The 144,179-nt window shown below is 44.3% G+C and overlaps 1 protein-coding gene and 1 long non-coding RNA gene across 11 annotated transcripts; both read right to left on the minus strand.

Moving 5' to 3' along the window:
- Nucleotides 1–11,404: 11,404 nt before the first annotated feature.
- Nucleotides 11,405–99,452, minus strand: PRR5L (proline rich 5 like). Of its 10 annotated transcripts, XM_032282314.1 has the most exons (14): nucleotides 99,092–99,452; nucleotides 98,596–98,671; nucleotides 96,473–96,541; nucleotides 84,930–85,128; nucleotides 81,585–82,183; nucleotides 79,110–79,289; nucleotides 74,346–74,634; nucleotides 71,789–71,869; nucleotides 57,068–57,116; nucleotides 44,549–44,606; nucleotides 38,722–38,813; nucleotides 29,811–29,951; nucleotides 24,958–25,084; nucleotides 11,405–14,306 (listed from the first exon to the last, which is right to left on the minus strand). In XM_032282314.1, exons 7-14 carry the CDS (start codon nucleotides 74,507–74,509, stop codon nucleotides 13,912–13,914), a joined length of 1,107 nt encoding a protein of 368 aa, XP_032138205.1. In that variant the 5' UTR covers nucleotides 74,510–74,634; nucleotides 79,110–79,289; nucleotides 81,585–82,183; nucleotides 84,930–85,128; nucleotides 96,473–96,541; nucleotides 98,596–98,671; nucleotides 99,092–99,452; the 3' UTR covers nucleotides 11,405–13,911. The 10 variants fall into 10 exon arrangements, with proteins under 10 accessions (XP_032138205.1, XP_032138207.1, XP_032138208.1 ...); XM_032282316.1 differs by lacking the exons at nucleotides 79,110–79,289; nucleotides 96,473–96,541; nucleotides 99,092–99,452 and having other exon boundaries at nucleotides 82,018–82,183; nucleotides 98,596–99,065; XM_032282317.1 differs by lacking the exons at nucleotides 79,110–79,289; nucleotides 81,585–82,183; nucleotides 84,930–85,128; nucleotides 96,473–96,541.
- LOC116554342 lies at nucleotides 39,127–42,478 on the minus strand. The gene is made up of 2 exons (XR_004270175.1): nucleotides 40,904–42,478; nucleotides 39,127–40,723 (listed from the first exon to the last, which is right to left on the minus strand). It is a non-coding gene; the product is annotated as an uncharacterized LOC116554342 (long non-coding RNA).
- Nucleotides 99,453–144,179: the final 44,727 nt, after the last annotated feature.

Below are 144,179 nucleotides of genomic sequence, written 5' to 3' on the forward strand. Positions count from 1 at the left end.
TGTATTTTTAACCCAAAAACTAACAATTTTTTTTAGCTAACTTAAGTTAATTAACTTGATTTTATAAAACCTACCACACTGATCAAATTTACTATTCTTTAAGTTATTGATAATAACATCTACCATTTATTGGCAATTTAATTTTTTTAATTGATGTTTTATTTTTAAATAACTGTTGAGGTATTTTACATATCATAGAATTCACCAATATCAAGATATTTATACACCAATATTCATAGCAGCATTATTCACAATAGCTAAAATGTGGAAACAAATGTCCATCAGTGGATAAATGGGTAAACAAAATGTGTTAAATACATGCAATGAAATATTCCTTTAAAAGGAAGGAAATTTTGACAAATGCTACAACATGGATGAACCTTGAAGATACTAAGTGAAATAAGCCAAATACAAAAGAACATATATTGCATGATTCCATTGATATGAGGCATTAACAGTATCAAAATTCATAAGAGACAGAAAATAGAATGGTAGCTGCCAAGGGGTAGGGGAAGAGGGAATTGGGGGGTTAGTGTTTAGTAGGTACAGAGTTTCTATTGGGGAACTTGAAAACATTTATGGAGATGGATGGTGGTGATGGTTTTACAACAACATGAATGTACTTAATGCCACAAGACTGTACACTTAAATATGCTTAAAATGTTAAATTTTAGCTTATTTATTTTATCACAATAAAACCACAAATACAGAATGAAATTCTGATACATGCTACAATTTGGATTAATCTTGAAGACATACTACGTGAAATAAACCAGACACAAAAGAACATATATTGCATGATTTCACTTTTATGGAGTATCCAGTACAGTCAAATTCTGAGAAAGCAGAATGGTGGTTGTCAGGAGCTGGGGGAAGGAAGAGATGTACCGTTATTGAGTAATTGAATAGAGATTCTCTTTGGAAAGATGGAAAACGTTCTGGGGGTGGATCATGTAGTACTGTAATGTAAATGTACTTCATGCCGCTGAGCTGTACACCCAAAACTTAAAATGGCAAAGTTATGCTGTGCGTATTTTACTACAATTTTAATAATCATCAATTTCAGGTATACTGTAATTTTTAGTAACTATACCAAATGATGCAACCAATAACATCTGTATGGATATGCTATGTTTTGTCTATCCATGCATGTGTCAACTGATGGGCATTTATGTTGTTTGCGGTTTTGGCTATCACACATAATGCTGCTATGAATATTCTCATGCAAGTTTTTGTGTAGACATGTTTTCATTTCTCTTAGATACCTAGGAATGGAATTGCTGAGTCATATGGCAGTTTTAGGTTTAGGTTTTGAGAAACTGCCAAACTATTTTTCCAAGTGGCTCCACTATTTTACATTCCACCCAGCGATATACAAGGATTCTCATTTCTCCACATCCTTGCCAACATTTGTTATTTCTATCCTATTATGGCCATTCTAGTAAATGTGAAATGGCATTTCACACTTGAAGTTGCATTTTGCTGATGACTAATGATGTTGAGCATCTTTTCATCTGCTTTTTATCCATTTCTATACTTTATTTGATAAAATGTTCGGTTCTTTTGCCTCTTTTTGATTGGGATGTTTGTTGTCTTTTTAATTATTTCTAAGAGGTTCTTTTTTGTTGTTGTTATTAATTCTGGGTGCAATCCTTGATCAGATATGTGTTTTACAAATATTTTCCCCCAACCTGTTGCTTATCTTTTCATATTTTTAATGGTGCTTTTTAAAATGCAAAAGTTTTGAATTGTGATGAAGTCTAATTAATGATGGGTTTTTTTATGGACCATGCTTTTGATAGCACATCTAAGAAATATTTGCCTAACTCAGTTTCTCAACGATTTTGTTCTCTGTTTTCTTCTAAAGTTTTCTTGTTTTAGCTCTTACATTAAGCCTGCAATCCATTGTTGATTTTTCTGTATGGTGTGAGGTGAGTATCTAATTGTTCACCACTAGTTGTTGAACAGTGTAGAACCATTCTCCAATGAATTGCCTTTTATTTTTGTAAAAAAATAATTGACTATAAATGTAAGGATTTATTTCTGGACTCCCAGTTCTGTTCCATTGATCTGTCTATCTTTGTGGTAGTAGCATTTTGTCTTTATTACTGTCGCTATAATAAGTTTTGAAATTTAGAAGTGAAAGTCCACCAACTTTGCTCTTCCCTTTCAAAACCGTTTTAGTGATTATAAATATTTTGTATTTCAACCTAAATTGTAGGATCTGCTTGTCAATTTCTACCCAAAGATCTTGCTGGGATTGTGATCAGAATTGCATTGAATTTGTAGATCAGCCTGGGTACAATTGCCAGCTTTGTAACACTGAGTCTTCCAATACATGAACATGAAATGGCTCTCCCACTATTTAGATCTTCTTTAATTTCCCTCAACAAAGATTTGCAGTTCTTTTGTCAAATTTATTCTGGAATATTGTATTTTTTCTGATGCTATTATTAGTGGAATTTTATTCTTAATTTCATTTTTTAACTATTTATTGCTCATATATAGAAATACAGTTGGTTTTAAAGTATCAATTTTGTATCTTATGATCTTGTATTATAGTTGTCTTTTCCTTCTATGGGGGGGCTTGTGGGTTTGTGTATGCCTCAAGATTTTCTAATTTTCTACATAAAAGATCATGTCATCTGAAATAAAGACAGCTTTGCTTTGTCCTTTTGAAAGTGGATGCTTTTTTTTTTCTTCTTGCCTGATAGCCCTGGCTAAAACCTCCAGGACTATGTTGAATGGAAGAGGCAAGAACAGGCATCCTGTCCTTGCTCTTGATCTTTGGGAGAAAGCATTCAGTCTCACTATCACGTATGATTGCTGTAGGTTTTTGCAGATGTCCTTCATCAGGTTGAGGAAATTGCCTCTAATCCAAGTTTGTTAAATTGTTTTGTTTGTTTTTATCATGAATGGTGTTGGATTTTTGAAGTTTAGGTTTTTAAACTCTATTTATAGTAAAGACATCACATGCTCATTACAGAAATTAGGAACATAGAGACAACTAAAAAGAGCAATATAACACTCAACGCTAGTGATTTTACCTACTCAGAGACAGCCTAAACCTTTTCTCTGCCACGTGTATGTATATGTATATGAATACATGTGTGTGTACCTTCTAATCCTGCAAGGTAGTCAGACATGATTAACTACAGTTTGCAGAAGAGAAAAAGACTTGCCAAAAGCTACACAGCTAGTTTAGCTGGGCATGAGAAAGGATCTGACTGACAGCAGTGGCAGCAGAGTGACAGATAAAAAAGAAGGTGGGGTTTAAACCCTAAATAGTGACACCTGATTTCTTTGTGGAGTTGGTTCCCCACCTTGTGCCCACTGACTTTCTGGTGGCAGGTTTGGGGCTGAGCTTCCTGGCTCACACATTGTGGGTGGGGACCCCACAGAAGGGATATCTCTTGAGTGGAACAACTTCCCTATGGGAAGCCAGGGGCTCTGATGGGCTGCCCAGCAAGCTCTTGCCTTTCTCAATGACTATAATTTTGCTTGGCAATTCATATTCCATTTTCCAAAGAGTGGAGGAGTTTACAATGGGAGCAAAGTCTCTGGAGCAGAACTATGTCTTGGTTCACATTCTGGGCCTGCTACTTATTAATTCTATGGCCTTGGACAAGTTAGCTTACCGTCTTTGTGCCTCAGTTTCTTCATGTGTAAAATATGAATAATAATAGTATCTACATCGCTGGGTTGATACGAGGGTTAAAGGAAATAATATAGAGAAATCAAGGATTATACTAGCAACTGGCTACAGTAAACCCTAAATAAGTATTAAATGTTGTTATTACAATTATTTGCCACAGAACTATCCTTGGAGGTCTCAGAAGCTTGGAAAACACATAGGTTTTTGGACTCCCCCTACATCATTCTGGTTGTCCATCACCACAGCAGATGCCACAACTTTAGGCAATTTTCTCTGGAGGCTTTTCCAGTTATACCTGCCCAGGTAAGAGGAGCTGCAGCTGATGGGCAATATTCTGAGAGAAAGTGCCCCTTGGGAGTTTAAGGACAGATAGAAGGCCCCCAGCCCCAGACTGCCCAGTCTAGGAAGTGCTTTATTTCGTGGTTTCCTCCATGTGACCCCCCTCACCCTGAAGATGGGCCCATTTGTTCCTCACTCTCTCAGGGCTCCCAAGACCCTTCTACATGAGCCTGCCGCCTGTCCCCTCCTTCAGCCATATTTCCACTTGGGGGAAAGACCATGGTTAGAAGTTACTTGGGGAGAATTATCTGAATTTTTCTGCTCTGGACACCCATGTATGCATGCACGGATTCAGCCTGGGGCAGGCAGGTCTCTCCTTTTCCCCAAGGACTGCTGACCCCTTTCCCCTCAACTCCAAAGGAAGGCTTTAGCAGAGGTGAAATCTAAAACCATGTGAGATGGTGCTCCTTAGAAGCAGCTGGTTGGATCAAGGATGGATTCATGATTCTTGAACCAGAACAATCATATTCTTGGGAATTTGGAACAAGAAATTCAAAGAAGTTGGGCTGTGGTCTGTAAATTGGAAGGTCCCTTAGACTCAGATTGGGATAGCCTTTGGGCGATCATGTGTACAGAAGGGCAGAGCATTTACAAAGAAGTGTGTGCGTGTATGAGAGAATGAGAGGCAGACAGACTACCTTTTTGAATGGTTTTCAGTCCAGAGTTCCAAGAGTCCCTGCAGAATGCCCTGCCCTTGGGTTAAATAATACTCCTGTGTGCACAGGCCCTCTCCAACTAGTTCAGGCAAGTTGGCCATATGGTGCTTAGAAAGCAGAGCAGCGATAAAAAGCTCTTTGGCAAGAGATCAGACGGAACTAGTTTTTGAATGCTCTCTCTACCATTTTCTGGTTGTGTGACTTTAGGCAAGTTGCTCAACCTCTCTGAGCTTTAATTTCCTCATCTGGTAAAATGGGGATGATAATATTTACCTCATAAAATTGCCCAGAGGACTACACAAAACAAAGAATATGCAATACTTAGGATGGTGCTTGGCATATAGTCGATGACCATAAATGATCATTTATGTACAGGTTAAGCAGCCCAAATCCAAAAATTCAAAATCAGACATGTCCCCAAATGCAGAATTTTTTGAGCACCAACATGATGCTCAAAGGAAGTGCTCATTGGAGCATTCTGGATTTCAGATTTTATGATTTGGGATGTTCAATTGGTAAGTATAATGCAAATCTATATTCTAAAGTCTGAAAAAATCTGAAATCTGAAGTACTTCTGGTTCTGAGCATTTTGGATAAGGGATACTCAACCTGTATTGTAATTCATAACTTCTTTTTGAATTGACCTTTCATCATTATGAAATTTGCATGATTTTAAATTGGCAACACTATTTTCTTTGCTAGTGTTTACATGGTATATCATTTTCCATTCTTTTATTTTCAATCTTTCTGTGTCCTAATAACGTGTGTCTCTTATAAACAACATATTATTTTTTATCTTGTTTTACTTTGTCTTTTCATTAGGCTGTTTACTCCATACATAATTACTGATATAGTTGTGTTTAAGTCTACTAGCTTGCTTTGGGGCATGACCTTTACTCCTAGACTGTGACCCTTTTGGGAGCCTCAACCAAAGCCCAAAACTTTTCCACCTCAGTGGGTCTTGAACCTCTAGCTCCTCAGCATCATGTGGCAGCTGAACTTGGTTCATGTATTTAGCAACCCAGTTGTTTTCCTTTCTGCTGATTTCCTCTAGTTCTCACTGTATGTGTGCATCTTAGGAGGCAGCCAACAACTTGAGGGGAACTTGTGTGCATATTTCTCATTCACCCCTTTTTGTCATGTTACCTTCAAATGCTGGCAGCTCTGGCAGCTTTAAACTCTCCTCTTAGCCTAGTCAGCCTGCTGCTTTCTGCTGTTTACTCTCTTGTACCCTCACCCACTTCGGTGACTCAGGGAAATCCTCTCAGGGGAAAAGCCAGGAAGAGAGTAAAGCGTTCCTCGTGTTTCCTTTCTCTTGGGGATCACAGTCTCTCAGGTCCTGCCTGCACTGGGTGTTCTCCAGTTCCTTTGAACAGTTGCTTTATATATTTTGTCCAGCTTTCATAATTATTTTGTAAGGAAGATTAATCTGATACAAGCCATTCCCATATGGTCAGAACCAGAAGCTTAATGTGATTTCCACTTATTGAACCCTTCTCAAAACTGCTCTAGGGTAGACAGTGAAAGTTTCTGTTGGCAAGCAAATGACTTAATCCTTACTTCAGCCTACGAAGAATGAAATGACCTCATAAGTTGGACCACAAACAAAGCTATCTGAGATATTTAACTGATATCAGACTGAAATTTAAGCACTTGTTAAGAGTTATGCAGTCCTGAGAATATAAAAGAATTCAGAAGTCTACTTGGTTCAAGGTATTTACATGGCTTAAGATTGCTGTCAAAAGTCATTAGACCTAGGCCAGAAGAGCCAAGGAAATGAGAAGCCAATCTAATGAGTGACTTAGTGAGAAATGCATACTTCTGAAGGTAACTGAAGAACTAGGCAATTGTATGATACAGGAGCAAGGGCTCTGAGGTCACTTCTTTTAAGCTATGAAGTCATTGACTAAGCAACCACAAATAGGACCCAGCATCTCTAGGGGACTCAGACAAGAATCAAGTATGCTCCACCTATAAACTCAAGAATGCTGAGAAGCAACCACCAAATTTACTTGAAATGATATAGTTTTCTTAGGTGGGGGTGAGAAGAATCACTCAATGTCTGCAGCTCTGTGTCTCATACCCAAAGGAAATTTCTGGTAGTGATTTGCCTTGGTTACCTGGGATGGTTACTATCTTCTTTAGTGGGTGTGTATTTTTTCAACCCTGGTTCATCAGTCAGGGGCTAGTCAAAGGACAAAGGCAATATCAGTTATTTTAACAGAGAGAATTTAATATAAAGAATTATTAATTAGGAATTGGACAAATAAAATGGCAAAGAAGGGACCCAGAGGAATCACAGAGGTGGCAACTACACGAAGCACCTACCATCCTTAGAAGTGGGGAAACAAAAAGAAGTGTTAGGGGATATTGAAATTTAAAAAGTTAGAGGGAGGGACCTCAGAGGGCTTCGGAATTCTAAGGAGGGGCCCCAGGCTGGACAGTGCTTGTATGTCTAAGGGGAGATGTTGAGGCTGGTTCTGGGAATGTGGATAAGCTGCAAACAGTAACTCAATACTGCTGCTGTACCCAGCTGTCTGTGCCAGGCGACGTAGACAAAGACAGGATGAGCCCAGCTCTTCTCCCTCCACCAGTCCCCCAGGCTCTCTCTCTAGCGCCCCCAAGTGGCAGAACCTACCAGGGACCCAGCTGACAAAGCAGCAATGTGGTTTGCAGAATCCCAATCACAGCATCGCAAAAAAAGGAAAAGTCTGGAAACAGAGAGACAATAGCTCACCAACACTCCAGGAGTTTAGATTTAAGCATAGAAATTTTTAAAAGAAACAAAACCATAGCACTAATATTTTATATTAGGAAGGAATATGTGCCTATTTGGTGTTTCAGAATGTGATATTTAAGAGAATAAAGCCCATTAGAGTAACAGTTTTACAACTCCACTTTAAAATATATAATTGAGAATTAATTTAGATTTGTGACTTTTATGGTGACATCTAAGTTTAATTCGAGTATAAAAACATTTCAGAGGGCTTAGATTTCTTTTTCAATTTATTAGCTTCTATAAGAGTTTAAAATTTGGCATGATTTTGCTTGCTGTCAAAAAAACCAAAGTACTTAATAAATAAATAAATAAATGTATTAAATTTCTAAATTTGTTTAAAAGTGTATGAAGTGCTGAGCTATGCTTGTAAATAAGAGCAAGCATTATTCAAAGACTCCTCAAAGTTATTGCTAAGATCTGCTAGACTTATAAAATAGAATAAAATTTGTAAGCTGAATTTCAAAGCATAAAAAAGTTTAAACTTTGCATCTGAAATGGATGATTCTAAAGACAAAATTATATTATTTATTAAATTATTACTAATTGTTGAACTTATTACTTTTTAAAAAACAAATTTTAACTTGTTTTTTTTAAAAAGCACCGAATCTTTTTCTACATAAGAAATTTACTGTCCAGGATACCAGAGTCCCCCAACCCCACTCCTTACGCCATGAGGTTTTCTAGAAATGGTTGCAGAAAAGTAACGGATGCAGCTTTGTTCTTCAGCTTTTCTAGAAACCCTGAAACATCTCTTACCTTGTGGCCAACTGAGGAGATTATGCAGCTGGCTTAGCTATTCTTCATTTTCTATCAGGCTAGGGTACCCCCTAGAATAGAAAGGGATACCACTGGACTTGGGGTGAACCTGGGGTCAAGTCCCAGCTCCATTGCTTGAAAGACCCAAGGCTCAGTTGGCTCATCTCCAAAATGGGGGTGATACCTGCCTTGCAAGTTGTTGTAAGGAATGGCATAGTACTCGGCCCTCATGCTAGATTCCTGACTGCAGAGAGGCCTGGGGCAAGGAGGTTCTTGCCTGAGCTCGCTGGCCTGGGACACTCCCTCTTACTTCTTGGGAGGAGAGCTTCTTCAAAGAGATGGCCCTGTGGCAAACAACAGGTGCTCTCACTCTCCCTCAGGCAGGTGTCCCAGGTCCCCAAGCAATCAGACAGGGGGAAGGTCAAGACAAATTGCTTGCTCTGGAGCAAAACATCATCCCTGTGAATAGGGTTAACTCTCTGCAGGGAGGTGGCAGACATTGGCTGGAGCAAAGGGGAGGATTTGCAAGAAAGGCTCAGAGTTCTGCCTGTGTTCACTGGGTCACCTGGCCACACAACCTCATTTGGAACATGCTTGGAGAGAGCCATGAGGGGAAGATCCCTACCTGGAGAAAAAGGAGAGAGTGTCCTTTCTGTACATACCTGGGAGGGACAGGGTGGAGATCAGAATTATGCCATCCCATTCATTTGTTCAATGAACATGACTTAAAAACTTCTCTGTATCATGAAGCCCTAGGCCTGCAGATACAAATCCTACACAGCCTTGCCTTCCTGGATTAAGCCCCTGAGAATGTGTAGAGGTTGAAGTGGCTCCTTCTATCTGGAGAAGTAGTGGGGTGAGCCCCCAGGGAGAGGGAACAGTGGGAGCATGGCAGGGGGTGTGGAGATGGAAGGCAGCTTCCTGGCATGATGAACAGTCCTGGTGAAGCTGTTGGTCTCCAACTTAGGGGAGTCAAAGAGCAGCCAATGAGGCTGGGAAGGTAAGTGGGGCCAGATTGTGAAGGATACCGAAGTCAAGTTCAGGTGTATGGATTTTACTGAAAGCCAAGAAAAAGTTTAAAGCGCTGTTTGCATCTCAGATCAAATGGGAATGCACATAAGAGAGAGAGGGAGTCTGTATACAAATACAGGAAGTACCAAGTTGTGCAAGACCAGACTGGAGATGGTAAGGGCCCGATAGAAGGCAATGGGGCAATTAGAGGTTGGAGGCTGGGACTATGGAATCGTGGTCTCTGTGGGAATCTCGGCCATGGTGGGTGGAGGTCAGGCCATAAGCTCTCCAGGCCATGTCACCGGGTCTCCCCTGGACGCTGAGACCAGCACTTGTATGTTGCAGTTTCATCTTCACAGGCTCCCCAGTACACCCCATGGCAGGCCTTTCTCCTGCTGGGAGAGAGATGTCAGCAGGGGAGGCAGCAGGGCAGTACCCATGGAAATCTCCAGTCCAGCCGAGAAGGAATGGAGATGACAGCAAGCATGCCAGAGAGGACACCAATGTATCTCTGGCCAGCGGAGGGGCTCAAGGACATTTAAGGACTTTCAGAAGAGCTTCAGCCAACTTACCCCTGCTCCTTAGCATGAAGGCAGGGTCAGCCCCTGGGGTGGACACTTTTTGTCCATCTTACTTTCCTACTCCATAAGATTCCACTGGGCAGGAGGACAAGGAGTTTTCCGAGCAGCTAAGCTGGTCTTTCGGGAGCTTGCCACCCACAAAGAGTAATCAGTAGAAGCAGCAAAAACTAAAGATTATGTGGTAATCATTATTCTGTAGGGCAGAATAATGACTTCCCCTCCCCCATCAAGGATGTCCACATCGTAATTCACAGTACCTGTGTTATATCCTACAAGGCAAAAGGGACTTTGCAGGTGTGATTAAAGACCTTGAGATGGGAGATAATCCTGGAGCACCTGGATGGGCTCAATGTAATTGACAAGGGTCCTAGGGAGGCAGAATATAGTTTGCAGAGATGCTATGTGAAAGGGACTCAACCCACCATTCACTGCTGGCTTTGAAGATGGAGGAAGGTCATAAGCCAAGGAATGTGGGCAGCCTCTAGAAGCTGGCAGAGATAAGGAAACAGATTATCCCTTAAAGCTTCCAGAAAGGAATGTGGCCCTGACACCACCTTGATTTCAGCCCAGTGAGACCCTTGTCAGACTTCCAACCAACAAACTATAATAATAAAGGTGTTGTTTTGAGCTGCTAAGTCTGTGGTAGTTGTTACAGCGGTGAGCGGAAACAAAGCAGATCATAAGGCTGGCTCCTTGTCACTCAGGTCTTGGCTCAGTCAATGTGGAGAGAGACCTCCTTTGGCCATTCTGTCAACGGTCGTCCTTCACTCTTCAGTCACTGGCACTTTGCCATTTCATCCAGTGTTTGTTGTTTGGTAGTCACAATGTTTGTGTCGCCCTGATTTCCAGCCTTCCCCACTAGATTGTAAGCTCCATGATAGCAGGCACCTTGATTATTTGTCCATCACTATATCCCTAGTGCCAAGAAAAGTGCCTACACACAATGGAAGCTCCACAAATGTTTGGTGCATAGATGGGTGGAAAAATGAATATGGTGGTGCACTGCTATGTCATGGGCACACTAATGACATGAAACCTATTGAGGCAGAATGATCAGTGCTTATTTACTATAGTTATAACCTGCAAAGTCTCAACCAAAACATACACACTCTCCTTTTACACCCTACAGGATTGCTAATCAGTCAACCTCTTCAAAGGCTCTTAGTAACTAGCCTTTAGAGATCTCAGACTATTACTGCTATAGGCCTCCTAGAAGTATTTATGCAGAGTAAATCTTACAAATTTCCTCTGCCAAACAGAATCATAGGAGAATATATGAGATCGTCCATGTATATGGTAAGTGTTCCCTCTAGGTCAAATACTAGAGGGAAGAAAGGCCAAGCTGGTTTTAGAAAAAGCATTGGCTTCTCAGACTTTTTTCTGTATTTTCTAAGCTCCACAATCTGTTTCTACAGGAAACAAGTTGCCAATCCAGCTCAGGAGTGCAAACAAAACCCAGGGGAGATTGGCTGAGCTAAGGCTGCTGTCTGACTCTGGAGTGGAGGCAGCAGGAAAAGAGATGAGGAGGCAGAAGTGGGGGCAGGGAGTTGGAGGGAAGGATGCACCAAGATCTAATTTGACTGCTATACTTGCAAATTCAATCAAGACACCCTTGGGGCAACCAGCATGAGAAGAGGGTACCATGGACAAAATGTTGTTTATTGAATCCATTTTGGAAACAGACCATATGAAAGGTTTCTGTGAGCTCACTCGGAGTTAAGAGTCATGATTGCTTCCTGTCATTAAACGTCAACAATAGGAAAATCCTAGCATAAATAATGAAAATGAATCTAGGAAAGAAAAAGTGGTTAAAAACACTTTGGCTATCACTCTTCCAGTAGCTCTCTGATAGCTAACATGCCCATAAACATCAATACAATTTTTATAGGTACAGTCTATTTACTGCACATATATTGAATGTGTATATCAATGATAAAGTTGTAAACTGGCTAACCATCATCAGCAATTAAGTACACTGGGTCTATACTGATAGTCCCATTCTCATTTTAAGAGCTTATGTATTTAATTGATGACTCCACTCCTCATCAGGGACATTTAAGATATGGAAAAGGCATTTATACACACACACACACACACACACACACACACACACACACACACACACATATACCTATGATTAACCTTATAAACTGAAAAAGTAAACCCAAGCATCATTAATTACTTTGCCTGGATCAATAAATACTAGTCTCAAATGTTAAATGTACTTATCAGGACAGAAGCCATCAGTTACATAAATCATCATGTTGCTACCTACTGATGTTCCATTTGCTAATGCATGTTAGCCAATTTGTAGACTTTATCCAACACATATAGAGAGATTATTTTTTGTTTGAAATTCTTAGCAGATCAGCAGATCACCTTTGGACATTTCTCTCCCATCGCTCTTAGGATGAAAATGAAATAACTCTTAAAATTTCTAAATTCCAAGTCATCAAGAGCACAATTCTGATCATATTTCAAATCTTCACCCAGAAGGGAAATGCCATCAAGAGTTAGGTAAGCTTAGAAGTTGTCATCACCATGGCAGCTTAGACTGATCTTCACCTCCTCCCAGCACCCGCTTGCCGTATTGGAAGCCAAGGTAGCTCATCTCTTTGAGATTTCCTAAACACTAGTAGGAAGGGTCAGAGGGGGAGCCTTGTCTTTTTTCCTGGAGCTGTTATCAGTAAGATGGACAACTACAAAGAGGAGGCTAGGGATGCAAGGTGGATAAAAGCTCCCAGAGCTGGAAGGAGCAGTGGAAGGATGCGGCACAGTGCCAGGGCCTGCTTCCCCCAAGTGCTTCACGTGCTAGAAATTCCAGACCTTTCTTTTACCACAGGGAATAAACATCCCATCCCTCCAAAAGGTCCTGCCCACATATCCCCTCTCCATGCTTCCTGGAAAAATCCATTCCATTTTCCATGCTTCCTAGAAAAATCCATTCCATTTTCCATGCTTCCTGGAAAAATCCTCTGCCCATGAGGCAAACTGGGTCTCCCCATCCCAATGCAGCTTTTCCTAGAAACCATGAAATTTATAAATTTACACAGGCCATTGCAGATTCAAGTCCAGCTGCTTCCAGAGCTCTGTGACATAAGAGCCCTGCCTCCCACGGATCTTTATCCTGAACCACTTCCAGTCTCCTTTCCCAGGAGCTCTGCTTGTTTTAGTGTGAAGACTCACTCCATTGGAAATGAACAGTGCAAGATCCTACGTGCAAAATTTGCAAACTTTTTTTTTTTTTGAAATGATACACATTTAAAAAATTCAAGTCAAATCCAGGCAGAGGCTAGTTGGTTGGTATTAGTTGGCCCCTCACACCCACCGTAGGAAAGCATGGTGAGAAAGTCTGTTTCTGAAATGAGAGAGACAAGAGGCACCAGCTACTTATCTGGGGGTGAGTTTCTTCAGCTTGAGGGGAAGCCTGAGAGGGAAATGCTGAGGCTCAGTGAAAGACAGGGCAGCTTCAGCCTCGCAGCCTTCGTGGGCCAAAAGCCAAAGGCCTCTGTGCAGGCAGCACATAGGATCAGGATGTAGGTGAGGATAGCTCCTCACCCACCAGAGGCGTAACCGTTTCCCAGCAATTCTGAAACTAAAATAAGGAAGGCACATTCCCAGACCACGCTGGGTAAAGGGCTGCAGGCTGTTTTCACTCTACACAAAACGGGGGAGAGGAGATCCTCTCCACTCATTTTCCATCCATAAATCTCATCGCAAGGAACCTAAAGGGGAACTTCAAAGGCCAACATATCCTTGGTTGTATGTGTGGTCCTGACAACCTCCTGCTCCAGAAATGTCAGGACATTGGATATGCCATTGGGAGCATCAGGCAGTCCAGTCTTTGCGGGGGAAAGGCCTAGAGATGAGGATCTGAGTCAGGCTGGCAAGGTTGGAGTCAGAAAGTGACCATTAGGCAGTTAGTCACTTTCAATTGACCACAAAGAAGTGTTCACAGTCACCAAAATAAAGAGGCTGACAACAACGGTGTCCCCTTAGGGCATTTTGACCAGGACTGTACCCTAAAAGAAATAAGGCAGCATCACATAAAGCAAGAGCCCCTCGCTAATCCATGAAGATGGAGGTGTCCTCATTCTGGCTGCAAAACAGGTGGAAAGGCTTCAGGGTGGCAACTCAGCTGAGGGAAGCGCAGTTCAGCTCCGAGCCCTCCTGGCTGTCCCCGGCCCCCTCCTCCAGTCCATCAGGGCTGTCGGTGATGTTGGGCTCGCTGGAGCACTGCCGGTGGGGTGGAGGGAAGCTGGGTGGCAGGAGCAGGCACTTGTCCTCACTGCTGGCCTCCTCCCCCAGGCCCGAGTGCATCATGGTGGCCATGGCCAGCAGCTGGATGTCCGAGTGGGCATTGGCCACCGTGTGCCGCCGCACACTGCCACACTTTTCCAGGTAGGCTTCCCCCTCCTGCTCCGTCAGTGGGGTCAAGGCCATCTCATTCAGTGGCCGGCTGACTGCAGTTATCGGGGAGGCATAGTTCAGGACAGTCACCTTGGGCCGGACCCTGGAGTGCCGCCTGGCTGCAAGAGGAAAATCAGCAAAGACTGTTATTAAAGAGAGGATATTGGTGCTCAAAAGCTCCGAATCCAGCTGAGGGGAAAAGAGCAAGGTGGTGGCTCAACCTTTAGGAGCAGCTCTTAGGCGCAGCCCAGCTACAATGCAAGGGACAAACTTGGTGATATCTAAATGTTTCTTTTGCAACTTTACCTGTCTTGGTTAGACAGGTAGATTCTGTGGCAGATTCTGCCCCTAATCAACCCTACGCCACATATTAGGTGGTCACCAAAAGACTTTCCTTGATAGATAAGGGTCAAAAGAATCTCCTGTGTTTCTCAGCTGCTGCCTGAGCTTCATTAGATTTGCCCTAAATTCCCTGTCAATGTCCTCTGAGGACTTGGGTATAGGATGGCCGGCTTTCAAAAGAATCAACCCTGGCTTCCTGCAGGAGTGGCCTCTGCCATGCCAATGGGTAACATAAAAGAGCCTTCATAAGCTGAAATCCAGAAGATGAGATAACTGGGGAGTTACCTCCATTGTCATAGCCAAGGCAGCAAGACTATCTTGCAAATTATACAGAACTGGGACTACCCATGGCCCTCATCTCCTGCCAGGTCAAGGTCTCAGATTTATGTTCTGTTCAAGTCAATTCTCCTGGAATCAAACAGCCATTAGCATCATCAAAGAACAGGCCAGGTTCTGTGGATTGCCCTAGGGAGGCAGACACAGGAGGGCTGGACACTAATTATAAAACTGCTGCTTTTTGGCTTGAGACAGAGTTTCGCTCTTGTTACCCAGGCTGGAGTGCAATGGTGCAAGCTCAGCTCACTGCAAACCTCCGCTTCTCAGGTTCAAGTGATTCTTCCGCCTCTGCCTCCTGAGTAGCTGGGACTACAGGCACCCACCACCATGCCCAGCTAATTTTTGTATTTTTTTCTAGAGACAAGGTTTCACCATGTTAGCCAGGGTGGGCCTAAACTCCTGACCTTGGGTGATCCACCCGCCTCAGCCTCCCAAAGTGCTGGGATTACAGGTGTGAGCCACAATGCCTGGCCTAAACTAACGCTTTTGAGTTCGCATCACAATCCAGAAACTGTGCTAAACCTTGACATGTTATCTTTTGAATCTCCCAAAAACTGAAGGTAAGTCATGGTATAGCATTAGCTTCCACTTTACAGATGAGAAAGCTGAGTATCGGAGAGGGAATAGCTTACACACAGTCATATAGATAGAAGGTAGTTTAAGCTGAGACTCAAACAAGGCTGTCTCACTCCAGACTCTTGCTCTTCTAGCTGCCCATGCAAGGCCCATGGATAACTAGGGTGAGCGAAGTAGCCGAAGGGAAGGAGAAGCCAAGCAGAGGGGCTCCGAGGGCTGGAAAAAGCATGCCCATCTGGAGATAGGAAACTTGCCAGGATGATGTACCCTGGAGAGGCGCCTTTAGGATGGCAGGACTCCCAGAAGTGGGGAAGGGGTGACAGAGCTGCTGAGATAGGTGCACCATCAGGTCACATCCTGGCTGGAACAGAGTCCAGGAGACAGTGAAGAGGTGCCCAGGCAGGCAGGATAGGCCGGCACAGGAGGGCCCTGGAATGGCAGATGGAAGCACCTGTGGTACATCAGACAGATCAGAGCAGAGCTGGGGGGAGGCAGTTAACATCACAGGTCATAGGGCATGATGGGCTGTGCGCAGGAAGCCTCCTCAGGCAGAAGTGGGGCAGAACAGGTTGGAGCCAGCGAGGCCAGCAGTGAGGAAAGCTAGGGAGAAGGCTCAGGTGTTATGTTCTATAATAAATATGGATTGCATGTGAAAAAAAGTCATGCTAATCTCAGAGTCAAAGTGAGAGGAGATCAGGAAAGGAAGTAGAGTTGTGGTGATGACGATCAGGTGAGGAAGATGACTGCTGAAGACACCATAGACACTGATACCAGAGAACCCTGCAACTCGGCCAGCACAGTGGCTCACATCTGTAATCCCAGCACTTTGGGAGGCTGAGGTGGGCAGATCACCTGAGGTCAGGAGATCGAGAGCAGCCTGACTAACATGGTGAAACCCTGTCTTTACTAAAAATACAAAAATTAGCCAGGTGTAGTGGTGGTTGCCTGTAATCCCAGCTACCCAGGAGGCTGAGGCAGAAGAATTGCTTGAACCTGGGAGGTGGAGGTTGCAGTGAGCAGAGATCGTGCCATTGCACTCCAGCCTGGGCAACAGAGTGAGACTCTGTCTCTAAATAAATAAATAAATAACTTGTTCAACATTGCAAAGAAGAGGCAAAGCTGGCGCTGGAGCACAGATGGCAGCTTCCAAAACCCAGGTGAGCCCCACTGCCTTTCCAGAAGGAAGGAAACCCTAGGGTGGGTCAGAGGGGCAGGAGAAGAACCAAAACACTCAGGTAACCGAAGCCGGGGGAGCAGAGTCCCAAGGGAGGAAGCAAATCTGACAGCAATACCCCTACTCCCAAAGCCTCTCCTCTCCCACCTTCACATGGGCTGTGCCAGGGCAGAAACCTGCAGTTTGGAATAGTGTAAGCACCATGACAAGGCTGGGCCCTTGATCCCAGGGAATTTCCCTGACCCATGCTTCTCTAGAGGCAGTGTTGCCTCCTCTGCCACCTAGGCCCAGCATCATGTCACGAGCTGGGTGGCTTTGGACCTGAAAGAGGCAGAGGCGTGGGATGGTCCGGCCATGTAGCCGGTCTGGCCTGGGAGAGAATGAATTTGAAGGCATGGCCACAGGAGAAACACAGCTTCAGAAGGCTGGGGGATGGATGGGTTCTGTTCCAGGCCTCCTCTTCTTTTCAGCCTCTCTTTCTGCCAGAGCACACCTCTCCCCAGCTTCCCAATCACACACCCCATTTCACCTGTCCCTGCCTTCCACAGTACCCATATCTCTCATACCCTGAAGACCCAAGAGAAGCATGTTCCCTTTGCCAGCAGGACAAGGCAGTGGGGAGAAAGGGAGCGGGGCTGATGGTATCAGTATTCCCGCCACACTTGGGACAGGATGGGGATCACCCCGCTTTCCAAGGGGAAAGCAAACCATGCGGTTCACAGGCTGGCCGTGGGGACACGTGGCTCATTCTGCTTTAGTTTACTCTCTGCTCTTCCGGTGGAACTGTAGAGCCCTAGACACGTGTGTCAGCCACTTCCAGAGCTCATGCTCCCAGAAGGAGATCACAGCAAGACCTGCCCACATCCATCTGCAAAGCTCACAGCAGCTCCTGCCATCAGACTGTGGTGTGTGTATAAATAATGAAGAGAATGACATTCTAACCCTTTGGACTAAATCTCCAAGTCTACTGGCTCAAAAGCCCAAGGGACCTAGCTGGTGGCAACAATAACACTTTTTCAGAATCAAAGGATAATACATAGAATTTAGAGTATAGAGTGTGTTCCTATCCATGATCTCGCCTTTTAGTCCCAATCTCCCTCCAAAACAGAGTTGTTCTCAGTATGCCCACCACACAGATGAGGAATACTGAGGCTCAGCCCCAGTTCTCTTAGGTTTTAGACAGCAGTTCCCAGACTTTCCCCACTACACGCTGCTGTGTCTCAGGGCACTGCTGCTGCCCTCAGAAGACATGTTTCTTGAACCAGCGCACTCTCTGAAGTCAGGTAATAGCAGCAGATGCTAGACAAGAGGCTGGAACTGGCTCCCCTGCTTTGGAGATAGACAAACCCCAAGGAGCAACCAAAAAAGAATCTACACCAGGCACGGGCAGCAGTTCTTTCTGAAGCATGGATGCTCGTACTCTCTGACTTACACATTTCTATAATGTCCCCACATTCCCATAATGTTCCCACATTCTTATAATAACCCCGTTTACTTTTATGATCTCCAAAAATCAATAACTATAAAACAGAAGCACCAGAAGAGTTCAAAGCAGCAAGGATCCCATTGAAAAACTGTCCTTAAAAAAATGCCGTTGAAAACGATTTATTTCTCTCTCACTGCTGCTAAAACTACACACTTCAGATTGCTGTTGGGAAACCCATCTTGGGGCCTGTACCCTACAACCAGCCTAACAGGAGACTGCACAAGACCCGTGATGAGCATTTGCTGTGTGCAGATGTCTGTGCTCCTGAGACTGGGTACCTGCCTGCCAGGACGGGTTTGTGCAGAGGGTAGGGCCAGAGAGGCCGACAGTAGCAATATCATTTCTACTGTGGCTAGAGTCCGATAATGTTTTATAGGAGTATGGGGGACTCCTCCCTTTGGGAAAGGGGTATCAGGAAAGATACAGTATTAATGTTAGATTTTACAACATGGCTGAAACTTGGAGGAAAGACTGGGACCAGAGAGGACAGAGGGTAAATTGAGGGAACAGGAAATCAACTTGCATGGCAGACACGTGCAGCATCTTTGGAGGAAGTGAGAATTTGTCTGATGATTGCCGCAGGTCTCAACCCACTGGGATGAATCAGGGAAAGATGTCTCCAGTGGTCCTTGGAGGGCCCAGGCAGCAAACGGACAAGGGAAGCCACTCTGGCTGCTCACGGGCCAAGAGCTGGAGCCAGAGTTGGGGGGCTGCCCTGGAGGAGGAGACCCCAACACCACCTGTCCCCACCTTCAATAAACACTACTGGCTGTGTGCGGTGGCTCATGCCTGTAATCCCAGGACTTTGGGAGGCCAAGGCAGGCAGATCACGAGGTCAGGAGTTCAAGACCAGCCTGGGTAACAGGGTGAAACCCTGTCTCCATTAAAAATACAAAAAAAATTAGCTGGGTGTGGTGGCGGGGGCCTGTAATCCAAGCTACTTGGGAGGCTGAGGCAGGAGAATTGCTTGAACTCAGGAGGCAGAGGCTGCAATAAGCCGAGATTGCACCACTGCACTCCAGCTTGGGTGACAGAGCAAGACTCTGTCTCAGGAAAACAAAACAAAAAATAAGCACTGCTACCTGTACATGCAAAATGCTGCACTAGCTGCAGAGAGGAAAAGGAACATAAGTCTGACGTGGGGCCTGCAACAGGGGCTTGAGCCCAGCACACGTGTGTACCTCCATGCATGTGTGTGCACGTGTCAGGGCAGGGCACTTTCGGAGCACCTATTTACTGAGCATCTATGATACGCTAGGCACTATACCAAAAAGCAGGTGCTCCATTGATGGCTTCTAACCACTTTGCAGAGGAACCTGAAGCTGAGATGTGGAATAATTACAGCCACAGTTAGTGATGAAACCAGGACTCAAACCCAGAGCTGACAGCACAGGCCCCGCTCATGACCCACACACAAATAACTGTTAGACCAGGTCAGTGCGGCAAATGTCAGGTCAGAGGTACAGACGACAGCACCTGGAAATTCAGAGGAGGAAGTCACAAAGAAAGGCTATTTCAGATGGGCTGTGCTTCTCTGGGTGTGACTTACAGACTGAACCACACTCATTCATTCACAGGAGAGGTCTGGGCCAGGTCCGGGGATACATAAGTTGTCAACGAGGTCAGTGTAAGGGAGAGGCTGAGAAATAGGACATGGCGATACAGCAAGGCAAGGCCCAGGATGTGATTTGGGAGCCAGGGGAGGAATGCGGGTAGCACACACAACCTCCCCAGGGAGTTATTCCGCAAGGGCCAGGCTGCCTATAGCTGGGGTCCATAACGTAGCAGGCAGCCTCTACCTGGCCCTGCCCTGAGACAGGGCAGCTTCTTCCTCCTGCTGTCCCTGATCGGAAGGACAGGGCCTCTGCGCTTGGCCCTCTGTGGCTCAGAAGTTAAGTAACTTGCTCCAGGACACACAGCAGAGCCCCAGCTCTCATGGTTTCCAAGGCCCTGCTCTCTCCACAGTTGCCTCGGCCTTTCTCTCCCTGCTGATGACTCACAGGACAGGCCACAGCTCTTCCTTCTGCTTTCTGGGTGGAATGTTTTCATTCCCAAGATTGGGCGTGGGCAGAGCCAGGACCACAGGGACCGCACGGTTGTGTCAAGTCCCCCGGGCAGACAGCGTTTCCTTGCTAAGCACCCGCCCCACTCCAGAGCCAAGCCTCAGACAAGTGCGTCAGCTGTGTCCCCACTGGGAGGTCAGGCCTTCTGGGCCCCTTGGGAGGCCTTAAAACTGAATGCCAGGCCCAGGGCCGGCAGACAGCGACCCACACTCTTGCTTCTTGTTCTCCGCAACCTTTTTCTTCTGTGCCCCCAGGAAGGCAGGGCCCTGTCACCCAGGAAAAGGAATCTCCCACTGAGAAACTGATAACCCTGTAGCTACCCCCTGGGGCCCTAAAACCAGCTCTTCCCTTGCAGTGGTGCCCTTTTAGCAGGAAAAGGGCCGGGTCCTGCCATTTCAGCTGGCATCTCCAGGCCACCTCTGCCTCCTCCTCTTCCCTTTCACACGGGGTGGGGCCATGGGGAGCCTTTATTCCCTCCTCACTCACCAGGACCCCCGCTGAGCACTGGCATTCATCCCCTGCACCGGAGCCAGCCACAGCAGCTCCTTTCAAACCCCCAGAGAGACGCAAAGCCTGGATAAGGCTGTCCTTGGGCCCTTTGTTGGGGACTTGGTTCCCAGGCCTTTGATCTCCCAGGCTCCCTGGCCAGGCCCCACCGGAGCAACCACCATAATACGGCCATTGTGACCTCGGCACACCAAGCCCACGGTGGGCGTCCCTCTCCAGGCTGGCACCTGAAAGCCTTGAATGCCCGCTTGTCACGCGGAGAAGTTACAGTGTCCTGAAGCAGCAGGGCCCTCCCCCAGAGACACAATGGACGGAGGCCGGTGGGAGGCCAGGGCCTTTGTGTGGGAGAAGTCGAGCGTGCTGCTGAGGTTGTGCTCGGGAAACAGCCTGGAGACTTCAGGGACTTGAAAGGTGGGGCAAGCGCCAGCCTCTGGGGAGTCTGCCTTTTTAAAAAAATGTCACCATCCTCTTCCTCTTTCCTTGCCAACTCCCACCATTGCAGAAAAGTGGCTGCTTTGGAGAGGGGGGCACGTTCTGTCACTCCCATCATGGGCCTCTGATCTCTGCATACCCAGGCTGCGGCCTGGCTGGTGGGAAGGGAGCCCTCCAGAGAATCCTCACTCAGTCAAACGTGTGTGGGCACGTGGGTGCAGCGTGGAGCGTCAGGAATAAACTGCTTCTCTGGCTCTGGTCACCTACCCTGCAGGTGACTTGGAGACTGAAGGCACAACAGTACCTTGGAGGATGGAATGAGTTACACGTGAGACCCTGGTCAGTAATGCGGTGACTTCTGAGAGCATGGGTGCCTGTGACCACGCCTACCCATCCTCGGGCTCAGATGAGCCATGGCAAAGCCCTCCCATAGGTAAAGGGGATTTTCACCCCCAACCCAACTCCTTAGTTTTCACTTCAGCCAGTCATCTCCACGCTCTCCTCCCACAGGCAAAATAAACATTTTACTAAGGGGCAGACTGAGGCCCTGAGAGTCCTCTCTTTAGCTGGAAAGCAGTGTGCTCTGTCAGGATGGGCACTGCTGTGACCACTTTAACTCTTTGGTATCCAGAGACATGGGATGAAATGTCTGCCTTTGGATCCCTCATGGGCTAGGGAACACCTCCTGGGCTGTCCCTTGATAAAGTTACCTCCTAAAAGTTGGCAGTGCTCAGTGGGGGTAGAGGTGACACAGAACATGTGGGGAAGCTGATCAAGTATCCACACCTTGGGGTTTTGGGATCCTGGCTCCATGTGACCTTCATCGTCACTTGCTTCACCTGTAAACCTGGGAACAGCAGTGTCTGCTCCGTGGCCCAGCATGCAGCCCAAGCAGCACCACGCCCAGGACATGGTCTGTGTTCAGTAGCTTCCCTTGCCATCAACTTCCTTCCCACTCTGAAGCCCTTTCAGTTCCTCTAATGCTCCTTCCTCTTGCTCACCTCCTGTCCTCCAAATCCTCCCAAGGTCCGCTCCTTGGCCTGGGGATAGTCATTCCTCTCCGTTTACTCAGCTAACTCATCCTCATCCTGCAGATCCCATCACAGACATCATCACTTCCTCCAGGTAGTCTTCCCTGATTCCTTAGGCAAGGTGAAGTCCCCCTGCCCTGGGCCCCATGGCCCCTGTACTTTCCCCCTCAGAACATGTGTACGCTGATGAGACACTGCCTTGTTTGTGACTTCTTCCCTGGGCTGTGTGCGCTGGAAGGCAGGAATGGGTTGGCTTCATTTACAGATATATCTATAGCACTCCCAAGGTACTAGGACAGGGTCTTAGTACACATTTGCTGAAATGATAATTAAAAATTAACCAAAAGAGGGTCACATCCCTCCCTTCCCCTACTGCGACCACTCTCCAGAGGCAGGGACTGTCTGAGGTACAAGAGTAAAACCTCGAGTCTTTAGCTTTATAATTTGACAAAGTGTGCATTATTCTTATTTTAGTTGGAAAGCTAAAGCTATCCCCTCTTAGAGTGAGTCCTCACTGAACAAACTTCCAAACTGACTCATGTTCCTAGGATAAGACACCAGAATATGCCACCATCAAATACGCCTCTTAGGCATGAGGATGTATGAACTGAAGGCAGTTAAGAAGCAGATACAGGGCCGGGCACGGTGGCTCAAGCCTGTAATCCCAGCACTTTGGGAGGCTGAGGTGGGTGGATCATGAGGTCAAGAGATCGAGACCATCCTGGTCAACACGGTGAAACCCCATCTCTACTAAAAATACAAAAAATTAGCTGGGCATGGTGGCGCGTGCCTGTAATCCCAGCTACTCAGGAGGCTGAGGCAGGAGAACTGCCTGAACCCAGGAGGTGGAGGTTGCGGTGAGCCGAGATCGCGCCATTGCACTCCAGCCTGGGTAACAAGAGCGAAACTCCCTCTCAAAAAAAAAAAAAAAAAAAAAAAGAAGCAGATACAGGAAGCTCTCTGGTCTCCCTCTATTTGCTTAAAGGCAGGATATAGATATATAAAGACAAAAGGTATCCCATCCCACTTCTACCAGGGGGAGCAAAGCTTAACCACTGCAGACAACTTCAGACCCTTATCCACTGGCAGTGGCTCCAGAGGAACCTACGAGAACAAGCCTCACTAACCAGCCCTTATCTACCATCTGTTTCTCTTGCCACAAGCTGCCACCCCTGAAGACTCAAAGTTGTTTTTCTTTGCCTTGTCACTTCTCTAGAAATGTACTTTTTGTTGTTGAAGATGCTATATGAGCTGGAATTCAAAGCCACATATTTAAGAGCTACTGACTCCCCGGGTGTGTCCCATGTATGTATGAAACACACAATATTAATAAGCTTCTGTTGGTTTTTCTCCTGCTAATGTGTGGTTCCAACTAACAGCTTAGAAGGGTTTGAGGAAAAACCGCTTTTCTTCCTCTACACTGGCATTAGGCCCAAACAAGGGTGGCATTCCTGCCATGGCCCAGTTAACCTGCTGACGTCCTGTCAGCTCCCTGGATACCCACATGCCCCAAACTTGGTGAGCTGAGCCAGAAGGAAGGTGGGCTCCAAGGAGATGGCAGCAACATGGCGCCTAGCTCAGAGTGGGGCTGTGGGGGGCTGTTTTCCTTCAGTGTCATTGAAACTGGCTCATTCTAGCTCCTGGGAGGAATAAGTGGGGAAGGGAGGGAGGAGGGAGGGGGGAGAAGAACCCCAGCAGGCTGGGGCCAGCACCCTCCGATCTGTGGTGGCTGTGGTTAAGCTGGTGCCTCCAGAGAAACACGAGCAGGGTGGTGAAAACTGCCAGCCGGCGCTGGCTCTTGCAGTGGTAGAGAGGCCCAGGAAGGGGCAGGAACCTCACGGGAGGACGCTCCTTTCTTTGAAGCTCAACTACTACAACTCCATTAAAGTTAGAAGAGGGGGCATCAGGTTCCTAATCTGAGTAATCCATTTCCGCCTCTGCATCTGCCTGTGCGTGCAGGCTCCCCTGGTCCTGAAGTACCATGGCTGCCATCACCTGACATTTTCTGAGTGCCTACTATATGCCAGGCACCATTCCTGGGGTCAGAACAATGAACAAAAAGTTTACGCATTTTGAGGGTTTACATTTCAGATAGTAAATGGGTTTTTTAAAAATTAGAAGCCTTATCATGCTATTTCTACAATGACTGATCTGAGAGCGATTTTATATTATAGAAATATTTGTACCAAACCCATCTAGACTGCGGTGTCGTTGAGAGAAGGAACAGATCTGATTCATCTCTAGATTTTCCAAGATGCGTGGTACAGAGCCTGACACTCACTGATGCTAGGTTTACAGCCACCAAAAGAAGGCCCCAACAGGATTTGTCTCCAAATCCAGAGGCCCCTTCCCTTGCCATGTGGTGGTAACCTCCAGAAATGGAGTGGGAGACAGCAGCTCGATACCATCTGGTCATGCATACAAGTTGGTTTGACATTTCCAGTTGGTTTCAAAGGGATATCCATCACAGGAGGTTTCTCTACTCAACCAGAGAGAGGGTGTAACCAGGCACAGTTTCTGGTATCAGATACAGAAAGATTAATGTCCTAGGCACACAAAAATGATCAAAACCACTGATCAAAGATGTGGATCAGACAAGCACCACCACAGAGGCATAGTACCGGTCCTTGGGGAGGAATCTTCAAGGGGCAAAGAAGGTTACTGTAACCTCCAGAGGCCAGAAACGTGAGTGCTTAACATGCACGGGGTTTGCACTGACCCACACAGGAAGCAAAGGGCTGGGCACGTAATCAGTGCTCAGTTAAACACAGCTGGTATCATGATCGCCGAGGCTCTTGACAACTTGAGAGCTGCACTTCTTACCCAGCGTGTACGTAGAGCCTGAGAAGCTGCGGTCATCGCTGATGCCAAGGAAAGGAGAAACCACTTGCTTCACCAGCTCCTCCAGTTGCAAATAACTCTCACTTGGGCCTGTGGGCTCATGAACACTCTGGAAAATGAACAGCCAAGATACGCAAAGGTCAGCGTCTGTTGCCATGCCCAGCAGGTGCTCACTTAACAAATCCTGATTGTCCTCCTTCAATGTACAAGGCAGTGTTGCTGGCAGGCAGCGTCCTTGCAGTTAGAATGAAGGAAACTGAGGCCTGAAGCCTTAGTCACTTGTCATGGGTCACTGCAATTAGAATTGTGTATGGTTAGTACCGCAGCAGCCTCTCCCATTGGGCCACCAATGCGATGTGGATGTCCCACCTCCAGGGCTGAGATCTGGCTGGTCTCAAGGACAATAATCCTACCCACACTGTCGTAGTGACTGGTTCATAAACAGCACACAGACACTTAACATATATTAAGGCACGGAGGTCTCCTGACAATGCAAAGAGGAAGGTGCTCTTATTAGCCCCCTACTCTGGATGAGGAACTAAAGACCCAGAGAGCTAAAGTACCATGCCTAGGAAAACACAGCCAACAGATGGCAAAAACCCTGGACTGGAACCCAGGCTATCTGGCTCTGATCCTCTTTTACTGCCACTTGCTATCAGGCTAGAAAAGAAGGGAGGAAAGTGTATGGAAAAGTGCAGAGTGATTAGAGAAAGGGAGGATTCTTCTAGAGCCAGGAATAGTTGTAGCACCAAGATAAAGAGCCAATTAAAAATCTCGACGTGACAGGAGTTCTCAAAGCTAAGTGCTGAGTAAAGAACGGTCAAAACCAGAAAGGACTCAGTAACCAATGTTTTCTAGAAAACCAGCAGACTCCTAGGGAGTTCAGCTTCTTACTGGAAAGGACTCAAACGTGCTGTCATATTGAGAAGCTGCAAAGAAGCAGAGACCACCGGAAAGGAACAAGGCTCCGTGGGGCTGTGCCCAGCCTGAGGGGTTAACATGTCAAATTCTCAAAATGGGGTTGACTCTAAATCACTTTCACTTTCAAAGTAGACTCCACTCCAGCGCGGCGTTTCAGGGATTGAGGGGGAAGCTGGTCAGGTAATGAGGCAGGCAGGGCTGACCCCTGCAGGTTGGCGATCCTAGGGGGATGTAAGCTGCCAAGGAAACAGACTATTCCTTGGCCCCTTTTTGGTACTGTCACATTGAGATGGGTGTGGCCAGGGGCTGGGGGAAGAGAGGACACAGCTTCGGGAAACACAAGGAGGCTGAAGAGTGGGCTGGATGGTGCAGATTTGGAGGTAGAAACAGGGCCAGAAGAGATGCAGAGAAAATGAGTGGATTCTCCCCCAAAACCTTCCATAAACAGGGAGAGACCACAGAAAAGGAGAAGTGGCAAAACGTGGGAGGAACATGGATAAGAAACACGTGATTTGGAGCTGGATGGCTTTCTCCCAGAAAAGTCGCTGCTGAGAACTTGGCTTGTGCACAGCCCTCCAGGAAGGTGCTGTCCTCGGCCCTTGGCTTGGCTGCCAAACAGCTACGGAATTGGTGTGGTCCAGAGTAAAAAATGCAGGAACTCATGTTCAGAAATCAAGAATGTCAAATGGTGATGGGAGGAAATTAAATCAAGCTCAGGGTCGTCTGAGCATAGGCCGAATACCCTGCCTGGCTGGGGCCTCTGAGAATGCACCGCTCTTAGGCTGGTCTCAGGACTTGACTGCATCAGCTGGGAGCAAACAGATCTTCACACTGGTCAATGTCTCTGATTCTGCCTCTCACTGGGGCAGTTTGAAGGCAGAGCACATGGCCCAATGTAGGAGTATTTGTACATTTTGGGAAAGGTGGAGTTGGGTCAGGGACGTTTTGGAAGAGCAACAGAAAAGACAGAGATGAAGGCCTAAGAAAGCGCTCTTTTCTCTGTACTAGGGTCAAGTAGTTTTGAAAAAATATCAGCCCCAGGTCTCATGGCACTGTGGAAGGTGCAGGTCTAGGGAGAGAATGGACAATTCTAAGGCCCACATTTCCTGTAGCTGGTGTGGCCCCAGGGTAGTGCCACCCAGAAGTTCCATTCAGATTCAGAGCCCACCACCCCTACTGCTCAAGAAGATGGACTTGGGCCAGGGAAAGATCCGTGCTCTTCACAGTCACACCCCCAGCCGTAGGCTCTAGAGCTCCTGGTGAGGAAGAATATGGGCAAAGGCACCATTCCTAGGAAGTCCTCAGGGGAAGTGATGCCAGATGCCCTACAGGAAAATGGGACGATCTTTAATGGTCCGTAGGGTACCTGTAGTGCACTTCCGAGTACGCTGGGAGACTGCAGAAAGGAGGCAGTAGCTGCCTAGAAAGGCTAAGTGGAGGTAGGGAAGACAAAGGCTGAGGGCTGGGGAACAATCCAGCTGTCTTATAAATGAGTACATGACCTTGAGCTCAGTTGCCACCTTCTCTGAACCTGCATCTCAGCTGTGAGATGCGGAAAACAATGGTATAGACACAGGAGGAACCGTTCCCTTGCCTGACTTTCCAAAATTCACCACGACCCCAGAGCTTCTCTGACTGTACTTCCCTCTGCCAAGAGAAGAAGCCCGCATGACGGTCACCAACCTGGGGTGTGAGGCCAGGGACACAACATCAGTGCTGCCCAGGCTTCTACTAGCTGGTGCTATATTCCCTGGACAGTGTCTAATGAATACCTATTATGTGCCAGAGACTGTGCTGGGTGCTGAGGGCACAAAAGCAAAGAGAAAACATAAGGACCTTCCTTGATTGGACAGGAGCTTCAGAGCCTCAGAAGACAAAGTGTTCTGAGCAGGGGGAAGGGTGAGCACAAAGATTCCGTGGCAGGCAGGGAAGCCAAGAAGACTAGAGCAGCGGGGAAGTCAGCCTCCAGAAGGGTGGGAGATGCCAAAGGCCGAGGTACAGACTTGGGCTGTTTTTCTAAGATCATCTGGAAACCACTGAAGAGTCTGAGGCTGTCCCATGGAAAGCAAATTGGGGGTGGGGACCAGAGTGGATGAGGCAGGTTCTCCTGGGCAAGCAGTCTCACCTGTCTTTGGGGATTCAGGGGTATGATGACTGAAGCTTTCTCATGTGGTTGCAGGGCTACCTGGCACCAGGCCCTGAATGTTGGAATGTGATAGGCATTTTTCATTATCGACACAGGCCCTCCTGTTCCAGTATCAACAGGTGAGAGCCTTCACCTGCAGGACTGGATCAATTCTCCTTCCAACCAAACCAAACCACACAAACCACCACCGCCCAAAACACACAGGAATCGCTTCTCATCCCTCAACTATTATAAACTGAAATGGAAAGATGGGTGCTCAACTTTCCGAATTTTCCTATCAGAATCCCAAAGGGCTCATTTTCAAGACTCCTTATTCCGCATGCATGCTCTAATTAGGCTTCTCAGACCAGAGCCCCACATGCATTTTTCTATCCCCCTCCTTCTCCATCTCTTCCATAAAAATACTTGACCTGGCATTCCGGCCAATTACACCCACCCTCATCCTATTAGGCAACTCTTCCTCCTCTCTAATTACAGGAAAAGGGGGAGAATGCCCAGAAAAACGGCCCAGCTTCAAGAACTGAAAGAGAACACCGGCTGGGGGATGTGGGAGAAGGATCAGATTGGGGCCGCAATGCCTGACATTCCATCGCCGCTGTGAGGGCAGCAAGGGGTCACCACTGGCCTGATCAAGGATAAAGCCATCTTCCCTGAGGAAGGGCTCAGAGCTAATGCTGCCCCATCTGAACTTGTTACAGAGGTGGAGAGGCATAGCAGTCACTTCTTGGGGGTGTCCCTAGCCAAAAGTCCTACTATTTGAGAACTGTGTGCCCCCACCGATAGGAATGGGCTTGCCAAGGTCATGTTTATACTGCTTGATCCTACTCAAGAGTCATGGCTGATTGGGCAAAGAGGAATCGTCTCGTCCAAACTGGACCAATTAAATTATTTCCTCTGAATCTTACTGCCTCTTCCTAGCTGAGGGACCTCAGGCAAGCACACAAACTTACTAGGTTTCATTTTCCTCACTTCTAAAATGGGAATAACAACAATGCCTACGTTGCATGGTGATTGTCTGGATTATCTGATTAAGAAAACAACATACTTAAAGTCCTTGGCCCGTGCCTGGCACATAGCCAAGGACCAATAAGTGTTTGTTCAACTTCCTAGTATTGATTTAGAATTGGGATTCAGTGACACTAGGCAGCCACTGGATAGTCTCTTACTGAAGCACATGAGCTGTGAGGTGTTGCATTCGATCAGGTGCAAACCAAACACAGAACATAAACCTGCAGGGAGAAAAAGACCAAGTCCAGGAAAGATAGGACAAGATAAAGACAGACAAGGTAGCCAGATTCAAGTAGAGATTAGGAAGTAGAGAAAGGATGGTGGCTTCACGGCCTGAGACAGCCACATTCCTGGTTGTAATCCCTCACGAAGTCCATCTGCCCTGGGAGCTTCCCAGGGAGTTCCTTGTCCGACTTAAGCTAGGCCAAAGTGTATTCTTTGCCGTTAACTTGCAACTTGTGGCTCCCTGGCATCACTGGAGAGGGAAAAGGACATCTACTTCCTGAATGAAAGACTTGCTTCCTTTACTCCCCAGTGCAATCCTGGCACCAAGCACAGCACCAGGAACGAACAGGTGCTCAGTGAATGCACATCAAATGAACAAATGAATGAACAAATGAACATGGACCAACAAACTAAATAGTAGTAAGTCAAGCTAAGGTTTTCTGGTCACTAGGTTCCTTTCCTCTCATCTCAGAATGGCAGTCTCTTCCCTCGCTCCCTCCCTTGGCCTTGAGGCAAGTCTCCAGTACAGCCTCACCTGCAGGATGAGCAACATCTGGACAATGGATGAGGGCAGCTTCGACTGGGCCAGCAGCAGCAGGTCACCCAGCTTCACCTTCAGCAGGACCAGGTCTCGGAAGCCCAGCAGGGAGATCTGGCGGATCGTCAGCTCCTGGCCCTAGAGCGGACAGAGGAGGGAGGGCTGGGAGGTGAGAGCTCACTGAATCTGCCACCAACCATGTGGGGTTTAAGACAGCACATGTTTAAGTAGCACCAAAGACGAGATGAGGCATCTGCAAGGGCTAGTGTGTCTTTCAAAGAGTTAAAGACCTGGCCCCTGTCCTCTAGAATCAAAATGTTGTTAAGATAAGGCATGACTCAACCTGCCTACCTAAATGACCCAAAGACAATACAAGGCATATATAATAGGGCACACTATTATCAGTGTTACGAGTGGCCAGGAAGGAGAGAGAAAGATGGGGAGAAACAAAGGAAAGATCAATACTACCTCCTACATTCAAGGCTACATTTCCCAACTTCTTTTGTAATATATCTGAACACCTATCATGCAAATAAAGAAGGAAAACATAGGACCTCTTGGATTGTTATATAAATACCAGTAATTTAGGAAGCAAAATAAATAGAAAAGGAAAAGGATTTGTCCAACTGTGGGGGTGGGGTAAGGAGCAGAAGGTGAAAATAATAACTATCTATAAGCTAACATTTATTAAATTCTATGTGCCAGGCACGAGTCTACATATTTTAGATGTAAACAATACATGTAATCCCCACATCCCCACAACCACCCTTTGAGACAGGCACCATTATAAAACCCATTTCACAGATGAAACGCCCAAAAACCCAGAGAGTCACTAATCCACCCAAAGTAGAGCTGGGTTTCAAACCCAAACGTCTTGATTTTAGAGCTCCTCAAGTTTCCCAAGACCAAAACAGAAAGGAAGGTGCATTTTTCAGCCTCTCCTTTGCGCACACACATGCAATGCACACTAAAAGTCGGTTGTTCTTGGTTGAGCCCAACCCGTTTCACAGATGAAACACCCGAAAACCCAGGCAGTTACTATAATTCACCCAAAGCGGAGCTGGGTTTCCAACCCAAACTTCTTGATTTTAGAGCTCAAGTTTTTCAAAACAAAAGAGAAAAGAGGGTTCATTATTCAGACTCTCCCTTACACACAGTCATACAAATGCACACTAAAAGTTGGTTGTTCTTGGTAGAACCAAAGACCTCATTAGGGTACCCTCCCAAGCTGACCAAGGTTTAAGGATGTTTTATACTTCGTGCAACTCTGTAGGGTTTTATAGAAACATGGTCAAGAGTGGTTTTGCTATCTCCGTATCGCCGGACCCTCCACATCCAACAGATACACACAATCACCACCCGTACATTTCAATAACATAAAAAATTATAAACAGAGCTCACATTATGTTGCATGCTTTAAATACCTTATCATCTTATAATGAGGGACTCTGATTAGGTTTTATTCTTTCAGTATCTCTGAAAAGTTGGTCAGTTGGTACTACCTCTGTTGGATGGATTGATGGACAGAGACACTGAGGCACCTGGAGAGAGCCAGCATTAGGCCCCATTATTCTGGCCAGCCCCTGGGTCTTGGTCGTGTATGATGTTGGAAGCAGAGGGGATATAACCAACTTTCGTTCACAACCTTCCAAGGAAGTGAACAGAACTGTCTGATTTAAACTATAGAATGTGGGAAGAGAGAAGGAGGAAGACTGGGGCGCTCAACCCTCTGGAAACTAGAACAGGAATTCTGGTGGGAGGGGAAGACTGCGAGGCAAAAGGAAACAATTTTAGGACCTCCTGCCAAATCACTTTCCAGAACTGATTTTCTAGGAATTCCCTACAAGGTCACCAAGGCATCCCGAAGGAGTCTTTATTCCCAGAACTGCACTCCAAAAAGACAATTGTTTTGCCTTATTGTTTTTGGTTTTATATTTAAATCATAAAATATTTAAAGGCAAAGATTACAACAGTTCAGAAAAAGGGTTTAAGGTAAGGTTACAAGTCCTCTTCCTCTAATTTCTTATTCTCCCTCCACACTGGTAACTGCTCCTTAAGGTTTTTATTTATCTTCTGAATTTCTCCAGAAAGTTCCTATATCCACAAAATCACATATAAAACCTTTAAACCCACACAGAGATTATGCCTCTCCTACTGTTCTGCAGCTTCCTTTTGTTTCACTTTGCATATTTTAGACATCTTTTCATACCAGCACATATTGACCAACCTCACTCTTCAAGCCTGCATAATATTCCACCACAATATGAACACACTCTATGTAACCACCCTTCTCCTTACCAAGATGCTTTCATTTGAACACATGTATGTGTTTTAAAGATATTTATCCATGCCACGTTGGGCACTTTTATCAGCATATCCAGATTATTCTCTTGCAAAGGAAAATTGCTCAATCAAAATATGCCTTTAAAAAGTCTCACAGATACTGCCATGCTGCTCTCCAGAAAGACTGCATCTATTGTACTCCAAGCAACAGCAGGATGATTAGGAAAACACAGGCCATAACCCGACTTAGGCTGTGCCCACATTTCCATAACAGTGCCAGTATATGGTAGACACTCAACAGTCACCCATTGTCAACTCATCTGCTCAGCCCATGGCATGGAAAAAACAAGTCCAAATAGCTGGATTAGCTGCTGTGATTCCAACACATTTTGTTGGATAGCGAATAGTAATAATAATGATATTGATGATGATGGTGACGTTTCTTAAGCCTTTACTATATGTCATATGCAAAATTAAGTGCTTTTCATGTATTATCTCACTCACGCTTCTTAACACCCTTGTGAAGCACGTTTTATTATTTTCTAGAAGAAATCCAAGGCTCACAGAGGCAAAGTTGTCTTCCCCAGAATATCAAGATGATAAGGGCAGACTGAGGATGTGAACCCAGGTCAGTAACATGGTTTGGATATTCGTCCCCTCCAAATCCCATGTTGAAATGTTTTCTCCAATGTTATAGGTGGGGCCTCGTAGGAGATGTTTGGGTCATGGGGGCAGATCCCCCATGAATGGCTTAGGTGTCCTCCCCTTGGTGATCAGTGAGTTCTCAATGAATTCACACAAGAGCTAATTGTTTAAAAGAGCCTGGCACCTCTTCCTCCATCTCTTGCTCCCTTCTCTCATCATGTGACCCACTGGCTCCCTATCACCTTCCAACATGGTTGTAAGTTTCCTGAAGCCTCACCAGGAGCAGATGCTGATATGTGTTTCTTACACAGCCTGCAGGACTCTGAGCCAAATAATAAATGTTTTTTTAAAATAAATTATCCAGTCTCAGGTATTCCTTTATAGCAATGCAGAATGAACTAATACACAAAATTGGTACCAAGGAGTAGAATGTTGCTATGAAGTTACCTGAAGATGTGAAAATAGCTCTAGAACTGGGTAATGAGCAGTGGTTGGAAGAGTTTAGAGGGCCCAGGGCCCAAAAGATGACAAAAAGACAAGGGAATGTTGGAACTTCTTAAAGACTAGTTAAATGATTATAACTAAAATGCTGATAGAAATAAGAACAGTAAAGGCCAGGCTGAGGTGGTCTCAGATGCAAATGAGGCAGTTATTAGGAACTGGAATAAAGCTCACCCTTGCTATGCCCTAGCAAAGAACTTGGCTGCATTGTGTCCATGCCCTGGGGATTTGTGGGAGGTTGAAGTTAAGAGTGATGACTTAGAGTATCTGGTAAAATAAATTTCTAGGCCAGTCATGGTGGCTCAGGCCTGTAATCCCAGCACTTTGGGAGGCTGAGGCGGGTGGATCACAAGGTCAGGAGTTCAAGACCAGCCTGGTTGATATGGTGAAATCCCATCTCTCCTGAAAATATAAAAATTAGCTGGGTATGGTGGCAGGTGCCTATAATCCCAGCTACTCGGGAGGCTAAGGCAGGAGTATCACTTGAACCTAGGAGGTGAAGGTTACAGTGAGCTGAGATCGTGCCACTGCACTTCAGCCTGGTAACAAAGTGAGACTCCGTCTCAAACAAACAAACAAACAAGAAAACATTTTCGAAAGAGCAAAGCATTCAAGATGTGGCATAGCTGCTTCTAACAGCCTAACATCAGGAATAGGTACAAAGGAATGACTTAAAGTTGGAACTTATAATTAAAAGGAAAACGGAACATAAAAATTTGAAAAATTTGCAACCTGGCCATGCAACAAAGAAGGAAAAGGCATTAGCAGGAGAGAAATACAAGTGAGCTGTGGAGCAATCACTTCCTAGAGAGATTTGCATGACTAAAAGGGAAACAGATGCCGATAGCCAAGACCACAGTTTTAAAAAGGCCTTGAAGTCATTTCAGAAACCTCTGGGACAGTCCCTCCCATTATAGGCCCAGAGACCTAAGAGGAAATAACAGTTTTGGAGGCCAGTCTCAGGGGATGCCCAGTGCTACCTCAGGACACTGCTCCCCTCATCCCAGTTTCTCTGGCTCCAGCTGTGGCTCAAAGTGTCCCAGGTACCACTCTAGCTGCTACTCTGGAGTGAATAAGGTGTAACCCTTGGTGGCTTCCACACAGCGCTAAGTCTGCAGGTGCACAGAGTGCAAGAGAGAAGGAGGCTTTGCAATTTCTACGTAGATTTCAGAAGTTGTATGGAAAAGCCTGGGTGCCCAAGCAGAAGCCTATCACAGGGGTGGAGCCCCCACAAAGAGACTATACTAGGGCAGTGCCAGGGGGAAATGTGAGGTTGGAGCCCCTGACCCAGTCCCCAAAGGGCCACTTCCTAGTGGAGCGTAGGAAGGGGGTTGCTGCCCTCTAGACTCAAGAAGGGTAGAGCCACCAGCTTGTACCCTGAGCCTGGAAAAACCACAGGTACTCAACTCCAATCTGTGAGAGCAGCCCCAGGGGCTGCCCTTCAAAGCCACAGAGGCAGAACTGCCCAGGGCCTTGGGAGCCATCCTTTGCATCCAGTGTGCCCTGGATGTGGGACACGGGGTCAAAGATTATTTTGGAGGTTTAAGATTTAATGTCTGCCCGGCTGCGTTTCAGACTCAAGTGGGGCCTGCTGTCCCTTTCTTTTGGCCAAATTCTCCCTTTTGGAATGGGAATGTTTACCCAATGCCTGTGCCACCACTTTATCTTGGAAGTAAATAACTTGTTCTTGATTTTACAAGCTCAAGGAACTTGCCTTGAGTCTCAGATGAGATTTTGAACTTTTGATTAGCTGATGCTGGAATGAGCTAAGACTTTAGGGGACTACTGGGCAGGGATGATAATGTTTTGTGATGTGAGAAGGACATGAGATTTGGAGTACCAGGAACAGAATAATATGGCTTAGATATTTGTCCCCTCCAAACCTCATGTTGAAATTGTTGGAGGCGGGGCCTGGTAGGAGGCATTTGAGTCATGGGGGTAGATCCCTCAAGAATAGCTTGGTGTCCTCCCCTTGGTAATGAGTGAGCTCTCACTCTTTAGTGACTTTTCACTCTATTAATGTTAGAGAGCTAATTATTTTTAAAAGTCTGGCACCTCCTCCCCATCTTGTCATGTGATACACCGGCTCTCCCATTGCCTTCTGCCATGAGTGAAAGCTTGCTGTGGCCTCACCCGGAGCAGATGTTGGCAACTACACTTCTTGTTCAGCCTGCAGAACCATAAGCCAAACAAGCCTCTTCTCTTTATAAATCACCCAGTCTCGGGTGTTCCTTTACAGCAACACAAACAGATGAACACAGTCATGAGCTCACTCTGCAAGTCATGCTATGAACCACTCTGTTCCTCTTTGCTGCTGCTCCCCCTCCCTCATTTCTTCCCCAGATTATTCTGTTGCCATTCCTTCTTCACATGAAATACCTGTAGTCATTTGGGTCTAGACTGGGCATGGGTAGTTACAGCACTCACATGGAGAACATGACCGATTTTGCCTTTGGGGCTTCTAAGCCCACAGTTAAACATTACACACTCAGAAGAAAAGGCCTGGATTTATAAGTGACCAGCGGGGCATGTTGAATCAGTACATAGTGCCTTCTGTGTTTAAAGGCAGGTTGAACTGGGCTGAGGACAGCAACATGCCACCACCATTTATGTCAGAACTGGCTCCAATATCCCAGTCTCTCAATACCTAAATCCCTCCTCAGCATGGGCAGTGGAGGGGAGCTTTATCTTGAGAACTCCTCGCTGGTTCCCAACCTATAAAGGCCTTTTCTGTATGCAGAATCTGGCCTTTGATGCAGGCAGAAAATACTTTTGAGGGAGGGTGTGGGGTACCCGGTTTATACCAACCTGCCACATAAACAAGTTAATCATTGCTTTCTTAGAGGATCATTTGGGGCCATTAACCAGAGCACTGGCTTGTTACAAGTCCTTAGCCATCTCTTCGGCCCACAATGAATCAGAGAAGGAATTCATACTAATCCAGAACTGGCTTTTCTTGTTTTAGGGTTGGGGCGAGGGGGAAAGCCCAGTAAAACCAAGCCAGTCTCCTCACAACCTATGTCCCCCCAAAAAACAGCAGAGCATATCCCTGTTTCCCAAATACCATCCAGTTTCTCTAGGCTAAGCACAGAGAAAAAGTAAAACCTAAGTGCATACAGTCCAACAAAACTATAAACGTGGACCTGGATCAGCTGAGAACAAAAAGGAGGAAGGAGGCACAATTTGCCTCCTTGTGGGTATCCTGTATACCCTTCATGCCCATTTGCTACAGATATTCCCTACTTCCCTGGAATATTTCCTGTCCACAATCTGAACTGGAGCGGGTACATCTCACCCATACCCAATTCGGCTAATTGAATAAAGCGGGGTTAGCACATGGGAACGGCCTCAGGAGCTGGCAGGGAAAGAGAAGGCAGCAAGGTGGGGGCCACGGCAAACTGGAGAAGAGAAGCACAATTCAAGTCAGCCACTGAGGAGTGAGGAGGTGAATGTGGGCAATATTAATTGCTGCCAGATCTTACCATCTTTCAAGAAGAGTAAAACAGAGATATCCTTAGACCCACATGTCTGGGCTCCTGCCTGGCTCTGAGCTTTAAAGACTAGCACCCTCACCCCGACCCCAACCTTTGCCTTCTTGACTATACTGGAGCCATGTCCACCCAGATCCTGCATTCTCCATTCTAGAACCATCTGGACACCTGCACCCCAGAGTTCCCTACACCAATGGCTGGAAGAGAGACCCAGTGCCCCTCGAAATGGTGGTTCCAAGTTGCTGCCTTGGGTCTGGTTCAGTTTGCCTTTAAACACAGGAGGTGCCAGATACTGATTCAACGTGCCCCTTTGTTCACTTATGAATCCAGGCCTCTTCTGCACACCCCCTCTCTAGTAGGCTTGCCGGATAAAACACAGGATGCCCATTTGAAGGGTTTTTCAGTATAAATATGTCCCAAATATTTTATTATTTGTTTATATATGCAATTCAAATATAACTCAACATCCTGTATTTTTTATTCATTTATTTTGAGATAGGATTTTGCTCTGTCACTGAGGTTGTAGAGCAGTGGTGCAATCTTGGCTCACTGCAGCTTCGATCTCCTGGGCTCAAGTGATCCTCCTACTTCAGCCTCCCTAGTACCTGAGACTACAGACACATGCCACCATGCCCAGCTAATTTTTTTTTTAATATATGGGTTTTCATCATGTTGCCCAGCCTGGCCTCAAACTCCTGAGCTCAAGTGATCTACCCACCTCAGCCTCCCAAAGTGCTGGGTTACAGGTGTGAGCCACTGTCCCCAGCCAACATCCTGTATCTTTATTACTTAACCTGGCAACCTTATCCCTGTGTCTAGCGTTCTGAGGGAGGACTCACTGCTGGCTGATGAGTGACTATTGCAAGGGAGGGAAAGGTCTCTGCAGGCTACAGGACAGAGCCTTCTATCTGTACTATCTTACCGGAAGTGTTATGGGGTAGACCTAACATGGGAAGTGGAATCTATAAGCATAACCTCCCAGGTTTTAAATATTTGACATACGTTTTAAACAATTCAAAATTTCTTTAAAACACTGTTCAGACCAAACAATCCACGTGGGCCTTGACCTCTGGCATAAGGTAATTCTACCCATTGCTAATGGCTGTGTTCCTCTGCATACCACAATTCAATACTACCTAATTATATACAAAGCCTCAACCCCAGTGGGAGGAGTAGAAGGGTGAGCACACTGCAGCTTAAGTGAGAGAGACATGTATTTTGGAGAGGAACATCTATAGGTCAACCTCCCTTTGGGATGGTGCTGACCTGGCAGTGATCATCATGGTGTCACATGATATTAGCTCTACAGAAAGGAGGGGCAAGGATATCAACACAAAGAGTAGGAGTGGAGGTCACAGAATAAGAATACTAGAGATGTCATTCATATTTTACTTTAAATTCCTCGTTTTGCAGGAGATAAGATGGAGCTATGCTCACAGAAGATAAATGGCTCTGCCCAAACCCACACTCTGGAATCTAAGTCTATAGATTCCTAGTCCAGTGTTCTTCCTCCTAAATCACATGGGATCCCTTACAGAGGGCATGGAATGTTACTCCTTTTTCATGATTTGAGGGCAACAGAAAACTTGCTTTAAAATTATACTTCAAAAAAAAAAAAAAGAAAGAAAGAAAAAGAAAAAAGAAAGAGGCAGGGGAGAGAAAAAAGAAACAAGAAATCACCCTCCCCCCATCTTCTCTACTTCTGCAAACTAAGAAAAACAAACCACTCCAAGAATATAAAGACATACTCAAAACCAAGAGGGTAACTAGAGCCTACAAATTGCTAGTTACGGAGGCACTCTTCTTCCCTTGAAGTTAGGTACTAAATATAGAACCAGAGAGCCCTTAAAAGATTTCTAAACTCCTTAACCAACGCAAGTGTCCAGTTTCCAAGTTTTCTCCCAATCACCAGGAGCCCCCAGGCCGCAAAAGCCAAGAGAGAACACAGATTGCTGAGGATGGCAGAAGAGTCCCCCAGTGAGACTGACCTGAACTGGATAAAATATTGCTTGCAGGGTAGGGAGAGTCTCAGTGAAGAAGTGGTCCCAGACTTCAGCCAGAACCTCAATGCGATTTTCACCTACAAGAGGGCGAGAAGATGGGAGGGGAGGGAGAAAGAAAAGAACTTATTACTTGTACGAAAGCCCTGAAGACACTTCCACATAAAATGTAAAGTTGCACATGCTAAAACTTGCAGCCAGGAGATATTAAAGTCCAGAGAGCAGGTGTGATGCTACAGGATCTTTATTCCAGGCCAAGATCAACAGAAATTCTCAGAGCAGAAATATATTCAGTCTCACATGGATGCATGTATTGATCCTAACTCACTGGTCTTACTAATAAGCAACCTAAGCTTACTAATCTTCACTAGTAAGACTCTGAATGGGAGGTGCAGCATTAAGTGTGGGGAGGGAAGAGAGCGCATTGCTTACATTTGATCTACATTTGATCTACAAGGTGTTACTATAGTAAATGTAGGACCAGGTGAGAAAACTCAACTGAAAATACGCAAATGTGCCTTTCCATCCTCCAATCCAGAAAAGGCAGCTGAGATCTTAAAATCACATCGTAATTGTGATCACATCAATGGTTACAACATTATCCAGCACTATGCTAGTTTACTTATCCATAAGATATCTCAAGACTAGAATGTAATACCCCCGCTTTACAGGCTCAGAGAGGCCAACTAACTGCCCCAAAGACACACAGCTCAAAGGCATAGCTGAGATTCCAGAACCCATGCTCTTGACCAACCTAATCCAGGAAGATCGTGTGCACAGTTATATAATGTTTTGTTTTCTTACTCATTAGGACACTGGCTTTATTCTGGGTTTCAGCTGTCAGTGGAGAGAGGCAGAAAGAGGACCTGGAAACTGTTCCCTCCACCCACTTCTTTTACAGTAACTGGAAGGGCAGCTTCTCTGAAAAGGCCATCTGCAAAACACAGCCCCTGCCTCCTGATCCTGTCCCTACTCACCCCTAGGATCAGGAAGCCTAAGCTATGGCCAAGTGTCCCTGCTACCCCAGGCTGGAGCGCACAGGTCACCTGATGCCATCGGAAGGCGGTACGAGGAACTCTGCACCTCCAGGAAAGACCGGCCCGGGCAGAGAGAAGCCTGCATGGCGGTTGCTGTTTAATGACCTAGATATCAGAGCTGATATTGGTCACTGCCTCTGCTCATCCCAGGCAGAGAAAGTAGGTCAGCCAAGATTAGACGCTGAGAGAAGCATTTGGCAAGACACTGCCAGTTCCACTGAATAAATCTTGAAAGATTCATTTGGCGCCTCCTGTCTATTAATTTAATGGGCAATAAAAGCAGTGGTTTGGGAGAGAGAATAGAACAAGGGCATGACTAGTAGCCAGCAGGTCCAAAGACATGCAGATTTTGAAAGGTCAGGGCGAAATACACAGGGGGAAAATGCAAATCCAGGGCACCCTCAACTTTCCTGTGCAAAGCACTGATCACACTTTACTGGAACGGCTTATTCACTTCTCTGTCTCGTCACTGGAGTGGGAGTGGGAATGGGGCCCCGTCTGTCTTGCTCATCACTATATTGCTAGTGCTTAGTGTGGTGCCAGACACGTCAATAAATCAATCTTTTAAAATCTTTGCATGAATGGATGGAAAGTGCCAAGCATATAGGTTTTTGTAGATGCTGGAGCTGGTGAGTGAAGGGAGGTTCAAATGTAACCCAAATATGGGACAGTGTAGAACAGGACTTAATAGTTAGCATGAACATTTTCCTTTGCTCCTAGGATAAAGAAAACCTCAACAACACAATCTACACAGCCCAGGAGAATCCGCCTCCTCCTCCTGGGCCTTGATCCTCTTCTGTATTCCTGTCGGCCTTTGGACTGTAATTGACCTTCTTGCAGTCACCCTGCTCTCTCGTGTCACAGGGCCTTTGCACATGCTAGCCCTTTTGCCTTGACTGCTCTTTCTTTCCCTTCTTTGCCTAACCTACTTCTGTGTATCTTTCTAGTTGCACCTTGAACATCACTTCTAGGGGGAATTCTCTCCCCTCTGGTCAAACCATCTCGCTGCAGATTGTATTCTTAGTATTTGTCCTGGGTATTGTTTTATATTTGGTGATGATTTGATTCAAGGGTGAGCTCCACGAGGGCCTGTAATCCTGTGATGGTATTTCTGACTCCTGACTCCCCAGCACCTAGCAAAGTACTGTCTCATGGTAGGTAATCAAATAAACATTTGATGGAAGCAATCGTCACACTCTTTCAACTGTAGGCTATGCTATTTTACTGCAGGGAGAGGAAGGGGAAGTCCAAAAGGACCATCTCACATGTCATGTCATCCTTGTTCCCAAAACCAAGGTGAACTCCAGCACCTGGATAATGTACCCCAAAGGGCAAAAAGTTACTCCAGCTTCTTTGTTGATGTCCTTTATCTTAAACCTTCCACAACCAAGACAAGCAGAAGCTGTTTTGATCTGAAGGAGGGGAAGGAGAGAGAATCTTGCAGGTCAGCACTGGTACCTACTTACTCCCCCTTTCAATGCCAAGACAGGAAGCTCATTGGCACACGAGGTAACCCTGCAACCCAGCAGCAGTAAGACGCCTCCTGAGAACCCAGGTCTAATTGCTGGCTGCAAACTTCAGAGAGTAATGGAGGTTTTGGAAAGTGTTCAGAGAAGAACATCAGACAGACACAGACATAGAAACAGGGTAGCCCTGGGGGAGAAAGAAGTAAAGAACATAGCTGCCTTCCCATCCAGAAACACCCCATAAGTCAAGGACTTAGCTCCCTGAAAAAATAAAGGGAGTTGGATGGACGGTTCTAGATGACTGTCTTATAAATCTGCCCTCTAATGTATCACATCAGTTTAGGTCACCAGGAGTGTATAGATAAGTATAAGAAACTTCCTAAGAGTCAAGGTCACTAAGGCTCTAGAACGGTTACTGAAGTTAACATGGTGTCTTCTGCCCACAAAAGAGCAACACGTGGATATGAACGGCCACCTGCCTTTTCTGCAGCAGTCAACGAGGGGTGTGTCTACATAGACATGTGAGTACCTAAGCAGAGATGTCAACAAAGAGGAGTCTGTTTAGTGACTGGACAGATCATATTAATTGTTTTCCAACTTTATTTGATAGCAAGAGAATTCTTTTATCCAAACAAAATTTTTCTTGGAGTTTGAACACAGAAAATTAAAAAGTAGAGATGCCTGGTTGAAGATAGCAAAGTCCCTTACAGGTTCCCCCACCCCCATGCCCATTCACTGTATAGAAAAGGCCCCGACACCCAGAACTCTAGGGCTAGAAGAAACTCAGAGAATACCCCCGGCCTGGTGTCCTCAGGCCACGCCAGGGCAGGAGCACAGAATCTTTGATGAACTTTGTTCATCCCGTCTAGCTCATTTCTGAGTTTTCACTCTGAGTGTATCTATGATGAGGGTTACTTGGTAAGAGACAGTCAACTTCCCCTTTTAAGGGCACTTGAACCTCTGGTTTTATTTGGTATTCTTTCATAGAGCTGTTTTTCCACGTTTCCAGGAGCTTGTAATAACTCCCTGGATAACATACATACAATTAATGTGGCCAGGGACAATGTTTCTTTTCCCTCCCTTTACCAGGCAGTTGTTGTCCACATTTTTGTACTAGCCTGACTCCAAAATACAAAAGAGGGCTGGGCGCAGTGGCTCACGCCTGTAATCCCAGCGCTTTGGGAGGCCAAGATGGGTGGATCACTTGAGGTCAGGAGGCGAGACCAGCCTGGCCAACATGGTGAAACCCCTACTAAAAATACAAAAATTAGCCAGGCGTGGTGCCACGTGTCTATGATCCCAGCTACTCAAGAGGCTGAGCCATGGGAATCGCTTGAACCCGGGAGGCAGAGGTTGCAGTGAGCCAAGATCACTCCACTGTACTCCGGACTGGGCCACAGAAGTGAAACTCTGTCTCACAAAAAAGCAAAAGAGCCACTAAATTCCTGGTCAAAGCAAGTCACCTAAAAATAAACCCCTTCCTTTGACACATGAGAGGATAAAGCAAATGTAGCAAACACATACAATGGAACATTCACCTTAAAATAAGAAGGGAATCCTGTCACGTGCTACAACATGAATTTGAGGACCTTATGCCGAATGAAACTAGGCAGTCGCAAAAGGAAAAATACTGTATGATTCCACTTGTAAGATGCCTAGAATAGTCAAAAGCGTGGATACAAAAAGTAGGATAGTGGTTGTCAGGGGCTGAAGAAAGGGGCCAATGGGGAGTTGTTGAATGGACATGGAGTCTCCATTTTGCAAGATAAAGTTCTAGAGGTGTTACGCAGCAATGTGAATATAATTAACAGGACTCCACTGCCAATGTGCTGAAACTATAGAGGATACATTTATGTCGTGTGGGTTTTTTTTAAAACCCACAGTTAAAAAATTTTTTTCTAAAGGCCTTGGGTTACTGGGTACTTATAAGGTTGAAAAAAAATCGCAGCATAGATGTATTCAAGGGAAGAATGGTTACAGGTTCAGCCAACTCTCAAATGTGCAGAGGTTAATTTCTAACCTCTATTCTTTCCAAGGCTTGGTAAGCGTTGACTGTGTGCCAGAGGTTGGAGCTTTCCAGCGTCAGTTTCTCATTTTCCTTCCTGCTTTGTCTTTCTAGGAGCCCCTTCCCTGGACACACTAGTGTCTTTCCCAGGGAGTGGGACGAAACAAGATGATGATGACATGACGCACCTAGTAAGTCTGGGTCTGGAAGTCAGTTTGATCTATGGGTCATTAGGCTGGAGCAGAAAAAATAGAAAGGGTTTGGTATATACGCCTGCTGTGTGCATTCCGTCACTCATGTGCCTTACCTTCCCTGCAGCCCCTCACCCCGATTTATCACTTCAAATATGACAAAAGCTGAGACTGGGAGGAGCTAATAACTAACCGAAAGTCATCCAAGAAGTAGGTGGCAAGCTAAGACCAAGCCCTACTTTGTGGGAGCTAAGAGTAGCCCTTGGTAGAGCCATGGGTTTGCCCAATTCTTGCCTTTGGAATCTGTTTCCATCTTTATTCTGTTACTTTCTATCCTGTCAGTTGGACTTTAAAATCTAAGATCAGGAAATTTCCCTTCGTCTATCAAATCATACCCTTTTGAGTGAGTACCTGCTTAGCCTAATGTCCCCACGAATGGACAGGACTCCTCTCTTCTGTGACTCCCCAGAAATATTACAAAGACCTGTAGGAAATAGCTTAACTTGTACCTTCAAAGGAGACAACCACCCTACATACCATTTAAAAAAAAAAAAAACGCCTTAAGGCCAGGAGCAGTGGCTCACACCAGTAATCCCAGCACTTTGGGAGGCCAAGGCAGGTGAAGCACCTGAGGTCAGGAGTTCAAGACCAGCCTGACCTACATGGAGAAATCCCGTCTCTACTAAAAATACAAAAATTAGGCAGATGTGGTGGCACACGCCTATAATCCCGGCTACTTGGGAGGCTGAGGCAGGAGAATCTATTGAACCCAGGACGTTGTGGTGAGCCGAGGACGCACCACTGCACTCCAGCCTGGGCAACAGAGCGAGACTCTGTCTCAAAACAAACAAACAAACAAAACAAAACAAAAAACCCTTAATGAGGTCTGCAAAGAAACCACCCCATCCCACTACATTTTTTGGAAACACAGTTCTGACTTGCACTGCTGTGAGCTGCTGACTGAAATGAAAGTGCTGCTGCCTAGATGGGGAGGAAACGGACAGAGTGAATCACTCACTTGGAGCCTGCCGTTTCTGGACAGAACCATCTCAGCTGTCCAAACATCAAAGGCTGAGTCACAGGGGCCCTAATCTACCAGGGCTGTCTTGTACTTGCCTTCACACAGCTTGATCTTCTCCTCCACAAAGAACAGTCCTTTTGCAAGAAGCTGGTTCTGCCAAAAGAGAAGAAAGAACATAAGAGTTTGGGCAACTCCAGAGCGTGAGTGAGGAACCCTCTTCTACTTCCAGTGGGCAAGGGCACAAAGTTCTGGGCACTTCTGTTCTAGCGTCTGAGTTTAAGCATTTTGTCCTCTTGGAATGCCAAGCCTTCAGAAGACAGTGAGACTTCCCACAGCAAAAGAGCAAGTGAGGTAAGAGGCAAACCGAACCGCCAACCTCATCCCTCAGACCAGGGAAGAGGCATGACACAAGCTTGGATGAATTCGCCATTGTTGACACCCAGTGTCCTAGAGGCCCTTAGTGATCTAAACTCACAAAAGGGAGCACTGAGCAGAAAATAGGGACACTACGCAGAAATAACATATTTAAAAAAAAAAGAGAGATAAATTTAGTTTCTCACACTAGCATGAAAGAGACTGCATGCAAAATCTTAAGCAGCAGTGAATATGCATCTGTCAATGAATGTGTGCACGGGAAATTGTGTAAAGAGAAAGTAAAGTCCTTTTGCAACTGCAACTAACAATCATTGAGTGTGCTGTCTATATCATACGCTTTATATCCTTCATCTCATTTAATTCAATCCTATCAAGTTGGTGCTATTGTCCTCACTTTACTGATGGTCAGTGAAGAGACTTGCCCAAGGGAGACAGACCTGGTCTTCCTGGCTCTATAAGCCACATTCTTTCTACTCTGCTTTGCTGCCTTCCAGCAAGTCTTCCTACCCAGACCCCTTCCTTCCCTTGAAAGGCTATAGCTGGTCCCCTAAGACATGGAGCAGCCTCTCCGTGAGTCACAATAGCTCAGAGATCAGTGACAGGCTGGTGTCTCTACACTCATATCACATTATTAGATTACTAAGGCCTATGCTTATGGGAGAGGCAGGGGCAAAAGTGATATGTATCTTACCAAAGGATCTAATGCATTCTTTAGCCTTCTCCTTTGTAAAACCCTACGACCCTATTACAATGATAAAAGAAGCATATGGAGCAGAGTGGAAAGAACTTGGGTATCAGTTCATGTTCCAGCTCAGCTACATCCTAGCTGTGTGATTTTGTATTTAATTTCCCCGAGTCTCAAGCTCCTCATCTGTAAAATGGTATGATACTAGAAGTACCACAACATTCTTCATTGTAATCATTACAAACACATGAATCATTATAAACACATACACACAGCATTTTATGTCCTTAGTAGTCAGCACTGGTGGTAGCAATAGTAATAGCTGCCATCTCAGCCCAACTTCTTCACAAAAGCAGTGGGAGGCCAAAAGTCAGTAGTGAATAGGCCTTTATAAAATGTACTAATAGAATATTTTATCAAAGTTCCTGTCCCCTTTCTGTGATGGGTGAACATATACCAAATCCATAATCCTATTAAGATTTACAAAATAAGACCTAATTTGAAAAAGTAATTGGCTATCATGTAGTTCTTTTTTGGGACAGAGTCTTGATTTGTCACCTAGGCTGGAGAGCAGTAATGGGATCTTGGCTCACTACAACCTCCGCCTCTCCCAGGTTCACGCAATTCTCCCACCTTAGCCTGCCAAGTAGATGGGATTTCAGGTGCCCACCACCACTCCTGGCTAATTTTTGTACTTTTTTAGTAGAGACAGGATTTTACCATGTTGGCTGGGCTGGTGTCGAACTTATGGCCTCAAGTGATCCGTCGGCCTTGGTCTCCCAAATTGCTGGGATTACAGGTGTAAGCCACTGCGCCCGGCCACCATGTAGTTTCAAGATGACAGATAGAACCCCAAATCAAAGTTACAGTGACACCATATAGGAATACACCAACTTTGTTAAAGAAAAAAAAAAAGCAAATCCTCACAAAGGATTATGAAACACACAGGCAGTAAAGGCGAGGCCCTAACCTGTTCTTCAGCTTCCAGCCAAGTGCGTGAATCCCAGCGGCTGGGTCATGGCAAGACTTTCTGGGTCAGAAAGCAAGAAAATACCCCAGCACCAAATCAACATCTTGTGACAGCTGAGCTGGACATGAGTGGTCTGTGGAGGTGTGTTCAGATGGCAGGCACTCCACCTGAATGCTTCTGAGCACAAATCTCAACGGTGCCCGGCAGTCTATGCTGGTCATTCCCTTTCACCTAGCCCAGGTGAGGTTCTCATATCGTCCCATTAGCGTTCTATGCATGGGCTCCTGAATGCCATTCTTCTCAGTACCTCTAGTGTCAACACTGATGTTCCAGGCTTCTACTAAAACAACTTCCCTAAACTCTCCCTAATTTCACATTTCTGAGGTGCACCTATAGAGGTAATAGAGATCGCCTCTGTGATGCAATTTTCACCATTTTGTTCTAGCGCTATAATTATCTACATGGGAGGAGGTTAGGGGGAACTGAGGCATTGACGGAAATAAAACCTAGTCCAGGTGATAGCACGAGTTAACAAAAATTAATTCAAACCATTCATTAGTTAGAATTGCAGGTAATTAGGAGTGCGGGTCATGTCTTATCTAAGTTAGCACCCTTGGCTCCTGGTATTGTACCTAGAACATAGCAGATACCTAATATATGCTGACTATTTTAGTGATAAAGATCATTTTTTATTTTTAAGAAGCCAAGATAAAAGACAGAATATTTTTAAGAGGAATAAGGGCTATAGGGTCTCTAAGTTTGTTGCCATTTTCTTCATTTGAATTAGAAAATCATTTGAAAATTACATTGTCCCTATCCTTAAGGAATAAACCTCAAAACATGGCCTGGATTTTCCTTTCTTCCCCTTTCTAGGTCTTCTCCCTTCAAGGAGACATTAGAAAAACAATCTTTTATATATATTTTCAAGGAAAAGTAGTTATTCCTATATTATGGGGAAATGGTATAGAAAATATTCTTTTAAAACTTCTCACAGTACACAGCATGGAAATTCTATAGCTTAGATCAAAATAAGAGAAACACAAACTTGAGGTTAGAAGGGGCCTTAAGAATCACCTAGACATTCTCTCCTCTCCCTGGTCCTATGGTCAAAATCAATTGGTCACATACATTTTGATGATATTTAGTGGATCAATTTCCATTTTCCAGCAGGCTATCACCCCCTACCCCCAGAAAACTCTCAATTTTGCTCTTATCTTATAGTTGTATAAACTGAAGCTATAAGTGGGGCCTCCCTCTCCAAAATTCCAGTAAAAGACATGAGAGTGAGGCTCAGTCTCTCCAATACTCACCTTTTATTCAGCACACACTATTAGAGTAAGGATCCCTTGGATTAGCCAAGCCCAGGCCCCTCTTCACTGGGGAACCACCACCATCCACCCAATGGAGCTGTGCCCATTCATTCATGCCCCATTCACGCTGCACCTTCCAGCTTTGCTGATGGGTCTCAAACTGAGCCCCAAGTCTATTCTGTAGGGAATTTGGGCCCCAAAGGGTCTTGCATTCTTAAGGGCCTAATACTCTGAAAGCCCTCACTTGCGATTGGGTTCTCCACAGTTGCCATCTTTGACTCTCAGTATTTTTATCTTTGAATTTGTGTTTCATAAGTGAAGTGTGAAGGGATAACAGAACATACACTGGGGTCTGACGCCTCAGCTCACACATAGTCCTGCCTCCTCACCATCTCCTCAAGAGGGATTTTCAGGCACCTACACCTCACCCTAGCGCCTCGGCTCCACCACCACCGTCACCCTACTCCCAAGGTGCTGACAGGGTCATGTGGGTGGGGGCCTCTGCACCAGTACAGGGAGAGTCAGGGCCGGACATGCACCCTGCAGCATCTTGGGGAGAGGCGTAGTGCCAGCCCTCCTGCACTCCCTGCACTGCCAGTGCTGTAATGCAGTTACTGCTGACTCAGTGGAGACCTCTTACCCACCATCCATCTAGATACCAAGAGTGATCAGTGCAGACATGCAATCTCTTAGGGTTACCTGCCTACTATGAGCTGTGGTGGCAGGCCTATGGGAAGGGGAGATTGGCATCCCCATGCCAGTCTGGTTAGTAGAGTAATTTTAGAAGATGCCAGTGACACCAGTGTTGACATTAGTGGTGAGAAGAATGGCATTCAGGAGTCCTTGCACAGAATTCTGAGTAGACACGTTTCTTCTGCACTGGGCTCTGCAAATTATGAAGCTCACCCTGTCACTTCACCTAAGAATATGCCAACTTGACATCTGTGGAGCTTAAGCCTGCTCAAATGGGTTGAAGGTGGGGCAAAACCCAGTCTTAACTCAGGTGGCCATCTTGCATTGTTTGTCCTTCCTAAGTGTCCAGTCTTCCTGGACCTCACCTCACAGTATTCCCATACCCTGATGAATCCCTGACTCCAGAAGCTTCTGAGCATTTGCTGGCTGCTGAGCTGGAGTGATGGAGCTGTATGGTAACAGAGCTGGAGAAGACTCAAGTTTCTCTTGTCCCACTCCTTGCCTGACGGCACCAACCCACCACCTCCCCAGGTGGAACACTAAGCCAAAAGTAGTTACTAAATAGTAGCCACCCAGGAAGTGACTTGGGACTTGGAACTGGGCCCATTGTTACTTAATGCATCCTCTCCTTACCCCATAAATGAACTTGGACACAGTCAAAGTCACACTATAATGAAGTGACAGAGGAGACGGAAGTGAAAAACAGCTGACATATCTATTTTTCCTAAGACATAGAAAAACAGGCTACAAACAGAAAAATGAGGCTTAGCTAGGGAAAATGTAAACAAGATGTTTGGGGAAAGCCAAATCTTCAGTGGACGCCAAAGACGCAGCTTCTCCTGGGTCATCGCAGAGGGCAGGTTCTGGAGTGGGTGGGCAGAACAGAGCAGAGGGTGGCTGTGGGTGGTGTGGGGCTACCAATGATACACGCCTCCTGCCAAGCAGGTACCTTCCCAACCCGGTGGGAGGGACCCAGATGAGATGGGTAACCAAGAGGGCTGGGTACAGGGAGAACTCCATCTTCCCAGCAGGAAGAACTTTCCATACAGACCAGGAAGCAGGAAATCTGTAAATGCTAAGGCTGCTAACTACCATCACTTTTAATGACTTAGTAGAGATGACAATGGCAGTAAGGTCAGTAGAGTCAGTTATTGGTTTTTACTCGGTACCAGGCAGTGTCTGACAGTCTTTTCCTGCATTATCACATTTTACTTCTGCCACAACTTATCCACTTTTCACAAATAAAGAATTTGAGGCTCAAAGAAGCAACTAGCAAATGTGAGGCCAGACTTGGCACCAAGGTTGGTCTAGACTCCAAAGCCTATATCTTTCCTCTATTATATTCTGGTTTACTTTAGCAATAGTAATAAAAGTACTAAGATACAAATACTTATCACTTGTTGACTACTCACTATGTAACCAGGCACTCTGTATACATCATCTCACTTACCAACCACATTAACTTTATGAAGTAGGTCCCATGATTTCACCTGGATTACTATGAAGAAAACTGAGGATCAGAGAGTCTAAGTAACAAGGCTGAGGGCACACAGCCAATAAGTGTTCTAACAAGGATTAGAACCCAGACCTACTGGCAGGAGGGCTGGTGCTTTTAGACATCATGCTCTCCTGCCTTAGGTTTCTTATGTCCTTGCCCAGAGAAGAAAGCAGATGGGATCCAGTACAGATTCAGATCCTGGGGCAGTTGGCTCGGCAATCTCAGGCCATGGAACCACGTTCCGCCACAAGGCCTCCACCCAGCTGGGTCTTCCCCTGGACTATCCACATTCAACATCTAGCAAGGGAATTCCTGGCACTCAAGTGGATTCCATTCTCAGATGGGATGTTCTTTCCTACCCCAGAGGGGTGGCAGCTGTGTTGCTCTGCCTCTCCAGAACCTGTGTTAACCAGTTTCACTCCAGACGTTCGCTTCTGGTGATATCAATGTCTTAGAAGGTTCCTGTTGTTGGCATAAACCCAGGGCAGGAAATCATAGGCCACTTCCATTTTATTTTCCCTCTGAGACTATGAAAGGCCAGCCATCACCTCTAATGATGTCTATATCTCCTGTGAACCTGGATGCCTTCCTAGATAAACAACAAAGTCTTACAAACACAACTTACTCCTAGGCCCCAAGACTTCCTAATAAGCCAATGTTGGTATGTGTGGGTGTGATGAGACCCACAAGAAGTCCCCAGATGGAGACTGAAGTAGAAACTCAGTGCTGATGCCAATTCTTCATTTAGCACCGTTTCAGCCATAATTAAAGGGTGACATGGGGCTTTAAAAAGGTTACGTTTATAAGGAAGCAGGAAGACAGTCCATGTCTGATTTGCTGAACACTCAAAACAAAAACAATCATAAATAAAGTAACCCTGGAACTCCTCCCGCCTGGGTGGCTTTTTTACCCCCCGGGGATTCCTTAAGGGCATTTAAAATATAATCCAAGAGTTTCCTCTGCTGTGGCTAGATGACCTGGGCTGGGTCTTTGCACCACCATTTACTAGCTATATGTATTTGTATCTTAGACAACCCCATCTCTGAGCCTCAGTGGCAGCATCTATAAAAGGGGGATACATAATAACAATCACCCTCATCAGTCATCAGGAGGAATAAATGAGTTAGCCCAGGAGAAATGCTTAAAACATTCCCAGACCTGCGAACGTCTCACAATCATGCGTAACTCATCAAAACACAGAGTGCTTGGGCCCCAACCCCAGAGTTTCTGATTCAGTTAGAATTTGCTTCTCTAACAGATTCCCAGTTGATACTGAAGCTCCTGCTTCGGGTACCATACTTTGAGAACCTCCAGCTTCGAACAATGCCCAGCATATATGTGCTTGAAAATGTTAGCTGTCATTACCATTATTAATTCTGTTCTCCTTACAGCTCTTAAAGAGCATCAGGGAAAGTCACCTTATTGCTTTCCATATTGAACAAAAATTTCCCACCACTTCCAACTCAGTTTCTACTTCTCATGCCCACTGAATCACTGAGTTTTTTCACTATTGTAATACTATGTTGTTTCCAGCATCTGCTCCTACCTTTTAAGCTTCCACCATCAATGCCCTAAGCCTGGCTCCTGCCATTCCTTCCTTGTCTACAACAAATCACCGAATTCCATACATAATGAGTTTCTGCAAATACAGACTCATGTAGAATACCACACTTACATGATTTAGGAGGAATTCTGTCCCCACAGAGCTTGCAAGGATTATAAAATCCCTAATTACACCTCATCTTCGGAGCTCATCTTTGGGCGATAGATTTTCAGCCTTTGGTACCCATGGATTCCTTTCTTCCACAACTGATGTGCAGTAACCTGAGTCCAATGAGGCTAAAGATTTTCCATTTCTGGGAGCCTATTGATTTTCATCTTTGTCTCAATTATATTAAGATCTGTGGTCATCAATTTAAAGATCTATTTTTGCCACAGAGCCTGATAAAGTATGATGAAAGTACAATAAAAATATTCAACTAATTGCACAAAATTCAAATAATTGCTAAGGAGATTTAGAATGGCAAAGCCAGTGAGAGGTGACCGCTGGCTGGCAGCAAGCCCCACAGGGAGTAGCCCAAGTCACCCAGGGGTGCTTCTCAAAGCCCCCATTCTGGCTCCACCTCATTCTCGCCCCTCACGGCAGCCAATGAGAGCTTCTTGGCCACCCCAAAGCTTACAGATTCCAGAATGCTGTTCTGCTCTAGGTACTGGCTGAATCAAAAAATACAACCTCTAATGACCACTCACCTAAAAACATAACTTCTCCTCTGTCTTCGCACCAGATCCCTGCTGCACTTGTTCAAAGTCCCCCATGTAGATAGGCCCCAATTTTACCTTCAAAGCAGAGTCTATGTGGAATTCCTCTTACTACTCTCTGTTCACCCAGTTAGCTCTTTTTCCATTTTGGGAGTCCTGCTTGTTAGAGAAGCCTGTCCAGTTGATCAAAGAACAGCTGAAACTTTTCTCTCTTCCTCGATTTGGATTTAGAAATCACAAAAGTTACCTTCACCACTCTTGATCTTCTCTCCATCCAGCTTGCCAGGAATCCTCAGAAGTCCTATCTTTGTCCCCACAAAGTATAATTGTTTTTTCTGGGCCTGATTTAAAGTCTGTGCCATCCATTCAGATCTACAGTTAATGCTATACTTCTTCGGCTGTCTGCCATATGCTGTAAACTCTAGGGGAAACTGGCCTCCTGGGACTCTTGCAGATATGAGCAGCAAATGGAAAAATAAATATATATGCATGCATATACATGCACACACACGTACACATACATGCACGCAAATATGTCTCAAACACTACCAGGTATCCATCACCTGTTGATAATTGTGGTAGCCAGGTTTCCTCTCTTCCTAGTATTAACCCATTCAAAGCTACCAACTCTAGCCTGAGTTTCTGTATCAAGCAAAGCTCCAGTTCTAACTAAAGGAATTGAACTTCTGGGCTTGGGGGAAAAACTCCTAACACACCACAAAGCCAGTAGATGCAGAATGGCAGAAAGTATTATCTGCAAACACCCCCATGCCCTGAACCACCAAGATACCTAATTAGGCAATAAGGAAATGCAGAATGTTTCATATCATCAGTTTCAAAAATTACAAGAAACCAATTATCCCTCAGAGCCGTCACTAGTATATAGTGTTTCTCTAGGAAACTCCAATTTCCATCTGGGCACAATTCAAAACAGAGGGAAAGGAAAAAAATCAATACTGGAAATGTCAGAGACTTTTCCAGCCAGTGCCTGATGGACATCCATCTGGGCTTCTGCAGATCACGCAGCCTGTCTTCTCTGTGTGCAGACATGAGATAAGCACGATATTTCTACCTGCTTTCTCTTGGCCTCACCTGGAGTCATTTTCATTATTCCCCACTGAGAACATTCTGTGTTAAGTCTCACAGCATATAAAATGGGAATGTTCACTCTTAAAAGCAGAGCCACAGAGAGGGCTGTACCAGTGGCAAGCTCAGAGTTGAGGGTCAGGGTGAGGAGACAGACTTGACTGCTGAATGCAGATGCCTGGGCGTGGCCATCTAAGCCTCTGCATTGCAGAGCCCTGCACCCAGGAAGCCCATCTTTCACCTTCCACGACAGCCACATCCATGGTTTTGATGACTTGCCCGTCCACCCCTAGGTTCCATTCCTCATCTATCTCCAGGCCTTCTTTCTGCCTCCTTACTGGAGGAACACACTCTCTGGAGTCCCCTCTGACTTTCTCTCCTGACACAACATCTGACAGTTGAATGTGAAGGCTAAGCTCCCCTCTAACAAGGCTTCCCTCTGGGACGTGCCTCCTCATACAGAGATTTCTTCCGTAAAGTGAATGGCTTGAAGCCAGCCTATTTTTAACCCGTGCCTGGCAATGGGCTTTCCAAACCTGAGTCTCTCTTGGCCCACCTGCATGACTACAGCTAGAGACAGGGCCACCTACACGATTATTCTTTGCATGCTATTTTTCTGAAATCAATCCACTTTTTATACATGTAACTATGTTTAAAACAGAAACCATAGCAACATCATTTATACTAAGTGTAATAAATATATACGCATTCATATACGTGCACATACATATACGTGCACATACACGTACACATACATGCACAAAAATATATCTCAAACAAAACCAGGTATCCATGACCTATTGATCAATTCAAGGCCAATCACATGATCAATTCAAGGCCAACCAAATAATGTGAAGAAATCTTAAGTTCGAGGACTGCTCCCTCTTCTTCAAATAAGGGAGATCAGTAAGTCCTGGAGGAGGGAAGAGGATGCCATGGTGCGACTCAAGACACTCCTTAGCACAATCCCAACAGCAAAAGGAAAATAAAAGAGGGGAGCAGTTTCTAACCACGAGCTCTAACGTTATTTCATGTCATTGCACATATCACCTAAAATCATTTCAGTTATTGGTGGCAGACAATCACTCCCTCTTTCCCAAGAAGGTTTACTGAGCATCTATTATGTTCCAGAAACTTTGCAGGGAGTGGGGAACAAAACAGACTAAGAAAAAAAAAAAAAAAAGCTGTGTGTCCACATGACACTTAAAGTCTATTAAAACAACAACAACAATTGTGTCTAGGAGAGCCTTCTTTCCAGATCAGCACCTTAAATAAAGAAAACTTCTATTTAAAACTGTGAAAACCAGTCCTCACCCCACACCCCTGGCAAGAGACTCCATATTCACAAAGCAGCTTCTCTGATTATGTTCCCGATAGGAAATGACAAGTGGTTATTAGTTTTTAAGCAACTGGCATGCTTTGTAAGCAGTATTAACTGCCCCCAAAAACCTCAGGGCTTCCCAGATAAACAAGTCCCCACCTAAACACCCTTCCCTACCCGTCTTAGGGGTAACCCCCAGCGCCAAAAGACAAATGACATTTAAAATCTGATTGAAACCACACCAAACCATGGAGCTTTTAAATGTCAAGGAGGAAGGCAATTCAACCCAGCAGGTTTTTCCAGGACTGACTGAAAAACCACTTCTCTGTAGTCAGATTTTAAAAAAATCAATCAGTAGAGACAGCAAGAGAAGAGAGTGAGGCCAAGACTGACCTTTGTGTCAAAGGCAACTGACATGATTCACATTTGTGACTAATTATCTCTTTCTTCATCTTTATGTTTGTCTGTCCCTGAACAGGAGCTGTCTCCCAAGCAGCTGAGACATATGACCCAACTGAATTCCAGGATTCTGGTGGGTGTTGGTTTGTCCAGATGCAGAAGAGCTGGCCGTGTGTGTGTGTGTATGTGTGTGTGTGTGTGTGTGTGTGTGTGTGTGTGTGTGTAACTGACATGTCATTCTTTTAAAGTGCATATAAAAATTTAAGCTTCCTGAATCTCATAAAGAAAAATGATAAAAGGGTACCTGTACTGTTTTCAAAACCTAAAATCTCTTTAAACTGTCTTAAAGCATGCTCTATTTGGATACAGAATAATATTGCTAACCTGAAACCAAGATGTTATGCATTTGTATGCTACTTTCCCATTAAAAGAGATGGATTCCACCTTAGAATAACACATAGGCACTTATATAAATTTAATAAGCACTTTTTACAGTCTTAGTCTCTGCTAGTCACTGAGCACTTTTTAAAAATAACTTACTTCACAACAACCTTATGAGGTTTGGTCCTCTTACTGCTGTTTCACGGAAAAGGAAATACAGAGAGGTAAAACAACTTGCTCATGGTCAGACAGCTAGTAAGTGGCTATGCTGGGCATTGAATCCAGGCGCTCTGCCTCTAAAGGCACTACCCTCTACTGCCCCCTACACACTATGTATAGAGGGCTTTACATGTGTTATTTCACATAAAGCATATAATGACCTTATAAGGTATATTTTTATTCCCATTTCATAGATGAGGAAACTGAGGCACAGAGAGGTGAAACGGCATGCCCACTCAGCAAATGAGTGAGAATGGGGACTCTGACTTCACTAAGGTGCCATCCAGTTACTTCCTGTCACCCAGCACCTCCCCATTCCCTCTCCACCATATGCATTTGGTTAGTCACAAAAACAGCTTGTGTCTGTGAATTAGAAACTATTCTCTGATTGGTCCTGGAACCTTAAACTCACTAGCTTTATAACAACAATGTATAGACAGGGGAGAAGTCTGATTGTCTGGATCAGACAATGGATCCAGATGTGGTATGATTCAGGGTCCCCTTGGGGATCGAAACTCTTTCAAGGGATCCCCATGATCAAAACTATTTTCTCAGTAATACTAAGCTATTTGTTTTTCTCTTACATTCTCCACAAGTTTACCGTGGAGTTTTCCCAAAACTATATGACATGCAATATCATTACAAATTGAAAGTGAAGCAGATATAAGAATCCAACTGTTGCTGGGCGTGGTAGCTCACACCTTTGGGAAGCTGAGGCAGATGGATCACCTGAGGTTGGGAGTTCAAGACCAGCCTGATCAACATGGAGAAACTCTGTCTCTACTAAAAAAAATAAATAAATAAATACAAAATTAGCCAGGCATGGTGGCGCATGCCTGTAATCCCAGCTACTCAGAAGGCTGAGGTAGGAGAATCACTTGAACCTGGGAGGCGGAGGTTGCGGTGAGCCAAGACCACACCACTGCACCCCAGCCTGGGCAACAAGAGCGGGACTCCATAAAAAAAAAAAAAAAAAAATCCAAGTATCTTCTATGAAGCCAGACAATGCAGAGATCTCCTTACTATTTTATTCTGAGAGTTCTGTTACATAAAAATGTAATTTGTGCTAGTATGTAATAGGCTTATTACTTAAATGAATGAAGACCTATTTTAAAGCTCTTCAGGTTTAATTTCTATTATGGTAAAGTTAGACATAACCCAAATAAGCAATACATTTTACGAGTGTAAAGGGGTCCTGAGACCAAAATGCCTGAGGACAGCTGCATGGGCCTGCGATCTCCATCAGCTGCCGGGACACACGTGTCTGGTGCCCCTCTGTGATGCACAGCACACAGCAGGGACTTGGGATACGTCATTTTGGCTGTGGAAGGCATGTCCAGCTGCACAGCACTGGCCACCCCCTTTAGGCCCATCCCCCCACATGCATGATGACAGATGCTCAGATCCACACAGCTTACCTGAAAATAGTCTGTAATGAATGATCCAAGTTCACTCTTCAACAGCCGCCTGGGGAGAAGAGAAACACCGTCAAGCAGCCCTTGATTGTACAACTCATGGTGACAATGTGCTTACCAGTGGCCCGGGTTGGGGCCAGGCCTGAGAAATGGGGGGCACTTTCCTAGGTCCTGATCCCCTTGCCCCCATTTTCATCATGGAATTGCAGTGATGGAAATCCTAGAAGGAGATCCATTCCTCAGTTCACGCTGAGAAAGTAGCACTGTGAAGAGGGCAGCCAGCCACAGGAAATCCTAATTCTGGCAGAGCTGCTAGGGGCAGGCCAGGGCACCTGGCTTTATATGAAGCAAAGAGAAGGAAGAAAAAGGCCATTATTTTGGCACTCCTCCATGTTTGCAGAGCAAATGCGTAAACACATTTTTCATACATTCTTCAACCAAGGATTATAAAGTGTATTTGGGGAAAGAGAGAGGAGTAATTATTATTCTTCCTGTACAGATTTAAAAATTATGCCTCAGAGATTATGCCTCAGAGAGTTCCCCAAAACAAATCAGTGGCAGAGCCAAGATCTGACCCCAGACATCCCACAAATTCAACATCTTTTCCCATAACGCCACCCTGTCTCATCTCTAAATTCAGAATACCCCCCAGATCTAAAATTCAACTTGGTACCATGGTTTGGGTGGTCTTACCACCCAAGCCCAATGGACTGAGGCAGTCTTCAAAGGAGACCACAGCAGAGAGAACAGAGAGATTTTATTTATCCAGCAATGTAGATGCACTGAGTGAGTCATTATGTGTTACGTGTTGTTCTGGCACCAGGAGTACAAAGGTGAGTAAGACAGACAAAGTCTCTGCTCTCATGGAATTTCTCTTCTTGGGGGCTGGTGGATAGATAGCACATTAATAAATATACTCACAAGATGATTTCAATGATCTTAAGTGCTAATAAAATACAAATGGGGCCAGGCATGGTGGCTCACACCTGTAATCCCAGAACTTTGGGAGTTCGAGGCAGGCAGATCATGAAGTCAAAAGATCGAGACCATCCTGGCCAACATGGTGAAACCCCATCTCTACTAAAAATACAAAAATTAGCTGGACATGGTGGCGCATGCCTGTAGTCCCAGCTACTAAGGAGGCTGAGGGAGGAGAACTGCTTGAACCTGGGAGGCAGAGGTTTCGGTGAGCTGAGATCACGCCACTGTACACCAGCCTGGTGACAGAGCATGACTCCATTTCAAAAAAATTTAAAATTACCAATGGAAGATAGGGATATTGACACTAGCTCTCCTTCTCCTTGTGACAAATAATGGAACTATCTATACTATATTTTGATTCAGACAAGGTAAGGGAACTAAAAACAAGAATAACTGGCTTCCCAGATCCAGTGAGTTCCCTAGGGAGTAAACCCTTCATGACTTCAAATGATTTTCTTTACTCATCCCATTGGCTATGGTTATTAAGGAGCAAATGCTCAAGTTTCTGACAACCCTTGCTGAGTATTTACTCCCTCAAAACACGTTCACACATGTCACTGAAGGATAAACAGGACGTTACAGCAAGATGTTGTCATGTGCAGAGAAAACAGCACAATAAAATTAGACAAAAGAAGAGAGAACCACCCATGATTTGAATCTCTGTGCCAGAAAAAGCCCTGGAAAGCCACAAACACACATTGAACAAAGAAAATACCTTCCTTTTCCCAGGACAGAACATATGTCTGTTGTGGATGCTGCATTTTGAGAGCCAATTTAATGGCAGGCTCATGGAGGGCCACCCCATCAACACAACCCAAGGTTTCTCCCAGATGTGAGCAGGTGTGATTCAAGAGAGGGAAGCTTTCTTCAAAAGCCGCTAAGCTAACAGCAGGTTAGGCATCAGTATTCTTTGAGGCAGAAGCTAGAGGCGTTTCTCAGACAGGAAACAGCAACCTACAGGGCAGCCCCAAGTGGATGGAGGCTTTGAAACAGGAAGAGGTAAGGAGGTTGCTTCTGACCACAGGAGGAAGAAACACCTCCCTACAAGTCTTCATGGTCCTTGGGAAGGCTCAAAATCATATGTGAAGAAGCCAAGTTTTGCACTAAAGTGAAAAAACAAGTCCTAACAATGGGCTGCTTAGGGCAGAGCTTCCCAAGGAGATACCTTGAGTGCTCATGATGCTGCGGGATGAACGTGATTCTGAGATCAAATAAAATGCTGTGGAATTGGTGTCCCAAAGAACCCACAGTGGGAAAACACTCTGCTCATGAAGATGCCATGGGTAAGACTGAAAAAGAAAGAGGTCAGGGTTAAGGGGCCTTCAAGATAAAGAAAAAAAAAAAAAAAAAAACTATGGATACCCTCTTGGAGAGCAGCATGGAGGAGGGATCTATGCTGTGTAATAATTGTGAGTTTGGATATGATGGAACAAGTAAGGAGTGCCCTGGGGTAATCCAAGACATCTCCTCCCCTCCTATCAGGGAGGACAGGAAGGGGCTTCACTCTACCGGGAGGGTGGAAGCACAGCAGCCTTGCGTTGCAGCCAGGGTGCAGCAAGCCACAGCCAAGGCCAGAAATCTGCAGAGTGTCCAAGGAGGAGAAAGTCTAGGTAGAAATCAACCAAAAACAAAGCAGAAGCTAAAGGGCAGACAGTGCAACTTCCAAGACAAAGACTTAGCGAAAACTTATGAGACTTATGAGACGATAATGGGTAAGAATAAAGAAGTAGAACATGAAGAGGGGCCTTCCATCACACTGATAGCGATAACCAGTTCTTTACTGAGGAGGAACCAGATACGATGTGGGAACCTGCTGTCTATACTTTAAATGTAATGGACCATAGCCAGGTATAGTAGGAGAACCACGCACTTGTCCTTTGATCAAATCCAGAATGCAAAACCTTCTCTGCAAGGTACTGTTCATGGAGTTATCTGAACAGAAAAGACCTTACTTAATCATTTAAGTCAAGATTCAATTGCTCTAGGTGGTCAAATCAATAAGCTGCACTGCCCTTATCGCTTACAAAATCCTGCCTTCTGTCTGGGCATGTTATGAGTTAGACAGGGTTACATGTCATATCTGTGCAGAGTTTTTCACTGCAGCAAAATGTAGGAATCAACATAAATGTGTACCAATAAAATGCTAATAAAAAGATTGTTCATCCAGGCAATGGAATTCTATGCAACTATTAAAAAAGGGAGTGAAGAAGTGCTCCAAATAAGGATGTGAAAGATCTAAGTCATAGTAAGTAGAGAAAAAATGCAAGATACAGAACAATGTATACATACAACAGGGTACCTTGTAAAATGACAAGAGAAAAATAAGAATATACATTTTAGTTTACATAACACTAACACATTTGTTGGTCAATTCCATGCTTATAACTGGCTGTTCAAGTCTGTATTACTATATGAATGGGTTTCTCCATAGGCCCTTAGAACTGAAATATATAGCTCCTTGATTTTTAAACACATAGAACACTTATGCATTTTATTTATTTATATATTTACTATTAATTATTTTTTTGAGATGGAATCTTGCTCTGTCACCCAGGCTGGAGTGCAACGGTGTGATCTCTGCTCACCACAACCTCCTCCTTCGGGTTTCAAACAATTCTGCCTCAGCCTCCAGAGTAGCTGGGATTACAGGCGTGCACCACCACGCCTGGCTAATTTTTTTGTATTTTTAGTAGAGACAGGGTTTCACCACGTTGGCCAAGCTGGTCTCAAACTCCTGATCTCATGATCCGCTGGCGTCAGCCTCCCAAAGTACTGGGATTACAGGCATGAACCATGCCCAGCCTTGTTTTTGTAATTAATTAACTGTTTTTTATTGAAACAGAGTCTCATTCTGTTGCCCAGGCTGGAGTTCAGTGGTGCCATCTCAGCTCACTGCAACCTCCACCTCATGGGCTCAAGCGATTCTTGCGCCTCAGCCTCCTGAGTAGCTAGGATTGTAGGCGCCCATCACTGCTGTCAGCTAATTTTTGTATTTTTGGTAGAGACAGGGTTTTGCCATGTTGGCCAGACTGGTCTCAAACTTGTGACCTCAAGTGATCCGCCCACCTTGGCCAAAGTGCTGGGATTACAGGCATGAGCCACTGCACCGGCCCACATATGCATTTTTTAAAATCATGTGTGAAAAAGCACTGGGCTTTTGTGTCTTCTTCTACATGGCTACACATAAAGCCTTGGAGAAGCCTGAAGCTGTTGCTGGAAATTATGTAAGGCAATGACACACTTTAGCTGACCTGATTCCCTGAAGTCTGAGGAAGACACTGCCCTGCAGACACCATACCACATCACCAGGCCCCAGTCCAGTCCCAGACCTTGTATAAAGAACCCAGTATCATCAGCTGTGTTTCCATACATATTCCTTATATACACATAAAGAAACGCTGCAAGAATACCCAATAAGCTACCGTTACTAATATTTATCTTTGAGGAAGAGAGAAGGGAAAACTGGTTTCTAGGATACAGGGGTGGGAGATTGTACTGTATACCCTTGCTATATGTGTAAAATTTTGGAACTATGTTAATACAATCCTGTTAAGAAACAAATTTTTAAGATCATGAAGTTAATAACACCACCAAGGTTACCGCAGGATGGCCAGAAGCCCGAGAAAGAATCGTGGGAGGAAGTCCCTATCAAGGGCACAACATCAGGAATTGGGGTGGATAGCAGCTAACAGAGAATCCCACAAGTCCTGGGAACCCACCAATCCAGACCTGCCTCAAACTGGTAACCCAGTTACCCTTGTTCCCAGAAATACAGAGAGTGAAGAAATGAGGAAAGGGGGGCGGGGGGGAGGAGTCCACAGCAGTGCTGGCAACGCCAGCCTGTGAGTAAACTGTGGCTGAGTCATGTTGCAAATCTACAATCCATGCCTATACTCTGCTTATTCTGCTTGCATTGGTTTACAAGGAAAGAATGCTTCCGAAAAAAACTCTATTCTTGTCTCAGCTAAATTGAGAGAAAGGGATTTTCCACACCTCTGTCCCAATACACCATTTCCAGTGGAAGTTGGCAGACGCTTCCCTACTTAAAACTCACCCTCCCCCCGCCAAAAAAAAGAAGGAACTCAGGGTGGAGACCCCATTAATTAATTCTTTGAATCTTAATCATTTACTGAAAACCTGTCATGTGCTAGACATGGTTCTGGGTGCGAGAAGACAAGGAAGAAGCAGAGCTCAATGGTTTCTCCTGTGCCCCATGAGGGAGTGACTGGGCCGCTCTCTTAGAGGGCACAGGAGATTCATCCCAAATGTTGAGAGTAAAAAATATCAAGGCATTAGATATCTAGGCCAAAATCACAGTGGGACAATTCACCCTGTAGCCGTACTCACTTTTACCAATTTAATTTGTAAAAGACAAGGAAGAAGATAAAACCTGGAGAGAGACAGCCAAATTAAAGAGGCTGTGGTTTGTGGTTCCCTAGATGCACGAAAGATAAAAATCCTGATTCCTAATACCTAGGGCATAATCTCCTTCAAGGCTCAGGCCTAGAATCTGGCAGCTTCCCTTCTGCTTTTCTCATTCTTTCCTAGGGTTGCTGCCCTGTCAACAGAAAAGCAATTACTTCTTGGAACAAACAGTAATCATCATCATAATGAACAATAAACAAATTGCTCCTAGGACGCAGCGTGGCATTTTTTCTCTGATTAAAAGTTTATTGAGCACTTGCTAGGTGCCAGACACCACTGTCAACAGTGTAGGTGTTCCCACATTTAAGCCTAAAATAGAACTGTAAGCAGCAATGATATCCCCACTTCTAATACACAAGAAAACTGACCTGAGCAAGCCCAGGCCAGAGATAACACGCGTCTTGAGAGCAGGGAGCCTGGGGCTGCCTGGCTCTGCATCCCAGCAGCCACTTAGTAGCTGCTGTTAGCAAGGACCAGGGCAAATTCATTGGTTCTTCATACTTCAATTTCCTCACCTAGAATGTGGGGAAGATAAGGATACCTCCTTCCCAGGATTGCTGCACAAGTAAAATGGGTTAAGCCTCATCAAATTGCTAGAATGCCGCCTGGCCCACAGCAAAGCTTGGCGAGCGTGAGGTACTATAATTTCACCCAGGACTGTGAATGAAGTCCAGGGTCTTGAAAATTCCAGCCTGCTGCTTCTCAGCATCTTTCTACAAGTACAGCCAGACTAGCATTTCCTATGCCTGGGATTGAGGACCGAGGAGAAATTCATAAAGAGGGTAATATATTAGGACCAGACCAGCTGATGAAAGGATTAAAAGGTAGGAAGCTGGAAGCAAAGCTTTGGGGAAAAGAATTCCCAGGACATGGAACTGACATGAAAGCAACCCCTCAGCCTCAACAGCCCCTATCCCATCTGTTTCACATATTGGACTTCCATGCCTGGTTTCATTTGAAAACAGAATTCTGCTGCTACCAACCACCACCACAAGCCACTGAGCTAGAAAAAGGGAAGCCGGGGAGCTGGGAGTAATGTGAAGGGGACACTTACATGAGGCCTGACCAAAAAGAGAAACTGAGCATAAAGTTCAGCCAGAAGCCAAAAGGAACCATAATGGGGGGGAAATGGGGAAGCACTGACTGGTCTACATTATCTCACCCTTTCTCCCTCCCAGGCTGACCAGCTGAGACACCACCCCAGTTGACAGGATTTCCTGTTATTATACAGACCTGCGATCTCACTTCTCACCATCTTGTCTCACCTCAACTTCCCACATCTGTGGGCTTCAAGGTAAAGGAGGCATTATTAAAAGCTGGAGTCAAGCTGGTGGAGAGACACGGGGGCAGCAGGATAGCAGCAGAGTGGGCAAGCACAGAATTGACAGAGGGAAATCACCTCGGACAGAGTCAGTCTTCCTTGCACACCGAGAAAGACCCAAGGTGACAAAATCCCAATCTCTCTCTCTCTTTTTTTTTTTGAGATGGAGTCTCACTCTGTTGCTGGAGCTGGAATGCAGTGGCACAATCTCGGCTCACCGCAACCTCTGCCTCCCAGGTTCAAGCAATTCTCCTGCCTCAGCCTCTCAAGTAGCTGAGATTACTGGTGCCCCCCACTATTCCCAGCTAAGTTTTTGTATTTTTAATAGAGACGGGGTTTCACCATGTTGGCTAGGCTGGTCTCGAACTCCTCACCTTGTGATTCTCCTGCCTTGACCTCCCAAACTGCTGCGATGACAGGCATGAGCCACCACGCCCAGCCCAAAATCCCTCTCTTTGCCCCAACTCTCCTCCCATATGAGATTAAAGAGGATGAGGCAGCTTTTAAGAAGAGCTGCAGGTTAGCCAAGATGAGTTGGAATAACTGTATCAGTTGTTAATATTTCCGTGCCATATGGCAAGTAGGGGTTGCCCCTAGTTCCCTGGCCCTTTGGCAAGATCTGCCCAGACCGCCTCAAGATCCAGGAACAGCAGAGGTCCTCCAGAGTCCTGTGCCCAATGCTGTAGCTGGTCGGTGCCCAGCCATCTGACTGCTGAATGTTCTGAAATCACCCACCTCACTTCTGCAATAGGACATGTTTCAAGGAGGCAGCTTCTCGTAAGCAGGAACAGACAGATACAAAGCCCCTCCCCCCATCTCTGGTCCATTCCATGGGAGCCCATGGGAGATGGTGTCCTTGACTCTTGACTCAGGGCATGTCTGCACCCTAGTGGGTATCCATGGGAATAGTAAGAAACAAGGAGGAAACCAACTAAGAGCATTTACTGAGCTCCTCGTTATGTGGCACACTATGCTCGGCAGTCTGCAGGCAGCATCCCAAATTCTCCAATAGCCTCACAGGTAGGAATGTGTCCTCATTTTGCAGATGAGATGGATGCTCAGAGCTTTGCCAGGGGCCATACATTGGTAGATCCCAACTGAAATGGAGGCCAGCCTAATGAGGCAGTGGTATTCCCCATTCCGCAGGGGCAGGCGAGCAAGGAAGAGAAGTGAGTGAGTATGCGTTATGAGGTCCGAGAACGTCCCTCTAAAGCCAGCAGCCAGGCCTCAGCTCCCCCGACAGGCTCCACGCCAGACTGTGAGTCCACTGCCCAGATCTGACCTTTCCAAAGAGGTCGGAAACCTGGAGTTTTAGGTGAGATTTCCAGATTTCTAAACAACTTTTAGGCCAAACACCACATGGGCCAACTCCATGGGTTTCCAATGCCATTTCTAATAACCTTCCTAACCTGAAAGCCAAGTCTGTTTCTCAGCCACAGCAGGTACAAGATAGTGACACATCAGCAGCAGACTCACCAGGACCAAGAAGAGATCTCATCTTAATCCCTCCCAAACTAGGCTCTTCAGAAGGCAATGTCCCCCCCTTACCTCGTGATCTATTCATGAGCCTATGCCCAGGTACATCAAGCCCAAATCTGGATAATGCCAGCTCTGTGTGGCTCTTGCAGCCCACTTACTACGAGTTTAAGTACATGGGAGGCTTGGGTTCAAATCCTGACTCAGGCACTTATTGGCTACATGACTCCAAGTGAGTTATTCTGCCTCTCCGTGCCTGTACTTCCTCCTTGTAAGACAGGGATACAGTATCTATCTCACAGACTGTGGTGAGTTTTAAAAGAGAGTTGACATATATGAAGCACTTGGAGCCTGGCACATACTAAACGCTAAGCAAGTGTCTGCTGTTATCATTACCTCATGGCATCAGGCCTGAGATTGATCTATGGTATCAGCCTGTGAGCTGGATCCAGGCTTACCTTCCTCCCATCCCTCCTAACTGTTCCCGCACTGTGGGTCCCCCTCTCCCTCAGTCATCAGACTCTTAAAGGAACGGAAAAATCAGAGGTGGATTTCCCTTTGGGTTTCAGGCAACCAATTGACTCAGAAGGAAGGTATTTCAACTCAGACCTGTCACAGATCAAACAGAATTCTTGGAACCTCCTCTTTCCTTGAAAATCTCTGGGGTTTCCTTCACACCACCTCCTCCCTCCCAACAAGAACAGAGGCAGGGTGGTTGGAGAGAGAAGGAAAATGTGTGCTTCCTGTCTCAGGCCAGCTGCAGATAACTCATCTCTGGTTTCTGGAAATTTATTTCATCTCTGAGCATTTATTCTACAGAGAAAAAGTCCTCCCGGGGAGTCAGAGGAGGCAAGAGAGTATAGAGTGAGTGGTGGTGGCAAGGATGTTAGATCCTCAACTGCCCTTTCTGTCTGCTCCCCCTTCAGATTTCAACTTGGGTATCATTTTCTCCTAAGTCGCCCATCCTTCACATGCCCCCGGCACTCCGGATTCCACCATCACCCCTCTAGAAGCATTTATGAGAACTGCCTGCCCAGTTCCTCTCTCACCCTGCTGTAAGATCTCCAAGACACAAACCACCTACTCAGTGACCACCCCAGAACGCAGCCCAGTACGGGGCAGAGCACTCCACATTCATTCAATAAGTGAATAAATCAATCAGTGGCCACTCCTTGGACACACACACCCCAACACTCAAGGACTGAAAGCACTTATACGAACACGGGCAAGCAGGTTCTTCAAAGAACCAGCAAACATCAATTCTTGCTTTTTTCACACTTTTCTAAGTCTTTTCGGTCACATAAAATCAGTAGAAGAGTTGGCAGAGAAGACTGTTTAGGGAGAGTGCACTCCTGTGTCAGCTTAGCTGCTCTTATTCTCGGAAGGGCTCACAAAACCTAAACCTCTAACCCAGACTTGTCCCCGCTGCCAAAATGCAGCCACATCAGGGGTGAGGCTGGTGAGGGGTGTTAAAAGCCGCATTAACACCCCACAGAGAATTCAACACTGAAGAAGACTCCCAGAATCAGCCCGACAGATGGAAATTTAGGGAAGCCAGAATTGTAGATTGTGATGCCTGGGGATTTAGCCAGAATACGTCTATTCTGAAAAGTCATTTTCTTGCCTTGAGAGATAATACAATGTGTAAGCTGTGCTTCCTAAGGCAGTTTCAATAGGAAATATTCTGATTGACGGTTTTCATATCAACAAACCATGTGCCCTAACTTTTGCATAGGGCAACATTGGCTACTACTATATTGAGGTGTGACATTTCTGATATTTATGATGGATATATATATATTTTTTTTTGAGATAGAGTCTTGCTGTGTTTCCCAGGCTGGAGTGCAGTGGCGCAATCTTGGCTCACTGCAACCTCTGTCTCCCAGGTTCAAGGGATTCTCCTGCCTCAGCCTCCCAAGTAGCTGGCTGGGATTACAGGCACAAGCCACCATGGCTGGATAATTTCTATATTTTTAGTAGAGACAGGGTTTTGCCATGTTGGCCAAGCTGGTCTCGAATTCCTTACCTTAGGTGATCTGCCATCTTGGCCGCCCAAAGTACTGGGACTACAGATGAGCCACCATACCTGGCCTGACAGATTTATTCTTAAAATGTGGAGACACCTGTCTTTGGATCCGATACTGTGTTTTAGAACTTGACCTTCCTCAGTCCCAAGTTCTTCCACATAGTTGCTTCAAAGTCTATCTGCTAACATTTAAAATTGAGTCCATTTCCAAAGACATGTCTTAAAAGGAAAGGCCACTTATTATAATGACTGCATTACAGGACCCAGTTACATAAGACATCTATCTTCCCAGGCATCCTTTGCATTGGCTACTATTTAAATAAATTTGTATTTCCCAGGTATAGCCTAACTCCACAAATAGAAAGTGGCCAGGGTGGCTGGGATGAGTGATCCCAAGAATCTGATTTAGGCTTTGACCTTAGACTTGGATACTCCATCCAAAAGTTTATTACCATTTGGCTTGAGTAGAATGGAGAACTGAGAAAGTCATTTCCTCTTGTTCTTTTCTTTGTGAAAGAAGAAACAGCTGGCTCTCCTTATAAGAACTTAGCCTCACCCAGACTTCAATTCCAGGCACCTCTCTTTGAGGATCTTGTCCCAGACTCCAGTTCAAAGTGAGCTCACTGCATCCAAACTGTTGTAGAAGATTTTCTTGAGACAGGATCTTGCTCTGTTGCCCAGGCTGGAGTGCAGTGTGCATCATCATGCTCAGCTTTTTATTTTATTTGTATTTTTAGTAGAAACCATGTTTCCTTATGCTGCCCAGGCCAATCTCAAACACTTGGGCTCAAGCGTTCCTCCTGCCTCAGCCTCCCAAAGTGCTGGGATTATAGGCGGGAGCATGACACCCAGCCTGGAGAGGGCTATAGAGTGGTAGCAGAGTGGGCAAGCACAGAAGTGACAGAGGGAAATCACCTTAGATGGAGTCAGTCTCCCTTGCACACAGAGAAAGACCCAAAGTAGCACTATTCATGGGGCAATTCATCACATTGGCCTGTGCTCTCATGCATCATATTCACCTACTATATATCAATTTCTATTCATAGTAATAACTGTTAACACTTAGCTGTTCGCAATAATAAGCATCATATGGCTAACATTTATTAAACCTTTATTAAATCACCAGACTCTGTACTAAGGATGCTTTTAGCATTGTCTCAAGCCTCCCAGTGACTATGAGGTTATTATCCTCATTTCATAAAAGACAAAACAAACTTAGAAAATAAAATTACTTGCCCAAGGTCACACAGCTAGCCCAATTTTGATCCCTAGACTCTGAATCCAGAAACTGCTCTCTTAAGTCAAAAAAATTCTATTAAACCTAGCACAAATCCTCTTGCATACAACAGGGCTGTCACAACTGAAAAATGAGCTGAAGAGCTGAGGTTTCTCTGTTTGCACATCTCCTTCTGACATGCCTACCATCCCGTGCCCCCACCCTCTCCACCAGTCCTGCCTCAACCACGTTGAGTTGATAGATCTATTCTGCAAACAAGTCTTCCAAAAGGAAAATCGAAACCCAAGTGTCTATTTGAATGTAACCAGAGAGCAGCCGATGTGAGTGTTTAAGACGCTGGAATAATGGCAGCTGTGTTTACCTCCACACAGGCACTTGCTGATGTGGGAGGGCTGGCTGTATTCCACTTGGGACATCTAGGTCACATCAATGCCTGCGAGATACTTCACATCCTCAGTGATATTCCATGTCTCTGATGTGAAAGCCTATCTCCATCCTCTGGCCTTCTCTAATATAGTGTGGCTAGTTTGGAAGGTATAGAAACATGGGGAATGAAAGCTCTGATTTTTTTTTTAAGCTTTGGCTTATTCTGGGCTCAATTTATATCTGAGCAAATGGTTTCAAATCTCATCCGTATGTATTTCCCACTAATCTGAAAAATCACTCAAGACAGAGGAACATCTAGCCGTCCTAACGCCAGCACTGGAAAGGAGGGCTGGGGGAGTGTCATGCTCCACAGGAGGGGTGTTAGTCACAGGACGTGATAAGAGGTGTGCTCCCAGAAACCTTAAGAAAGTAATGATGGCAGAAAAAAAGATCGGGAACCATCAGCTTAATCCTTCTCCGAACATAAGACATCTCTTTCTGACACTACAATCTAGTGCAAAGAACAAAGGTATGGCTATGCATCCCCCAAAAATTTATATGTCAAAGCTTTAACTACCACCCCGCCCCCCGCAATTTGATGGGATTTGGAGATGGGCCTTTGAGAGATACTTGGGGTCAGATGAGATCATGAGGATAGGGCCCACATGATTAGTGTTCTTATGAGGGACATCAGACAGCTCTCTCTCTCCCCATCGAATGCAAAGAGGTCATGTGTACACACAGTGAGACTGTGGCCACCTGCAAAACAGGAAGAGGGCCATCACCAGGAACAGGAATGATCGGCACCTTCATCTTGGACTTCCCAGCCTCCAGAACATCGAGAAATAAATTTTTGTTGTTTAAGTCATCCAGTCTATGGTATTTGTTATGGCAGCCCAAGCAGACTAATACAGGTATCTAAGTCAGAAAGGAGTTCAAATCCTGATGCCACTGCTCACTGCTGTGTGACTTTGGACAAGCTATTTAGTTTCTCTTATGTATGATTTTCTTCTTTGTCATATCCTCATAACAAGTGCTGTGGGGAGGGTTGAACGTGTTGATGTAGGAGGAAGGCGCCTAGTGTTTTCCGCAACTTAACACCCCGAAGCGTCGCTGCCTCCCTGATGCATGCAATGGCTGGTGTTAGAAAAGGGTAACTTCTTGGCCATATTCAATCCACAGATGTGTTTTGTTTGGCCTGCACCAATGTTTGGTGAAGTCTGGATTATTTACCAACATTTAAAAGTCAGAACATTTCACATAATAATCCCAATTTCCAGTTCTTGGAAAATAAGAGTTGTATCAGCAGCCCTGTGTTCTGCCAGGGTAATCCTCTTTCGACAGAGGGCAAGATCTCACTGCCAGGCACCCACGCCAGCTTCACCCACTCAGAAGACCTGCTTGGTGACTGAAGGCTTTTGAGTTAGCAGTCCCTGGGCTACTTGGGCTGGTGAAATCTGGCTTGGCCTGTACCTCTCCCAGCTGTCCACAAACAGAGCTTTAAGTACAATTTCAGGATCAGCCTCCCAAAGTGAAGAACAATTAGCACATTCCTGAGTCACTGTTTTATTTATTTATACTTCTATTGTGAACTAAAGAACCTCATGGAAAGGCCAGAATTTTAGTTCTTGGAGAAAAATGAAGCTTTGCAACTTGGGGGTTGCCTGACCCAGCTTCGCCCCCATCACTCAACTTCTTGGGGCCTCAGTTTCCTCCTTTGTAAAATGAGGCCTTGGGCTAGACATCTTTTGTCTTTTTCCATATTTATGTAAGTATGATGTGAAACTCAAGAACATGGGTGTAAATTTAACACAATTCTAAAGACTTTAATGAAAGTAGAGCTCTTCAAACACCTCCCTGACCTTAAAGCAGGCCTTAACTCACTGTAAACAGGACCAGAACAATGGACTTGTTTATTGTTCTGCCCACTCCAGGGTTGGGTCTTTAGCCTTGATGTTCTGCACTTAACATATCCAGAAACATATGAATGCCAGGGCATTAAAAGACCTGATGGATCGATCTCCTATCCCTAGGAGATTCTGGGGCAATGAGCCCTGCCTGACTTTCTGCTCTCATTTCACCAAAACACAGACCTGACGGCACAACTATCCAACCTCTGGTGCTCTACGCACGTGGATGGGTCTTCTTTTGGTTACTTGCTCGTTGCAACCACAGGAACTTTGCATGTGCAGTTTCTACCAACTGGAGCCCTCTTCACCTAGGTAACTCCCATGGATGTTTCAGATCACAGCAGCAGCATCACATACACCATTCCTGGCTTCCATGGCAAAAATCAAGTCATTCTAACATGCTTTTATCATGTCAGCTGTGTTGGAGTAGCTGTCTTAGTTACACGTTTGCATTTCACACGTGTGGCTAGTTGACTAATGATTCTCTTCCCAGTGAATATAAATCACATGAGGGCAGGGTCTGTGTCTGTCTTTGGTCCTTGTTGCCTCTCCAGTGCCTGGCCAACGAAGAGGCACTCAAATATTTGCCGGTAAGTCACTCAGTAAGAGGAAGAACAGCAATAGAACCCCAAGCAGTCTGGTTCCAACCACTAAGCCAAATTGCCTATTACGGTGCCTAATGGTTAGGAAGGGAACAATAAATGCTTACAGAATAAATGACAGCTGCCATCTATCAACCCTTTCCCTTCCCCCACAAAACACACTATGTACTGAACAAACAATTCTCTCTGGATCAGAAGTCTAGGCAGATATAGGTCTCAGAACTCAACGGCCATGAAAGTCGCATAGCTGACAGAAGCAGCAATAAGAACCATAAGAACCAAGCAGGAAAAAAGAACCGTAAGTCTCCTAAGTGGGTAGCCCCTTTGTCCCTGCTCAGACTTATAGGGGAAAATGGCACCAAGTCTGGCCTGCCACATACCTGATGTTTTCGTTCAGGGCATAGAGCTCGTTGCTTTGCAAGCCACCCCCTTTGAAAACGTTGATCACAGCAGTCTGAACGCTACAGGAAAAGAGAATAACCCCCGGTTAGAGAATCTCCCTTCTAGGGCCATTTCAATGAGCAGCTCAGGGCTGAAGGTGGGTGGAGTGACCAGGAAGCTCATGGCACAAACCTGGCCACACTCTCCATCCATCCTCCGTTTCCTCCTCAGCGTCCTTGGAGAGAAAGAAGACCAAAGCCGAAAGAACTCAAAAGCAGCCCCCGTTTTCTTGCAAGCCAGCAGGTCTTCCTCCCTCACCTTGCTGGCTGCGCTGCGGGTGCAGCCACAGTGAAGGGCAGGCAGTGGGATCTGATCGCAGGAAACCACGTGGGCCTGGGAGATTCCAAATGGCGTTTCCTGCAAGCAGAAGCTGACCCGTGCCTGGGGTTCTTTCACGGCCACTGTCTTCAAGGGAAGCTTGGTGGCCTTGAGCTAACATGAACCGGTAATTCCTTGCCTTTTTAATAGCACTTTCCTTGGAAGAATTTCCAGCAGGCCAGCCTTACAGGGCCCTTGTATTTCCACTCCTATGAGGTATACGGTAGCAGAGTTAGTCAGGACTTACTCCACAGCCTCTGGGACCACAGCCCAGTGTTTCAGCAAAGGAGCTGCTTGACATCTTGTCTCTATCAAGGGCCCTGGCCTTTTCTTTTTTGTTTCTTTGAGACAGAGTTTTGCTCTTGTCGCTCAGGCTGGAGTGCAATGGCACGATCTCGGCTCACTGCAACCTCCGCCTCCCAGGTTCAAGCAATTCTCCTGCCTCAGCCTCCCCCTTTTCTTTAAAGAACAGGGATCCATTTAAGACCAAAACATTTTGGAGCCCCCTCTCCCCACCCGTATCAGAGTCGTGCTTTCTGGGTCCATTCATTAAAGATATCCACAATGGTCCAGGCACGGTGTCTCATACCTGTAATCCCAGTACTTTGGAAGGCTGAGGTAGGTGGATCACCTGAAGTCAGGGGCTCAAGATCAGCCTGGCCAACATGGTGAAACCCCATCTCTACTAAAAATACAAAATTAGTCAGGCATGGTGGCGCACACCTGTAAACCCAGCTACTCAGGAGGCTGAGGCAGGAGAATTGCTTGAACCCAGGAGGCAGAGGTTGCAGTGAGCCACACTTATACGGGAAAATGGCGCCAAGATGGCACCACTGCACTCCAGCCTGGGCAACAGGGCAAGACTCTGTCTCAAAAAGAAAAAAAAAGGAAAGAAAATATCCATAATGACCCAAACTACAAAGAAGTCAATCATGCTTCAAAGTAATGATGCATTTAATTTCTCCAAACAGTATCTGCAAAGATTTGAAAAACAGTAGCCCATAAGCATGTAAGACATAGTGCTGATTCAGTCTGCTCAACTCTTGGTGCTCAAGAGGTTGGCTAGACACCTAACAAAACTCTGTGTCGCCTCTTCCGAGCACCTGTGGCTCACAGGTCTTCATAATCTTTGGTTTATGCCTCTTATTTTTCACAGACATGTTTTATCTTCCCAAATGGGAAGTAGATTACTTAAGATTATTTATATAAGCCCACCCTCGAATACTCTGACAGTTTCAGGTGTGACTAATGAGCATGAATAGTGACTATAAATTCCAGTGCAACTGTCCCAGTCTGGTAAACTGACTCTGACAGGCCAGAGGCTCTCAGTGGTCTATTTTCTGGCTACTAAAACAAAGAAAGCTAACAGACACCTGGAAGTAAAAAAAAAAAACAAAAAAAACTTGTTCTTGTTCAGGTGTGGTGGCTCACATCTGTAATCCCAACACTTTGGGAGGCCGAGGCAGGTGGATCATGAGGTCAGGAGATAGAGACCATCCTGGCTAACACAGTGAAACCCCGTCTCTACCAAAAATATAACAAATTAGCCGGGCGTGGTGGTGGCCACCTGTGCTCCCAGCTATTCAGGAGGCTGAAGCAGGAGAATCGCTTGAACCTGGGAAGCAGAGGTTGCAGCAAGCCGAGATTGTGCCACTGCACTCCAGCCTGGGAGACAGAATAAGACTGGGTCTAAAATAGAAAAAGAAAAAAAAAAAACTTGCTTTCTTGGCCAGGTACAGTAGCTCACACCTATAATCCCAGCACTTTGGAAGACTGAGGTGGGAGTGATTTCTTAAGGCCAGGAGTTCAAGGCCAGCCTGGGCAGTATATAGAGCAAGACCCCATCTCTTAAAAAAATTTTCTTTTTGAATTAGCAGGACGTGGTGGCATGCACCTGTAGTCCCAACAACTCGGGAGGCTGAGGCAGGAGGATCACTTGAGCCCAAAAGTTTGAGGCTGCAGTGAACTATAATTGCACCACTGCACTCCAGCCTGGGTGACAGAGTAAGACCCTGTCTCTACAAAAAGGAAAAAAAGAGAAAACTTGCTTTCCCCATCATTTACTTCCATAATCACAACCTTCCCAGAATCAGCAGCAGCTCAGTCAGCCCCCAGGTGCCTCCCTCCCTGCTGTGGCCCTTGGCAACCCTCCACCCCACACCCTGCGGCCTCCTTCACCTGTTCCAGGCTGAGCTGGAGCTCAGCTGCAGAGTCTGCCGAGTTGCTTGGAATCGGGGAAGGTCGCTGAGCACGGGGGAGCTCATGAAGCGCGGTCTAGGCCTGCGGAAGGAGCCCATCTTGTGGAACTCGATGGGCAGAATGGGAGCGAAGCCACGGGTCATAAGTCCTGGTGGCAGTTCAGCTTCACCTCTAGGATGGGAAGGTTCCGAATGCCCTCGGAAAGGGCTTCTCCTGGGGCTACCTTCACGCTCTCAGGTTTTCTTAAAACCACAAAGGTAGCCAACACCTGAAAAGAGAGGGCAGCTTTTATTGAGAACTCCTGGCCTGAGAACACCTATTACAGGAAGCTGGCTGGGACTTTCCAGCCTAACTACCCACAAAACAATGGCGGGATCTAGAAGGTTCCCATTCACAAGTTTATACCGGTCTCTTTTTGGTTGTAACAGTGTGGCCACCCTCAAATGGGAAGACAGTGACAATGGGGCCAGGCTAAGGCAGAAAAATGATTTCTAAGCAGTGCTAGACCCTGGTTCCAATATGCACCCATCAGTGGGGGCACCGCCTGGGTCCTGTGGTCCATGATGTTGTGCAGTAAGAGGTGGATTTTTAAAAAATGTCTCAAGGAGGACACAAGATCTCCTCATCCTGGCATTGATGACCTTCCATGATACACCCTTACCATGGCAGTCTACGCATATTGCTCAGTTTTCCTCAAAGTATCAGTGTCTCGTCACTCAGGCAAATCTCACCCTCCCTTACCTGTTCCTTCCCTCATTTTATCAGGACACACTCATTGAGTGTTTGCTGTTTAATAACCACTGTGACTTGTAGAACATCCAAAGATTTCTAAGACCAAATACCTGACTTCAGGGGATTCAGTCTATGGAGAAGATAACTGTCTTTTCAAGTATTCACTCATGCGATAAATATTTATTGAGCAGCTACTATGCACAGGCACTGGGAGATATAAGATGGCTCCAGAGGCCATGGTGCCCTGCTCCATGGAGCTTGCAACCAGCAGGCACTGCTGTGTGCCATGCATAGTCCTTCCCCCACGCTTTTGCTCGTACCAACTGCTCCTCCTGCCCAGAATTCTCTTCCTTTTCCTCTCTGCTTATTTAAACCTACTAACCCTGCAGGGTTAGGTTCAAGAACACTGTCCCGTTGTAGCAGTTCTTGGGAAGACTTCATGGCTTCATGGTTAAAGGCAGTGGCTGCAGGTTTGAGTCTGAACTTGGCCACTCCCAAGTTGTATGACTTTGGACACGCTGAGTCTAAAGTCCTCAGCTGTTACTAATGCCCATTTTCCAGGACTGGTGAGAGACGAAATGAGACCAAGTGACATGCCCGGTAGCATGGCAGAGCCAAGGGCCTCAAGGACTGGCTATTTCCATTCAGATGAATTTCTGTCTTTCCTCAGTACCTTTGGACCCATAATTTCAGTCTCTAAGTCTTTAGTGACTCTGAAGTCTGAATGAATGACTTAAAAAGTGAGTTTTAGAGAATTCAGCAGAGTGAAGGACAGAAGGAAACACCATGAATCTCACAGCCACTTTTTACTTGGGGGTTTACTAGGTTTAGTCTGGAAGTATTTTCACTGCCATCTCTTACCAGCTAACTCTGTTATGTCCCAAAAACTAATGAGGCAAGAAAAAGATATTCTAGCCTTAAGTCAACCTTCAGGCTGCCAGGGGAGAACGTTTTGCAGCTCCAGCTGGTTAGCATTTGAAGAAGGGGGAACTGAAGTCTCACTTCCGAATCAGACATGCTGCTGTGGTCAGAAGAGTGAGTTAGGCCACTCAGATGGGCACAGAGGTAAGCCACCGAGAGGGCACGGGAGGTATCAGCAGCAGTCTGCAGGCAACAGGCACAGGAACAACAAGGAACTTGTAATACAAAGAGGTGGAAAAGAAATGGCTTGTCCTGTCTCTTAACATTTTCTTTCTTTCTTTTTTTTTTTTTTTTTTTTTTTTTTGAGACAGAGTTTTGCTCTGTCACCCAGGCTGGAGTGCAGTGGCACGATCTTGGCTCACTGCAACCTCCACCTCCCAGGTTCAAGCAATTCCCTTGCCTCAGCCTCCTTTTGGACCTGTAATTTCAGTCTCTTAGTTTTTAGTGACTCTGAAGTCTAAATGAATGACTTAAAAAGTGAGTTTTAGAGAATTCACGAGAGTGAAGGACAGAAGGAAACAGCACGTAGTTGGGATTACAGGCGCCTGCCATCACGCCTGGATAATTTTTGTATTTTTTTTTTAGTAGAGATGGGGTTTCACCATCTTGGCCAGGCTGATCTTGAACTCCTGACCTTGTGATCCACCCACCTCAGCCCCCCAAAGTGCTGGTATTACAGGCGTGACCCACTGTGCCTGACTTAACGTTTTTTTATCTTTTTTTTTTTTTTTAATGGAAAGCAGACTTATGTCCTGTTTTCTTGTATGGTCTTTGCTGCTCACCCCATGCTCAGAATTTTAAGTTTTGTTAAACTTTATCAACAGGCCTGTTAAGCTTCAGAAGGCCTCGGCAGCTTCATAAATGCCACTGCAACTTTGAAAGATCTACACAAATCAATAAATGAGGTGAAGAAGAAATAAAGCTACAGAAGGTCCTTCCGCATCCTTAAACTGGCTAGCTTTGGGGGTTTAACTTGCCCAGTAAAGGTCACACTACTAAGACAGGATCCATTTCACTGCCCTTCTTCAAATGGGCCTGCTAAGTGCAATTCACCTGTGTAATTACAGGATATTAACTCCCTTTATGAGGATCTTAAACTTGAGGTAATGGAGCTGCCCTTCATTCCATGGCACTGGTACGAGGAAGTAGAAAAGAGAACAGAATGGGTCGTTTCAGGTGTTTACCCACCACCTTCCTGCCAAAACACCCACTTCTCCAGGAGGCTGTGAGACACTGAGGATGACAGGCTGGCTCCTGTCCCCCTTGACTTCTCAGTTAGTGTCCCCAGGCCTCCTAGTCCAGCAAAGTACCTGGGCAACCGTTCTTAAATGAGGGTTATTTTCAGCCAAAAACTATGACTGTGGCTCTGGCAGCCTCAGATAAACTGCAGAGTCACACACGAGTTGCCACTGACTCATTTTTCTCCTCCCAAATCCGCCACTCTCAGTCCTTACAGGTGAAGAGAATGTGAAGCTGTCTTTGTCTCCACCATTCCTACTTTGGGGCAGAGCCAAGAGACCTCCCCAGAGTACCACAGGGAGGAAGGAGGAGGCTGTTAGGAGCATTGACAAGAGTGGCCTAAAGGGAAACGCTGATACACCGTGGGTTCACCTGCTACAGCCCTGACCCCGCAGACACAGGCCTGTCCTGACCTAAATGTGACAAGTCAGAAAATGACAGAACAGACGGGGCCTTGGAGTGGGGACAATCCAGGCCCCATTTACAAGTGGCAAAGGTACAACAAAGAAGCAAAGAAACTCTTCCAAGGTCCTCAAGGCAAGAAGAGAGGCAGGACTGGTGAGAGCTGTCCTTCGACGCCTGATTGACCGTGTTCCCCAGCTCCCACCTAGGCCATTCTGCAAACCTGAAGACAGGCATTGGGCTTTATTCACCTCTGTATTCTCAAGTCTAAACTCACTGGTTGAAGGAAAAGATGAGAATTAAGAAGGCATCGGCTAGGCTGGGTGCAGTGGCTCATGCCTGTAATCCCAGCACTTTGAGAAGCCGAGGCAGGCGGATCACCTGAGGTCAGGAGTTCAAGAACAGACTGGCCAACATGGCAAAACCCTGTCTCTACTAAACGTACAAAAATTAGCCGGGCATAGTGGTGCATGCCTGTAGTCCCACCTACTCATGAGGCTGAGGCAGAGGAATTGCTTGAACCCAAGAGGCAGGAATTGCAGTAAACTGAGATCACACCACTGCACTCCAGCCTGGGTGACAGAGTGAGGCTTCTCTCTCTCTCTCAAAAAAAAAAAAAAAAAAAAAAGGAGGCATTGGCTACCTGGCTGACATGAACCCAGGCATTGTCACAATACATAAACTTACTCAACTCTCACAAAATACCACTTGAACAACAGAGAAGTTAAGTAACCTACCCAAAGTCACACAGCTAATGAGGGACTGGTGCCTCATTCCCAGCCCATTCCTGCTTTTCCATGCTACCAAACTCAGCCAGAAAACCAGAATTGAAGCTACCAACTTAGGAACTAAATTTCTTATCAAAAGTTTAATCTCATGCCCCTGAGATAAATAAACTGGCATGAGGAGCTCTGTGACCACATTTCATGGGGCAAGAGGATGGTGAGAAAGGATGGAAGGAGAAAGCACAGCTGCCTTAGTTAGATACATACTCCCTACTAGCTGTGTGGCCTTGATCAAGTTACTTGACCTCTCTGAGCCTTAAATTCCTCCCACATGAAATAACCCTGAGTGACTACCTCAGGGTTGGAGGAGGATTAAATGAGTAAATATTTGTCAAGCACTCAAAAGCGTACCTGACAAATAAGTGCTACGTAAGAGCTCGTTAAATAAATAAAATCACATTGTGGTAGTTGTTTCTAAATTGCCAAGCCATGATAGCAGTGGGGATACAACGACAGCCCCCTCTGCTTCTGGTGACCTCAGTAGCATCGGAAATACTCCACTGAGGAGCAGGCACGGAGCCCACATCCTGGTCACAGGGCACTCACGCTTGCCTCCTTAGGTCTTTGATAACTCATGATGTTATTTACTGACCCTTCACCTCTGTGTAGCAATTCCTTAGTTTGAAAGTGTTTTTCCACACATGGTTGTGGTTCTAAGTCTTACCTCAGTCCTGTAAGGCAGGTGGAGCAGACAGTCTGTCACAAATTAGGAAACTGAGGCCTGAGCAGGTGCCTGACTTGGCCAAAGCTAGAAAGCTGTCAGGTGAGGGACCCAGCCCCAGCTGGAAGCCTCCCAGCCTCACGCCTGGCTCACTGTTGTGCCTGCCAGGAGATTCCTTTTTCCCTATATAATTTCAAAACATTTTCATTATGAAACATACTTTAAAAGTTCATACACACACATTTTAAATAATAATAAGCCAGGCACAGTGGCTCACTCCTATAATCCCAGCACTTTGGGAGGCTGAGGCAGGATGATTGCTTGAGTCCAGGAGGTCGAGACCAGCCTGGGCAATGTAGTGAGACCCTGTCTCTACAAAAAAGAAAAATAAATTATTCAGGCACGGTAGCGTTTGCCCATATTCTTAGCTACTCAAGAGGTTAAGGCAGGAGGATCACTTGAGTCCAGGAGTTTGAGGTTACAGTGAGCTCTGATCATGTCACTGCATTCCACCCTGGGCAACAGAGCAAAACCCTGCTTCTATTTTAAAAAACTAGTAAGTAATGATAATAAACTAGTACCTACTTAAGAAATAGAAGGTTACCTTGGAAACTCTATGTGCCCTATTTTTCTGATAATAGCATACTTGGTATATAAGCATTCACATAATTCTATAACATACAAAGTGAAAGGCCTCTTTCTAGCCACTTAGCATAGAGCAGATCTATCATGCAGAACTTTGAGATGACAGAAATATTCTATATTTGTGCTGTCCAATATGGTAGCCACTAGCCATATATGGCTACTGAGAACTTGAAATGTGGCTAGTGCAACTGAGGAACTCAATTTTAATTTTATTTAATTTTTAATAGCTGTATACACGTGCACATACACATTCTAATTAATATTCTAATAAGAATGAGTAATGTTTTTCTTACTTTTTTTTTTTTTTGAGACGGAGTCTCGCTCTGTCACCCAGGCTGGAGCACAGTGGTATGATCTTGGCTCACTGCAACCTCCACCTTCCAGGTTCAAGTGATTCTCCTGCCTCAGCCTCTTTTGTAGCTGCGATTACAGACATGCACCACCACGCCCAGCTAATTTTTGTATTTTTAGTAGAGACAGGGTTTCAACACCTTGGTCAGGCTGGTCTTGAACTCCTGAAGTCATAATCCACCCATCTCGGCCTCCCAAAGTGTTGGGATTACAAGTGTGAGCCACTGTGCCTGGCCCTCTTCCCTTTTAATAATACGTCATGGCCATCTTCCCACATCACTGCATATTGATCTACTTTATTATGTTAATATAGCTTGACTATTCCATTTAGGAGGTATTACATTTTATTTAACCAATCCCCTATGGGTAAATATTTAAGGAGTTTCCCCTTTTCTGGTTGCTGTAAAGAATGAGCATATCTGTGGGTCTTAGGGACAACATGACCATGACCCTACAAGGGTGCCTTCTCATCAGAGGAACTTCTGAATCAAAAGGCCAAAAAATTCTTAGTTATCACTCTAACAACCACCCGCACCACAGCCTAGAAATAGCATTGCAGAAAAGATATTGTGAAGCGTAATGTTTATAGCTCTGAAGGATGTACAGCCACAGGTGTCTATCACTTGGGGCTTGGGGGGAAGATAAACCCTAAAATCAGTGATCACTCTGCCATTCCCTCACTGTGGTAGGCAGAAAAACATCTCCCCACCCTCCACAAAGATACATTCACTTGTCACCAAAACCTGTGAATATTACCTTATATGGCAAAAGAGGAGATTCAGGTAAGAATCTTGAGAAGAGAAGCTGGTCCTGGATTATCCAGGTGGGCCATAAATGAAATCACACGTGTCCTTACAAAGGTGATGCACAAGGTACTAGAGACGGAAGAGGAGAATGTAAGGGTTATTGCCGAGTTTAAAATGAGGAAACTGAGGCCAGTATAAGAAAATGAAATGCCAATTTATTTAGCTCCTGGGCGAGGTTCCACGGTCCCGAGGAAAGGGGCCAGGGAAGTCGCACCAACTTCCTGGGGCGTGGGGTTTTTATGGCTAGGAGGAGCAAGCAACAGCTGGGTGCTCTGATTGACTCCAGGGGAGCGGGATGGAGACGGGGCGGGTTTTCCGGTGGGAGAACCGGCGAGGAGCCTTGCATCAGCTGGAGCCTTCCAGGGGAGCCATGCGGCGGAGCTAGGTGCCAAGTGCAGAGGTGGGCGTGTCCCGACGAGGCAACCGGCCTTACACAGAAGACACAGACACACGTAGAGAAGAAGGTGTTGTGAAGACAGAGGCAGAGACCGGAGTGATGCAGCCACGGGAGCTGACGAGAAAAGAAACAGATTCTTCCCTAGAGGGAGTACAGCCCTGCTCCACCTTAATTCTGCACTTTAGCCTCTAGGACCGTGACAGAATAAATTTCTGGTGTTTGAAGCCGTGAAAGCTGTGGTCATTTGTTATAGCAGCCGCAAGAAACTAATAAACTCACTGTGTGACCATGGACACCTCTGAGCCGCAGCTTCTACATCTGAAAAATGGGAATAGAAGAGTTACCTTGGAGAGTTGTAATGACTAGAAAGATTTTCTATGAAGTACTTTGCATGGTTCCTGGAACTGTACAGGTGCTAGACACAGGTGCAGTGGAGGTTGAGAGAAAAGGCACCTGAATCAGGCTGGTGTCATCACTTCCTGTAGGGCATTGAGCAGGTAATTTAGGATTTGCAAGCAATTGGATGAGATGACTCAAGTAGGGTTTAGAATACTCCTTGAACACAGTAAGTGCTTGATAAATGCTACCTATGGTTTCTTTTATGGCCTCCATTACTAATACCCCTGTATTAGCCTGTTCAAACTACTACAAAACAAAGCAAAACAAAACACCCTGCATGGCTTACACAACAGAAATTAATTTATTTTCTTACAGTTCTGGAGGCTAGAAGTCCAAGATCAAAGTGTCAACAGGATTGATTTCTTTTGAGGTTTCTCTCCTTGATTTACAGATGGTTGCCTCGTAGCCATGCCCTCACATGATCTTTTCTCTGTGTACTCATGCCCTTGATGTTTCTCTTTATGTCCAAATTGCCTCTTCTAGGACACACATGCAAAAATGGAAAGACATTCCACGTTCACGGAATGAAAGAATCAATATTGTTAAAATGTCTGTACTATCTAAGGCAATCTATAGATTGAATGCACCACAACCAAAACACTAATGACATTCTTCACAGAAATGGAAAAAAAAATTCTAAAATTTATATGGAAGCACAAAAGACCCAGAATAGGCAAAGTCTTCCAGAGCAAAAAGAACAAAACTGGAGGAATCACATTACCTAACTTCAAGTTATACTACAGAGCTGTAGTAACTAAAACAGCATGGTACTGGCGTAAAAACAGACATACAGACTAATGGAGAAGAATAGAGAACCCAGAAACAAATCCATACATTTATAGTGAACTCATTTTTGACCAAGGTGCCAAGAACATACATTGAGGAAAGGATAGCTTCTTCAATAAATGGTGCTGGGAAAACTGGATATTCATATGCAGAAGCATGAAACTAGACCTCTGTCTTATATATAAAAATCAAATCAAAATAGGTTGAAGACTTAAACCTAAGACCGTATACTATGAAACTACTAAAAGAAAGCATTAGGGAAACTCTCCAGGACATTGGACTGGGCAAAGATTTCTTGAGTAATACACCTCAAGCCCAGGAAACCAAAGCAAAAATGAGCAAATTAGATCGCATTGAGTTAAAAAGTTTCTGTACAGCAGAAGATACAAATCAACAAAGTGAAGAGACAATCCATAGAATGGGAGAAAATATTTGCAAACTATCCTTCTGATAAGGAATTAATAACCAGAACATATAAGCTCAAACAATGCTTTAGGAAGGAAATATAATAATCTGATTTGAAAATGGGCAAAATATCTGAATAGGCATTTCTCAAAAGAAGACCTATAAATGGCAAACAGGTATATGAAAAGATGTGCAACATCATTTGATGTGGTTTCATTCTGTGTCTCCACCCAAATCTCATGTTGATTTATAATCCCTGCCTGGCGCAGTGGCACATGCCTGTAGTCCCAGCTACTCAGGAGGCTGAGGTGGGAGGATTGCTTGAGCCCAGGAGTTCTGGGCTATAGTGCATTATGCCAATTGGGTGTCCGCACTAAGTTCGGCATCAATATGGTGACCTTCCAGGAGTGGGGGACCACCAGGTTGCCTAAGGAGGGGTGAACTGGCCCAGGTTGGAAACGGAGCAGGTCAAAACTCCCATGCTGATCAGTAGTGGGATCGCACCTGTGAATAGCCACTGCACTCCAGCCTGGGCAACATAGCGAGACCCTGTCTCTTAAAAACTAACTAACTAAATAAATAAATAATAAATAATTTAAAAAAGAATTATAATCCCCATGTGTCAGGAGAGCAAACTGGTGGGAGGTGATTGGATCATGGGGCAGCTTCCTCCATGCTGTTCTCATGAAAGTGAGTGAGTTCTCACGAGATCTGATGGTTTTAGATCATCAGAGTGTGGCGATTCCCCCATCGCTCTCTCTCTCTTCTGCCCACCATGCTTCCCCTTTATCTTCCACCATAATTGTAAGTTTCCTGAGGCTTCCATAGCCATGAAGAACTGTGAGTCAATTAAAACCCTTTTCTTTATAAATTACCCAGTCTCAGGTAGTTCTTTACAGCAGTGTGAAAATGGACTAATACATCATTGATCATCAGAGAAATGCAAATCAAAACTACAATGACATATCATCTCACCCCAATTAAAATGGCTTTTATACAAAAGACAGGCAACAGCAAATGCTGGTGAGGATGTGAAGAAAAGGAAGCCTTCATATACTGTTGGTGGGAATGTAAATTAGTGCAACCACTATAGAGAACAGTTTGGCGGTTCCTCAAAAAAGAAAAAATAGAGCTACCATATGATTCAGCAATCTCACTGCTGATTACATACCCAAAATAAAGGAAATCAGAATACGAAAGAGATTTCTGCAATCCCATGTTTACTGAAGCACTATTCACAATAGCCAAGATCTCTCTGCAATCTAAGTGTCCATCAACAAGATGAATGGTTAAAGAAAATGTGGTATATATACACAATGGAGTATTATTCATCCATAAAAAAAGAATGAGATCCTGTTATTTGCATCAACAAGGATGGAACTGGATATCATTATGTTAAGTGAAATAAGCCAGGCACAGAACGACAAACTTCACATGTTCTCCTTTACTTGTGGTAGCAATTAAAATGATTGAACTCATGGAGATAGGAAAATAATGGTTACTAGAGACTGGGAAGGGGTAGTGGTGGTGGGAGGGAGGGGGAATGTCAAATGAGTACAAAAATATAGTTAGATAAAATTAACAAGACCTTGTATGTGACAGCACAATAGGGTGACTATAGTCAACTCTATTTTAAAATAACTGAGAGTATAATTGGAATGTTTGTAACACAAAGAATTGAAGTGATGGATACCCCACTTACCCTGATGTGATTATTACGCATTGAATGGCTGTATCAAAATATCTCATGTGCCCCATAAATACAAACACTAAGTACTCACAAAAATTAAAAATTAAAAGAAATGTTCTATATCCAATGTTTCTGAGTTAGAGAAACTAGAATTTTGGTCCATATTTCTTTCTGAAGGACCAATGTCATTTGCATTTAGAAAAATTCCTTTCAAAAGCAACTTAAAAGTTTTGATGCTGAAAAGATTCACTTCAGTTATCTGGAAAGCCCAGGCCCTGGGTCCAGGAGATTCGGAGGTGGTGACAGGGTTACTGGAAGGTATCACTGGTCTTGTTAACACTCACCTCACATGGGTTTCTTCAAAAACTTCCATGGTGTGTTTCTTGGAGAAAAAGGATGTGTCATCTCAGTTTCTTCTCACAGCTGCCACAGCCAGGGCATGGAGATGGGGCACAGCCCTGCCTGCTGGGGCCGTGGGTAGAGGAGGATGCTCCACTTAGTGGAAAATGCAAATGAATTCCACTAGGGCTCCAACCTTTGACTCTGAAAAGGGAAGTAGAATCATGGCCCAACAACTTAAAATAAAGAAGTGGGTGGCTTATAATAACTCTGAGGCTTCCAGGAAAAAGCCATTCTGAGTGTAAATAACGAAGAAGTCGAAGAAAACAGCCATGCCATCTGATGTGACTGCCTGGAAAACGAGGAGACACTAGTTCCCAGGGAAACAAGAGAGATGGCCTCTTTTACACATAACCCTCAGAAGCTTCTGCAGTCAGAAAGCCCAGCATGCAAATCCTTCCCTGGGCCATGAACACAGGAATGACCCAGTGTCCTTCCACACCACCAGGATTTAGATAATGATCAGTCCAACTCAACTGAGCCATTCTCTCATTGCAGTCAGATGGTCTTTCTAATGACAAGCTTGATGATCATGATAGCACCATTTACTGACTGCCAACTGTGTGGCAGGCCGTTAACATGTATTATCTCAGAATTTTAAAAATGAGCTTAGAGGGCCTTGGCTTTTAGTGAAATAGAACAGAAAATATCAGAATGCATCACATTTGGGGAAAACAAATGTATTCATGTTTACTGGATTAAAATGCATCATGTATTTCATACATCATATGGCGCTCGAAACTACATGAAAGCACCTGCTTGTTTGGAAGCATCTGTGTCTGACCTGACATGCACCAGGAGGTACATGCTATTACCGGCCCCAGCTTACAGAGAAGCAAATGGAGGAGCTGAGTGTTTAACTTGTCTAAGGTCACACAGCTTATGAGAAAGGATGCTGGGACTAGAACCCAACAGTCCATAGCCCACAACGGTATGTCACTTTTTGCTGCAATGCCTTCAGATGGTCCCCACAAGTCTTAGAATAAATTCACAAACTCCATCCTGGCAGCCTCACTTCTCACCACTCTGCAGTTCCCCTCGCTGGCATTCCTTCATGTCTTCCACCTGCACCTGCTCTGCCCCGCCCCAGGATTGTTCCGTGTGCTGTGGCTTCTATGTGAAATATTTCCCATCCAATTGTCCAGATTCGAACCTGCACCCCTTTTATAGCCCACCTTCACTTGTTCAGATCCATCCTCCTTTCTCCTTACCCCGATTAGTTTCCATTACCCCAGAGAGCACCCTCCCCACCTCCTTTGTAGTCTTGTCATAATCTGTCTGAATAAATAACTACAGAACTATTTGTTATGGCTTCGTGAGGTCCATAAGGGCAGGCACTATGTCATGTTCTCAGGTACATCCTCAGGGCTTAGCACAGGGCTGAGTGAAACAGGAATTCCATAGATATTATGTGAATGAGTAAATGAGCCGCCTGTGTGTGAGGCATCATTGCTGAGATACAGGAATCATAAGCAGGTGTCGGCTCAGAACACCAACATTTAAAATTGCATGGGCGTTTTGGGAGACCAAGGAGGGTGGATCATCTGACGTCAGGAGTTCGAGATCAGCCTGGCCAACATGACGAAACCCCGTCTCTACTAAAAATACAAAAATTAGCCAGATGTGGTGGCAGATGCCTGTAATCCCAGCTACTCAGGAGGCTGAGGCAGGAGAATTGCTTGAACCCGGGAGGCAGAAATTGCAGTGAGCCAAGATGGTGCCATTGCTTTCCGGCCTGGGTGACAAGAGTGAACCTAGTCTCAAAAACAAACAAACAAAAAAATTACATGGGCTTCACCATGTGTAAACAACATGGTACTGAAATCTGACTAACTTGGCTTCAAATCCAGCCTCTACAGCTTATTAGCTGGGTGACTTGCCTACATTCCTCGTATGTTCTGAATTTCAGTGTCTTTGTCTGTCAAATGGTTGTAATGCTTATGTACATGTTGCTAAGATGAAAATGAGATAACCTAGATCATAGCTTGACGCTGAGTAGGGGCCCAAAAAGCTATAATGAGTATTAGTATTTATATACAACATTGCCTTCTTCACAAAACCCTCTTAGGCTTCAGAAGCTGATGGGTGGTGGGGTTGGGGGAGACAGGCACTCATACACATCACTGGAGGGAGAGCAGTCTGAATTAACTGCTGCGGAGGGAAATGTGACAAGATCTACCAAAGTGGCAAGGACCATACCCTCTGACCCAGCAATTCTATTTCCAAGAATTGTATTCAAGTCATGTCAAGTGGCTTATGTAACATGAGTTTTTGCCGCCGCCTTCTTTATAACAGCAATGAGTTGGAAATAACCTGAGTGCTCACCAACAGGAAAGTGGCCATATGTAAACTATGGTGTCCCATTTACTAGAACAGGACACAGCTCTAAGAAAGAGCCGACCTTGAATGAAAGAAAGGTTAAACACAGAGCCACGTGTATATTATGCTACCATCTATGTAAAAAAGATAAAAAAGAGCATTTACACTTTTCATTGCTTGTGCATAAAATGTCTCTGGAAGGGCAAACCAGCAACAGATAACACTGGTTTCCCCCAGGCGAGGAGCTGGGTAGCAGGGACACAGTAGGGAAGTCCTTCTCTGTAAGCCCTTTTGGACTTTTTGAATTCAGAAACATGAAAATGCATTACTTCTTCAAATAAGTAAGTAGAAAGACAATAGTGACTCCTCTAACCTCCTTTCCCCAAAAGGAAGAGAAAAAATAAAGGTCATATGATTTCTTCAAAGTCACCTAGCAGTTAGGAGGAACTCAGGATTCAGCTTCTGGTCCCAAGCTGGGCTCCAGCAATCACAGTTCATTCATTTGACACAAATTTATTGCTTCAGCACTTATTCCACACTAGGAGTGACCCTGTGCAGGAAAATATGGGCTAGCAAATAAACACTGGTAGGAAAAGTAGATGACACGAAGAACCAGTTTATTTTCTTTTTTTCTCACTGTGCATCGCAAAAGGGCCAGGCTGAGACCAGGTCAGTGAGTGAGGCAGGTGTGGACAGTAAGCTTGTTTCACTACCAGCATTTATCCTGCCTAAAGGAGGCAGCCACTACTCAATCCAACCTGGATTTGCCATCTTAGGATATTCAAGCCCAGTTTTGCCAGATCTGTTTTTTCCCAGAGAAGCCAAAAAATCAAATTTTTAAAAAATGTGAAATCACTGGATTTGCAAGTGTTGGCAACTAATTCACCAGGTCAGCCAGCACTTTGAAGGCCAAAGACGTAGGTTTATGATCTTTATTCTACCCCCATCACAGCTACGACCTCCAGCCTTCTCAGACCTTTGACGCGGCGCCTAAGCCAGGTTTAAGGTAAGTCTGGACTCATCAGTTCCTGTGGCCTTGGGCAAGTCACTTCACTTCTCTGGGTCTGCTGACTCACCAGTTAATTAATAGTTTGGCCCAGCTGATGGCCACAATGATCTTTCACCATCTCTGGCTGTGCATTCGGCCCCTACCCGAGGAGCCATACATACTGGAAGTCTCTGAGAGAGGTGGCAAGGGCTGATACCCTAACACAACATAAACTCAGAACCATCCCTCAGCCAATGTTTGAACTCCCCTCTAGACCATCATCTAATTCACCAGCCTCTTAACTAAGCAGTGTTTTATCTTGTCTTATCTCACTCTCAGCCCATCACTGATTTCTCTATGAAGCTTTATATATGACATACTCCCCTACGTGTTATACACACACCCAGATACAGGGTAAGCCAGCAGCACCCAAGGTATTGCTAAAGGAAACACAGAGAAGGCAGAACCCTTTAAGCCAGCGTAGGAGACTAGATCTGGCCCCATACCTGCTCCTGCGCCAGCCCACTGGATGGAAACCAGGTCACAAGTAGATTTTCAAAAGTGGTGGGGCCATTTGGTCAAATCAATTATCTACCATGACTATTTTATTATCGTTATGACTGCTGATTAGAATAATATTAACTATCATCAGAGGCTGGCCATGATGGTCAGGACTGTGTTAAGCCTCTATTTGCATCTATTACCTCAATTAATTTCTACTCTAAACCAATGAGATAGGTTTCATTAGGCTCATTTTGCAGATGAAGAAACCGAAGCATAGGGATTCACTTTCCCAAAGGCAGAAGACTAGGAAGAGGGACCAAGAGGCAAATCCTGTGTGATTCCAGAGCCTGAACTTCTGACCCCTCTGTTTTAAACAATGCTCATATGTGCCACACTCAGAGCCGAGAGATTAAATGCCACCCATTTCTTCCCTTCATGTACATCACCCATAGCATCCTACCTTAGAGCAAGAGGACTCTGCCCCTCAAGGAAGGGTCTCTGTTTCCTTGTGGCACCCACAGAACAGGCTGCAGGTGCTGTGTTTGTTTACTTGTTCAGTGTCTGATTAGCCCTGACAGCATGGAACCTCTTTAAAGGCAAAAATCTTGCCCAACTTGTTCATTGTTATAACCTGGTGCTTAGCACAGCACGGAGCACATAAAAGGCACCCAATAAATATTTTTATTTATTTTTTACATATTTTTTAATTATTTTTACTTATTTTTTGAGACAAAATCTCGCTCTGTTACCTAGGCTGGAGTGTGGTGGCACAATCACAGCCCACTGCAGCCTTGACCTCCAGGCTCAAGCAATCCTCCCACCTCAGCCTCCTGAGTAGCTAGGACTACAGGTGTGCACCACCATAGTCGGCTAATTTTTTTGTAGAGACAGGTCTTGCTGTGTTGCCCAGGCTAGTCTTGAACTCCTGGCTTCAAGTGATCCTTCTACCTCGGTCTCTCAAAATATTGGGATTACAGGTGTGAGCCACCATGCCTGCCCAAATATTTTTAAATGATGGAATAAAAGGTACACTTCCAAGCCACCAGGAAGAATGGCCTTCCCATTTCTGAGAGATCAGAAAAGTTTTCTTTGCTGCTGACTAAACTTGGGTCCACCTTAGCATTATTGTCCACAGGGACATAGACCTGGACCACATGGTTGGGCAATCCTGAATCTGTTTGCTGGTCAGTAGAGCCTACAGACAGAGCAGAGCAGAAGTGCCTGCTGCATAGCAAAGCATATTTGTTTTTATTAAGCACCAATTTTTGCAACTCTTAGGAGACAAAAGTTGGCCAAGGAATGAACACTGACTCTTAAAAACAAGAAAATGTTAAGGGTCAACTGTGGACTATGGAAAGGGCTCAACAGGAAGCACGAGACAACTTTCTCATGCACTACTGGAAACCGAGTGCAGACACAAGAGTCTGAGAGTCCAAATTTGCATAACAGTAAATTCAAGGCAAACAGGATACATGTTCAAGTGTTTATCTCTGCTTAACAGTGTTCACTAAGTGTCCACAGGATTCAGAAAGCTGACAATTTAGATGCACCTAGAAGTCATTATATCATCACACCATCATCACATTGGCCTGCAAGCCACTGTATAATCAGCAGAAAAATCCCCTTCTGTGGTACAAGTTAAGCAAAGCTGTGGGAAATAACCACACATCTTATTTACTCATCCATAAGCCCACTTTAAGTATCAAGTTTCTTGGAGTACATACTGTCTGGGTGTGGCCCACAAATGTCATCCAAAGTGACTCCACAGTGCCTACCAGACGATAAGCCAAACAGTCTAGACACAAGCAGTAGCTGAGAGACTGACCACTACGTGAGTGAGCAATTACATTTCTGACATGTAACGTATATAAAACCCTGGTGGGTGAAAGAGTAGTCAAAATCTACAGTCTGGCAGCCAACAAGAGTTTTATGTGTGTGAAAATGTGCTCTAAATTAAAATATGCTACTTACTTTTAAAAATTAGCTCCACTCTCTCATTGCAGAAATAAGATACAATTTTCTTTTTCATAAGAAAAGGAGATGAGGCTGGTTGCAGTGCCTCACACCTGTAATTGCAGCACTATGGGAGGCCAACGTGGGAGAATTCCTGAAGGCCAGGAGTTTGAGACCAACCTGGGCAATATAGCCAGATCTCATCTCTACAAAAATAAAAAATGAAAAAAAAAAAAAAAAAGCCAATCATGGTGGTGCACGCCTGTAGTCCTAGCTACTCAGGAGGCTGGGGCAGGAGGATCCCTTGAGCCCAGGAGTTCAAGGCTACAGTGAGCAATAATCAAGCCACTGCACTCCAGCCTGTGTGACAAAGTGAGACACTATCTCAAAAAAAAAAAAAATGAAATGAAAGAAAGAAAAGAAAAGATAAAGGAAAGAAAAGGAGATGAAGGGAAATTTCTTCTCAGGTAGTAAAGCCAGGAATAATGGGCATTGAATAGAGGATCAGAAAACTGATGGAAACACCCACATATGATCATTTCATGGGGGTCATGAGTCTGTCATGACCTGGTCATGAGTCCAGGTCAACCAAACATTAGAGTGTCCACTGGATGCCAGGATCTGAGTAAAGGAAGTAACAGGGGGCAAAGAACAATAAATTATCTGCCTCCAGGGAGCTCAGGGTTTCTAAGGAAATATCCAAAAGTAAAACTATAAATGAAAGCAGACACCAAGGGCTGTAATTGATGATGGACAATTGAGACAAGATTGAGGCAGAAGTGAACTCACATTCTGGAGTTACAAAGCAAAGCCAATGAAAGGTCAGCCGAAAACTCCAGGTTCTCCATTTCCTTGCCCATAACTCTAAAGAATATGGGGCCTGGAGACTGGGAAGGAAATTTTGAGAAGGAAAAACAAGCTTTCATAGGTAAGAACTTTAAACGTTCAAGGTGTTTCCAAGGTCTTATCCATGAGAGACCAGGTATAGGATGAAAATATCACATTTCAACAAATATCTAGGGAGTACCTTCTACACTTGCCACAAAGATGAGCTAGATATGACTCCTACAGTAATATAATAATAAAAGGGAATAGCGATTGGTGCTGATTAAAGTAAAGGACAGGAAGGCCTGACCCTGGGATGGGACACAATGCTTACAGTAGGCCAAAGCAGAATCCATGACAAAGATTAGAGGGCCAGGTGGGGGATGTGGCAAACTAAAGACTGTCCTCGGACTTCCTTTGGTTTATTACAGAAAAGCCGAAAACCTGTGTTCAGATGTCAACCCTCCCAACTTTTAAACACTGGAAAAAATCATCTTATTTTCTTCTTTTCCCCAAAATACAGTGCAAGCCAAACAGTACATGTCTGATGCCAAAGTTTGGCCCATGGGCTGCCAGTTTGAGACCCTCGCATGGGACTGAGTGGAGACAAATGTACACAGCTGGTGACTGTGAGGGCCAAAGGGACGATGAAAAGAGATATTGTGATGGTTGTAAAGCTCAGCCTCAAGAAAAAGAAATTCAGCCCTGGGAAAAATAAATAAAGCAATTGAATGAAGAAAATTAAACTCCAGAGGCCTGTGGTAGGACACTTGCCACTAACATCTGCATAGCACTTTATGGTTGCCAAAGGTCTTCCTCATGTTATCCCATTTGACCCCCAACAATTCTAGGAGGTAGACACTATTGCTATTCCTATTTTAGAAGTGGAGAGTTTCTAGTTCAGAACATTTAAGCAACTTGCCTGTGTGGTCCCACGCCTATGGAGCGATAACACCAGAACTCAAGTGTAGATCTTGTACTTTTTCAGACTGTCAAAGTGAAGAATTCCAAGCCATCTATCACCTTATTTTTAAAGAATATAGCTTCCTGGGCCCTCCCCTGGTTATTTTCATTCACTGGGCCCAACATACCCAAATCTGTACTTTCCAGATATCTTCCAAGTGATTCTGATGTACAACGAGGTTTGATAACACTGGTCTAGACCAGTATCCTCAACCAGGGGCGATTTTGTCCCCCTGCCTGGAGACACTTTCTGATAGTCATAACTATGGAATGAAAGAGTGTTAGGGGCATCTAGTGGGTAGAGGCCAAGCATGCTGCCAAAAATCCTACTATGCACAGGAGAGCCCTCACAACCTAGGCTCTAATGCCCTGCTACTCACACTGTGATCTGGGAATCAACAGAATCAACATTGTCTGGGAGTTTCTTAGACATTCTGGCCCCAGCTCAGACCTACTGAATCAGATTCTGTGGTTTAACAGGAACTCCAGGTGATACACGTGCACTTTCAGAAGCACGGCTCTAGACCATGCTTCCTTGGCCATCAAGGAATTTTAGAACAGAATGGAACCTCACTAGTAAGCCAATGTCATTACTTTGTAAATAGGGAAACTGAGGCCCAAAGTAACTGAGCAACTAGCCATGGTAATACAGCTTGCTCATGGCAGAGCTGAGATCAGGTTCCAGATCTCAATTCCTCAACCTGAATTATCTCCATGATGCCCGTTAGGACCAAAATGGGGGCTCATTCAACAACCCTGCCTCTCTGAACAGTTGATACCAAGCTTAGTGGGGAGCTTTTCTGAGGCCTGAAAGGAATCTCTTGTTCCGTTGGTGAATAATTTTAAAAAAATTATCTCAAACACTACAAAAGAGTAATGTTTACCCACTAATTCAGCCTGTGAGATGTTTTACAAGTAAAGTAGCCACACTGCTCCCATAGTGGTGGTGTCCAGCAGCAAGCATGATGAAACAGAGTTCTCCAGAATGACGGCGGCAGTCGATGTGATTTCCCCAAAGACATCTGGGGAATGATGATGAATGGCAAGCATAAAAGGGTTTACAGCAAGGATTTACGTGGCTGAGGTCACAAGCAGGTTGTGACAGTTTCAGGCAGCTTAGTTCAGTCTGATACAGACACACATCAGAGCCAATGGTAGATTTTCACGCCCTCCCCACCTGCCCCCTACCCTGTCCCACATCCTTGGGAAGAAGGCAAAAACAAATCCTTTCAGCTATTCTTCCAGGCTCAACTTAAGCTAACACATACTCCAGTTCCTAAACAGCTGTAGAAGTCCAATGCAGTCCATTACTTAATCCTAGTATTTGCTGCAAACCCAACTACCGTCAAAGATGCCATCAACAAAACGCGGGATGCAGCCTGTGTCAAAAAGAACCAGCAAAGCTGGACAAAGTCCTGTAATAGGTAAAGTAAGGAGAGAACGGGAAAGTGGAAGCGTTCTGGCATTTGGCAACCAGCTAAAGTGAAACCAGAATATTGATGTGTGGGTGAGGGAAATAAATTTGCACCTCAAAATTGAGGAGAGAAAAAGAAGAATGAAAGCCTTGTGGGTTTAATATGTGAGTAAATAGATAATTCTATGTAACATATAATTCTATGTTAAATAAATAGAACAAATAATAATGACAGGTTGTTTGGAAGGGGTAGATGTCCGTCAGGTCTTCCCATAGGCCACCACGGTCAGACAGGCTTCTATTGCTCTCCCAAAACCCTTCTAGCTGAGCCTAGCTGTGAGCTTCTGTTTTATAATGAAGTTAAAATATAGTGATGCCATTTATTATCCTGCTCCAGAAATGCAATATTTTTTTTTTTGGGGATGGAGTTTCACTCTTGTTACCCAGGCTGTAGTGCAATGGCGCGATCTCGGCTCACCGCAACCTCCGCCTCCTGGGTTCAGGCAATTCTCCTGCCTCAGCCCCCTGAGTAGCTGGAATTACAGGCACGCACCACCATGCCCAGCTAATTTTTTGTATTCTTAGTAGAGACGGGGTTTCACCGTGTTGACCAGGATGGTCTCGATCTCTTGACCTCGTGATCCACCCGCCTCGGCCTCCCAAAGTGCTGGGATTACAGGCTTGAGCCACTGCGCCCGGCCGCAATATTTTTTAAAAGGGGGAGAAAGCAGAGAATGTTCCCTACACATTTGCTCAATATATAAAAGCCTCTAAAGTCTCAGAATATGTTACAGCTGGAAATTTCAGGGAATTAAAAAAAAGTCGGCTTAAATTTAATAGACCGTTTAAATTCTTAGTTGATGGTAATTAGGGAACAAGCAGCATTTCTTTAAACGCTGCTAGACAGAACTTAATCCAATTTAGGTAATCACTAACCTTTGCTTTTTTCTCTCTTTCTCTCTCCCGTACATGAAATCCAACGATTGATCTACAAAGGCCATAAACTGGCAAAGCATAAAAAAAGAACGTTTAAAGAGGGAGACTGGGTGACTGGTACCTGAAAGGGCCAAGTCTAATTAAAATGGAAACAGGTCCTACAGGCTCCCTAATTTATATTGACTATAAAGCCAACACCGGGCAGCAGAAGGCAACAGGAGGGAGGTGAAGACACTTCCTCACTCCTCCCCTCTGGGAACTTCGTCTGGTATGTTCTGCAGTGTGACAGCCATCCTCGCCCGGGTCAATGTTGGTAATTCTCTATATTCACAATATCTACAGGGCCTTGCTTTCCTTCTTCTGAGGCATCACTGTTGTCAGAATTATCCAGACTATCCCTTCAGGCTCCATTGTTTGCACACCTTCTGTCCCCTCATTTTAGAGTCCCTGAACAGCTCCGGCCTTGACTTCTGATCCAGAAACTTCCATGTGAACCACTAGGATTTTCTTGAGAACTTGGGACCCTGGGTTCTCCATGGAAGGCCTTCAAGGGTAGATATCAAAATGCACTAGCCAGGCATGGTGGCTCATGCCTGTAATCCCAGTACTTTGGGAGACCGAGGCGGGCAGATCACCTGAGGTTGGTAGTTCGAGACCAGCCTGACCAACGTGGAAAAACTCTGTCTCTACAAATTTAGCAGAGCGTAGTGGCGCATGCCTGTAATCCTAGCGACTCCAGAGAGTCACTAGGCAGGAGAATTGCTTGAACCCGGGAGGTGGAGTTTGCGGTGAGCCAGATCTCACCATTGCACTCCACCCTGGGCAGCAAGAAGGAAACTCCGTCTTAAAAAAAAAAAAAAATGTACTGAAAAGAGCAAGACACTTGGGTTCATGGCTATGTGACACTGGGAAAGTAACAAGTCTCTCTGAGCCTCTGTTTTCGCATCTGAAAATAGAGAAAATAATCCCTACCTGTCTGGGTTGTTGGCAGGCACATATTTGTGCCATTTCCATAGCTATACCTACCATTACCATAGCTATACCTGGCTCACAGAAGTTGACCAATAAATAACTCAGCTCATTTGTTTTAACTGTACAAGTTTCAAAGTAGACCTTGGATCCCCCAGTACTGACAAAAATGGGAATTAACTGAAGTTCACTTCTGATGCCTCAACACTATCATCCGTCCTCCTCCTTGGCTCCATGTGAGATCTTCCCTTGTAAAACAGCGCCTTCTGCTTATCAGGGTACCACTCTCTTTGTTCCCCAATTCCAAGCCCCGTATTCTGTACAAAATCCATAAAATATTTCATTCCTGTATTTCAGCAACTAAAATATTAATTCACGATGACTTGTTAACAAATGATCATTTCTACAAGCATTACCTTTAACACGTATTTACATTTTACATACAGAGAGGTAACTCTAGAGAACAAACTTTTAATGATGAATGTTAGACATTGTAGGGATCTTTCAGAGGAACTCACACACCATTTTTCAAATCAATTTTGTATTAGGTCTAGCTCTGCAGAAAGAACGAAAAGGAAAAATGGCTGCAATCTAAGAGAGATTTTGGCATATTTTACCTTGTACGAGAGGAATAGTCACAAGAAAACAGATACATGCATACCTACAGATCATTAGTGTGGAGAAATCTGAAAAATAAATAAATAAATAATCCACGAAGACCTTACTGAATTCGATTTTCTACAGATAAATGGCTTTAATGATGAAGGCACCTTAAGACAATGAGCAAAGTGAGGATTATGATTTAGGTCTGGACTGTCAGCAAGAGATTTTCAGATAATCAGTGTGAAAGAAATGAGGTTCCACCCTTGAGAAACAAGCTAGTGTAAACTTTGAGAAATAGGCTTTCTTATTTCTAGTGCCTTTCTTCTTTTTCATATTAAAGTTTCCAGTTGTTAGAAGCATCAATAACATATTCAGAGAACAGTGGCTGGAGTTGGAAAAACTGAAGACAACTTTGTGGATTGACCAAGCATCACTTCCCTTATCTGCAAGGCTACATTCTACAGAAACCGCTCTAAACAGCACCCTTGATCCAGATTCTAGGGCTGCAACCAGAGAAGACCAACCAGCCAGGTTCCACAGACAGGAGCCTTGTATCTTCCTCAGTCGTACTGGGAACCTTACCAGGGGCTATATTTTAAATGTGGCTAAATTAGTTTCTGCAAACTCCATTTCCCCTCCAGACCCGCTAGCTGCTTCGTGTTGTCAGTAACAGCGCTTTCCACCTCTGAGCAATTTACCAGGGCTCAGCACTGTAACATTTTGCAGTATGTAGGGCGATGAAATGTCATGTCTGCAAACCTACGGTGGTGGTCAGGATCACCCAAAGAGAGGTAAAAAAGGGTAGTCTCCCGGGCTTGATCAGCGAGGATCCCTTGGGGACGGCAGGGGATGAAGGTAGTCCACTGGGCCAGTGGCGTCCCTTTGGTCCTTAGCGTGGGTCATCTGAATGTGCACGTGTCGTCTGGGCAACAGGTTCAGAACTCTGCCCAAGCAGGGAAGCCCTGAGACTGCGGCCCAGAGCTTTTTCCTCGCGGGTCTCCGGGGCAGACGTGCAGCTCAGCGGTAGCGCGTGAGCCTTTCGTCTTGTGGGGCGCATCGCAGTAATTGAAACCTTGCACACCGCAGGACTGCGGTGGCGTCTATAAATACTCAGCGCCTAACTGCTGACAAACAAAACGCGGGCTCCCGGCACCGCGGGGGAAGAGGCGGCGGCGGCATGTGACCGAGGGCAGGGTCTGGCTAGAACTGGAGGAAACCCCTATTGCCAGCCAGGGAGGCATCCCAGAGCTGATTCCTGCACAGTTAGCAAGCACACAGGCCGGTCCGACCGCAGGAGGCAGCCCCCAGGAAAACGGGCAGGAGGGCTGGGCAGGCAGGGTCCGAGCTGCCCGGGCAGGGGCCCCAGAGCGCCCCCTGCGTGCAGCAAGCCCGGCGCGCGCGCACAGTAGACCCGCTGAGGAAAGCCTCGCCAAAAGGAGGGCGGGCGGGAGAAACAAAGCGGAAAGGGGATACTGCGGGCTCCCAGCGCGTGGCCCGCAGCGGGGCCGCCCCAGAGCTTGCTCGCAGTCGGTCCCCGCGGGTTCCCGGCGGGCTGGGCCCTGGCCTGCCCCAGTCCGCAGAGCGCGCGCATGCAGCGGCGCACGGGACAAAGTGGCTCCCTTCCCTCCTCTCCCACGCCCCACTCCAGAAGAAGGGGGACGGCAGGGAAAAGGCTGCTTGCAGTCGCGGAGTCGCCCGCGCGTGAGCGGGGTCAGCTTTTTAGATTTGCCCCCCAGACCGAGGGAGAACGAGAGAGTCAAACAAGCAGACTTTCTTTTTCGACGTCCTGGCTCAGCCGTGGTCCCCCGATCACCAGCATCCCCATTATACCCCACGGCGGTACCTCAACCACGCTTAACAGCGACAGGGAGCGTGGCCTGTCCACTGCCCGACCATGGTGGTCGCGAGTAGGATCCCCTACGCCTGCCTGCAGAGTCCGATCGGAGGATTCCTAACCATGCAGGGGGTTCCCACCTGGTTGCCCCCCAAATGTGACACTTTTCCCCAGCTCCTCCCCTCGACCTCTGCCACGCCGCGCCCGGTCAGACTGTGCGCGGTAATTTTTTGCTCAATTCTGCGCGGTTGCTGAGCCTAGGACTCCGGCCCCTCCCAGAGACGCCCCCCACCCACCACTCACCTCCTTGGGATCCCCTGCGTGCATCACCCCAAGCCGCGCACACTCGCCGCTCGCCTCCGCCCCAGACTTCCCGCGCCTAGGAAAAAGTTTCCGGTCTTCCCGAGGAAGTTTTCTCACCGGAGAGAAAGGAGTGACCTGGTGGACGGTTCTTGCCGTCTGCCCAGCTCTCCTTCCCTTCCTCCCTCCTCCCACAGCTCTGCCCTCTGATGAGGTCCCGTCCCGCCTAGCCTCAGTTCCTCTCCAGCGCGTCAGCAAACGCTTCGGCTGCGGAGCTCCCAGAGCCGGACTGGTGACACGTTTCCCCCTCTCTCATTTTACGGCCTCCTCCTCCTCCTCCTTCTCCTCCCCTCCTCCTCCTCCCACTTTTCCTGTCGCGGGCACCTCGCTTTAGTTTCTCTCCAACGACCCCCATCTCACTTCACCCCATCCCACTTCTCCTTCCCTTCAGCAACTCTTAGCCTGCTGGGGAGAGCGGAGAGGGGGAACCAGCACTTACATCTAGTTCAACAATTTCATCTAGTTCAACAATCTCAGGAAATCCAAGCTTTTTGACTTAAAAAAAAAAAATTCCAAGGAGGATGCAGCAGGGCAAGGGAGCTCCGTGCTTGCGTTTCTCTCACACAAGGGGAGATCTGCAGCCCCCTGGCCCCGCGGCCCCGCAGCGGGAAACTGCCAAGCCTAGGGGTGACTCTGAGCTCACTTAAAAGGAGCAGGGCGGAGCTGAATAGAGGACTGGGGCCTGGAACTTTTTTTTTTTTTTACGTATAGTCCCTAGGCCAATTTCAAAAGTTGTTTTAAGCGCATTAATGAAAATACAATGCAAGTGAAATCTTTCCCTTAGGTTTGCAAAATTCTTTTAAAGCTCCCAAACTCACTTTCTAACTGCAGGTTTAATGAACTGGAGGAGGGTCCTTCAGAGTTTGAAACCACAGAAAACCAACAATCCAAAAATTAAAAATAATGTATAATTATTTGCAAAACTGTTTGGGTTTTTTTTTTTTTTTTTTGCAGGTGTTAAGAATTTAGTGCAGCTGTTTGCAGGACTCACTGACTTGCATCATTTCACCCTATGGTTGAGCAGGAAATACTTTAAAAATGCTGCCCGATCACACATCACTTGTAGGCTTTGAAACCACAGTGACATTTGCTGAAGAAAAAGATGTGTGTGTCCTTTTATCTCAACACTGAGCATGATTCATTTTCATTTTTTGATTTGGTCATTTAACCAACACATAAACCTATGTGTTAGGGTTGCTGTGGGGATGAGAGCGGGTTGAGGAAGTTCTGGGCATCTCATTTCTCCTGTGATATTAGGTAAAGCTAAAACATTCTCAACAGAAGCCCTGGAATGATGAAGGGCTTTAAATTTCATCCCAGGAATCACACACAATGAAAGAGACTGGGCATGGGATATATGCTTGGGAAACAAAATCTTTTTTTTAATTATTTTTAAAGACAGCTTCCCCTCAGTCACCCAGGCTAGAGTGCAGTGGCATGATCTCAGCTCCCTGCAAACTCCACCTCCTGGGGTTCAAGCAGTTCTCATGCTTCAGCCTAGCCTCCTGAGTAGCCGTGATTACAGGCATGCCTGGCTAATTTTTGTATTTTTAGTAGAGACAGGGTTTCACCATGTTGGCCAGACTGGTCTAGAACTCCTGACTTCAAGTGATCCACCTGCCTCGGCCTCCCAGGGAGCTGGGATTACAGGCATAAGCCACCGTGCCTGGCCAGAAACTGACAGGACAAGGAGCAGGGAGGAGGCTTAAAAGAGGCAGGCCTGAGGGATTAAGAGCCAAATCCTGGAGCCAAAATGGCAAGGTCTATGCAGCAGTTCCTCTTCTCCCCATCCTCTGGTTGTTAGCCACGTTACTTAACTTTGCTGTGCCTCAGTTTACTAATATGAAAATGGGGATTAAAATAGTAGCTATGTCTTAGGGTGGCTATGAGGATTTAATGAATTCATGCAGAGAAAATGCTTAGAATCCCTGCTGGGATTCAAAGGATATTGAGCTATTATTATTCCTATCATTATCCCTAGAGCCTGGGGAGTGGAAAGGGAGCTAGTTCTACCCGGCTGCAGAGAGATTAGTTTGATAACATCCATTCTACATTGCTAACTCTCTCATCTCCTTCAAGCCTTATTTCAATGAGTCCTACCCTATTCCACTTAAAGTTGTAACTCACCCCTCCCAGTCTCCCTCATTCAACTCTGTTTTTTTATTTTATTTTATTTTTTTAATATATTTTAAAGGGAGAGAGAAACAGGAGAAGGAGAGAGAAAGACAGCTAACTCTCACACGGAATGAGTGAATCCAGAAACATGGAATCCAGGAGAGGAAAGCAGCTTCCACACTGAGTGGAAGGGAATAGAGAGAGAGAGATGGAGTTTAGAGGGGAAGACAGGCTTCCACGAGAGAGTGTGGAAGGGAACTCCAGAGGGAAAATCCATGATAGAGAAAAACAGCTTCCATGAAGGGAGTGTTCGTGGAAGGGGATTCATACATGGAGTCCCAACTCTGCTCTTTTTTAAAAAATATATATAGCATCTATCACCTTGTAACATATTGTATGGTTTACGTTAAGAAAAAAAAAATTATTATCTCTCTCTTACCACCACCTCCTACTTTCAGGGTGGGACATCAGCTCTACAAGGGATTGCTTTAATTAAACAAATCCAATTTTTTAAATTCACCAATATTGCCCAAGTTCCTAAAATAGTGTCTGGCACGTAGTATGAACTCAGCAAATGCCATAGAAATAAACTCATTTAGAAAATGCTGTACTGATTGCCTATGTTGGGCAGGGCATTGTGCAATAAGAAAAAAAGTTAATCATGAGGCCTATCCAAAGATAAAAGAGGTTCCTCTGGAAGAAGTGTACTTCCTGGTAAAGGGAAATATGCATAAAACATAGGAGGATGCCATAAAAAAGTATTGAAGGACTGAAAGGGAAGCTTAAAGAGGTTAAAGTCTTTTCTAGCCCTAAGAGTTTTTCATTTTGTAAGCAGATTTTTTTTCTTTTTTTTTCTCTCTCTCTCTCTCTCTCTCTCTCTTTCTTTTTGAAACAGTGTCTTGCTCTCTCACCCAGGCTAGACTGCAGTGCCTTAATCACAGCTCACCATAACCACAAACTTCTGGGCTCAACTGATCCTTCGCCATGGCCTCCCAAAGCACTGGGATTACAGCCACCATGCCAAGACAGAATTTTCTTAAGATAAGCAGTAGTCAATATTTCCACGTAAATCGGAGCTTCTCCCTAAGGAACATTAACGGCAATATATGATGCTTGTCACTACCCAAATTCTAACCAATTTTCTACCTAAATGTCAATGAGACATTGCCTTTTCTTATTAAGAAACATAATCTTCATAGGAGAAACCAGTGTTGAGCATTCTATTTAAACATTAATTTATGAGGAGAAAATTCTAGGTCTTTATTAGATACATACACAGCTTGCTATGTCCACAGCCTCTGGAATGGAAGTTAGTCCAATCAAGGATTCTGTTGAAAGAGTAACTAACCCTTAGCCAGCTACCTTGAAGACTAAAGGTGGGCACCTAACCCCAGGTGCATCCAATCCATAGATTTGTCCTGTGACAAATTCTGGCCCCAAAAAGTGCACTTCGCCAGTAGGATTACATTCAGGAATGTGAACACACACACACATACATACACACACACACACACACATACACACACACACACACACACAACTAGTATGCAGAGCAAAAGCTGAAGTTTGTGACTTTATCTGAACTCTAGATTGTGGAAGCTGCAGACTGACTGTCTCTGGGCCTGTTAAATGTTACATATTAGATTGTATTGTTTGAACCTCAGGAGGTCAACATTGTTTGAATTACTTGCCAATATTTTAAGATCAGAAAACACCATGCAGGTATACAGATTTTTCCGTTTGCCTTGAAAAACCTAGGGGATCTGGCATTATTCTTGCTGCAAACCTGCCCTCCGCAATTGGCTAGTTCTGCAGTGCTTTTTCTCCCTTTTAGGGAGAACATGCAGTTTCCAGTTTGCCACAATCCCAGCCACTCCCTGCTTCTCCTGTTCCCAGCCTGATCACCCATTTTCCTGCTACTCTGAATGCAGCTTGCAAGGGATGCGGACACATAGTTAGAAGGGGCCAGGGCTAGGAGCAACCAGAAATTATGCAATTGAATGGCCTGGGTTCAAACCATTTTACAAACAAAACCTTGCTTGGAACCACATAATGTGAACACCACCACCCATCTTTTTTGAGATGGAGTTTCACTCGGTTGCCCAGGCTGAGTGCAGTAGCACGATCTCGGCTCACTGCAACCTCTGCCTCCTGAGCTCAAGCGATTCTCCTGCCTCGGCCTCCCAAGTAGCTGGGATTACAGGCGCATGCCACCATGCCTGGCTAATTTTGTATTTTTAGTAGGGACTGGGGTTTCACCGTGTTGGCTGGGCTGGTCTCAAACTCCTGACCTCAAGGTGATCCACCCACCTTGGACTCTCAAAGTGCTGGGATTACAGGCCTGAGCCACTGTGCCTAGCCCACATTATCATATTTAATGTCTTAGGGGTCTGATACACACAAATATCTGCCAAGTTTAGGTGTTTAAAGTCTGATCTCTTTCCACGATAACCCCAAGGTCTCATACTATGATCCTAAAGTATTTCATTAAAGAAAAACATATATCCTTCCACAAGTTTTCTCCTTTTGTAGATGGAAAAAAGGAGACCCTGAAAATCCAAGATCCTTTGTTAATGCCTAGCACAGCTTGTCAGGGACACAGGTAGGTCTCCCAGCCACGTGCAACATAAAAACACACAGTTTTTCAGGTCCTCAGAGCTCAGGTAATAAAATGAGTTAATGTAGTTACTCATGATAAATAGCAATCTAGATATAAAACTTGCGTAAGCACTCAATATACCACCACAGCACTGTACTATCCATAAAAACGCGACCATTTGAGAAATATGCTCAGCATCTGATCTAACACCAGGGTGTAAAATCAGTGACCTTTGGTACAGCACGGAGATCTAGCACACAAATGATAAAAGCTTGCCCTCCTTCTGCCTTCCTTGTGATTTCCACAGTAAAAAATGGAGAACCTCGAAGTTGGTTTTTTGGGAGAATTTTGGATGAAATAAACAAAATAATTATTTTGGTCCCTTTCATCCTTTTCTTGTTAGCAATGTGGTATTTTTGGTATGCTGGTTTTTACCATCTTTTTTGTCTTTTGGTATTGGGGAGTGTCTGCCCTCCATTCTAAAGTGGCTGGTAGTAAATTAAATCTGTCTTTTGAGAATAATTTGAATAAGCAAATCTTAACAGGGAAAAAAGAAATTTGGTGGTCCTACTTAATTTTTTCTTGGGTAACTTTCAAGGATTTCAGGTATTCCTTCCCACAATCTTAAGTCAGTTGGTTGATTGACTACTGGCTGGTCACTCATTGGTGTAAAGTACCAGGGATGCAACAGTGAACAAGAAAGACCAGATTTCTACCACCAACAAGCAGGAGACAAACATTCCACATGGAAACAAATGCATAAAGGAGATCATCTCAAGTGCTGACGTGTGCTCTGAAGAGGATAAACTAGAGTACTAGAGTGACTAGAAAAAAGAAAAGAAATGCTTTACATTAGAGTCATCAAGGATGATTTTCCATAGAAGATAATTTTTAAATGGAGACTTAAGTGATTAAAAAGAGGCATCTATGCAAACAGAAGAAGAATGTTCCAAACAGAAGAAATAGTACAGGGGCCCTGAATCAGGAAGAAGCATGGCAAGTTAGAGGGGTGAAAGCAAGCCCCTATGGTTGAAGGCAACAGGTGGGGAGGCAGACAAGATGAAGTCTAAGTAACAGAACAAGTTCATGGTAAGGAGTTGGTCACAGTGGGAAGTGACCACTGCCATGACCAAATATGCTGACATTGTATTGCCCAATTCATTTCTTAGAAGGCCTTTTGCATCAGTGGAAGCAATGGAAGACACTCCATTGCATACAATCCCTCTCTGCACCTTAAGACAGGATTAAATGGGAAACATTCCAAATAAAAACTGAGTTCCAGGCTCGGCATGGTGACTCATACGTGTAATCCCAGCACTTTGGGAGGCCGAGGCAAGTGGATCACCTGAGGTCAGGAGTTCAGGTCTGACCAACATGGTGAAACTATATCTCTACTAAAAATACAAAAAAATTTAACCTGGTGTGGTGGCAGGAGTCTGCAGTCCCAGCTACTTGGGAGGCTGAGGCAGGAGAATCACATGAACCTGGGAGGCAGAGGTTGCAGTGAGCTGAGATTGTGCCATTGCACTCCAGCCTGGGTGACAGAGTGAGACTCTATGTCAAAAAAAAAAAAAAATCCCAGAGTTATCCAAAAAAAGAGTTTTTCATCTTCCTTGGTGATTGTAGATGCCTTTCGGAGAGCTGCCCAGACCAAGCCGCCTTTTCCAGGAACCATCACACACCTCAGACTCTGCAAAATGGGGCAGCGGATTGTCCTAGACCTGTATCAGGTGGCTGGTCCTAGGACTTGGCACCTGACACATGAGCAGATGAGATGTGCCAATCAAAGTGTCCTTTGGAATTCAAACTAAGGGGCCCACATGGCATAGAAGATAACTGATCTCCTAGCTTCGTCCTCCCCCAGCAGCAGCTGGCTTCATGTGATCTCGGTTTCCTCACAACACTCAGTCTCAGCATCACTCTGTGCACTGCAGTCATCAGAACTGGCCCCCTTATGCTCTGCATCCTTGCTTCTGCCCATCAGTCCAAAGATCAGGGTTCAAGATTCTCTTAGTCACCCCAGATTGTCATCACCACGTTCTCTTTTCCATCCCCATTTCTGACCTGTCTTCCAGCCCTTCCTCATTCCTAATCCTTTTGTGTGCTCTGAAACCCACAGTCCATCACCAGGAAAATCCCCTACACATCACTTCTTTTCTGAACCTTCCCTTTGCCTTTATGCCCTAACTCAGCGGTTCTCGAGCATTTTTATCTCAGGACTCTCTTTAAAATAATTGGGGACCCCCAGAGCTTTGATTTGTGTGGGTAATACCTATCAATACTTACTGTATTTGAAATTAAAAATTAAAATTAATGTATTTGGTTTAAAATAATAATAAAACCATCACGTATTTTATGGAAATTAACTATATTTTCCAAACCCAAAAAAAAGTCCTGAGAAGAATGGTATCGTTTTACATTTCTGAAAATCTCTTTAATGCCTGGCTTAATAGAAGACAGTTGAATTCTTCTACCGACTTCTGTGTTCAGTCTGTTGTTGCATTATCACACATCATGCAGACTCTGGAAAATTCCACTATAGACTGATGAAAGAATGGGGGTAACAAGGTGAATAACATCTTAGTTTTCTATGAAAATAGTTTCAAGCTGTGGATCTCTGCCAGGCCTTGGAGACTCCCTTAGAGTCCCTGAACCACACTTTGAGAATCACTGTTCAGAGTAAACTGCTCTTCCTCTGAGGCCCTGAAAATCCTCTCAAATGATGGTAGTTTCTCTCCCGCACTCATGGCATAACTGGACTTTGAGGTAGAGTCATTGTTTTCCTTGGTTTTTGTGCCACTTCCAGACCACAATCCCTCCCTAAAAATCCCCATCGAGCCATTAAACTGTTCCACTCGCTATCCCCTGCCCCTGTAGTGGTCATTGCAGACTCCTGGGTTATCTTCCTCTTGCCTTGAAACTTTCAGACCTGGTTTATGATCATTCTCCTAGATGTTGCTCTTCTCATAACTCTCCGTGATTTCAGTATCCATAGAAATCATTGTTCCAATATCCCAGAAGCTCAGATCCTTGACCTCTGCCCTCATGACCTACCACTCTACGGCAGGCACTTACTGTCACGGTCAGCCTTGACGTTGTCATTTCCTATTTACACCACTCCCATTCTCTAACCACCACCTCCCAACTTTCAGGGTCATTCTCTCTGGTGCCTGGCTTCCAAAATCTTCAACTCCCCTGAGATATACTATCTTAACCCATGGCTGCTAGTCCTCAAGTCCTCACTTCCTTCCTCACCCAAGTTAGATTCCCTTACTATATTATCTTCCTCATATGTACCCTGGACTCACCCCTTTGTTTACCTCATACACTTCATTGTATTTGCTTTGAGAGAGAGAGAGAACAGCAGAGAGAGAGAGACAGAGAGACAGAGACAGAGAGAGACAGGAACAGAGAGAGAGAAGTTCTCTGGTCCCAGTTCCCATGAAGCCTGGCTTGGGTTTGTTTCTATGAGAAGCCCATTTTATTTGAGATAGTGGGGTCCAGGGTCCAGGTAAAGTTGTCCTTTGAAACCCAAATGTCTTGACCAGAACAGTCAGTCATCCCTTCTAGTATAAGCCAAACCTTAGAGTCAATCAATGTTTCCTTGTGGGGAAAAGGCTAAGGTTTGGACTGAGACCTGGCAGTACCATTTAAGGACAGTTCTGTTTGAAGGCAGTGAGAGTCTCAGTTGCAGACACTACAGTACCTGTTTCTCAGGGATTCTGTGAGGCCTAAACGAGGTTTATGAGAGATATGTGAAATACTTAGCATAATGCTTGGTACACTGTAATACATATTTTAGTAACAAAAGAAAAATAATTAGATACCATATTTAAAATAAGAGATCTTTGTGTGTTATTGTCCAACCACTGGGTTTGTTTTCCAGCATAAATAATCTCAATTCTTTTATGGTAAAGCCTAGTGGTTTATTCTATTTCCAATCTGATGAACATATGTTTTAGCCTTTATTTATATTCTGATGTGTGTTACTGCATGCTGTTGAATATAAATGGGACCTCAGTAAATGGTATGGAATATGGAAATACAGTGGTAATCTTAAAAGTAAAGCAACGCGGACTGGGCATGATGGCTCACGCTTGTAATCCCAGCACTTTGGGAGGCAGAGGTGGGCGGATCACCTGAGGTCAAGATTTCGAGACCAGCCTGACCAACATAGAGAAAACCTGTCTCTACTAAAAATACAAAAATTAGCTGGACGTGGTGGCACATGCCTGTAATCCCAGCTACTTGGGAGACTGAGGCAGGAGAATTGCTTAAATTGAATCCAGGAGGTGGAGGTTGCAGTGAGCTGAGATTGTGCCATTGTACTCCAGCCTGGGCAACAAGAGCGACATTCCATCTCAAAAAAAGAGTAAAGCATGACATTTGCGCCCTTCCCACTTCAGAAACAGATAAATCAAGGTAATGAACATAGCCATATGAATATAACTTAAATAATGACATAAGACAGTAGTCTGACTTGGATATATAGAAAGGCGAATGGAATAAGCAAAAATTTGTGTATGCTTATTCATTCCTGTCTATGGGAGAAGGGAGGGGAAGGGAAGGAAGGGAGGGGAAAGGAGGGGAGAAAGGAGAAAGGAGTTTTTGTTTTTGTTTTGAGACGCAGTCTTGCTCTGTCACTAAGCTGGAATGCAGTGGCACAATCTCGGCTCACTGAAGTTTCACTTCCCTGATTCAAGCGATTCTCCTGCCTCAGCCTCCAGAGTAGCTGGGACTACAGGCGTCCACCTCCATGCCCAGCTAATTTTTGTATTCTTAGTAGTGACAGGGTTTCACCATGTTGGCCAGGATAGTCTCAATCTCTTGACCTCATGATCCGCCTGCCTCGGCCTCCCAAAGTGCTGGGATTACAGGTATGAGCCCCAGCCAGGAGAGAAGAGTTCTAAACTCTACTGTGAAAGAATTCTGTCCAGGATAGTTTATCTAGGCTATTCAAGACACCTGATCAAAAATTCCTTAAAGCAATCTCTGCCCCTTTCCTCAGAGTCAAAACCCACTGTACAACCCTCTAACCATTAATTTAGTGTCCTAGGTACCATAATACACTCACAAGGTACCGCCCCTACAAAGTAAGCTTTGGGGGATTTCCTCAACCTACTAGATTCCCCAGAAAGTGATATACAAACTAAAATACTAATTAATCAGTAATTTGGTTTCTAGGACTTTCTGCCTAGAATCACATTTATAAATTATCTCTTTAGGCAAAAAGAGATGTCATTAATAGGAAATGTATTTGTTTTCCACTTTAATCTAAATCTTCCTTGGCAAGATAGAATTTGCATTATACTCTAAGCACGGCATATGCCTCCCTTCTTATTCTCTCTGTCTCTCTCATGCATACACAAACACAAATATGGAATTGATAAAAACAAAAAATAACTGACATTAATATTAATTGCAAAAATATATTAATTGCAGACGTACAATGTGCTGACACTGTGTGAGGTACTTTGCAAGAAGTGCCTCACTTACTCCCCAGACAACACTAGGAAAGAGGTGCTATTATTATCCCCATTTTTTTTTTTTTTTGAGATGGAGTCTTACTCTGTCACCCAGGCTGGAGTGTAATGGAAGGGTCTCAGCTCACTGCAATCTCTGCCTCCTGAGTTCAAGCGATTCTCCCACCTTAGCATCTTGAGTAGCTGAGACTACAGGGTTACCGCCTGACTAATTTTTGTATTTTTAGTAGAGATGGGGTTTCACTATGTTGGCCAGGCTGGTCTTGAACTCCTGCTCTCAGGTGATCCACCTTGACCTCTCAAAGTGCTGAGATCATAGGTGTGAGCCACTGTGCCCAGCCTCTTATCACCAGATGAAGAAGTTGAGATTAAAAGAAATAGCTTAGTCATTTCCCAAGGTCCCACAGCTTGTCAGAAGCAGAAATAACTACAAATTATACAGTTTTATTTCCTATTGTAAGTACTTCAGTCATCTTGACCTCCCAATTTAGGAAAGGAAGTTGCAAAACTGTTTGGGGAAGATAAATATTCTCATCCAAACCACTCACTGCAGGGAGGTTTTCTGCTGGATGTGAGAAATTACAATTCTGCAGGAGCAGAAAGTGAACAGAGCAAAGATGCCCTGTCCCCTAGCAGCGCCTGTACCTCGCAGTGCATGAATGTCTCACTCAGTCAAGGTGAGCCATGCCGGCCAAGCGGATGGCTGCCCTTCACAAATAACTGTTCTTTCTCCAGCATTAACAGGGGGGCAGGTCTAGTCTGACAGCAACACAGACTGGCCCATCACTCAACATCTGCTTCACTTCTCCTCCTAAATATCATACTTGTGTTACCCGAGGTTTGGTGTTTCAGCCTGGCTTTCATTGATGAAGTCTGGCTTAGCTCTCCTAGATGGGCATTTCTCAAACTGTTCCCCAAGAAGGGGAAGGTATAATGTCATGACGTGTTGCTAGCATTGCTGGAGAAACATTCCTTAGTTTAATAACTTTTGGAAATACTGCATGCAGTACTGTAAAATACATTCGTATATTAAGAACTTGGAGGTGGTCTTTAGAAAAAAAATTCAATAATTTCATTTCATTTCATGGAATACTATTAACAGCTTAAGGGAGTAATATTCTGCCGGACATAACTGGGAAATGCGGTCCTAGACAAAAGAATTCTCTGTCAGTCTAACTTGCTTTGAAAGGGCCTGAGACTGTATAAGATAAGGGGAAACCTTAATTGAGTCTACTCAGTAGACGCTGCTTTCGGCTTTTTAATTTTTTGGATGACTGGTCTGCTGATAGTCTCCCAAATTTACAGAGGAAAAAAAAAAAGCCCTGCTTCAGTTTCCACTGCAGAAAGAAACAAAGCAAATAACCTTGAACAATCATTCCTCCTGTCCTGCCTAAGTGCTTCATCATAAGAACCGGCTGCCTCCTTCACGGAAGGGAGGATGAGACCTAACAGATATGATCTAAGGACATTTGATAGGAAATCAGCATGACCAGCCATTATTCATTGAGTGCACATTAAGTACCAGGCCCAGACTAAGCCCCCAGAAGACAGTAACTCGTTTCATCCTTACAGCCTGCCTGTGATGCATGGATCACTGAACGGTCCATTGGGAAACACCTAGAACTTCACACAGTGCCTCTACCACTGAGCAGCCACTCAATAAATGTTACCTAGAGGAAGGAAGGGAGAGAGGAAAGGAGGGAGAAAGGAAACAAATTAACATTTAGAGATGTCAAATTGCCCAACGTTACACCTCTAGCAAGCAGGAGAATCAGGACTCAAACACAGGAGAGCTGAGCTCTTTCATACCTGGACAAACTGCCAAGCTTCCCGCTCACTAACACATTGCCAGCCTCTAGGAGCTGGCTTGAGGCTCTGGCCACACTTGCTCAGGACGATAGCTTTGGGCACCTTGTAGCTTGCATGATCAAAACCCGCTGTATTTATATGGCACTTTTTTTGAGTTTGTAATAATGCAATAGGTAAAATTCATTGAGCACTTACTAAGCACCAGGCACTACTCTAAGAACTTTACAAAGCTCATCCTCCATGACCATCCTAAGAAATAAGTGCAATTATAACCTACCTTACAATGAGGAGTAGAGAGGTGAGGTGACTTAACCTCTAATTAAGTGGTAGAGTTAGGATTTAAACTGAGGCAATTTGATCCCCAAATCTCTTCATTTAACCTCTTTACTAAATTCATCTCTTCTGTCATTAGACAGAAGGAAAGGACAAAGGCAAGTAGCATCCACAGTTGGATAATTAAATATGTGTATTAATTTAACCCCCAAAAATGTTTATTATGCATAGCTCTCAGCACATCACAAGTATCAGCTCATTAATTCCCCTAAAACACGAAACGACACTATGAGGCCAGTGCGATTATTATTATTTCCATTTCACAGATGAGGAAACTGAAGCACAGAGTGTTAAGTAACTTGTCCAATGTCACACAGCAAATGGCAGAGCTGAAATTCAAACCGGGACATTCTGCCCCCACGACTCTGTGGGTTTAACCACCACAGAGTGCAGCCTGACAAGAACATGCAGGTGCCTTATTTAAAAGTGAAATGCTCTCCCAAGACTAGTGGCTAAAAATGGTCTCTAAGAGGAAGGCAGAGCCATCTGTAGACCTGGAAGTTAAGCAGGACCACGGAGCTTGAATGACTTAATCACTGTTCAATTTAGATTTCCTGGACGAAAGGGTTCCTGTTCATCCTACTGGAAATTAATAGCCAATTGTTTCTTTGCATTCTTGTGGGAGGGGTAGGCCATTTTCCTCCGGCCCAGCTGCTTCTGGAAGAGTAAGTGCTCAGCCTGCATCAGGCAGGTACAGAAGGACTGATAGGTAATTGGGACCAGATCCCTTTGTCAAGCAAGCTTGGCAGAGACCAGTCAATGCCTGCGTATTCTGCTGGTCTAGGAGCTGGGGCCCTTCCTCCTCTCCTTGCAGGAAACCTGCCCGGGAGTTGATTCCTCTTTCATAGTCAGGTCAGGAGGAAGGGGAAAAGAAAAGGCAAGAGTCAGGTCATTTGTTATCAGAAGGGGCAAAAGAGCTTCTAAGGAAGCAGCAAGGAGCATAACCGCAGCATCTGCAGAAAAGGCATGGAGCTATTAACAGTGAATTCTGCTTAGTGCAGTCAATCTGTCCCCAGCTAATCTGGAAAGAAAGACATGAGCTCTCAGAGGTCAGGGAGTGATGTCTGCCCTCACACTTCAAAAGCACTCCCGGAATATATTTTAAATAACTTGTAGTGCAAATGTAAGTTAACGGCACCACAAAGAATTGGACTTAACTTTTCTCCTGGTCCATAAATATTTGCCTCCCGTTTCTGTCTGGTGGTATGATGCAAAGAATGGTGTGTGAAGTCTTGACCACAGCCTCATTCCTGGCCACTCTTTCCTTCTCACCTAATACTCCACCCAGGGACACTGAGATGCCTGTGGTCTGGGAAAGGCAGTAGTTACTGCATATAGGTCGAGGGTACAGAGACAAACCAGGCTCAGCCCTGGTCCAGTGACATAGCCATGTGAACCTGGGCACATGATTGAACATCTCTGGGCTTGGAGCACCTCATCTTTTTCTCCCCCTTCGAAATGCCCACTTCCCCCTGCAGGAGCCAGGCCAAAGGGCTGCCCTGCTCCTGCCTCCCAGGCAGGCTGCCCAAACGCTTAGCACACAACGCCCCCCAGCCCCTGCCCCATGCAGCACGTGCCTCCTCTTGTTACAGTGATCAGTTTACCTGTCTGTCACCACTCACAAATTATAAAATCAGTGACAGCGCATTATTTATCTTTGAATCCCCAATATCTAAGCAACGCCTGGGATATAACAGAGAATCCATAAGACCTTTTATGGAAGGAAAGAAGAAAAGTGGAAATGAAGAAGGAAAGATGGGTGGAGAGAAAAAGGGAGGCCAGACATAATTGATTACCCTTTCAAACAGCAGGCAGGGTGTGAGAAGTGCTAGAAAAACATGCTTTCCCCAGTATGTCCATTATACTTTCCCAGTGTCTAAAACCTCCTTTTCTGCAGATTTGTTCCTGGGATAAAGATACTGTCTCCAGTTCTCCTTGTCATTTCCCCCCATCCCCGCTATCGCACCCATCCCCTGCCCTACAAGAGTGATGTCAATAGCTAAGCATCTTAGCATTCACTTGCAAGATTGATTTTTTAAAGACAAGTGGGGAAAAGGCACGTCAGCACTTTGGTGCTAAAAGTGGACAAAAGGGGCCCCAAAAAGGGAAGGGAGGGATCCGTTTCAGTGAGTCAGAGTCATAAGAATGAGCATGCGATTCCCATACCCACCCTGTCCTGCCCGCCTGTCAGAGCATTCTCCCTTGCCTACATCATTGGAGCAAGATCTCTTTTCAGAGCCGGTGGCTGGTTCACCTGTGGAAGGCAGGAATCTCTGGTGACTGCCTGCTGCTTCCGTCGGTGCTGACAGACAGAATGTCTTTTTTTGTGTGTTTTATGTACTCATTCATTATTACTTCAGCCCTGTAACTTTGAACTTGGTAGAGGAAAAGACTCTACTAGCATCCCCCAAACTGAAAGGGCCCTCAGAGGTCACTTTATCCAATTCTGCCTCATGCTGGAATTGTCTGTGGCACCTCTCCCAAACCTCTCGAGGGAAGAGAGGCTAGAGATCTCTTTTTAACAGTCATTCCATTTTAGAAAACTCCAAGGGCTAGATATAACCTAGAACCTGCTGCTCTAAAACTTACACCAAGGAGAAAAGTAAAAACAAGTGATTTGTGTTAGGTCACACTTGGGAAAATTCTGCAGAAGTCCAAGGGTAATGAAAAAGCTTGTCTCTCTGCCTCATTTTTTTCAGTAGGCATTGATTTACCCACATAAATGAATAAGTAGAACAAACACACTGTCGTCTGATCACACTCCCACAATGATTTATTTCCTCTAGTAGAAACAGTGAATACCTGGAGATCAGTGACTCTCGAACCTTTTGAACTCAGTACCCCTTTAAAGTCTTAGAAACTATTTTGAGCCTTAAAGTCTTTTGTTTTTACGAGTTCTGTTAGTATTTAACATATTAGAAATTAAAGCTGAGAAAATCCTTGGTTATTTATTAATCGATTTAAAAATAATTTTAAAAGCCATTACAAATTAACATAAATAACATATGTTACTGTTTGCTATGCATAGCTCTCAGCACATCACAAGTATCAACTCGTTAATTCTCCTAAAACACGTAACAGAACTACACGGCCAATGCAATTATTATTATTTCCATTTCACAGTGAAGAAAGTGAAGCTATATTTTATGAAAATAGCTATATCTTTCAAAAGTATATATAGCAAGAAAAGTGGCTTGGTTTTTCCTTTCTGCAAATCTCTTGAATGCCTGGCTTAAGAGATCTGGATTCTCGTATCTGCTCTGCACTCAATCTGTTGCAATACCAATGCCATGCCAACTCTGGAAAACTCCACTGTATAATTGTGTAAAAATGAGAGTGGAAAAGGCAAATAATATATTCATCTTATTATTATTGTTAAAATAGTTTTGAGCTCATGGACCTCCTAAAAGAATCTCAAGCAACTAAGATCAGTTACCTGTGTGGGGACCAGTGCAAAGTGAAAATACTGCTTCTTGTCCAAAAGTTATAAAGAATTTCAAGACAGCCACAATAGAACATTGAACTGAGCTCCAAGCCTGGGGCCCTGTGTGACTTCACAGTTCCTGCAGGCAACTTCAGGAGTCTCTGACCACATGTTGAGAACTGCTGCTGTAGAGTTATACATGCTTCTTGAATCAAATGAGTGGCTTAAGACAATTAAGGTACACCAGGGTGATATCAAGTTAGAAGTGTGTGCATGCATGTATGTTTGAGCAGCTGGATCACCAGGTATAAATGTTCTTGAGTAATAGCATATACCTAACAAGATAAAAACACAACTTATACAGATTTTCCCCCTGGGTTTATATCACAAAACCTTCTTCTCTTATTCAGCTGACTATTCCACACTGACCCTAGATACACACACACACACACACACACACACACACACACACACAAGCATGTATGCATGCACACATACATACCCCTTGAGCTGATGGGTTGCATGCACATGGGTGTGAGTGTTACATGTGTGATAGGTTGCACATACCCCTTTGTGTACCAAATGGCTGCACACCAGATAGTCAGATATTTGTCATGGCTTCCTGTTTGGGGTTTTTATTGGGTTACAGGCTTTGATCAGCAAAACTGATATCTACAGTCCCCATTTTCCTGTTTGGTACCTTACACATAGTAGGCACTCTAAGCATTTGCTGAGTTGTGTTTTATAACTCCAGTGGTTAGAGAAAATTATGTTTATTAAATGCTGTTAGCAACTGATGGTTGGCACATAGCTACCCTCTTTGATCCTCCTTCCTGAGAACTCGACACTTAGGGAGGTCACCATCCCACTAATAATAGGTAGACCTGTGCAAAGAAGAAAGAACAGTATGTCATTGTCATTCCACTAGAAACAAGGTAGAAATATTTCATGATTCTCCTGAGATTCACGCATGAATTTAGCTAATAAAGAACATACAGTTTCTGGGGTGTGTGTGTGTGTGTGTGTGTGTGTGTGTGTGTGTGTCAGAGTCTTACTCTGTTGTCCAGGCTGGAGTGCGGTGGCATGATCTCGGCTCACTGCAACCTCTGCCTCCCAGGCTCAAGCAATTATTTTGTCTCAGACTTCCTAGTAGCTGGGACTACAGGCGCGCACCACCATGCCCAGCTAACTTTTGTATTTTTAGTAGAGATAGGGTTTTACCATGTTGGCCCTCGAACTCCTGACCTCAGGTAATCCATCCACCTCAGCCTGCCAAAGTGCAGGATTACAGGATTACAGGTGTGAGCCACCACACTCAGTCAGGCTTCTTAAGTATTTAAAACAATGCCCTATAGTTTCTGTTACAGAACAGTCTGGATTTATCCCCTCTCTGTTTCTGTTGATCCTCTCCTTTGGGACATACTGTTAGTGTCTTCACAGCATCTGCTCTGGAATCGTTATGTCTGTATCTTATCTGTAATTTTCTATATTTTAATGAAAGTGTCACACTAATTGCTGACGTCTTTGCACCACTCTTGTCAACATTTGATCACAACCATTAAAGAACACCAGAATAAAATGATAATATGTTAAAAAAATAAAAATAAAAAACAATGCCCTAGACTCCAAGTAACAAATTAATCCATTTCAAAGAATAGCATACACATGCATAAATATAATGCAGACTCTCTTACAATTCTGGTCAACTCACCTCTTTCTGCAACATTGAAGAAAGTGACTGTGGTCTCTCTCCCACACTAAGACAAAAATCTTACAATAAGAGGATTAATCCTTCACCTGCAATGGCAGAACATCCTTCTATTCTCATTAGAAGTTAATACTGCTCCAAGTACAAAGGACCTCTGGATGTTTAGTTCAAATCTGCCACTTACAGATGAGGAAACTGAGGCTCAGAGACATGAAGTGACTTATTTGTCCAAAATCAAACACAGCTATTTAATGGCAGCACTGGGATCCAAACCCAGTTCTCCTAACATTAGATAATGGACCATCCAACCACAAGAATGTGGGCCTGCAGGTGTGTGGGTCCAGGATTACTAAAAATCCAAGCACTGATGTACCAGGGATCGTCAATAAGTAAAAAGCAAAATATCTCCAAATCTAGCCAGATGCCAAAGCCCTTAACCAATGCCCTGAGCACTAGCTCCTTCCAGATGTATGAAGTAGCTTTCCTTCCTGTTCAGCATCTTCATCCTCTTCCCTTTTGCCAGACCTTTTTCTTACTTCCAATGTATATTTATCACCTTGAGAGGGGGGAAAAAATCCTCTACATGGCTGACTACTCCTTGTAGTTGTAATTCTGTTTCTTTCCTGCCAGTTACTGCCACATTCTTGGAAGTTATATACAGGCGTATCTTGGCAATATTGTAGGTTTGGTTCCAGACCACAGCAATAAAGTGGATAATAATACCACAATAAAGTGAGTCACACAAATTTTTGGCTTCCCTGGTGCATATAAAAGTTATGTTTCTTCTATACCAGAGTCTATTAAGCGTGTGCAACAGCATTGTGCCTAAAAAACATACATACTTTAAAAACACTTTATGGCTAAAAAATGTTGATCATCTGAGCCTTCAGTGAGTAGCAGTCTTTTTTACTGGTGGAGGGTCTTCCCTCAATGTTGATGGCTGCTGACTAATCAGGGTGGTGGGTGCTGAAGGTTAGGGTGGCTGTGGGAATTCTTAAAATAAGACAACAATGAAGTTAGCCTCATCAATTGACTCTTCCATTCACAAAAGTCAGCAGATAGCATTTTACTCAGTGGAATTTCTTTCAAAATTGGCGTCAGTCCTCTTAAACCCTGCCACTCCTTTATCAACAAAATGTATGTAATATTCTAAATCTTTGTTGTTATTTTAACAATGTCCACAGCATCTTCATCAGGAGGAGGTTCTATCTCAAGAAACCACTGTCTTTGCTCATCCATAAGAAGCAACTCCTCATCTCTTCAAGTTTTTATTATGAGCTTGCAGGAATTCAGTCACATCTTCAGGCTCCACTTCTAATTCTAGCTCTCTTGCTATTTCTGCCACATCTGCAATGACTTCCTTCACTGAAGTCTTAACCTCTTAGAGTCACTCATGAGGGTTGAAATCAACTTCTTCTAAACACCTGTTAATGTTGAGGTTTCAGCTTCCTCCCATGAATCACAAATGTTCTTAATGGCATTTGAAATGGTGAACCCTTTTCAGAAGGTTTTCAATTGACTTTGCTCAGATCCATCAGAGGAATCACTATCTATGGCAGCTTTAGCCTTAGAATACATATTTCTTAAATAATAAGACTTAAAAATCAAAATTACTCCTTGATCCCTGCAGAATGGACATTGTGTTAGCAGGCATGAAAACATTAATCTCCTTATACATCTTCATCACAACTCCTGGGTGACTAGGTGCATTGTCAATGAGCAGTAATGTTTTTAAAGGCATCTTTTTTTTCTGAATAGTAGTCTCAACAGTGAGTTTAAAATATTCAGTATAACATGCTATAAACAGATGTGCTGTCATCTGAACTTCTTGTTCCCCTTACAGAGCACAGGCAGAGTATATTTAGCATAATTTGTAAGGGTCCTGGGATTTTGTAAAGGGTAAATGAGCATTGACTTCAACTTAAAGTAACTAGCTTCATTGGCTTTTAAGAAGAGAGGCAGCCTGCCCTTTGAAGTTTTGAAAACAACCATTGACTTCTCACTAAAATGAAAGTCCCAGATAGCATCTTCTTCCAATGAAAAATGTTTTGTCTATATTGAAAATCTGTTTAGTGTACCCACCTTCCTCAATGATCTTAGCTAGATCTTCTAGATAGATTGGTGCAGCTTTTCCCTCAGCACTTGCTGCTTCACCTTGTACTTTCATGTCATGGAGATAGGTTTCTTCCCTTAAACTTCATGAACCAACCTCTTGTAGCTTCCAATTTTCTTCTGCAGCTTCCTCAGCTTACTCAACTTTCATAGAATTAAAGAGAGCTAGGGCCTTGCTGTGGATTATGCTTTGGCTTAACGGAATGTTGTATCTGGCTTGATCATGCATCCAAACCACTAAAATTGTCTCCATATCAACAATAAGGCTGTTTTGCTTTCTTATTATTAGTGAGTTCACTGGAGTAGCACTTTTAATTTCAAGAACGTTACCTTTGCATTCAGAACTTGGCTAACTGTTTGGCCCAAGAGGCCTAGCTTTTGGCCCGTCTCAGGTTTCAACATGCCTTCCTCACTAAGCTTAATTATTTCTAGATTTCGATTTAAAGTGAGAGATATGTGATCTTTCCTCCCCTTGAACACTTAGAGGTCATTGTGGCATTATTAATTGGCTAATCTGAGTATTATTGTGTCTCAGGAAATATGGAGGCCCCAGGAGAGGAAGAGTCAGGGGAATAGCCATTTAATGGCGCAATCAGAACACACATAACATTTATGGATGAAGAGTGCCGTCTTATATGGGTACTGTGTATGGTGCCCCAAAACAGTTACAATGGTAACAGCAAAGATCACTCATGATAGATCACCGTAACAGATAAAAATAATAATGAAAAAGGTTGAAATATTGTGAGAATTACCAAAATGTGACACAGGGACATAAGGTGAGCACACGCTATTGGAAAAATGCGATCAATTGACTTGGCCAGAGGGTTGCCGCAATCATTCAATCTGTAAAAAGCACAGTATCTGTGAAGTGCAGTAAAGTGAAGCACAATAAAACAACGTAGGCCTGCAAACCCTGGAGGCCTCCTTTTTCTCACTTCCCTCAATTCCCTTAAGGTCTTACAGTCTGGCTGCCCCTCCCAGTACCTTATAGAAACCACTCATTCAGAGGCCAATGATGTGCTTGTTGCTAAATCAAATGGCTTTTACTTGATCACAGTTCTCCTTGATGTCAATGATCATGCTTCCTTACTGGCGACAGCTGTCGCAATGATACAGAAACTTTGATACTCAAAAATAGATCAGGTGTTGGCTGGGCATGGTGGCTCACGCCTGTAATCCCAGCACTTTGGGAGGCCTTGGCAAGCAGATCCATTGAGCACAGGAGGTCGAGACCATCCCGGGCAACACGGTGAAACCTCGACTCTACAAAAATTGGCTGAGTGTGGTGTCCTGCGCCTGCAGTCCCAGCTACTTGAAGTGCTGAGGCTGAAGGATCGCTTGAGCCTGGGAGGTCAAGGCTGCAGTGAGCTGTTCACACCACTGCACTCCATCTTGGGCAACAAAGCGAGACCCTGTCACAAAAAGAAAAAAAAAAAAATCAGGTGTTAATAGGCTGTTTCTAAGTGTAGTAGTTAAAAGCATGGGGCTGGGAGCGGTGGCTCAGGCCTATAATCCCAGCACTCTGGGAGGCCAAGGTGGGTGGATCACCTGAGATCAGCTCAAGACCAGCCTGGCCAACATGGCAAAATCCTGCCTTTGCTGAAAAATCAAAAAAACCCAAAAAATTAGCTGGTCATAGTGGCACGCACCTGTAATCCCAGCTACTGTGGAGGCTGAGGCTGGAAAATCGCTTGAATCTAGAAGGCGGAGGTTGCAGTGAGCCGAGATTGTGCTACCACACTCTAGCCTGGGTGACAGAGCGAGACTCCATCTCAAAAAAGGAAAAAAAAAAAGCAAAAAAAAAAAAGCATAGGCTCTGGGGTCAGACTACCTGGTTCAAATCTTGCTTGTACCATTTACTAACTGGGTCTCTTAAACAAGTTGTGCCTCAGCTTCTAAATATGTAAAATGGACATATAACACTAATTAGTTCACAGAGTCTTGGTGAAAGTCCATGCAATATGCTATAACTGTCTGCCACATACTGCATTCTCAGTAAATGTGAGTTGTTGTTGATGCTCTATTCATAAATTCAAGGTGAACAAGGAGAGATTAAATTTGCAGTCTTCACTCACATATCCACCAAATAGAAGTGTTAGTTTAGGCTCTGAAGTTTACGTCTCTCTTTGCCACTGTAAAACATTCCTCTCTGGGATATCCTTCCTTAAATGGATCAATTTGTAAATCTGTTGAGGCAGATAAGACCCTAGAAATATTTCTAGAGACCTCTGCTGATGGTCTCTGGAAATATCTGAGAGGTGTGGGATCCATGCCCCAATCACCTGAGATTCACTTTAATAAGGAACAGATTCAAATGAATGAATTTAAGCTCATGGAATGCCCATGGTTTACAACAATCATTTCCAAGCAGCATTTTCTTCAAGCTGTCCCTTTATGTTCTCCAACCTCCAGCCATCTCCTGAATTTGCATAAGACACCTGAAATTGATGCTGAGTTCTACCCACATATTCCAGATTTTTTCCAATTTAGTTTTCGCTTTTTCTTGCCTCTGGCTAATAACTGTCTTGTGCCCAAGCTCAACATTTTTTACATACTGTATGATTCCCTCTTGGTTCTGCACTTCATCATCATCATAATCATAAAGGAGGACATTTCTTGAGTTCTCGCTATGTGCCAAACTCATTTCTAAGTATTCAATATGTATCATCATCCCCATCATCCAACGCTTCACTTCAAGGGCACATGTAGCATTCTGCATTTTCTCACTTTCTTTTCTTTTTAAAATAAATATAGACCAGCCCTATTGCAATATATTTTCTCACTTTCAATTTTTAAAAATGACCTCTACTTTCATTATGACCACAGCACATTCCTCTCACTGCTTCTATGCATATAGGAAATGACAGGCTTACTAAACTTTATGATACCTCAAAACAACCACAGATGCAACCAACAAATTATTGATAAGGGACAGCCAGATGGCCAAAACTAAAATAACTGCCCCAATGACTTATTCCAGCCTTTGGTGGCAGTTGAAGTGCCTTTGCCTGGAGCACAACTTTGTTCCTGGCAGTAAAATAGTATAAACTGAAAGATGACTAGAGAAGCGTCCATAGGTTTGCCACATATTTACCAGGTCCCAGGGACTTGCTAAGAGCTTCACGTGTATTATCGTATTTTTATTTCATCTTCAAAACAGGAGGTGACTATTGTTATGATTTCCATTCTACAAACAAGGAAACTGAGGTTAAGGAAGTCATTTGCCCAAGTCGGAGTAAGCCAGAACTGAGACACAGTTTCTGACAACAAAGTCCTTGTCTCAGCAGCCTCGTGCCTAGGTTGACTTCTGTAGCAGTGGACTCTCCTGGCTTTCTAGCTACTTCCTACGGTTGATTCTTCGTCTCCTCTGGCTTCTCTCCCTTTTCCCTTTCCCCACTGGCCTCTTGAAGTCCTAGGAATGGCCGCTCATTTTCACAGAGCCACTGAGCTTGATTATAAACTCTCTGGAGCAGGGATCCCCAACCCACGGGCAGCAGACAAGTACCAGTCTGTGGCCTGCTAGGAACTGGGCCACACAGCAGGAGGTGAGTGGTGGGTAAGCAAGCATTACTAACTGAGCTCCACCTCCTGTCAGATCAGCTGTTGCATTAAATTCTCACAGAGGTTCTAACCCTATTGTGAACTGCACATGTGAGGGATATAGGCTGCGTGCTCCTTATGAGAATCTAATGCCTGATGCTCTGGGGTGGTACAGTTTCATCCCAAAACCATCTCCCCCAACCCTCCGTGGAAAAACTATCTTCCACAAAACTGGTCCCTGTTGCCAAAAAGGTTGAGAACCGCTGCTCTAGGGTCCAACTCATTCATTCCTGTCTCCCTAAAGACTTTGAGAGTGCCTGGCAATAGTACATAAACAATATATTTTTGTTGAATGAATGAATGAACAAATCACTTTTCTCAAGATCATTTGGAAAGTAGTAATCATTTCATTCTAAACGAATGATAGGAGCTTCACCCTTTACAATTTTCTGGTTTTCTTTGACTCGTGTGATGCTGGAGCTCATCAATATAAGACAATGGTTCTCGACCAGGGGCAATTTTGTCCCTCTACACCTGCTCCTCTGGAGACACTTGGCAATGTGTAGAGATGTTTTTAAGGTCACCACTGTAGATGTGCAGAGAGGGAGAAGATGCCAATGGCATCTAGTGACAAGGATGCTGCCGAACATATGATGTGCACGACAGGGATGCTGCTGAACATCCTACAGTGTGGGTGATGTTCACCCACAACAAAGAGTTGTGTGAGTTTGGGGTTGCAGTGGGCTATGATTGTGCCACTGCACTCCAGCTGGGTGACAGAGCAAAACTCTGTCTATAAAAAGTAACAAATGAAACCAAATATTTTTACACCATCCTTCTAAGTCAAGTGGGCCAAGGGCTTCCTGTCACTTCCAGGACAAGGCAGAAATCTATGTGACCCACAGGACTGTACCTGATATGGCTGTCCACCTCTCCAGTTCATCCAACACCATATTTCCTCTCTCTGTCTTCTCAGTCCAAAAGTCAATAGTGCTGAGGTTGAGAACACTGGTGTCAGGGTTTGTTCCTCCTAAAACTGGTATCCTGGTAGCCAAGGAGGGCTAGGGATATCTAAGCCCTACGTTTATCTGAGTGCCAAGTACCGTAACCTAGAATTAGCACTTCACTCTGAGCTGAATAGAAGAAATGGGAAAACTGAGGATTCAGCCTGAGGATCCAGAGATCTAATTACTGGCCCTGAAGCCAGATGCCAACATGAGTTACTGCTGTAGGCAAGTTGTTTGACCTCCCTGGGCTCAACTTTTCATCTATAAAGGGGAAAGGGGGAAGAAGTAAGGTAAGCCCTATCTAGATCTAAAACTCTCTAGTTTAAAATATAAATAGATGCGACTCAATTAAACTAAAAAGCTGCTGTACAGCAAAAGAAACAATCAGCAGAGTAAATGGATAACTGAAAGAGTGGGAGAAAATCTTCACAATCTATACATCCGACAAAGGACTAATGTCCAGAATCTACAAGGAACTCCAAATTAGCAAGACAAAAAAAAATGATCAAAAATGGGCTAAGAACATGAATAGACAATTCTCAAAACAAGATATACAAATGGCCAACAAACATGAAAAAATGCTCAACATCACTAATGATCAGGAAAATGCAAATCGAAACCACAATGCAATTACCACCTCACACCTGCAACAATGGCTGTAATCAAAAAATAAAAAAATAATAGATGTTGGCAGGGATGCAGTGAAAAGGAATATTTTTACACTGCTGGTGGGAATGTAAACTAGTACAACCACTGTGGAAAACAGTGTGGAGATTCCTTAAAGAACTAAAAGTAAACTACCATTTGATTTAGTAATCCCACTACTGGGTGTCTACACAGAGGAAAATAAGTCCTTATAGAAAAAAAAATAATTGCACACACGTTTATAGCAGCACAATTCACAATTGCAAAAAAGTGGAACTAGTCCAAATGCCCATCAATCAACGAGCAATGAAACTGTGGTGTGTGTATGTGTGTGTGTGTGTGTATGTGTGTCTGTGTGTGTGTGTATGGAATGGAATACTACTCACCCATAAAAAGGGATGAAATAATGTCATTTGCAGCAACCTGGATGGAACTGGAGACCATTATTCTAAATGAAGTACCTCAGGAATAGAAAACCAAACATCGCATGTTCTCACTCATAAGGGGGAGGTAAGCTATGAGGATGCAAAGACATAAGAACGATACAGTGGACTTTGGGGATTCAGGGGAAAGGGGGGAAGGGGGGTAAGAGATAAGAGACTACACATTAGGTACAGTGTACACTGCTCAGGTGATGGGTGCACCAACATCTCAGAAATCACCATTAAAGAACTTATGCATGTAACCAAACACCATCTGTTCCCCAAAGACCTATTGAAATTTAAACAAGAAAAAAGAAATAAATAAAACTCTCTAGTTTTCACAAATTCTGAAACTTGAACTTTTTTTAACCGACCCTTTGTTTCATGGCCAATCCCAAGTCAAGTTTTATCTTTACCTTTAAGAACCTCTTGCAACTGTCCCTTTTATTCCTCACTTCCTCTTATTCTTCTCCACTCTATTATTCACTTGTCCACCACCACCTCCTCCCCGGCACACACAGCCACACACACTCACACTCACCCCACACACACTCTCATATTCACACACATACTCACACACACTCACCACACACACACACTCACCCATCCCACACACACACACTCATCCCCCACCCACCCCACACACAGACACACTCATGCACCCACACACACTCACATGCACACTCACTCACTCTCTCCCTCCATCCAGGCCCTCACTGCCACCACCTGGATCACAGCAAGAAACTCCTACTTGACCTCTTTTCTCCAGGGTGAAACATTTTCACCTGGATTCCCAGCAGCCCCTCCTATGTAACTGAAGGTATGTTTCCCTCCTCATTGTGCTCTTCTCATCCTCCCCGGAGAGGTGCTCGTGTTTCAGATTCCTTCTGCAAGGAGGCTTCTCCGAAGTCTGCAGAATTTCTTCTTCTTTTTTCACACTCTAGTGCCAGGTTCCATTTCCCTCTCGCAATTTTTCACCACCACTTCCCTGCAGCTAGGAGAGCAATACTGGCACTGCGTTACAGGGTTCAGTACTTCGCTAATTGGTAGGGCTTATAAATCCCAGGCCCATCTCAGCCAATACAGCATAGGTTTTAGGAAATAATAACAAATCCATATATCTGTGTGCTTACAAGGTGTCCAAGCATCACCTAGGCCACAGAATGGGGACGATGTGCCTCAAACACACTGTGAGTGGCTGGGGTAAGCTCATTGTTTCTGCCTGCCAAAGACGGGCACCACGGGATTCCTGAGAAAGAACAGAAGGCCCCTCGCCTTCCTTCCCATGAACAATCGACCAGAAGGAAGCGGGATACTTAGCCAGGACTTCCCTGCAGGAAACCTGGGTCCTACTCAGGCCTCCTGTTTCCCTTCCCTCACTGGCCCTGGTTCAGTTCCAGGTGAATGATCAGCTTGTTTGGTAAACAGATGCCAGGAAGAGACAAGTACAAGCTCTTATGGATTTTTTTTTAAACTTTAACTTAGTTTCTTTTAGAAACAACAATTTTTTTAATCTTCAATTTCTTTTTTTTTTTTTGTTTTGAGTTTCACTCTGTCATTCACACTGAAGTGCAGTGGCATGATCTCAGCTCACTGTGACCTCTACTTCCTGGGTTCGATCGATTCTCGTGCCTCAGCCTCCCAAGTAGCTGGGATTACAGGCACCTGCCACCAAGCCTGGCTAGTTTTTATATTTTTAGTAGAGACGGGGTTTTGTCATATTGATCACACTGGTCTTGAACTCTCGGCTTCAAGCGATCCACCCACCTTGGCCTCCCAAAGTGCTGAGATTATAGGTGTGAGCCACCACACCCGGCCAAAATCTTCAAGTTTTCAGTGAGGGATGCTAAATATATTTTACATCATATGTATCCCGAACCTACTGTGTGCCCGATATGCTGCTTGACCCTGAGAGCATAGGAAGGAATCAGTCTCTTACTATGTGTGAGTGGTCATGAGCTAGCTAGCTGATTTTCTGAACTCCATTGCTCATCAGCAAAGTGGCGACATTGGTACCTGCATTATAGGGGTGCTGTGATGTCATTCGATATTGATTCTCTGTGAAGACATCTGGCACCGTTTCTGACACATGGCAATCTGCTTGAATTTGGCATCTATTATTAATTTTAAACTAATCTCTTTTTAATAGCTATTAATATGATAATATATAAGACAAAGACCCAACTGTCTAAGATCTTACTTACAGTTATGGTTGTGATGCAGCCATGTGAGATTATTCATTTATGATGCAAACCAATACAGCATAGAATTACCAGCCAAATAATTGGGTAAAGAATTACTTTACCCAAATGGGCAAGGCAGACAGAGGTGCCCAGAAGTTCCAGGAAGGAGATAAACACAAGGTCAGAAGAGGGAGGGACTTTGGTTAGCTAGAGGAGGAGTGGGATTCAGATGCACAGAAAGGTGAGGCAGGGGACTCAGGCTTTGGGCACTGTGTCACCATCAATTTGCATCCTTCATTTCTCTCTCCAGGTATAGATCCATGGAGTCTTTCCTATATCATCAGCCTTATTAAACAGGAACAACAGATACCATGGAGCTTGTTTTACAGATGAAAACAACGAAGGCCCAGAGAAAGCCATGCAGCCAAGCTATCACCTTGGTTTTGGCTAAGAAGACCATGGGGTAACATGTTGTGAAGTTAAGGAAACGAGCAAGTCAAATATAGCTGCAGGAGTAAACTAAAAGACTGCTCTGGCAGCTGTTGTAGCAACAGCCACAATAATAAGAACCAAGCCAACAACAAACGGTTAACATGTACTGAGCACTTACTGATTGTGCCAGACATAATGGAGAATGTTAAATGTGCATTGATTCATTGGATTCTCATAATGGCCGCACGGAATAAGTAACATTATCATAATCTTATGATATCTCTTTTACAGAGGGAAAATGGAGGCTTGGAGAGATTCAGAAACTTTTCCCAAGGTTGCAAACCCGGCTCTGTCTGCCCCAAAGCTCAGGCCCTGAACCACCATAGGAACTTCTCTGAATCTCGCAGAGACCAGGTTCGGAATATTTTAGATGAAGGCTATGTAAGGATCTTGTCCCCTCTGATACCCCTGGTGGCTGGACCATGATCTGCTCCACAAGAAATGGATGTCAGTAGTTCAGGGCACAGCCTGGAGCAGAAGTAACAGTTCCTTTCTCCTCTCCAGGATGTGAGGGCAGCTATCATTTCTTTCATTTCTTCCCTCTCGTCTTCAGGCTCAGCAAGCTCCACTCCTCTTGACCACACTTCCACACTCTTCACCTTCCCAGCCTCTGTCTTCAGCAAACATCTAGTTTGTCCATGCCTGGCTTACAACTAGCACCCCAAAATTAAAAGAAAGTCCTAGATATGGTTTGACGATTGCAAAAAACACTGGGACTGTCCCCTCTATTAACCAGAAAATTATAATTTCATAACCACCATCTCAAACTAGGTTAGGCTTCTTAGCAGCTGCTGGTTTCTTGAAGCTTGTGGTTGACCAAAATCCCCTTAAATCAAGTCAAAACTGTCCCATTCCATAGGCCAAAGCATTTCTATACAGCTGTGAATTCCCATTGCATAAGTATTTCATTTTAGGAATTTGAAAAAGAAATTACAAAACAGTACATGTGTTTCATTTCAAATCAGAGAAAATAGAAATGAATAAAGAAAAAACGAATAATCACCCAACTGCCAAGCCCACCCTTTTTCCCCCCATGGTAACCAGTATGAATAGTTTGGAGCCTATTCTTATAAAACACAGAGTTTCTTTTTGAAGATATCATACACTATGCAAAGTATCTGCAAATACTTTGACCAGTAGACAAAATCTGATGCACTACCTGCTTTTGTAAATAAAGTTTTATTGGAACACATTCATACTTATTCTTTTGTGTATTATCTATAGCTGCTTTTGCACTACAATTGCCAAGCTGAGTAGTTATAACAAAAATTGTGTGGCCCACAAAGCCTACAAGATTTACTATTCGGCTCTTTACAAAAAATGTTTGTCCATCCCCATCCAATGTACTATACTAGCTTGGCTTTTCACTTAAGAAAACATTGTGGACGCCCTTTAGGTCACTGTCTATGGAGCTAATGTTCTTTTAAAAACTACATAGTATTTCATAATGTGAATGAACCACAGTTTATTCTATGATTTCACTATTGCTAGACACTGAAATTGTTTTCAGGTTTCTGCTGCTATAGACAATGATGTAATAAATACCTATTTCTTAAATCCTTCAGAAGGCTGGGCCGGTGGCTCATGCCTGTAACGGCAGCACTTTAGGAGGCTGAGGCTGGAGGATCTCTTGAGCACAGGAGTTTGAGACCAGCCTGGGCAAGATGATAAGACCCCATCTCTACAAAAAAATTAAAAGATAAATCCTTACAAAGAAACTGGGTATAATGAAGAGAGCCAAGAACTCAAGAGAAATGCAGCCCTAATCTCAAATGTGACCCTGTCACTGTGTCAATAAGCCTCTTCAAGCAGTAGTTATTACCAGCCCCGGGTGTTGCCATGCTCCCATGAAAGGAATTATACTTTTAGGAAACAGAATATGTCTCCAAGTGAAAATCTTGTCCTGATAGACTCACTTAGACACTTCCCAGCTTTCTGCTGAAGCATAGAGTTTTTCCCTGAGCATCTGCTATTACCTGACCTACCCACACCGCCCTCTAAACCCTCCATTACAGCTCAAGCATTAGGCTGGGTCATCCAGGCAGGGTTTTCTGCCACTGCCAGGGCAAGAGGCACCTTGGAACAGGGAAGAAGGGGTTAGGCTCAGAAGAGAAGATGCCTTTGGTCCTGGAGATGGAGGAAATATACACACAGGTCATTTGTTTCTAATCTTTTTGGGATCACAGACTCCTAAAAGCTATCGATAGACCTTGTCACCACAAAAAGTATGTCTGGTTTTTTTGGTTATTGTTGTTTTTTTTGCATGAGTTCTTCATAAACTCAGGGCATGCACAGATTTCCTGAAGATGCTATCCATGGGGTACAATCTCTGGGCTAATAGCCCCAGCTCCAGGAACACTGCAATCACGTTCCTATGGCAGCTTATCCACCCCTTGTCAGGAGTTTAAGACGCAGCATATTTCTCTGTGATTCATTAACACTTTCCTTCCTCCCATCATCGACCTTGTGCCTGCCATTCCAAAGGGCTTCCTCAGGCTGGCAGTCACGTGCCCCCTTCTTCCTCTACCTATCCTGTTTGGGAAGATAAACAGAGTTCCCAACCCTCAAACCACCTCTCACCACGCACAGAACACGACCATCAGTCCTACAGGCCATCAACGTTCTTCCTGCCGCTGCTCTCACCCTGACCTGCCTTCCTAGCCTCCAGTCAAGCCCACACTGGAAAGACCCTTTTCTCTCTAGCCCTTTGCCATCTGGAAAAGTCTTCCGGAACATTCCTGACAGCTGTAAATCTTTGTGAACTAGCTTTTCCTTTCTGGCCCCTACCTGAGAATGTGAAGACTTTATTATTGCTACATTTTAACAAATCAAGCTTGGCAAAAACACTTCAAAAATGCCAAATTCACTGGTCAAGGAGAAGCTCCGTGGGTATTTGTGCTGCCCCTTACTGGTCAGAAAAGCAGCGCTAAATAAACCTGATGGCTGGTCAGTTCATTCTTGATCAGAATGCTCATGGTTTCCATTTATCTTGATTTTTTTTTAATCTCGGTCTTGAAAAGTAATGCTTGGTGTTTTGTTATTTACAAAAGCAGAGTACACTTTAGCATATTCTAATGCTTCATAATGCCCATTAAACTGTTCTTGCCCTTTGACTCAATAATACCCTTTCCAGAAATCTGCCCTGATGAAATACTAAGAAATGTAAACAAAAAATGACCTTCAGAGATGGCCATCTTGTTGTTATTGATGATAGCAAAAAGCACAAATGAAGTTACATGTCCAAAATGGGTGGTACAATATAACCATAGAATGGAACATTATGTTTACCTTAAAAATGATGTCAGTAACTTTTAATAATATTAAGAAATATTTATAACACATTAAGGAAGCAAGACACAAAAGTGTAAATACAGTGCAATCTCAACTAAATGTGCATGAAAATAAGTCTGGAAGTAATACACCAAGATTTAACATGGTTTCCTCTGAATAGTAGAATTAGACTATTTTATACATTTATATATATTCCAATTTTTCTACAAACATGTGATTTTTTATTTTTTTGAGACAGAGTTTTGCTGTTGTTGTCCAAGCTGGAGTACACTGGCACCATCTCGGCTCACTGCAACCTCCACCTCCTAGGCTCAAGCAATTCCCCTGCCTCAGCCTCCTGGGTAGCTGGGATTACAGACACGTGCCACTACGCTAGGCTAATTTTTGTATTTTTAGTAGAGATGGGGTTTTACCATGTTGCCCAGGCTGGTCTTGAATTCCTGACCTCACGTGATCTGCCCACCTCAGCTTTCCAAAGTGCTGGGATTATAGGTGTGAGTCACCGCGCCCAGCCGAGCATGTGATATTTTTAAAAATAAAATCATCATAAAACTTATTTCTACATAGTAAAAAGAGCATGGGCTTTAGAATCAAATGACCTTCATATTCTGATATATATTAAGTCACTCATCTAAGACCAGAGTCAGATTTATATTCTGACTCTGCTCTTAGATGAGTGACTTAATCTTTCCAGACCTGCTTCCTCAACAGTAAGTGGAGGTAATAATAGTGTTTACATCATGGAGTCATTGTGAGAATCACGTACCTTATGTACATACTCTTAGTTTCTTTTTGGTAAGTGATGGAATCCACTATAAAGTCTGATGGGTGAAAGTTAACTGTTTTTCTACCACCCAAGACCAAGTCTCAGACTAAATCTTCCACACTACCAATGTTTGCTAAACTTTTAGAGTGAGCGGGAATAATGTGGTTCCTGCAGCATTTACTGTGTGCTCAGTGAAGTCCTTGTTCACTGTCTTTTTAGCTATTCAGACCAACCTCCACCTTGCATGAGACAGTCCCCAAGGTAGGTGAAACCATATTTCAGAGGCAAGGTTGTGAGACCCTCACAGACAGCCTCAGGCAACAAAGAAATCCGCTAAGTAGCGAGATAGAGGACCTTAGAAGGGTCAAGGTATTTTACATACATTTCACACAGGGTGGACAATAATAATAATTTTTAGCTGATCTGCAAATCTTGCATATGACTCACTTAGAGTACATGTACTCCCCTACAGATATTGAACTAGAATTTCTCTCTCTCTTTTGTTTTTTTAACATTTGAAATAATTCTAAATGCATTTCTAATTAACGTGGAATTCTGATACAAATCACACAAGCCAGTCACATCCTGGTCCTGAAGGAATCATTTTGGAATCTTTGCCTAGCTGCCTTTGAGGTCGTCAGCCCCACATGCTAAATTGTGAATCTCTGTAAGCTGCCAATCACTTTAAGAATCCCTTTTGCAAAACCATGATCTCTCTTGAAACATCAAATTGTTCTTGCCTTTCAATTTAACAATTCACTTATTGAAGTCTGTTCTAAAGCAGTTCTAGCCAGTGCCCAGCACGCAGTCCCTGGTGCATGGCCAGTATTTTATTTTTTAATGCCTGCAGGTTTTTAAAGAGAGATTATGAGAAAAAAACAACGTGCCCAAGTTACACATGAATTAATTTTTTCCTATTTTTTTCTAAAGTGTGGCTACGTTTAAAGGAGGAATAAGACTGGATGGTAAAGGGTCTGTAGTCAGAACACTATAAGGAAAGAGTCAGCCCTAATGTTGAAGTTCGTAGGGCAGAAAGGGTGCCCCATCCCTCCCTGGATTCCAAGTCTCTCTCTACCTCAAGGGATCCCAGAAGGAGGCCTCCTTTGGCATTCTGAGAGTTCTCCATTCAGGGTGGTTTTATCAGAGAAATTGAACCAGAAAGCATTCAGCTCAGATAACAGGTTTAATTAACATTCTTCTCATTCTTCAAACAACCCATGAGTACCACCCATGTGTTATGGAGGTAGATCTTGCACGTTTAGAGCTGCCTGAGACTCTCCTGGGACTTCCCGAAGTCATTTCTTTCTGCTGAACCCTAGGCTTCTCCAAGGATCATGTGTAATAATAACACTCCCCTTTGTTCTCATGGGGCATATTTTCCCCTCCTGTCTGCCATATTGGTTTCCAGCTTTATATTTCCAAGTTAGTGTTGATAGACTAAAGCTAGCCAGCCTACATAATAAAGATAATGGTAATCATAACAGGAGCTACAGTTTAAAGAAACTTCTCTGTGGACTGGTACCAGGCTAAGCACTTGGTGTTCACAAATTCACCCTTAGTTGAGCCTTCATGGAGTGTGGAGTGGGACGTGGGGAGTGTCTCAGCTCCTACGGCCCACCCGCCTTGAGTCTACTATATCCTCCCAAAAGGATCTGCCTCCATCAAGACATTCAGGAACAATGGCTACTTTACTGAAGATGTTATGCAGAGATGGGCTTGTAGATAGAATCACAGTGTAGATCCGAACAGTAAGAAGGAACTTTAAAACATTTCCATTAGCTGTCCAATGTCCACTGAACATTTCTTCCCTCTTCCGGTTGTCTCTGCATTTCTCCTGTTCCCTTCCCCACCTTTGTCTTTGTAATTCCCTTGATTATTACAGAGCCATTAAGCACTGGCTCTCACCTTGCAAAGCCCACCTGGCATCTCAGCTTCTAGAAAGCCAGGTAAACACCACAGAGCCCAGTGACTTGACCTCAAGCTCTTCTCTTCTGGGGAGGGTGTTATTAGCAAATTCCAGCCACTATTATTATCTGATATAACCCTAACAACATTTATGAGAGGCAAGAGCTCTGTACTGTTTTTCCCATTTTGTGCAGCAAGAAACAGGCTCCGAGGTTAACTTGCCCATGGTGACTTGTCCAGATTCAGAATTGGGAGCTCCAGAGCTGTGGGTGGTCTTAATGGCTCTGCTTATTGTGACCGCAGGTCCCAGTGAGCCCCAGATAGTTCCAACTGAAGCTTGTATTCTTCACTGTCAAAGCACTCTGGTCTGGAATCCTATGAGCATCTTAACTATGCTAGAGGCTTGTCCGTTGCTGCATCCACAGCACCTGGCACACGGAAGTGCCCAGTCAATATCTTCAGCTCCCAGGCTGGTCTTGGGATAGCTGTCATCCCCAGAACCAGCCATATTCCCTTTGCCTCTGGATTACAGAAGCTTTCAAATGAAACATATAGACAGCTCATTTTTCCTTGGCTGTCAGGCAAGTAGCCCTGCCCCCAAATTAATCTCTCTGTGTGTGACAGGCTCCATTTATCATGCTGTGGACTCCACAGCACAGGGGGCCTCAGGCAGGCTGGGCGACCACTGTGGACATTGGCATGAAGGCCAGCATGCTTACTTAGTCCAGCACCATGTTTCATATCTGCCTCTCCATCCGCCTGCCTTTCCTGGAGAGAATCTGGGATAGAGATGGATTACATTTGTTTATGGGCTTATGTTTCAAGTGAAAGTTGGCTGGAAGCTTAACAGAATTAATTAATTCCCTCTGTTCCATGAGAGATAGAAGAAAACTCTCTCTCCCCACAACTGGCTCTGAGATGGCTCCAGAGACACTGCTAGGTGTTCACCTGGGATCCTTTCATTGCCCCATCTCTAGTGCAAGTTCAACTTTGTTTAGTGCAATAATGAAAAACAGTCTTTTCCTGCTTGCATGTTATTTATGTAGGAAATCAGCTCCGGGGTTTTTGTATTTTTGATGTGTCAGCTTCAGGCAGCACGGGGGCAGGGGCAGGTTCCTCCCTGCTTCTCTCTTTTCTTAGAGCAGAGATACAAATTCCATTCTCTGCACAGAGAGGTAACAGTGCAGAGCTTCAAAGCAAAGACTGTGAAGCCAGAATGCCAGGGTGTGAGTCCCAGCCACTTCACTACTAGTGTGGGCCCCAATTCCCTAATCTGCAGAGTGGTCCGGTGTAACAGTACCTCTTTCTAAGGTGCCTGCAGTGATAAAAAGTAAAGCACTTCAAACGCTGTCTGACACATAGTGTTATATGCATGCGCACTCTGTATCATTATTCTCAGTTATTATTTGTGGCAGGCTAGAAAGGGAAATGAATATGGCTATAAGGGCCCAAGTCATAGGGAGAAGGGACTGTGCCATCTTAGACAGCACATGCCCCATCTGCACTTGGCAGCCTGAGCCCATGGGCATACAGGCCCAGTGTTTTCAAAATCTGCCAGTTTTTCAAGAGAAGCTAAAAATCCAGATTTTGTGTGACATCTAATTTGCAAATACTGACAACAAATTTAGAAGCATTGTTAAATAGTGGGGTGGACAGAACAAAACAGCACAGATTGGTCAGCCCGGTCCAGCATGGGGGCTCCAGACTGCAGCCTTTGCCAGTTACTCCTTCCTGTCACTGTAGAATGGAGGAGATCAAAGCTGTACACAGAAACACAGCTGTGCACTGGATGGCAGCAACAGTGCAGTAAGGACGCAAGGAGGGAGAGCCCAGAGGTTGAGAGCTCAGAGGGAAGCTGGGTACAGTCATTTAGGCAAAACACAGAAAGAGGTGAATTGTATTTATCATGTCCAAAGCAGGATTTGACAACCAAAAGGGAAGGGAGGGACGGAGGGCTGGCAGCTGAGACTTGGACTGGGAGAAGTAGGTTGGCAGTGCCCAGCCTCAGGCAAGGCCATCCCAGCCCAAGAAGGCTTTCTAATGGAATGGGGTACCAACATCCACCTTGTGAATGGATATTTTTTATCAAGCCAGTAAATCTTTGAATCATGAGACCACCATTGTTTTCCAGTCACCTTCTTACCATAGTGACTAAGAGCCTGGGCTCAGGAATCAAGCTGCCTGGATTAAATCCTGGCTCTACCCCTTGCTGGCTGTGTGACTTTGGGCAAGTAACTTAATCTCTCTGTGCCTTATTTTCATCTGTAAAAATTAATGTCAACTAGATGTCAAAAGAAAGAAATGAAATGATACACATATGAAATGATACACAAATGAAAAACTAACATAGTGCCTAGCACATCGAAGTTAATCAATATTATTGTGAATATAAGTTATAATCATTTAAATAACTGTCAGCTTTTATTCCTAATAAACCAACAGGGATTATAAAGTTCTTAATATATGCAAGTTTTAAAACCAGATTCCAAGGCCAGGCATGGTGGCTAACACCTGTAATCCCAGCACTTTGGGAAGCTGAGGTGGGTAGATCATCTGAGGTCAGAAGTTTGAGACCAGCCTGGTCAACATGGCAAAACCCTGTCTCAACTAAAAATACAAAAATCAGCTGAGTGTGGTGGCAGGTGCCTGTAATCCCAGCTACCCAGGAGGTTGAGATGGGAGAATCGCTTTAACGTGGGAAGCGGAGTGCATTAGTCAATTTTTACACTGCTTATAAAGGCATACCTGAGGCTGGGCATTTTACAAAAGAAAGAGGTTTAATTGGACTTACAGTTCCACATGGCTGGAGAAGCCTCACAATCATGGTGGAGGACAAATAGCACTTCTTACATGGTGGCAGCAAAAGAGAATGAGGAGGAAGCAAAAGCGGAATCCTCAGATAAACCCATGAGATCTTGTGAGACTTAGTCACTGTCACAAGAATAGCACAAGAAAGATGGGCTCCCATGATTCAACTACCTCCCACTGGGCCCCTCCCACAGCATGTGGGAATTCTGGGAGACACAATTTGAGTTGAGATTTGACTGGAGCCCAGCCAAACCATATCACAGATGTTGCAGTGAGCCGAGATCATGCCACTGCACTTCAGCCTGGGCAACAAAGTGAGATTCTGTCTCAAAAAAAAAAAAAAAAAAAAAAACAGATTTCATAGGCAATAATAAGGATTTTGAGGAGAGGTCTGACATCTTATTCCCTATAAAATTCCCAACACGGAGTACAATGTAACATGTGAGGTAGGTGGCCAATAAATATTCCCCGCAAAAGGGGATCCTGCCCTCAGGGAATCTAGAATGAGGTGTTGAAGTGAGGGGTAACAACGAAAGATTTTATCTGTTCAACTCATCAAAAGAAGAAAAATCCAAGGCAGAAGAGAGTGATTATCTGAACAAATCTCATGGTCATTGCTAGAAGAGTTCTGCTTCAGAAATCATTTCAGGTTCCAGCATTAGGGGAAAGAATCATGGAAATAAAATTGCAGCTTGGATGTGAAGCAAAAAAGCATTCCAAGAGGGGTGAATGAATGGAGAGAAAGTGACAAAATACAATGTGTGTTTCAGAGACGTGAACAAAGGAGCTCAGTGGGGATAGGGTATTAAGAACTGCCAGTAGATAAAGGAAACCTGAAAAGCTGGGTTGATACTTGATTGAGAAAGGCCTTCGATGGCAGACTGTGGTAGGGACTACTAGATGTCCCCCTTTCTTCCTTTTTAATAAGACATCTACTTTATTTTCCTAGCATAAACTATATTTCTCAGCCTTACTGGTAGCTGGGTGTGGCCATGTGACGAAGTTAAGACTTAAGGGAAAGTGCTATGCACAAATTCTGGGATGTGAACATAATGGCTGGAACTTTGGCACCGTCTTAGATCATGAAGCAGAATGTTAAAGATGATGAAAGGAAGAGAAAGGGACCAACCTCCCTCATGAATATATCAGCCCTGGACATCTGACCTGTGAAATGTTTCACATTAAAGAATCTTCTCTGTGAGATAAACCACTTTTATTTTGGATCTTAAACTGTGCCTGAAATTATTCATAACTGATGAGCAAGTCAAAGACTTCACACTTTCATCCTGGAGCAGCAGGCAACCATTGGAAGTTTATGAACAGGCAGGTTGTAAGATGAATATGTGGTGTGGGGGATACCATGTGTGACAATATAGCAGCAACTGTGCGCCAAGGACTCAAGGAGGAAGAGCCCAGAGGCGAAGAGCTCAGAGAGGAAGCTGAGTGCAGCCATTTAGGCACGAAGAATCAAGAAGCATGTGCTGAAACCTGTTTGGGTGCAACACCATTCTAAGAATTGAAATTTTTAAAAGTCATAAGGCCCAGTGTGGTGACTAATGCCTAGAATCCCAGCACTTTGGGAAGCTGAGGCGGGCAGATTGCTTGAGCCCGGGAGCTCAAGACCAGCCTGGGCAACACGGCAAAATTCTGTCTCTACTAAAAATACAAAAATTAGCCAGGTGTGGTGGTGCATGCCTGCAGTCCAAGCTACTTGGGAGGCCGAGGTGGGAGGATCACTTGAGCCCAGGAGAAGGAGGTTGAACGTAAGCCATGATGATACCACTGCACTCTATCCTGGGCAAGAGAGACCCCATCTCAAATTTAAAAAACAATAGTTTTCTTTTTAAAACACATTTAAGTTTGAAAAAGAGGGTCTGTCTTATTAAATAAATAATGCCTGGTTGGTTGGCAGATATGACAAAAATGGTGAAGGTGAAACAAAATCAGCCACATTTGGATGTGCTGGGTCGGAGGCAGCTCATTAAGTACCCATGGGAAGAAGGTTGTCCAGGCTGGTGCTCTCACCTCCAACCTCATGGCCACATGCCCTGCCAGGTTCAGCCTGCCTCCTCCTGTTTTCACCCCAAGTCATGTAGTTGCTCCTTTCACTATGTTTTCAGGCCCACACAAGATTAAATAAGAGTATTTCCTTTTCAAAATATAAGAAAACCCACTCATAGGATTCACTGCGGCAAAGCTTTGTAAATGAATAAATGAAGGAAACGTTGAATAAGAAAATATTTATAAAGAAAAGTGGTTTTCACTTTTGCTTATTATATAGTTGGCTAACCATGAATCGCACTATGGAGAACACGGTTTTTTGAATCTATGTTAATATCCTATAATTATCCTGTCAAAGCTCCCACTTAAGTAGGCCATATTGTATTTGCATTCTAAATAAACATCACGTACTCGAGAATAGTTTGTCTCCTGGAGTAAATCAACAGAGCCCTACCTCTCCAGTTAAATGAACAATATAACCACATCACAACGTGTGGCTGCTTTCCCTGGAGGCTGCTACACACCAGTCCTGTTCTTACCCTAAATAATTCAAATTTCCCTTACAGGGAAACAGGCCTTAATGAACTGTACGGTAACTTTCATTTCCACAAACTTTACTCATTTCACATTACCCTGCCCCCCACCACACACACACACACACACACACACACACACACACACGTACCCCACCACCACCACCACCCAAGCAGACAATATTTATAGAAAGGTTTCTACTCAGCCAAATGTGGTGGCTCATGCCTATAATTCCAGCACTTTGGGGGGCTAAGACAGGCAGACTACTTGAGACCAGGAGCTTAAGACCAGTCTTGGCAACACGGAGAAACCCTGTCTCTACAAAAAAATACAAAAATTAGCCAGGTGTGGTGGCATGCACCTGTAGTTTCAGCTACTTGGGAGAAAGGCTGAGGTCGAGGCTGCAATGAGCCATCATTGCACCACTGCACTCCAGCCTGGACCACAGGTTAAGACTCTGTCTTTAAAAAGAAAATAAAACTCCACTCAAAACATAGATGGAGACATAAATAAACATTTATGGTAGTCGTACAGATCAAATGATCAGATGAAATACTATACAGTATTTCAAATGCAACACCTAACAAAGGAAATTAGTGAATGAGGGAGTGATTTGCAGTCAAAGCTCAGTGGAAGTACAAAGTTATACCTTAGCAGTCTCAGATCAGTTAGCAGTATGAATTATATATAATGTACTCATTCATTCGATTACTCAACAAAAGTTTATTTAGCTCCTTCTGCCTTGCTAAGTACTGTGTTAGACGCCAGAATACAAAGGTGAACAAAAAGGAGCTTACAGTCTAGCATACGAGGAAGATATCATCAAATTACCACACAAATATAAAATTACAAACTGTGAGGAGTGCTACAAAGAAAAGGTAAGTGTAAAACCAAAAGGGGGTCTCACCTACACTGAAGAGTTAAATTCAACCAACCAAAAGCCAAAGGATAAAGAGTGGTTAACTAGGCAAACAGGGAGGGGAAAGGGTTCCAAGCAAAAAGAAACAGAGTAAATAATAACCTTGATGGTGTACCAAAGGAGCTAAAGCCAGCAAATACTTGCTGGAGTTCCGAACTAGACAAGAATAAGGTACAGGGCAGGCAGGGGTCACATTTCATAGGTTCTTGGAGGCAATAGCCAGGAGCTTGTTTGGACTGTATTCTGAGACCAATGGAAAAGAACTTTAAGCAGAGAGGGAAATATAGTCAGACGCACATTTTAAAAATCAGATGCAAGTGGCAGTGTCAAAAATACCTGCTAAGTGTCCCTCAGTATCCATTTTTCCTTTCTTCCACAGTCACAAAATTTCCTCTGGACCTGAGACCATCTAGGATAAGGACTACATTACCCAGCCTCCTTTGCAACTAGGTGTAGCTCTGCGACTAGAAGATGGCCTATGGCATATGAGCAGAATTGTCAAGTGAGAGGGGCTTCTAAGGCTCTCCTTTAAGAGACTCGCCGTGTGCTCTTTGTTTTCTTTAGCCCTTCCTCTATGGAACAGCCTGGAAAACAGATGCTACCATCTTGGACCATGAGGATGAAGCCTCTTGTGCAGGAGCAGCACAAAAAGGGAATCCTGGGTTCTTGGCAATGTGTACTGCTTTACTAGCTCTGGACAGCTCCTTTGACTTTTTAATTTATTGAGCTACAATCTATACACACTTTTTATATACAATAAACCCCTGCATCCATTTAAAGTGTACAATTTTATTTGTTCTGGTAGTTGTATACAACTATGCAACTACCAACACAACTGAAGTTCAGAACATTTCTACCACTCCCAAAAGATTTCCATGCCCTTTTGCAGTTCATCTGCAACCCTCCACCCAGAATGAGGCAATCGCTGATCTGCTTTCTGTCACAGACTATTTCTCATTTTCTATAGCTTTCTATAAATGGAATCACATGCTACACACTCTTCTGTGTCTAGCTGCTTTCATTCAGCTTAACTATTTTGAGATTCAGCCATGCTGTTCTATAAAGAGTTCATTCTTTTTTATAACTGAATTGTATTCTGTTGTATGGGTGTGCCATACTTTGTTTAATCTGCTCATCAGTGGACATTTGGGTTGTTTACTGTTTGGGGCTATTGTGTACACAGATGTGAACATTTACATACAGTCTTTGTGTACATGTATGTTTCATTTCTCTGGGAGAATACCTGGGAGTGGAATGGCCGGGTTGTATGATATGTTTATGTTTAACAATATGGGAAACAGCCAGTTTTTCACAGTGTATCACTTTACATCCCAACGAGCAACAAATAGGAGTGCCATTTGCTCCAGATCTTCCCAATACCTGGTATTGTCAGTCTTCTGAATTCTAGACATTCTAATGGGTTCTCAGTAGGCTACCTGGATTTTTATATGAGTAAAAAATAAACTTTAAGTTGTCCTCAAGCCACATTATTTTGGATTTACTATCGCTCTCAGCCAAAGCTAATTCTATTGAATACAGAAAGCAAGGAATGAAGGTGGAAGACCAGCTAGGACACTCCTCTAGTTCAGACAAGAGATGATGGTAGACTGGAGTAGGAGAGGGCAGTGGAGAGTGAGAAAAATGAATGGTTTATTTGTCCATTTTACATTGCTATAAAGAAACACCCAAGACTGGGTAATTTACAAAGAAAAGAGGTTTATTTGGCTCATGGTTCTGCAAGCTGTATGAGAAGTATAGTACCAGCACCTGCTCCTGATGAGGCCTCAGCAAGTTTCCACTCATTATGGGAGGCAAAGGGGAGCAGGCATGTCACATGGTGAGAGAGGGAGTGACAGCAGGAGAAGGAGGTGCCAGGCTCTTTAAACAACCAGCTCTCACATGAACTAATAGAGTGTGAACTGACTCATCACCAAGGGAAGGTCACCAAGCCATTCATGAGGGGTCCACTCCCATGACCCAAACACCTCCCACTAGGCCCCACCTCCACCATTGGGGATCATATTTCAACATGATCATATTTGGAGGGGACAAATGTCCAAACCACAGCAGAAGGATTGGTGAGACATTTAGGAGACAATGGATGCAGGATTCAATAATAAATTAGGTATGGAGAATTAAGAAAATTATTCAGGTTATATAGTAAAGGAGCGGGCCTCAGAACCAGGCCTATTTAATGCCAGAGAATACTCCCAACTACTGCTCTCTTTGTCTCCAATGTGCCAAAGTCACATAGAGGAGAACTGTTATCAGGGGCAGGTACACCTCTGGCAAACTTACAGTTTTGCTGGTTTGGTTGTTTGTACCTTTGTTTTGTTGTGGAAGAGGGCGTTTTAGGCAATAGGAGAGAGGATGTATAAATGATGATGTTGGCATCCACGGGGATATTTTTGCAATATTATTACATTTTTGTTAATACTAATGAAATCATTATTATTGATTTCTGTGTATACCTTATTTTAACTTCAAATCCAAGGGGAAAAAATTAAAGGGCTTAGATTAGAATGGGCCCATAAAACCAAGAACTAGACTAAGAGCTTTAGGTGAATGCATCCTCACAATAATCTTGTGGGTTGTTTTGCATTTTACTGGTAAAGAAACTAAGACTCAGAGAGATTAAATAACTTATCCAAGGTCAAACAGCATGTAAGGAGTGACACTTATGTTTTGGAACATTTCCAAATATATATATATGTGTGTGTGTGTATGTACATATATATATATATATATACACATATATATACACACACACACACACACATATATATACATATATACATACACACATATATACACACATGTATATATACATATATATACACACACACATACACACATGTATGTATATATACATATATATATACACACACATATTCTGTTTTTCTGGAGAACCCTGCATAATACAAACTCCAAATTATAACCACCTCTTTGAGTCACATTTTTCTGTGAACTCATGTGGATATAGATGAATAAAAATCTGTCTTTTCTCTTGCTAATCTCTTTTTTCAGTTTAGCTCAGAGTTTAATTCATGTGTCAATCTGGCTAACATTGAATAGATTTATTATAAGGTTTGAAAATGAGTTTTAATATCAATAGCATTTCAATGCTAAACTAGAGTTTGGTATTCTCTCTCTTAAAAGGATAAAGTTTCTTGGATTATTGGTCAGCTCTTAATAGGAAATTATGAAAGTTTGTTTTTTCTTTTATTTTTTGAGTAATCTACTGAAGAAACAAAGATTCTCTGTCTTATCAGAATAATTTCCTATACTTTATGTTATCTTTGTCATGTCTTTGATTGCTTAAAAGAACCAAATCTATTTCTCCAAATAACCTGTGATTCTACTTCAAGTGTTTGAAATTTTTGACATTTTTGACAACTTCCCAAATAAAATTCTAAATGAATTCTTCTTGACTTCAAACTGATTTTGAGATAAGACAGCTTCTGAAAAATCTAAAAGAATTTGTTCTCTTCCCTTGCAAAAAGAGAGATGTTAAACAAATTAGGTTATTTGATATTCTAAATTGCCTATGATATGTTGTCAAATAAAAAGAGATTGTTAACTGTCTCTATGTTATATTTGTATGGGTATATGTTATTAATATAAATATTTCAGAAATTATATAATGTTCCTAGAAATCTGTCACTGTGGGCCAGGTGTGGCGGTTCACACCTGGAATCCCAGCACTTTGGGAGGCCGAGGCAGGAGGATCAACTGAGGTCAGGAGTTCGAGACCAGCCTGGCCAACACGGTGAAACCCCATCTCTACTAAAAATACAAAATTTAGCCTGGCATAGTGGCAGATGCCTGTAATCTCAGCTACTCAGGAGGCTGAGGCAGGAGAATCACTTGAACCTAGAAGGCAGAGATTGCTGTGAGCCAAGATCATGCCTCTACACTCCAGCCTTGGCAACAAGAGGGAAACTCCATCTCAAAAAAAAAAAAAGGAAAGAAATCTGTCAATGTCTTTGCTGTCCATTGCTGTCCATGATATCTCCTGGCAAATATTATCAGTCATAATTCCAGTTATGGTCTTTAAATGTTGTATTAATATGTCACAGAGACAATGAAATTTTTATATCAATTACATTATAATGAACTCCCATCAGACCTTCAACCACAGCCATTTTGTCTTTTATCATCTACAGATAGATAGTTCCTGTTTTACTCTGATGCCTCCTTGAATGCTTTTACAATCGGCAACAGGCCAAAGTGCTTCATACTTAACAAAAGGGTCTATCTCAAGACACACAGAAAGTGATATGACAAGTACTCAGAAGTACAGCTTTCCAATGACATCAGCTAAGCAACTTTATGATTATACCACTGGACTGAATAAAGATTTCCAGGACTAATAAAGGATCTATGGGTTCATAAAACTGCTAAGATCAAGCAGAAGAAAAATGAATTGAATTGGACTGAATGAACTGATGAAGAAGAGTTAAAATTTTTATGGCCTTTTTGTTTGGAATATTGTTAATTCTTTAATGTTCTATTTTCTGGGGATATAAGGAACCCCTTTCTCTTTTCTCTTAAACTATCTATAACTTACAGCAATTTAGTAGATTATATGTCTATAAACAAAAATTAAATATTCATCTTTTCTCTCTATAAACCCTCCAGAATTTAGAAACTCTTATTGAGTATTCTTATTTTCAGGGCAATATAACTATTTGCATAAGTTTAATAAAAGTCTGTTCTCCTTGAAACAAGAAATAGTTGGAAACATTGATTATATTATGAAGGTTTTGACTAAATTGTCATATTTGAGAATGATGTGCCTTGAATCAGATATGACCAATATTTTAACAAACTAAGTTTGGCTTAATGGAGTCAATGCTTTAAAAAGCTCTCTTGGAAGTATGTGCTTGGTTCCTGGACTACAGGGTTCCCAGCCTCACAGAGGAGAAATGAAGGTCATTTTCATGGCAGTCTCCGGAAACAGTGTTTTTTGAGGACCTCAAGAATATAGGAATTCACCCAAATCTTCACTGCAAGTGAAGTCTGATAGCAAGCTCTTGGCTTGATTGCTTGCCTCAAAGACTTTTAAAGGTCCAACCTGAGGTTCATTATGAAAGTTACAATAAAGCACATTTTAAAAAGTTTGTATGGTCAGTTACCATTTTTGCTGTACTTACACAAACAAACGATCAGGCCATATTTAATGAGATGACTTATTTTATAAACAAGGGTAGTCTTACTTTGATTATCTTTGATCAAAATGGGAATAATTTTAGAGAGAAATTTCATGTGCAGTGGAAAACTATGACTCACCCTGTGGGTTATCAGATGCCAGTCCTTTTCATTGTCTTGGAGCTGTTTTTATCTCTATGTAAATTGAATTCTGCCCTTGTACACATTTATTCAGTAATTAATGTTTCCAATTTTTCTCCCACCTTCCTGACTTGAG

Source organism: Sapajus apella, unplaced genomic scaffold (genome assembly GCF_009761245.1).
Source record: "Sapajus apella isolate SASKATOON/1434 unplaced genomic scaffold, GSC_monkey_1.0 scaffold14, whole genome shotgun sequence".
Classification (NCBI taxonomy): Eukaryota; Metazoa; Chordata; class Mammalia; order Primates; family Cebidae; genus Sapajus; species Sapajus apella.

Excerpts from the sequence above, each read along its gene's own strand:
- PRR5L (XM_032282319.1), bottom strand. The coding sequence starts at position 74,509 with ATGACCCGTGGCTTCGCTCCCATTCTGCCCATCGAGTTCCACAAGATG. Across the intron at positions 71,870-74,345 it reads TCCAGCTCAGCCTGGAACAG|CGTTCAGACTGCTGTGATCA; the intron begins GTGAAGGAGGCC and ends CTTTTCCTGTAG. Across the intron at positions 57,117-71,788 it reads GCCCTGAACGAAAACATCAG|GCGGCTGTTGAAGAGTGAAC; the intron begins GTATGTGGCAGG and ends TCTTCTCCCCAG.